At 38.2% G+C, this 144,179-nt stretch overlaps 1 protein-coding gene across 6 annotated transcripts; it reads left to right on the top strand.

Annotated features, from left to right (window-relative positions):
- Positions 1 to 25,624: 25,624 nt before the first annotated feature.
- On the top strand, positions 25,625 to 71,527 carry MAP9 (microtubule associated protein 9). Of its 6 annotated transcripts, XR_009503262.1 has the most exons (15): positions 25,625 to 25,766; positions 26,514 to 26,598; positions 27,677 to 27,994; positions 34,611 to 34,840; positions 35,358 to 35,429; positions 42,438 to 42,531; positions 44,230 to 44,465; positions 55,974 to 56,044; positions 57,066 to 57,234; positions 58,087 to 58,176; positions 59,982 to 60,143; positions 60,265 to 60,410; positions 60,568 to 60,721; positions 67,456 to 70,202; positions 71,049 to 71,527. XR_009503262.1 is itself a non-coding variant. In XM_059922652.1 (14 exons), the coding sequence occupies exons 1-14, from the start codon at positions 25,692 to 25,694 to the stop codon at positions 67,576 to 67,578; spliced, it is 1,950 nt and encodes a 649-aa protein (XP_059778635.1). In that variant the 5' UTR covers positions 25,625 to 25,691; the 3' UTR covers positions 67,579 to 71,527. The 6 variants fall into 6 exon arrangements, 5 of the variants coding, with proteins under 5 accessions (XP_059778635.1, XP_059778633.1, XP_059778632.1 ...); XM_059922652.1 differs by having other exon boundaries at positions 44,305 to 44,465; positions 67,456 to 71,527; XM_059922650.1 differs by having other exon boundaries at positions 60,589 to 60,721; positions 67,456 to 71,527.
- The last annotated feature ends 72,652 nt before the right edge of the window (positions 71,528 to 144,179 follow it).

The following is a 144,179-nucleotide window of genomic DNA, read 5'->3' as shown; positions in this document are numbered from 1 at the left end:
GGCCCCTAAGTCTCCCTCGCGCATCCTTTGTTTAGGCACATGGCTGCACGCAGAAAAGGGTTCATAGGAAAAAGTTGAATCAGGGAAAGCCCCAGTGGGTATCGTGAATCTCTTTTGACTTGTTAGCATCAACATGTATTTACGCTGCGTGTCAATCTGGAAAAGGGAGACTGATGGCTCAAAGATTGTTTTCCAACTTTGAAAGCTCCACTCATGCAGTCTTGACGCTACCTGAAAATCACTCTAGTTACCTTGCTTTCATTTACTGCGGGCATGGCTCAGAGAATAAAATGTTTTTTCTCAAAAGAAACCTTGTGCTTCCAGTTCCTAGTTGGAAGCTCACCCTGCTCTCCTCTATACCAAAAGTGAAAGTCAACGTGAGCTCTAACCTCCAAGTAAGGCCCTGATTATCCATGCTAATCGGGAGGCATGCAGCAGCTCCATAAAACCTTCATCGTTGTTCTGCTTTAGTTTAACGGTAGTAAGCTTTCCAAGACTCCCAAGAACCTTGCTTAAGCACCCGATTCGGTAACAGAACACTGCATATAGCCAGGAAGCTCTGGTCCTCCTTGTATGCTGCGTATCAACCTAGAAATTGGAGACTGATGGCACAAGGCTTGTTTTCCCATTTTGAAAGCTCTATCATGCAGTCCAGAAGATACCTGAAAAGCATTGTTGTTGCTGGGGATTTATTCGCTGCCTGCTGGCTTCTGCGAGGAAAATGAGTTTTCCGGAAAGAAACCTTGTGCTTCCAGTTCCTAGCTGGAAGCTCACCCTGCTCTCCTCTATACCAAAAGTGAAAGTCAACGTGAGCACTAACCTAAAAGTAAGGCCCTGATTATCCTTGCAAATCGGGAGGCATGCAGCAGCTCCATGAGGCCTTCCTCGCTGTTCTGCTTCAGTTTAACGGTAGTGAGCTTTCGAAGACTCCTAGGAACCTTGCTTCAGCACCCGATTTGGTATTAGAAAATTTCCTAGAGCCGGGAAGCGCTGCTACTGCGTTTATGCTGCGTATCAACCTAGACATCGTGGACTGATATTACAAGGCTTCTATTCCCATTAGGAAAGCTCTGTTCATGCGGCTTCGAATATACCTGAAAAGCATTGTTGTTGGTGAGGATTTAGTCACTGCCTGCCTGCTTCTGCGAAGAAAATGAGTTTTCCCGAAAGAAACCTTGTGCTTCCAGTTCCTAGTTGGAAGCTCACCCTACACTGCTCTATAACTAAAGTGAAAGTCAAGGGGAGCATTAGCCTCGAAGTAAGGCCCTGATTATCCTGGGAAAAAGGGAGGCATGCAGCAGCTCCATGAGGCCTTCATCACTGTTCTCCTTTAGTTTAACGGTATTAAGTTTCCAAGTCTCCTAGAGACCTTGCTTCAGCACCCGTTTCGGTATCAGAAAGCTCCCTAGAGCCAGGAAGCTCTGGTCCTGCGTGTATGCTGCGTACCAACTTACTATGTGGAGACTGATGGCACAAGGCTTCTTTGCCCATTTGGAAATCTCCTTTCATGAGGCCTCCTTTATAACTGAAAAGCATTGTTGTTGCCGGTGTTTTAGTAACTGCCTGCATGGTTCTGAGAAGATATTGAGTTTTCCCGTAAGAAACCTTGTGTTTCCAGTTCCTAGTTGGAAGGTCACCCTGCTCTGCTTTATATCTAAAGTGAAAGTCAACGTGAGCCCTAGCCTCGAAGGAAGGCCCTGATTTGCCTTGCCAAACGGGAGGCGTGGAGCAGCTCCATGAGGCCTTCTTCACTGTTCTGCTTTAGTTTCACGGTAGTAAGCTTTTCAAGACTCCTAGGGACCTTGCTTCGGCACCCGTTTCGGTACCCGTATACTGAGAAGAGCCAGGAAGCTCAGGGCCAGGTAAGCAACTTCAGCCCCGTAGGCCTTTTGGAACACACCAGTGTTCGCTAGAGAAAGGAAACACACTGCACTCTTCCTTGGGAGAGCCAGATTACCTCACCTCTACACAGGATTCAGGAACACACTTTGAGACTGTCCTCCATTAAATGGATGTAACTTCATTCCCCTAGTTGAACTCTATTGAGAAATACACTCTCTTCTAATCCCTTTTCACCTTTTACACTTGGAGTCACGCATCCTCAAGGAGGTGGTCGGTTTGCATTCCAAGTACAATTTAAGCACAGTTCTTGGTGTGAAACTGCAGGTCTTTGGAAGATGCACAGGCCCCTAAGTCTCCCTCGCGCATCCTTTGTTTAGGCACATGGCTGCACGCAGAAAAGGGTTCGTAGGAAAAAGTTGAATCAGGGAAAGCCCCAGTGGGTATTGTGAATCTCTTTTGACTTGTTAGCATCAACATGTATTTACGCTGCATGTCAATCTGGAAAAGGGAGACTGATGGCTCAAAGATTGTTTTCCTACTTTGAAAGCTCCACTCATGCAGTCTTGAAGCTACCTGAAAATCACTCTAGTTACCTTGCTTTTATTTACTGCGGGCATGGCTCAGAGAATAAAATGTGTTTTCTCAAAAGAAACCTTGTGCTTCCAGTTCCTAGTTGGAAGCTCACCCTGCTCTCCTCTATACCAAAAGTGAAAGTCAACGTGAGCACTAACCTAAAAGTAAGGCCCTGATTATCCTTGCAAATCGGGAGGCATGCAGCAGCTCCATGAGGCCTTCCTCGCTGTTCTGCTTCAGTTTAAAGGTAGTGAGCTTTCGAAGACTCCTAGGAACCTTGCTTCAGCACCCGATTTGGTATCAGAAAATTGCCTAGAGCCGGGAAGCCCTGTTACTGCGTTTATGCTGCGTATCAACCTAGACATCGTGGACTGATATTACAAGGCTTCTATTCCCATTAGGAAAGCTCTGTTCATGCGGCTTCGAATATACCTGAAAAGCATTGTTGTTGGTGAGGATTTAGTCACTGCCTGCCTGCTTCTGCGAAGAAAATGAGTTTTCCCGAAAGAAACCTTGTGCTTCCAGTTCCTAGTTGGAAGCTCACCCTACACTGCTCTATAACTAAAGTGAAAGTCAAGGGGAGCATTAGCCTCGAAGTAAGGCCCTGATTATCTTGGGAAAAAGGGAGGCGTGCGGCAGCTCCCTGAGGCCTTCTTCGGTGTTCTGCTTTAGTTTAACGGTAGTAAGCTTTCCAAGACTCCTAGGAACCTTGCTTCGGCACTCGTTTCGGTACCAGTATACTGAGTAGAGCTAGGGAGCTCAGGGCTAGTTAATTAACTTCAGTCCCGTAGGCCTTTTGGAATACCCCAGTGTTCGCTAGAGAGAGGCAACACACTGCACTCTTCCTTGGGAGAGCCAGGTTACCTCAGCTCCACACAGGATTCAGGAAGACACTTCTAGGCTGCCCTCCATGCAATGGATGTAACTGCATTCCCCTAGCTGAACTCTATTGAGAAAAACACTCTGCTCTACTCCCTTTTCACCTTTTAACCTTAGAGTCACGCATCCTCAAGGAGGTGGTCGGCTTGCATTCCAAGTACAATTTAAGCACAGTTCTTGAGTAACACTGCAGTTCTTTGGAAGATGCACAGGCCCCTAAATCTTTCTCGCACATCCTTTGTTTAGGCACTTCGCTGCACGCAGACAAGGGGTCGTAGAAAAAAGTTGAATCACGGAAAGTCACAATGGGTATCGTGAATCTCTTTTGACTTATTAGCATCAACGTGCACTTAGGCTGCGTGTCATTCTGGAAATGGGCGACTGATGGCAAAAAGCTTGTTTTCCCATTTTGAAAGCTCCACTCATGCAATCTCGAAGCTACCTGAAAAGCACTGTTGTTACCATGCTTTTAATTACTGCCGGCATGGCTCAGAGAAGAAAATGAGTTTTCTCGAAAGAAACCTTGTGCTTCCAGTTCCTAGTTGGAAGCTCACCCTGCTCTGCTTTATACAAAAAGTGAAAGTCAACGTGAGCACTGTCCTGAAGTAAGGCTCTTATTATCCTTGCAAAACGGGAGGTGTGCAGCAGTTCCCTGAGGCCTTCATCGCTCTTCTGCTTTAGTTTAACGGTAGTAAGCTTTCCAAGACTCCTAGGAACCTTGCTTCAGCACCCGTTTCGGTAACATTACACTGCCTAGAGCCAGGAAGCTCTGGTCCTGCGAGTATGCTGCGTGTCTACCTACAAATTGGAGACTGATGGCACAAGGCTTGTTTGCCCATTATGAAAGCTCCGTTCATGCGGCCTCGAATATACCTGAAGAGTATTGTTGTTGCCGGGGTTTTAGGCACTGCCGGCATGGTTCTGAGAAGAAATTGAGTTTTCCCTTAAGAAACCTTGTGCTTCCATTTCCTAGTTGGAAGCTCACCCTGCTCTGCTCTATACCTAAAGTAAAAGTCAACGTGAGCCCCAGCCTCGAAGAAAGGCCCTGATTTGCCTTGCCAAACGGAGGCTTGGAGTAGCTCCATCAGGCCTTCTTCACTGTTCTGCTTTAGTTTCATGGTAGTAAGCTTTTTAAGACTCCTAGGGACCTTGCTTCGGCACCCGTTTCGGTACCCGAATACTGAGAAGAGCCAGGAAGCTCAGGGCCACGTAAGCAACTTCAGCCCCGTAGGCTTTTTGGAACACCCCAGTGTTGGCTAGAGAAAGGCAACACACTGCACTCTTCCTTGGGAGAGCCAGATTACCTCAGCTCTACACAGGATTCAGGAACACACTGCTAGACTACCTTCCATGCAATGGATGTAACCTCATTCCCCTAGCTGAACTCTATTGAGAAAAACACTCTGCTCCTACTCCCTTTTCTCCTTTTACACTTAGAGTCACGCATCCTCAAGAGCCACCCCCCCCCAGGGATCCGCGAACAGTGCGAATTTCTCTTTCTGTATTCATATCTTTTTCTCAGCTGGCAGGTAAAGAAGCCCCTTCCCATGGCACTGAAGAAAGGCTTTCTGCTGCAGAAAGGAAGCTATGTCTATTTGGGCTGGTGGACGGCTATTTCCTCCCTTTCTCAATCAAATGCCACAAGGAGGAGGGTGTTCGGTTTCAGCCCTAGAAGCAGCCGGGAGCAAAGCCCTATGCCTAAAACTCTCCTCGAGTGAACCAAGGGCGAAAATCCATCGCCACAGGTGTCAACTTCCTCTGAACTATCTTCCGTGTGCCTAGGAAAACTCACGTATCTTTCAGCAGTAGTACAGCAGCCTGTCAAACAAACTTGAAGGCACTCGACTCTAGTCACACTAGGAAAGGAAGCTGAGCGCTTCTTATCATTCGGCTGAAGAGGAAGAGGTTTGCAGAGCTCTGCATCCATTCTAACACACTGCGCCCTCTGGTGTTTACTCTTGGGCAGAGAGTACGACGTGAGCGAAATTCCTTTTGCCTCCATTTGGCAAGTCGAACCTATTTCTGCTTGGAATACGGATCACTTTAGGCAGTGGAGAAGATTTCTGGGCCACTCACCGTTGCCTCTCTTACCTGAAGGCAGCTCTAAACTAACGTGCGGAAACCGTTGTAGTGCAGGCCTTGCAGAGGCACTGTAGCCTTACTGCAACGCGACCGAAGTTTCAAGAGCCGAATCCATAGAATGGGTGATATTTCTGAGTTCTGGCATGCCTGAGACTCACCCATGGTCTACAGAGAGAAGCTGCTAAGATACACAGTTCACACAGCCTTGACTGGAGATGAATCTACCGTGTATGCTGACACAAGGGCATGTTTCAAGTGCCTCTTCTTAATGTGCATGGCTGTCCCTTTGACAGGGCTCCCCATGCACTTGACTGCCATTAGGCCATTCACCTAAGGAAGGGGCTCTGCCCCTAGACCTTCCCTGCAGTACGTACCCAGGAAGCAGGCGCTGCTCCTCATGGAAGGGAAACCGGTCTAACCAGGTAACACTCAACACTCGGCCTTCCAAATGCTTCCACTCAACGGTCAACGTTTGCCCCGAAAGCTGCCCTCGCTCAAACTCCACTGAGCACTGCAAGGCCTCAACGCAAAGTGCAAATTTTTCCTTCTGCGACATTACCATTTTCACACAGCCCAGGAACCCAAGGCCCTTCCCATGGCATTGCAGGATGGCTTTCTGCTTCAGAGAGGAAGCTACTTCCCTTGGCCAGGTTGAGCGCTCTTCCCATCATTCTCAGTGTACTACCACAGGGAGGAGGTGCTTCACTTTAGCCCCTAGAAGCAGGAGGGACAAAGTCCTATGCCTAAAGCTCTCCTCTCGTTCTCCAAACGCGAAATACTGTCTCGGGGGTGTGGGGGGTCGATGTCTTCTCAAGCGTCCTCCTCGCCCTTGCGCCTAGGGAAAACTCGCATATGTTTTGGCCCTAGGACACCAGCCTTTCATACAAACTTGAAAGCATTCGCCTCTAGGCACCGAGGAAACTAAGCTGAGCCCTGCCCGTCATTCGGCTGTCGACGTAGAGTATGGCACACCTTTGCCACCATTCTCCCACCCTGCTTCCTTTGGGGAGGACTGTTTGGCAGAGACAGTGCAGTATGGCCGAATTTCCTCTCCTCTCAATATGAAACGACAAAAATGTTTCCTGGTCGGCTTACAGATCGTTTAAGACGGTGGAAACGCTTTCCAGCCCACTCACCCTCGCCTCTCCTCCCTGAAGGCAGATATAAAGTAACGTTAGGAGACCATTGTAAGGTAGCGTTGCCAGTGGAACTGTAGCCTTATTCCAAAGTGAGCGAAGAGTCTCAGAAGCCGATTGAACCCAACGTGTGAGGATGCTGAGGTCTAGCAGGCAGCAGACTCACCCATGGCCTTCGGAGAGCAGTGCGTAGGACACCCATTTTACACGTGCTTCACCGTAGACGATTCTACCGTGCACACTGAGATGAGTGCAGGCTTCAAGTGCCTCTTGTTAATATGCCTGGTTGTCCCCTTCAGGGCGCCCCGTGCACCTGACTTCCATTTGATCAGCCACCTAAGGAGAGGGCTCTGCACGTAGAATTCCCTGCAGTAGCCAGAAAGCAAGCCCTACTCTCTGCGTAAGAGAGACAGACAGGTCTCCCCAGGGAACACTAAAATCTCGGCCTTTCAAATGATCCCACCAGGGGTCAACTTTCGTAGTGAGAGCTGTCCTCGGCAAATCTCCTCTGAGCAATGCCAGGGCTCCACACAGTGCGGGAATTTCTCCTTCTGTAACATTACCTTTTTCTCACCCGCCAGGAAGCAAGGCCCTTCCCATGGCATTGCACAAAGGGTTTCTGCCTCAGGAAGAAAGGGACTTCTCCTTGGCGGCTTGAATGCTTTCTCCTATCACTCTCAGTTAACTACCCCAGGGAGGACGGTGCTCAGCTTGGGCGGTAAAAACCAGCAGCGGCCAAAGCCCTATAGCTAAAGCTCTCCTTTCTTGACCCAAGCACAAAGTCCCTCTCCCCTGTGGTCGTTGCTTCTCAACCATCCTCCTTCTTGCCAGGCAATCTCACATGCATTTTACCAGCAGGATACCAGCCTTTCATGCAAACTAAAGGAATGCGCTTCTACTCACCCCAGGAAACTAAACTGAGCGCTTCTCTTCTTGCGGCTGAGGACAAAGTGTATTTCAGAGCTCTGCAAACTTTCACCAACCCTGCTTCCCCTGGTGGGGACTCCATGACAGAGATAGTCCACCATGAGCGAAATCCCGTTCGTGTCTGTTTGAATGGTCAAAAATGTTTACTGCTCCGGAAACGGGCGTTTTTACATAGGGGAAACACTTTCTAGCGCACCCAGGCTTGCACCTCCTACCTGAAGGCACCTATAAAGTATCGAGAAGAGACCGTTGTAGTGCCGGCTCCGGGCCATTAGTAGCCTGTTCCGTTGTGACTGAGGAGTCTCACATGCCGAACAAATAAAGTGTGTGAAATTTCTAAAATCGAGCATGCCTCCGAATCACCCATGACCTAAGGAGAGCAGCTCGCAGGATACAAATTTCACAGATTGATTGCTTCTATTGGGTAAGAGCAGATGAGTGTATTTTTCAACTGGCTCTTCTTATCTTGCTCTGACTCTAGATTTAATAGAGCTCCCCAGTTACTTGACTTCCACATGATCATCCTCCAAAGGATAGAGTGCCTCTCCTAGACTTTCTCTGCAATAGAGTGTATGCAAGCCGTAGTGTCGTGTAGGAAAGATGGATATCAGCAGGTAACACTAAAGTCTCTTCCTTCCATACTCTTCCACTAAGCAGTCCACGTTCGCAATCAAAGTTGCCCTCCGCAAAACTCCTCTGAGCAACCCCAGAGTTCCACAAACAATGCGAATTTCTCCTTCTGTAATAATATCTTTTTCTCAGCTGGCAGGTGCATAAGGCCCTTCACATTGCATTCGAAATTGGCTTTCTGCTTCCGGAAGGAAACTACTTCTCTTTGGCAGGTTGAATGCTTTTTCCTATCATTCTCAGTTAAATTGCGCAGTGAAGAGCGTGTTAAGGTTTGGCCATAGAAGAAGCATCCACAAAAGCCCTATGCCTAAAACTCTCCTCGTGTGATCCACGCGCGAAAGTCCACCTCCCCAGATTTCGGTGTCTTCTCAGCCATCTCCTTTATGGCGAGCAAACCTGACATAAATTTTACCAGTAGGACACCAGCCTCTCATGCAGACTTAAGGGCATTCGCCTGTAGTCACCCTAGGAAACTAAGTTGAGCCCTTGGAATCATTCAGCAGAAGAGGAAGAGTATTGCAGACCTTTGCAACCATTCTCACACCCTGCACCCTCTGGTGTTGACTGTTGGACAGAGACAGTACACCGTGAACAAAATTCCTTTCGCCTCAATTTGACAAGACAAATATATTTACAACTCGGAATACGGGCCTTTTTAGGTACTGGAAACGCTTTCTAGCTAACTCAGGCTTGCACCTCTTTTCTGAAGGCAGCTATAAACTAATGTGAGGAAACTGTTGTAGTGCAGGCTGTCAGACGAATAGTAGCCTTATTCCGGTGTGACCCAAGAGTTTCACTTGCCGAACCAATACAATGTGTGAAATTTATACAATCTAGCTTGCACCTGACTCACCCATGGACTAAATATTGCAGCTCCCAGGATACAGATTTCACACAATTGATGCTTCTACCGAGTATGCAGAGATGAGTGCATTTTTCAAGTGGCTCTTCTTATCTTGCTTTGGCTGTCCTTTTAACAGGGTTCCCCATGCAGTTTACTTCCATTTGATAATCCACCAAATGATAGAGCGCTTCTCCTAGACTTTCCCTGCAGTAGAGTGTAAGCAACCCGTACAATCCGTGTAAGAGAGACAGGTATGTGCAGTTAAAACTAAAGTCTCTTCCTTCCAAACTCTTCCACTAAGCGGTCCATGTTCGCAATGAAAGCTGCCCTCGAGAAAACTACTCTGAGAAACCCCAGGGCTCTATGAACAGTGCGAATTCATCCTTCTGTAATATCTTTTTCTTAGCCGTCAGCAACAGAAGGCCCTTCCAATGGAATTGAAGAAAGACTTTCTGCTTCAGAAAGGAAGCTACTTCTTTTTGGCAGGTTGAACGCTTTTCCGTATCATTCTCAGTGAAATATCACACGGTGGAGGGTATTTAGTTTAGGTCATAGAAGCAGCAGGGACAAAGTCCTATGCCTAAAGCTCTCCTCTTGTTATCCAAACGCGAATGTCTGTCTCCATGGAGGTCGATATCTTCTCAACCATCCTCCTTGTGGCTAGGTAAACTCACGTATGTTTTAGCAGTAGGACACCAGCCTTTCATACAAACTTAAATGCATTCACCTCTAGTCACCTTAGGACTGTAAGCTCAACTTTTTTCGTCATTTGGCTGACGATGAGGAGTATTGCAGACCTCTGCAACCATTCTCACACCCTAATTCCTCTGTGGATGACTGTTTGAGAGAGACAGTAAACCGTGCCCGAATTTCCTTTCCTCTCAATTTGAAAGACAAAACTATTTTCCGGTTGGAATATGGATCGTATAAGGCAGTTGAAACTCTTTCTAGGCAACTCACCTTTGCCTCTCTTACCTGAATGCAGCTCTAAACTAACGTGAGGAAACCATTGTAGTGTAGGGTAACCAGAGGAATTGTAGCCCTATTCCAAAGTGACCTAAGAGTTTCAAAAGCCGAATCGATACAATGTGTGAAATTTCTGAGATCTCGCATGCATCAGACTCACCCTTGGCCTCCGGAGTACAGCCCGTATGATACCTCTTTCACACAGCTTTCATTCTAGAGGATTCTACCGTGTATGTTGAGACGAGTGGTTTTCTCAAGGGCCTGTTCTTATTTGCCTGTTTGTCCCTTTAACAGAGCTCCCCATGCTCTTGACTTCCATTTGATCATCCACCTAAGGAGATGGTTCTGCACATAGACTTTCCCTGCAGTACCCAGTTAGCAAGCACTACTCTCCGTGTAAGAGAGACAGGTCTAACCAGGTAACACTAAAGGCTTGGCCTTTCACATGCTTCCACCAGTCAACGTTCACAATGAAAGCTGCCCTCGGCAAAATTCCTCTGAGCAACGTCAGGGATCCATGAACAGTGCGAATTTCTCCTTCTGTAATATTATCTTTTTCTCAGCCAACAAAAGAGAAGGCCCCTCAAATGGCCTTGAAGAATGGCTTTCTGCTTCAGAAAGGAAGGTACTTCTTTTTGGCAGGTTGAAGGCTTTTTCCTACCATTCTCAGTTAAATACCACAGGGAGGAGAGCGTTCAAGTTAGTCCTGAGAAGCCGCAGCGACAAAAGCCCTATGCCTTCTGCTCTCCTCGCGTGACCCAAGCACGACAGTCAATCTCCACAGAGGTCAGTGTTTTCTCAACCATTCTCCTTTTGGCTAGGAAAACTCACATATATTTTACGAGTACGACACCAGCCTTTCAAACAAAATTAAAGGCATTCGCCTTCAGTTACCCTAGGAAACTAAGCTGAGCACTCCTGGTCATTTGGTTGAAGACGAACAGTATTGCAAAATTCTGAAACCAGTCTCACACCCTGCTTCCACTGTGGATGACTGTTTGGTAGAGACAGTACAACGTGCCCGAATTTCCCTTCTTCTCAATTTGAAAAATCAAAAATATTTTGTGGTCAGATTACGGATGTTTTAAGGCAGTGGAAATGCTTTCTAGCCAACTTATTCTTTCTGCTCTTACCTGAAGGCAGCTATAAATTAATGTGTGGAAACCGTTGTAGTGCAGGACTGCCAGAGGAATTGTAGCCATATTCTAAAGTGACCGAAGAGTTTCAAAAGCCGAATGAATACAATATGTGAAATTTCTGGGATCTAGCATGCATCAGGCTCACACATGGCTTACGGAGACCAGCTCATAGGATACACATTTCACACAGCCTTCACTGTAGACGATTCTACCGTGTACGCTGAGATGAATTCATTTTTCAAGTGTCTGCTCTTAATTTGCCTGGTTACCCCTTTAACCGGGCTACCCATGCACTTGACTTCCACTTGATCATCCACCTAAGGATAGGGCTTTGCACCTAGACTTTCCCCTGCAGTACCCAGTAACAAGCCCTAATATCCCTGTAGGAGAGACAGGTCTCAGCAGGTAACAGTAAAGACTCGGCCTTTCAAATGCTTCCACGAAACCGTCAACGTTTGCAATGAAAGCTGCCCTCGGTAAAATACCACTGAGCTCTGCCCGGCCTCCACACATATTGCAAATTTTTCCTTCTGTAACATTACCTTTTTCTCACACCCCAGGAACACAAGGCCCTTCCCATTGCATTGCAGGAAGGCTTTCCACTTCAGAAAGGAAGCTACTTCTCTTCGGTAGGTTGAACGCTTTTTCCTGTCAATCTCAGTTAAACACAACTGGGAGGAGGGTGTTCAGTTTAGGCCATAGAAGCAACAGCAACAAAGTACTTTGCCTAAAGCTCTTCTCTCGTTATCCAAGCGTGAAAGTGTGTCTCCACGGTGGTCGATATCTTCTCAACCATCCTCCTTGTGGCTACTACACCTCACATATGTTTTAGCAGTAGAACACCAGCCTTTCATACAAACTTAAGGCATTTGCCTCTACTCACCCTAGGAAAGTAGAAGTGAGGGCTTCTCGTATTTCGGCTGATGATGAAGAGTATTGCAGACCTCTGCAACCATTCTCAAACCCTACTCCCTCTGTGGATGACAGTTTGACAGAGACAGCACAGCATGCCCAAATTTCCCTTCTTCTCAATGTGAAAAGACAAAAATGTTTTCTGGTTGGAATACGGATCGTTTAAGGCAGTGGAAATGCTTTCTAGCCAACTCACCCTTGCCTCTCTTACCTAAAGGCAGCTATGAAGTAACGTGCAGAAACCGTTGTAGTATAGGCTTGCCAGAGGAATTGTAGGCTTATTCCAAAGTGACCAAACAGTTTCAAAAGCCAAATCGATACAATGTGTGAAATTTCTGAGATCTAGCATGCATTAAACTCAACCATGGCCTCTGGAGTGCTGCTCGTAGGATACTCATTTCACACAGCCTTCACTCTAGAGGATTCTACGGTGTACGCTGAGATGAGTGCTTTTTTCAGCTGTCTCTTCTTACTTGCCTGCTTGTCCCTTTAAAAGAGCTCCCCATGCACTTGACTTCCATTTGATCACCCACCTAAGGAAAGTGCTCTGAACCTAGACTTTCCCTGCAGTACCCAGTTAGCAAGCCCTTCTCTCCGTGTAAGAGAGCCAGGTCTAACCATGTAACACTAAACACTCAGGCTTTCAAATGCTTCCACCAAACGGTCAACCTTTGCAATGAAAACTGTCCTCGGCAAAACTCCTCTGAGAAACGCCAGGCTTCCGGAAGCGGTGCGAATTTCTCCTACTCTAACATTATCTTTTTCTCACCCGCCAGGAACACAAGGTCCTTCACATGGCATTGCAAAAAGGCTTTCTGCTTCAGGAAGGAAGCTACTTCACTTTGGCAGGTTGAACGCTTTTACCTATCATTCTCAGTTAAATTACACATGGAGGAGGGTGTTCAGCTTAGGCCATAGAAGCAGCAGCGACAAAAGCCCTATACCTAAAGCTCTCCTCATGTGATCCAAGCACGAAAGTACATCTCCTCAGAGATTGGTGTTTTCTCAGCCATCCTCCTTGTGGCTAGGAAAACTCATACATGTTTTACCAGTACTACACCAGCCTTTCATGCAAACTTAAGGGCATTTGCCTCTATTCACCCTAGGAAACTAGGCTGAGCCCTGCTCATCATTCAGCTGAAGACAAAGAGTATTTCAGAGCTCTGCAACCTTTCACACACCCTGCTTCCTCTGGTGGGGACACTATGACAGAGAGAGTACACCGTGAGTGAAACTCTGTTTGTCTCAATTTGACAAGACACAAATATTTACTGGTCGGAATACGGGCGTTTTGAAGTAGTGGAAATGCTTTCTTGCAAACTCAGGCTTGCACATCTTACCTGAAGGCAGCTATAAATTAACGTGAGGAAACCGTTGTAGTGCTGGCCTCTCAGAGGAATAGTAGCTTGATTCCAGTGTGACCGAAGAGTTTCACATGCCAAATCAATACAATGGGTGAAATTTCTAAAATCTAGCATGCATCCGACTCACCCATGGCCTAAGGGGAGCAGCTCACAGGATACCGATTTCACACGGTAGATGCTTCTACCTCGTACGCTGAGAGGAGTGCATTTTTCAAGTGGCTCTTGTAATCTTGCTTTGGCTGTCCTTTTAACAGGACTCCCCATGCAATTGACTTTCATTTAATTATCCACCAAAGGATAGACCGCTGCTCCTAGACTTTCCCTGCAGTAGAGTGTAAGCAAGCTGTACTCTCCGTGTAGGAGAGAGAGGTATAAGCAGGTAACACTAAAGTCTCTACCTTCCATACTCATCCACTAAGTGATCAACGTTCGCAATCAAAGCTGCGCTCGGCCAGACTACTCTGAGCACTACAGGGCTCCACAAACAGTGCTAATTTCTCCTTCTGTAATAATATGTTTTTCCCAGCCATCAGGAACAGAAGGCCCTTCCAATGGCATTGAACAAAGACTTTCTGCTTCAGAAAGGAAGCTACTTCTCTTTTGGCAGTTTGAACGCTTTTTCCTACCATTCTCAGTTAGATACCACAGGGAGGAGGATGTTCAGTTTAGGCCCTAGAAGCAGCAGCGACAAAAGCCCTATGCCTAAAGCTCTCCTCGCCTGATCCAAGTGCGAAAGTCCACTTCCACAGAAGTTGATATCTTCAAAACCATCCTCCTTGGGGTTAGGAAAACCCACATATATTTTAGCAGTAGGACACCAGCCATTCATACAAAATTAAAGGCATTCACCTCTAGTCACCCTAGGAAACTTCAGTTGAGCACTTCTAAGCGTTCGGCTGAAGAGGAAGAGTATTGCAGAGCTAGCTCTGCAACCATTCTCACACTCTGCAACCTCTGGTGTTGACTCTTGGTCAGAGACAGTACACTGTGAGCAAATTTCCTTTTACCTCCATTTGACAGACAAAAATGTTTCTGGTTGGAATACAGATCTTTTTAATGAGGGGAAACATTTTTTTGTCAACTCAGGCTTGCCCTTCTTACCTAAAGGTAGATATAAACTAACATGCAGAAAATGTTGTAGTGTAGGCCTGCCAGAAGAATTGTAACTTTATTCCAAAGTGACCGCAGAGTCAGAATGGCCATCATCAAAAAATCTACAAACAATAAATGCTGGAGAAGGTGTGGAGAAAAGGGAACCCACTTGCACTGTTGGTGGGAATTTAAATTGATACAGCCACTATGGAGAACAGTATGGTGGTTCCTTAAAAAACTAAAAATAGAACTACCATACGACCCAGCAATCCCACTACTGGGCATACACCCTGAGAAAACCATAATTCAAAAAGAGTCATGTACCACAATGTTCATTGCAACTCTATTTACAATAGCCAGGACATGGAAGCAACCTAACTGTCCATCGACAGATGAATGGATAAAGAAGATGTGGCACATATACACAATGAAATATTACTCAGCCATAAAAAGAAACAAAATTGAGTTATTTGTAGTGAGGTGGATGGACCTAGAGTCTGTCATACAGAGTGAAGTAAGTCAGAAAGAGAAAAACAAATACTGTATGCTGACACATATATATGGAATCTAAGAAAAAAAAAATGGTCATGAAGAAACAAGGGGCAAGATGGGAATAAAGACGCAGACCTACCAGAGAATGGACTTGAGGATAGGGGGAGGGGGAAGGGTAAGCTGGAACAAAGTGAGAGAGTGGCATGGGCATATATACACTACCAAATGTAAAATAGATAGCTAGTGGGAAACAGCCGCATAGCACAGGGAGATCAGCTCTGTGCTTTGTGACCACCTAGAGGGGTGGGATAGGGAGGGCGGGAGGGAGGGAGATGCAAGATTGAAGAGATACGGGGATATATGTATATGTATAACTGATTCACCTTGTTATAAAGCAGAAAATAGCACACCATTGTAAAGCAATTATACTCCAATAAAGATGTTAAAAAAAAAAGGTCATGAAGAACCTAGGTACAAGACGGGAATAAAGATGCAGACCTACTATAGAATGGACTTGAGGACACGGAGGGGGAAGCGTAAGCTGGGACAAAGTGAGAGAGCAGTAGTGTATATATAGACATATATACACTACCATATGTAAAAGAGATGTTAAAAAGAAATGTTAAAAAGAAGAAAAAAATTGACCGCAGAATTTCAAAAGCTGAATCAATACAATGTGTGAAGTTCCTGAGATCGAGCATGCATCAGACTCACCCATGGCCTTTGGAGACTAGCTCGTAGGATCCACATTTCACAGTCTTCACTGTAGACGGTTCTACCATGAACGCTGAGATGAGTGCATTTTTCAAGTGCCTCTTCTTTATTTGCCTGGTTGTCCCTTTAACAGGGCTACCTATGCACTTGACGTCCATTTGATCATCCAACTAAGGAGATGGCTCTGCACCTAGACTTTCCCTACTGTACCCAGTAAGCAAGCCCTACTTTCCGTGTAAGAGAAACAGGTTTAACCAGGTAACACTAAACACTCGGCCTTTCAAATGCTTCCACCAAACAGTCAACCTTCACAATGAAGATGCCCTCGGCAAAACTCCTCTGAGCAACGCCAGCGCTCCACAAAGAGTGTGAATTTCTGCTTCTGTAACATTACATTTTTCTCACCCACCAGGAATACAAGGCCCTTCACAAGGCATTGCAAAAAGGCTTTCTGCTTCAGGAAGGAAGCTACTTCTCTTTGGCAGGTTGAACGCTTTTTCCTATCATTCTAAGTTAAATTCCACAGGGAAGAGGGTGTTCAGCAGAGGCCATAGAATGAGCGGCGACAAAAGCCATATGCCCAAAGCTCTCTTTGCATGATCCAAGCGCCAAAGTCTGTCTCCATGGAGGTCGATGTCTTCTCAACCATCCTCCTTGTGGCTAGGTAAACTCACGCATGTTTTAGCAGTAGGACACCAGCCTTTCATAAAAACTTCAATGCATTCACCTCTAGTCACCCTAGGTCTCTAAGCTGAACGCATCTCGTCATTCGGCTAATGATGAAGAGTATTGCAGATCTCTGCCACCATTCTCACACCCTGCTTCTTCTGTGGATGACTGTTTGACACAGACAGTACAGCGTGCCCGAATTTCCTTGCCTCTCAATTTGAAAAGACAAAAATATTTTCCAGTCGGAATATGGATCTTATAAGACAGTGTAAATGCTTTCTAGCCAACTCACCCTTGCCTCTCCTACCTGAAGGCAGCTATAAACAAATGTGAGGAAACCGTTGTAGTGTAGGGTTGTAATGTAATGTAAGGTTTCCCAGAGGAATTGTCACCTTATTCCAAAGTGACCGAAGAGTTTCAAAAGCCGAATAGATCCAATGTGTGAAATTTCTGAGATCTCGGATGCATCAGACTCAACCTTGACCTCTGGAGTGCATTTTGTAGGATACTCATTTCACACAGCCTTCACTCTAAAGGATTCTACCGTGTACACTGAGATGAGTGCTTTTTTAAAGGGCCTCTACTTATTTGTCTGATTGCCCCTTTAACAGAGCTCCCCATGCACTTGATGTCCATTTGATTATCCACCTAAGGAGAGGGCTCTGCACCTAGACTTTCCCTGCAGTATCCAGTTAGCAAGCCCTATTCTCAGTGTAAGAGAGACAGGTCTAAGCTACTTCTCTTCGGCAGGCTGAACGCTTTTTCCTATCATTCTCAGTTAAATACCACTGGGAGGTGGGTGTTCAGTTTAGGCCATAGAAGCAGCAGCAACAAAAGCCCTATGACTAAAGCTCTCCTCGCATGATCCAAGTGGGAAAGTCCATCTCCACAGAAGTCGATGTCTTCGAAACCATTCTCCTTGTGGATTGGAAAACTCACATATGTTTTAGCAGTAGGACACCAGCCATTCATAGAAACTTAAAGGCATTCTCCTCTAGTCACCCTATGAAACTAAGCTGAGCGCTTCTCGTCATTTAGCTGACGACGAAGAGTATTGCAGACGTCTGCAACAATTCTCACACCCTGCTTCCTCTGTGAATGACTGTTTGACAGAGACAGTACACCTTGCCCGAATTTCCTTTCCTCTCAATTTGAAAGACAAAACTATATTCCGGCCGGAATACGGATTGTTTAAGGCTGTGGAAATGCTTTCTGGCCAACTCACCCTTTCCTCTCTTACCTAAAGGCAGCTATAAACTAATGTGAGGAAACCCTTGTAGTGTAGGGTTGCCAGAGGAATTGTAGCCTTATTCCAAAGTGACCAAAGAGTTTCAAAAGCCGAATTGAAATGTGTGAAATTCCTGAAATCTCGCTTGCATCAGACTCACCCTTGGCCTCCGGAGTGCAGCTTGTAGGATATTCATTTCAGACAGTCTTCACTCTAGATGATTCTACCTTTTACACTGAGACGAGTGCTTCTTCTTATCTTGACTCGTTGTCCCTTTAACAGTGCTCCCCATGCACTTGGCTTCCATTTGATCCTCCACCTAAGGCGATGGCTCTGCACCTAGACTTTCCCTGCAGTACCCAGAAAGCAAGTCCTACTTTCCGTGTACGAGAAACAGGTCTAACCAGGCAATACTAAACTTGGCCTTGCAAATGCTTCCGCCAAACGGTCAACGTTCACAATGAAAGCTACCCTCGGCAAAACTCCTCTGAGCATCACCAGGATTCCGTGAACAGTGTGTATTTCTCCTTTTGTAATATTATCTTTTTCTCAGCCATCTGAAAGAGAAGGCCCTTCAAATGGCATTGACGAAAGGGTTTCTGCTTCAGAAAGGAAGGTACTTCTTTGTGGCAGGTTGAAGGTTTTCCCCTACCATTCTCAGTTAAATACCACTGGGAGGAGGGTGTTCAGGTTAGGCCCTAGAAGCAGCAGCGACCAAAGCCCTATGCCTACAGCTCTCCTCGCATGATCCAAGCACGACAGTCCATCTCCACAGAGGTCGGTGTCTTCTCAACCATCCTTCTTTTGGCTTGAAAACTCACATATATTTTACCAATAAGACCCCAGCCTTTCAAACAAAGTAAAATGCATTGCCTGTAGTTACCCTAGGAAACTAAGCTGAGCACTTTTTGTCATTCAGCTGAAATGAAGAGTATCGCAGAACTCTACAACCATTCTCAAACACTGCGCCCTCTGTGTATGACTCTTTGACAGAGACAGTACACGATGACCCTATTTCCCTTCTTCTCAACTTGAAAAGACAAAAATATTTTCTGGCCAGAATACAGATCTTTTAAGGCAGTGGAAACGCTTTCTAGCCAACTCACACTTGCCCCTCTTACCTGAAGGCAGATATAAACTAACTTGAGGAAACCGTTGCTGTGCAGGCCTGCCAGAGGAATTGTAGCCTTATTCCAAAGTGAGTGAAGAGTTTCAAAAGGTGAATCAGTACAATGTGTGAAGTTTCTGAGATCTAGCATGCATCAGACTCACCCATGGCCTTTGGAGAACAGCTCATAGGACACACATTTCACACAGCCTTCACTCTAGACGATTCTATCATGTACGCTGAGATGAGTGCATTTTTAAAGTGCCTCTTCTTAATTTGCCAGGTTGTCCCTTTAACAGGGCTCCCCATGCACTTGACTTTCATTTGATCATCCACCTAAGGAGAGGTATCTGCACCTAGTCTTTCCCTGCAATACCCAGTAAGCAAGCTTTTCTCTCCGTGTAAGAGAGACAGGTCTAACCAGGTAACACTAAGGATTCGGCCTTTCAAGGCTTCCACTAAACTCAATGTTCGCAATGAAAGCTACCATTGGTAAAAACTCCACTGGGCACTTCCCGGCCTCCACGCACACTGAGAATTTTTCCTTCTGTAACATTACCTTTTTCTCACCCACCTGGAACACAAGGCCCTTCACATAGCATTGCAAAAAGGCTTTCTGCTTCAGAAAGGAAGCTACTTCTCTTTGGCTGGTTGTACGCTTTTCCCTCTCATTCTCAGTTAAATACCACAGGGAGGAGGGTGTTCAGTTTAGGCCATAGAAGCAGCAGATACGTAAGTCTTATGCCTACAGCTCTTCTCTTGTTATCCAAGTGCAAAAGTGCATCTCCATGGAGGTCAATGTCTTCTCAACCATCCTCTTTGTGGCTAGGTATACTCATGTATGTTTTACCAGTAGGACACCACCCTTTCATACAAACTTAAATGCATTCGCCTCTAGTCACACTAGGAAACTAAGCTGAGCCCTTCTCATCATTCGGCTGAAGAAGAAGTGTATTTCAGAGCTCTGCAACCATTCTCACACCCTGCTTCCTCTGGTGGTGACTCTTTGACAGAGACAGTAAACCACGAGTGAAATTCCTTTCATCTCTGTTTGAGAGGACAAAAATATTTACTGGTCGGAATACGGGCCTTTTAATAGTGGAAACGCTTTCTAGCCAACTCAGGCTTGCACCTCTTACCTGAAGGCAGCTATAAACTAAGCTGAGGAAACCGTTGTAGTGCAGGCTGTCAGACGAATCGTAGCCTGTTTCCGGTGTGACCGAAGAGTTTCACGTGGCAAATCAATACAATGTGTGAAATTTCTGATATCTAGCATGCATCCGACTACCCATGGCCTAAAGAGAGCAGCTCTCAGGATACAGATTTCACACAGTGGTTGCTTGTACTGGGTACCCTAAGACGAGTGCATTTTTCAAGTGACTCCTCTTATCTTGTTTGGCTGTCCCTTTAACAGGGCTCCCCATGAACTTGACTTCCATTTGATCATCCACCTAAGGAAAGGTCTCTGCACCTATACTTTCTCTGCTATAGACAGTAAGTAAGCCCTACTCTCCGTGGAGGAGAGACAGGTCTAACCCGGTAACCCAACGCCTCTTCCTATGAATTGTTTTTGCAAACGGTTTCACTTGTCATTTCATACCGCCCTTGGCAGTGCTCAGCTGAAGATCACCAGACCTCTAATTGCAGTGGGTATTCCATCCTTCCTAATATTACTCTTCACTGAAACGTCCGTGCCTGGCCTTGGTACACATGGGTGTGAAGAAAGGCCTTGTACATAGGAAAGGAATCTGCTTCTGCTAGGAGGGGTGAAAACTTGTGTCTTAACCATTCTTGGTCAAACACCTTATGGAGAAGCGTTTCAACTCTAGCCCATATAAGTCTCTAAAAGACCAGTTCTTCCCCAATGCTTTCATCTCTCGGTCACTGGCCAAAGGTCAGTCTCCCAGTCTTTGGTATGTTCTCCCGTTCCTCCTAGTAGCTTGCAAAAATCCGTATGTTTTACCCAGTAGGATGCAAGCCTTGCAACAGTCTTAAAGGCATTCACTTCTAGTCACCCTAGGAAATTAAGCTAAGTCCGTCTCTTCATTTAGCTGGAGATGCAAGAATATTGCTGAGCTCAGGAACAATTCACGAAGTCCTACTTCCTTTGGGGATGATTGTTTTGTTTTGTTTTTTTACAGAGAAAGTACATCATGCCTGAAATTCCTTTTCTCTCGCTTTCAGAAGACACATAGGATTACTGCACAGAACACAAGCCTTTTTAGGCAGTGGAAGTGCTTTCTCTCCAAGTCACCTTTGCAGTTGTAAACTAACATGGGGAAAAAATCATACTATAGGTACTTGTTTGAATTACAACTTCTGAGTTCGAATTATGACGAATCATGCTTCTCTTGCTGTATTCATGTATGTCTGCTTAACAGCCCAAAAGAATACATACTGCTATATTTGAGTAAAGATGGCCAGTGTAGTTCGTCATGTTTGTCTTTCTTCAAGATTCTGATATTTACCTTCTATAAGCTTCTTGCTGTTCTTCTCCCACAAATTGGCCCTGGTATTGATTGGTAAGTGCACTTGAATCTGGGCTCTTTCTCCTATCCTCTGCCAACATAGGCATTCAATGCTTAATGCAAGTACAATCTTTATCAATTGACACCCAGAGGGATTTGCTTTTGTAACATACTTCTCAAGATGTTAAACACGTGCTGTATGTTTTCAACCAGCGCTGCCTATGAGCACAAGATCGTTTTTCTCTAACTGCCAGTCAAAAGACATTAACAATTTGCCTGTTCTTGTGAAGGCAGGGAAATTTTGAAGAAGTCACTTTTCGTTTGCTTCTTGATCTGGAAATGGAGCTTCTCACTCCCCTCCTTGCCCCTGAGATAGAACAGTGTTAGCCTCCATATTCATAGACCATTTCCTCTGCTTAAAATCCTTCCTTATCTCCTAAATTCATTAATCAACTTGAATTCACTTTCTCTGTGAAAACTCTTTAGAACCTCCAGGAAGAATTTTTCTCTCTTGAGAGCTTCTTACTTTGTATTCCTATAGAGAAATTCTCACAGTGTACAGTCATTATGTGTTTACTCAGCCTTCTAGCTCTCTCTAGTCTACAGGATCCCCAGGCAGGGACTTAGTCTGCTTTACCTTGGAACTCACCAAATCTGACCCAAAATGTTATGGGTATACTTACTTATTGAATGAATGAATGAAGGCAAAGTTTGGAAATGAAAAGAGTAGTAAACTCAAAAAAGTTTGCTAGGCAAATACTTCTGTGATCAAATATATATTAGAAAAATGAAATATAGAGAAAATGTTACATAAGCTACTGAAATTTTGTGTTGGAGTGTTTTCATTTTCTTAAGTGAGTATCCATGAGCTTTTATAGGAATGTTTCAAAAATTATTTTTCAGCTTTAAATGCTATTTGTTTATTCTTGATTTCATTCATTCATCCAACAGTTATTTATTGCAAACTATACATCAGAAAACATCATGCTATTAATTCAGGTTTATATAATGTTATTATTAACATATTATTATACTGAAGCTACCTGAAAATATTAATAAAGTGCATAATATTCTGGTGCTTAACATAATAGTGGAAAGACATTGTGCCTTAGGGCTTGTGAGAAATTAACTAGTTCAGGTTAACTGTCTTATTTACTATAGCTATGTATGGCATAGCTTTTATATCCTGTATTAATTATTTTGAATTAAGTTAAAAATATAAATCTAGTGGGTTCTGTAAAAAAAGATAGACTTTTTCCTTAAAGGCTCTTTTTATTAATATCTTTGTGAATTTTATTTTCTTAAGCCATATCCAAGTGAAAACTATATTAGCCAAATGGATGAAAAAAATGAACAGAGCATTTTGAATGAATATAAATACTTCAACACAAACAAATTAGTACTTCACATATAAGGAAAATGTGGACCTTGTCCTTTCCTTGTGGACACAGGTACTATGATGGAATCATATTTGTTGATTAATAACTTATATGGGTCAGAAAGTTAACAGTAAGTGGTGAATGAAAAATCTTTGATGCAGACATTCAAAAATGTTTGAGAACATCAAAGTTAAGCAAATGTTGATCAAACTGAGTTTTTCAAACAAGGACAAGGTGAGCATCAACTGAACATAGTATCTAAAAAATTGCATTGCACATATTGTTAAAAGCATAGGTTTTTTTACACTAAATTTCGTATTTCTTGTTATGCACATTTGGTTTTTCAACACATTGATTTATTAAACTTATATCTCAATGTGATTTGTTTATAAATATTTGATGAACAAGTGAAAATATATTTCAGAGTCAGGGGAAAAATACCGGCAACAAGTTTAATTACTTGTCAATGAATAATAAATGCATTCAGACAATTTAGGATTGAGCTTCTTTTAAATTAAAAAAAGTAGAAATCCTTGTTATTTTAAAGTCTATAAAGAAAAGTCTTTGTTTATTTGTTTAACGATTACCTATGCTAATTAAGTGGTGTTGATTTTGGTTACCTTATCAGCACACAGTCCTCTGCCTATTAGATCATTTTGTGGACTGGCTTGATTTTAGCCAGATTATCCACCGAGTACATATACAAAGCGGGGAACTTTACATTAAAGAAACACTCGGAAAGGGTTTTCAGCTGTGTGGACAAGGGATGACTTCTATCCAGGCCCTTTGTGGCTGAGTTGCACAAAGAGAGTATCTAACATTGACGGAATGCAATCCCAGGCACTCTTCCAAGTATTCCATCTGCATGATTTCATTCAATACTGACAGCAACGCTATTAAGGTGGCTATTAATATTATTATCTTTATTTGTTTATTTTACAGAAGAGGAAACTGGGGTGTACAGACGTTAACTTGCACGGCGTCACACGGACAGAGGGAGGTGCACCAGGATTCAAACGCGTAGTTTGACCCCTGAACCTGCAAACGTCTCTATCTTGCTATTCTGTCCCATCTGTTAGTGCACTAGTCCGTTAGTACACTACTACGATTCACAGAACTTCATGTCTGTGACAACTATGGCAAAACGAACGATGGATGTGCTTTGTGCGGCTGAAGATCCTAACGCCACTGACAAACGCCAGCTCTCAGCGCGCAGGTGGGAGCTGGACAGGTTCTGTCTCCTAGTTAATGATTGAAGCACAGGCGGCCGATAAAGCACCCTTCTCCCCAGACCCAGAAGGCTGATGTCATTTCCTTCGTCTGGGCGGTTGCACCAGTGACACGGCGGGCTGTAGGGCGGTGTTAGGTACCCGAGAGACCTGCGGCGCGGTATGTCACTTCCTCCCGGAGACGCTGTTTCCTAGCAACGGCTTCCCACCTCCGTTCTTAGTACCGCCTCCTCGCTCCCTGCAGAGTTGGTCTCTGAGAGCAGCCAGGCCCAGGCCCAGGAGAGGGGCCAGCAGCTGGTTCCTCCGGTCGCGGGGAGACATCCGCAGGAATGCAGAGTGAGTACAGACCGCGGGACTTGAGGGTTGTGGAGAATCGGGGCGGAGGCGGCGCTCGGCTATGCACCGACCTGGCTAGTGACGGGTGCTTGCTTGGTCGGCCACACGGGGCAGATCGAGCAGGCACAGGGCGCCACCTGGCCGGGCCGGAGCGGTCCCCCACCCCGCGCTGCTGAGGGCGGCGGGGAGGGTGAGCAGCCTCCGCCTGGAGCACTGGAAACGTCCACAGGACCATTTAACAGAGATTTTAATGTAGTCCATCACAGAAGCTTCTTTTTGTTTTATCTAATAGTATTTCAACACTTGTGAGAGGGAAGAGTGGCTGGAAAAATATCACTATTTACGATCTTTTTCTTTCCCAGCACTGTATGTAAACTTTTTTAAAAAAAATGGTGATGTTTTTAGTTATATACACTAAGTCCCCTACCTATGAACCTTCAAGTTGCGAACTTTAAAAGATGCGAACCTGCGTTCTCATGTCCAATCACGTACGTTAGTTCACGTGTATGGTGTACATTGTCACGTGCGTGCGTCCTCTACAAGTGGTTGTGCTTTTGTGTACTTTACTGTACAGTACTGTATAGGGCACAGTAGTTCAGTATCTTTATTTCAAGCCCAGGATGCCCGGAAGCAAGAGGGTAGATAGAACTGAATGCAGCCAGGAAGCAGAACATGTGCCATCAATGTCAGGCATGAGTGAAATTGCAGCTTGCCCTCTGTCTCCTATTGCTGACAATCCTTCAACTCTACCATCTTCCACCTCCTCTCCCTCCTCCAGTCAGTAACTCTTCTTGCCTGTTCACTTGATGCCGGCCCCTGTATGCTAGTTGTTGTACTGTACTACTGTTGGGTACCTAGGCTAAATTTGTTGGACTTACGAACAAACTGGACTTACAAACACAATCTCGGAATGGAACTCATTGGTATGTAGGGGACTTCTGTACTTCAGGGGTCCCCAACCCCAGGCCGCAGACCCCTGTTAGGAACCAGGAACCGGACCACACAGCAGTAGGTGAACGACGGGCGAGTGAGTGAAGCTTCATCTGCGGCCCCCCATCGGTCCCCATCGTTTACATTACCGCCCGAACAATTCCCCCCACCCGCCATCTGTGGAAAAATTGTCTTCCACGAAACTGGTCCCTGGTGCCAAAAAGGTTGGGGAACGTTGCTGTACTTTATTCTGACAATAGTCTTCTTTGTAGCCTTTTAAATAATTATGGCTGTTTTGTAGGCTATATTATACTTTTTGAATGGAAGGGAGGTGAAAAAGTTTCTATTTTAATTGGCAACAACCTATTGCACTCATTGTTTAAATGAGTGCAATAATTGTAAAACTTATTTAGGATAATAAAATAATTGTAGAAATATTTTTGGATAACTTCAGTTTGAATTTTATTTTCCTGAAAACAAGTTTGTTAATAGAATTTGCTTTTTCTTTACAAGAACTCTGTTTATTACTCTGCTACTTAAAAGTGAAGATATAGCTCAACGTTCATATGATGCTTTTCTGGTTTTTGTTTGGCTTTGGGGGCAGGGAGGGAGTACTAAGTGTAGTAATGGAAATTCTCAAGCATGCAAAAAAGTCTGATTTGTTTTTTATATATTTCAGCCACCATCAGAGGTTGAATTATCCCTATCATTTGTTAGCCATTTTATAAAGTTAGAGAATTAAAATAAACACTATGTCTGATGAAGTTTTTAGCACAACTTTGGCATATACAAAGAGTCCAAAAGTCACCAAAAGAACTACTTTCCAGGTAAAGTATTTTTATTTTGAATGATTTTACATGTTAAACACTGTATTAGGAATATTGGACTTGAAAGTGCTTCTATTCAATACAACAGTCCTATGTAAAGCTGGAGTAAATCTATGTTTCTTTTGAAATTTTGCAGATGATTGTATTTGGGCTCCAGTATTACCAACTCTTCTGTGTGGCTTTAAGACTACCAAACTAAACTCAATACTAGGTTCTTACTATATTAAAAGTTAAATTAGCTTTTAAAAGTTGAATAGCAGCTTCTAATTGCCATTTTCATATAAAAATTGGTGTTTTTTTCCCCCTGGTGTAACATTATAACATTTAGGTTTTCCCTGTCCAGTCACTACAATTTTGAACTCAGCCTCTAAGTTTGCAGTATTGATTACATCTGTTAAAAGCAATATGCTGAAAGAAAAGATCATAAAGAATACCAGTTTCTTCCATAATGCCAGTTTATAATGAACCCTGTCTAAATTGAGTCCTTCAATTAATTTGCTTGGTGTTGTCTGTCTTCTTTAATTTAACCCTAAGCTCCATGAGGAAAGGAATTGTCTGTGATATTCTGCATTGAGTCTTAGGGGTTGGGTGCATGGCATAAGGTAGGCTTTCAGTGAATATCTGTTAAATGAATGAAACCTAAGTTTTAAGGCAGTTATTAATCAAACATTATTTGTTTAAAGAATTAATTCAATATATGAGACCTCCACATTTGGGAGGAAATTGATTTTAATTATCTCATTTCAGGATGAACTAATAAAAGCAATTACAGCTCGCTCAGCCAGACAAAGAAGTTCTGAATACTCAGATGACTTTGACAGTGATGAGATTGGTATGTGAGAACATGGGAAAGTAAACCACTTCTCTTCTTTTTGCTTCTTTAGTTAGGTTTAGTCCAACCCTGCAAAAAAATCACTATGTTAAAATAATACCTATGAATTCACAGGTTTTAGATCTCCAACTTTTTAATGAGTAAAAAGCCACTCTTAATTTTAAAGAAGTTGTATGATTTTCCTTGTTTTTTTTCTGAATGTGTGTATGAAAATAAAATTTAACTGACAGCAGATTTGCTTGTTAGTGGTAAACCACATTGGAGATAACAAGTTCATCTTTAAGGTCAACCCTATAAGGTAATAACTAGGGCCCATAGAACTAAACTTTGTGCACATTAGGATCACTTTTATAATGCTTTTTATAAATCAAGGTTTCTTTGGCTGTGACAGGGAATCAGTTTAAAAAACCCAGTATATCAGTACTGTATGGTTAATTTGGTTTCTTTTGATTATGTAAAATATTAATATTTTACATTTCAGGATAAACATACAAAATTCTAAACTTGAAATTCAGTGTTTTATACTTTCAGTGAATAACTCTCAATGTTCTCTGTAAAAGTAATCAGAACAATAGTTAAATCATTGCTTTATAGTTCGGTTAGCATTCTTTATTATTCTTCTCATAGTAAAATCTAATACTGTGGTATGGATGGAATTGCAGTTCCAAAATTTTTATGAAAAAACATTATTAGCAAATTCTTCCATTTACAAATATTGTTGATTTTATGAAGTTTTTGAAAAAAAAAGAAAAGCTTTACAGTCCAAAATCTAATTTAAATGTCCATGGCTGATTATAATTTTGAAGAACTTTTGAAGGACTTTTCTCAGAGCAAGCACAGTGCTTGCCTTGACAAACTATTCATACTCGATAAGTATGTTTTGAATAAATTAATGAAACTGAAATTTTTATTTTACAAATGCCAATAAAAACTGCCAAAGTTAACTGTTTTTTAGGGCTGCAAATCTATTCACAGTTGTAAATTCATTTCCAGTCTTTAAGGTAATCTTTTTGATTGATGTAATGTTCAAAACTTTAAAATATACTATTGAAAATATCTTTTCTCTTCTATTTTTCAGTTTCCTTAGGTGATTTTTCTGACACCTCAGTAGATGAAAATTCAGTTAAGAAAAAGATTAATGATTTTCATATATCAGATTATGAAGTAAAGAATTCTCCAAAACGGTCTTTTTTGAAAACCAAGAAATCAATCAATGATGTGAGGAAAGATGAGCCAGTAGTCTCTATCAAAAATGATGAAATGGCACCTGATGGTGGTGAAGGCATGGTTGTAAATCCCTTATCTGAATCTCAAAATAAACAACAAGAAGTTGAAAAAGAGAAAATTAAAATGGAAATGAAACCCAGAATTCTTCCAATCAAAAGCGTATCTTCAGGTAATTTGTTAGGTTACTGTAATTGCATTTCTTGAAAATTTATTTTAAAATAATCAATCACAAAATACTTTTACATGGTAGCTAGTAGATTTTTTTCAATTTTTATTTATTTATTTATTATTTATATTTGGCTGCGTTGGGTCTTCTTTGCCACTCACAGGCTTTCTCTAGTTGTGGAGAGCGGGGGCTACTCTTCATTGCAGTGCACGGGCTTCTCATTGCGGTGGCTTCTCTTGTTGTGGAGCATGGGCTCTAGGCGTGCAGGCTTCAGTAGTTGTGCTGCATGGGTTCAGTAGCTGTGGCTCACGGACTCTAGAGCACAGGCTCAGTAATTGTGGTGCATGGGCTTAGTTGCTCCGTGGCATGTCGGATCTTCCCAGACCAGGGATTGAACCCGTGTCCCCCACATTGGCAGGTGGATTCTTGACCACTGCGTATGGTGGCTAGTAGATACTTAAGAAAAAAAAATCAGACTTAACTTTTCAATTTTACAGATATAAATAAAAATAATAAAACCATAGAGAAAACCCATAATTCTGATGTCCAGTTGTACGTTCAGTCTTGTATCTCTGCTAGTGCCTGATAGTTGGCCAAAGTACCTTCAGTCATCCACAGCTGTGGCTCCAAAGCTCCTCGGTCCAGCCTTGCTTAGGCCTGTGAGCTCCAATTTTGTTTTTAGCAGTGGAACTACAATGGAATCCTTTCTAATCCATCTCACACTCCAGACATCAGGGTTATAGCAGCATTGGGGCTAGTCCTTAAAACAATCATTTCCATGCAGCCATTTGCCAGAATATTTGTTTGGCATTTGTATATTTGAAGGGGGTGGTGGGGGGAGGTGTTGTTGCTGTTATTCTTTAAGCCTCCAGACTTTCCTTAAGAAAAGAGAATCTCCATTTGGTTTCTCTGTTCCCCAGGAAAATCCACTAAAACTCAATTTTCTGTGGGGATGTTCCTGGTGTGATTACAGTAGTTTCTCCACAGTTCTACTGGGCTCTGTGCATAGTGCAGCAGAGATGGAGTAAAGCAGGCACCAACTGCTGTGACATCCCCTGGGCTGCCATGCAGGAACAAGGGCATAGAAGTTTAAGGATTTGGAGTCTTCCAGTCTTTTTCTATTCTATAGAAAAAATAGTAGTTGATGCTAACCTTCACAAAAACCTCTTTCTTTCATATCATCATTAAATATGGTACTGGTAAGTATTTCATACTTTACATATTAGATGGCACTGGTAACCTTAGGCAAAGCTATATTTCAGACACTCCTTTTTCCACCCCCCAAATTCCATCCACTTTCAAATGAGGAGAAGATATGAGCAAGCAGGGATACTAGGGGAAAAGCTACTGCAAGTTAATTATGTGTGACCTCAGCCATAGGGTAAGCCTCACTGTCTTCATGAGGAGGGAGTGGAAACCTGCTCTCCTTTCCTACAAAATTGTTTTAAGAATCTACTGAAGTATGTCTCAAACTATAAACTTCTACAAAAGTGTAAGCACAAGACCTAATGAAACAGAATTAACTTGCTAAAATGTACCTTCCCAGTGTACTGAGTAAAATCAAAAATGGAGAGAAGGGAAATGTAATCAAACAGTGAATAATCCATTACATCACCATTTTCCAAAGTATGTTCCACAGTTTGTTCAGGTATTGAGGGGAAAACACAGAGTTATAGGAATTTTAAACCAATATCTTTATGAACTTCTTGGAACTGTTAATAAAGACATATGCACAGTGAATCTTCAAGAAAGAGTATGCAGTGTTTCCTAGTCTTAGTTGAGTTTAAAAACCTATTTTTATGGATTATATTTATCCTATTTGTCCTGATTCTGAAGAGCTTTTCATTAAGTTAATAAGAAAATGTGAGCATATTATAGAAGCTAAAAATTAGTCTGATATAGATAGAAGTATATTATTAGAACTTTATGGTAGATAATCAGCAATAATCTACCCATTTAATATCTTTTTTAAAACCTGTGACAAATTAAAATGAATAGAGAAATACTGTATTTTGAACACAAGATAGCTCAGGCTTCTAAATGTGCAATACTGTATTTTTAAACAATCATTAACCATTTGCAATTCAGTATATGTAGGATAAAAAAAATTACCAAAACAGGTAATCATTTACATTTGATTGTAAAATAAAACATTTGATAATGTATAGATGTATTTTTTTTTCTTTCTGAAAACTGATGATGCTTCTCGAAGTGGAATTTTGGTATAAAATATATTAAAATCATTATTCCTAGATTATTCAAGTTGAAGAAAAAAGTTGAGGCTGCTGGTTAGTGCCTGGCATGTAGAATTCATTAAGTATTTGAATGTATAAATGAATAAATGAATAATTCATTCATTAAAGAAGGAAAGTGGTTAATGAGCTTAGCTTTATCCTTCTCTAAATTTTTAGACTTTTTTTTCTTATAGAGTTTAGAACTTAATATTTTTTTTTCACCTTCCAATACAAGATTTATTGTGTTCCTTTAACTAAGAGCCTACAGTGACTTGTACATTCACTCCACGAAGTTTTTTGTTTTTTTTTTTGTTTTTTTGTTTTTTTTGTTTTTTTTCACACACACACACTGTATTTTATTTTTACAAGAGATAAATAGACTGACACCAAGCATTGTACATGGATGACCACAACAAAAGCAACAATGATTGCAATTACCAAACATGAAACACACTCATACTATGTCATAATATTGACATTCAGTCCAGTAATCCTCCACTGCAACAGCTCCTTTACTTTGCAGTGAAAATTGATTTGTATATTCTTTGCCTCTGAGTCCTTGTGGGATTTTTTTTTTTTTTTAATTCAGACAGAAAGTCACAAAAATTATACTCATCCTCATCAGTTCACTCAGTCCCATGTAATTAATTTTTTTTTTATCTTGATCTTTTGTTAGCACTTTTATGAGTTCATCAGTTTTTCATTAGAGTTCTGAAAATGCTTATTCATTCAGTTCAGCAGTAAGAACTTAATATTTTTAATGTAGTGAGATATTGCTGAGTATCACTTAATGCTTTATAAAAATATTAGAACCTGAAAGTTTCCTTAGTTCTTGCTTGTGTTCTGTAACTAGTACAATAATCAAACTCTTTCACTTTTATCAGGTAATGGTCACATTGGTAGTGATTGTAGAAAGTAATTTTTACAGGTTATGCTGTTTTTATTTTAACTTTAAAGCAGGAGAACCTTGACTCTATTAGCATTGGAGTCTGGGTGCTCCTGCTTTAATCCCACAAATTAGAGTTTATGACTATGGGCACATGACCTCTTTGTTCCTCATTTTATTTACCTGTAAAATGGAGACAATAGTTGAACCACCACTAGGGGTTTGAAGCAATTAAATTGAGTTCATGTATTTGAAGTGCTTAGAGCAATCTTGGTATAAATTAAGTACTCTATAAATGCTTTTACTATTCATTTTATTATTCAGCATTTGTTCATAAGCAGATCATTTTATTTATCCCACATATTTATTGTGGGTACGATATGTTTCACTGTTACAAGCACTGTGATAGTAGCTATCACTGTGGCATTACAAAGACTTACTACCAATCCTCCAATACTGTCTTAGTCTGTTCGGGCTGCTGTAACCGAATACCATAGACTGGGTAGATTATAACCAACAGAAACCTGTTTCTTACAGTCCTGGAGGCTGGAAGTCTGAAATCACAGGACTCACATGGTTGGATAGGGCCCTCTTCCAGGTTGCAGGCTTCTCATTGTATCTTTATGTGGTGGAAAGGGCAAAGGAACTTTGTAGAGCATTGTTTTAAGGGCACTAATCCCATTCATGAAGATTCTACCCTCATGACTTAATCACCTCCCAAAGGCCTCACCTCCTAATATGTCACTTTTGGGGTTAAGATTTCAACATAAGAATTAAGTGGGGACACAAACATTCAGACTATAGCAAATACTTTACAATTTGGTGGGAAGGTGTATAAAAGGTATAGTAAGAACACAGGAAAGTGGGCATCTAAATTTACCTGAGGGCATCAGGGAAGGCTTCCTAGAGGAGCTGGTGTTAATAGCTATAACTGACAAATAATAGTACCTGTAGTCAGGACTCTCAGATGCAAATGACCCAATTCAAACATCAGTGCCAAGAGTTTATCCCTGTGTTGAGCATGGATGTCAGAAGTCCTTGCTTTAGGTGTGATTAAGTGTAGAGAATCGGTATTTCTATATCATCAGGATTCTCTCTCTTTACTTTTACCCTGCCTCCCTGACCCTCTCATTCTCTCCTCCTGCACTGTCACTGCCCCATTTACTCCATCCCTTGGTCCATTTTTCTGTCATTTGGTTTCTTTGTCTCAGACAGCCCTTCACTTGGCAGCAGAGAATGCCACTAGCGGTCTCTAAATCACATCCTTCCAGCTCCATGGCCTTAAATGCATATCCACCAACTCCAAGTAGAAAAATACTGACCTTCTGACTGCCTACTGTGGTCAGAGGAAATGAAGTTTCTATGATAAGCTGCACAGGAAGAAGGGGGTTGCATCACGTGCCCATCATTCTCACTGAGGTATGGAGGAGATATTTATTAACCCACCAGAATCACATGGATAGAAAGGAGAAGAGGATACCCAAAAAGAAAACAGGAGTGGTGGACAAATCAGAACAGGAAATGTCTATACAATCGTTGATATTCATTGAGCACTTCCCATGTGTCAGGCACTGTGTTGTGCGCTTTGTATGTATTATCTTACTCAAGTCCCATGAGTGCTTTAGGAAATCTTAGCTAATTCTACCTATAGGAAAACTGGGGTGTGTGGCGGTTATATGATTCGTGGAAGTTTACAATGCTAATGAGTGTCAGAGCAAGATTCAAATATGAAATAGCTGAAATACGCAACCCATACAGAGAGTGGGTAGAATGGTGGTTATGAGGGGCTGAAGGGAGAGGGAAATGGGAGTTGCTAGTCAACAGATGTAAAGTTTCAGTTATGCAAGATGAATAAGTTCTAGAGCTCTGCCTTGTGACATTGTGCCTTTAGTTAATAATACTGTATTGTGCACTTGAAAGTTTGTTAAGAGGGTGGATCTCCTATTAAGTGTTCGTACCACAATAAAAAAAAATGACTCAAAACCAGGCATTATACAATATTCTGCTTAAACTGAGGTTCCAAAGACAGGCAAGCATTTGTCAGGAGGAGAAACAGGAAGTGGACATCCTAGGCAGAAGGAGAGCTTGGGTGGCAAGCTCTGGTGGCAGGAGGGATGTGGCACAGCTGCAGAAGCACAGTGAGCCCAGCATTTCAGGACAGATTACTAAGTGGGTGTGTCAGTGATGAGGCAGCACAGGTAGCCAGGGACAAAACCATGAAACCTTTTATATTGTTCAGAGGCAATGAGCTTTTTATTCTCTAAGACTGGCTGATGGGGAGCCATTGAATAATTTTGTGGATAGGAGTGATGTGATCTGATTTGTGTTTTATAAATGTCACTAAGGCAGTAATCTAGGCAAGAGTGGATGAGGAACTGAGAGTGGGGATGTAGAAAGTGGGATAAATGAGAGAGAAATTTAGCAAGTAGAATGGATAGGGTATTGTGATCCTTTGGATTTTGAGGGAGGAATCTAGGATGACTCTCGGATTTTGGATTGGACATTTGACCAGAGTTTAGGACATACCTAAAATTGACAATGAAACATTTAAAGTGGTTCCAATTAGGTATGGTTGTAGAATCTTCTAGCAAGATTTATAACTCCACTTATAGATAAAAAGGATAAAGGTATTAATTAGTTCAGTTTTGAAGTTTCGTCAGAAGAATACATTGGTAGAACAATGGAGAGATGGATATGTATAACAGGTAAAATTTAGGGAAAAGTTCATGTAAAATGTTTCTTATCATGTTTTGAGGGCTGGAAGTATACCAGCATTAGATTGTTGTTTTAAGCTTAGAAGTAATGGAAATAGTAACTAAGAAATTTTAATAACTGCTGGAGAGGTTTTATGGACTCAGAGAACAGCAGCTCACAAGTTATCCAGTTGTCTGTTCCTCCTTCCAGGGACATTTGGCTCTTCTACTCCCTGTACTGACATCATCTTTATACTTGTAACAGCACTTACCTTTGTCTTATAATTTTATTTGTTTAGAATCGTCTCCATTCCCAACCTCTAAAATCCTTGGACAGGGCCATTGCCAGTGTCTTGATTCTGAGGTCCATTAATGTGAATGATGTGTATGGGGCCTGGCAGCAGATACTCAATAAAGGTTTGATGGATGAACTGCCTCATTTTATAAAGGCTGAAACTGAGGCAGTTTGATTTTGTTTGTTAAAAAAAAAATTTTTTTTTAATACTATGAGAGTTGATGAGTTAACTACTCCAAAAGTGAAGTATACTAGTTACTTCCAGGATGGTAGCCATTTAAAAAAATTTATTTGATTATGAACTATCGCCTACTTGTACTTTCTGGAGTTCTGTGTAGAGAAGGGTGTGGGCTTCTTCTAGACTCTCCAGGATAGAAAGCCAAGGTGCTTCAGCACAGGAGGGAAGTGTGGTGGCACCTGCAATGTAGGAGAAGCCATGGTCATTTAAAAAATGTATTTTTTAGTGTATTAAATTGTATTTAATGTATTAAAACATTGTATTTTTCTGCAGAAAATAACAGCAGCCTTGAAGCAGACAACCACTTTAAGCCTTCACCTCGGCCAAGGAGCATGTTGAAAAAGCACAGCCACAGGGAGGAGAAAGACAGTCTAGGAGAAGATAAAGACACTGCCCTCCATGAAGAATTAGAGGCACATTCTGCACCTTCGTTCCTCTCAAGTCTGAATGGCAGACAACCAGAAGCTGAGAAAAATGCATTCTCTGAAAACCTTGACCCTGAGGTTAGCACTACTGCTAAACTGTGTTTCTAATTCAGGTTTTTGCATCTGATTATGAGAGAAAGAATATTTGTGTGCGCACGTGCATGTGTGTGTGTTTTACATGATTTCTTCAACAATTGATAAGGAAATAATTTTAAGTTTTTAAAAATATATTTTATTGGATCTAAAACTCAATTGTAAGATATAGCAAAAATACAGCATTATTTTATGTACCACTAAGAAAGAAGAAAACTGCTAAACTGTAACATATGATGCATCCAATTTCAGAGAAAGTAAAATGTGAAAAAAACTGTTGCCTTTTTGAATCTAGGCAACACTTTAATTGCAAGAGTTTTTATTTACGTATCTTTGAATTGTAAAATTTATGTCCAGTGTCATTTTATTCATTTGGTTTTAATCACTCAACAAATGTATACTGAATGTTCACGGCAGTCCTATATTTTTTGGGATACACTAGAAGGGATGTAGATGTGATCCTTCAGGACTTCATCAGGAGTTTACTGTGTATTTTTATTAGGGAAGAACACTTGGCCGCCTGTCTTTACATTTCACTATGGTTAGAGAATTTCCACCTCACATTTCAGAAGGGGTAAGTATGGGAAGAGCATTCCTCCTCCACAATCTGCTTGAGCAGATCAGAGAAAAGGAACTAAACAGTACTGGCTAAGCTTCTTTCTTCTTCTCCTGACTCGTCTGTGTTACTGATGTGAGAAAAGATCTGCTCCCCAGGACGTGGTACAAAGGCAGACAGAGGAAGTCCTTTGTATCATAACTAAACAGATGAATCTCTCCAATTCAGGCTAGAAGTATGAGCACAGTAGACTCTGATTCCACTCTTATCCTGTAGGTTAGCTTTACCAGAAAAGCTGGCATTTTGATATAAATCTGCCTGACTTCAATGTGCTATGTCCTAATTTGTTCTGAAAATCAGGTGAAGAGAGGGTGTTATCAAAACCAATTATTTTATGTTTAATAAAATCATCTGGCCAAGTGGATATTTAGTTCACCATAGCTGCTGTAACAAATTGCCATAAAGTAGATGACTTAAAACAACAAAAGTTCTCTCAGTTCTGGAGGGCAGAAGTCCAATATCAGGGTGTGGACAGGGCCATGTTCCCTCTGAAGGCTCTAGGGAAGAATCCTTCTTTGCTTCTTCCAGCTTCTGGTGGTTGTCAGAAATCTTTGGTTGTCCTTGGCTTGTAGCTGCACCACTCCAGTCCCTGCATCCATCAACCCATGGTCTTCTTCCCTGGGTCTCTGTGTCTCCCCTCACTTTTCTCTAAAAAAAGACATCAGTCATTTGATTTAGGGTCTGCCCTACTCCAGTAGGTTCTCATCTTAACTAATTCCATCTGCAAACACCTTATTTTCAAATAAGATCACGTTCGGAGATTTGGGATAGACATGAATTTTGAAGGAACACTATTCAAACTGGTAGTGATACCTAACTTTAGTTGCTCTTTGTGATGTATTCTATATCCCTTGATTAAAGAAAAAAGTATTCCTAAAGTTTTTAAAGTAACATTATATTATGACAGAAAATTTAATTGAAAAATATCTACGCAAAATCCCACCACCTAATAACAACTATATTCATTATTCTTACTCCCCTTTTGGGCTGTTTTCCTATACTTGTTTTTATAATATTTGTCATCTTAACATTCACAATGTTTTGTATCATGCTTTTTTGTTTAATCTCTTAACATTAGGTCATGACGTGTTTCCATGTTGCTGGGTGATCTTGAGACTACGTTCACCTTAATGACTATAACATAGCCCATATTGTAGAGCTATTATCTTTGTTGGGTATATTAGATACTTCTCTCTTTTTTTTTTTTTTAATTAATTAATTAATTAGTTTTTGGCTGCATTGGGTCTTTGTCTTTTTTTTTGTTTTTTTTAAAGTTTAATTTTATTTATTTATTTATTTATTTATGGCTGTGTTGGGTCTTCGTTTCTGTGTGAGGGCTTTCTCCAGTTGTGGCAAGGGGGACCACTCTTCATCGCAGTGCACGGGCCTCTCACTATCGCGGTCTCTCCTGTTGCGGAGCACAAGCTCCAGACGTGCAGGCTCAGTAATTGTGGCTCACGGGCCTAGCTGCTCTGCGGCATGTGGGATCTTCCCAGACCAGGGCTCGAACCCGTGTGCCCTGCATTGTCAGGCAGATTCTCAACCACTGCATCACCAGGGAAGCCCACTTCTCTTTTTAATAGTCTAAATTTTCCTTATTCCTCATTATAAAATTTTCCTGACCATGCTCTGAATCTTCCTTAAACCCACATTTTCAGGGATTTCCCATTTATTTTTTTGTCCAACCCTTCTCTCTCCTATGTCTATAATCTTTGGCTCTGGAAGAGTCTATTTTCATCCACATTCAACTATGCTGAAGCCTCTTTAACCTTGTATAAGCTTTCACATGACACTGCACCTCTCTCCCTATTGCCTTACCTTCCTGCAAATGTCACAGCTGGGTATCAAAAGGGTGACATTTTCTTTCTCACTACAACCTCACTTCCCACCTTTCCTTTGTGTGTGCATGTGTGTGTGTGTGTGTGTGTGTGTGTATGATGATATATATCTATGTTTATATGTTAAATTAACTCATTATTCCTGGAATAAAATCTAGTCGATCATGGTAGACCATTTTTGTGTGGGATTTGATTTTTTAATATTTTGTTAAGACTTCTACATCAATATTTATGGAGGTTGTCTATAATTCTTTCCTTATAATGTTGTTATCAGGTGTGAGTATCATATGAATTGGGGAGTGTCTCTTCCTCCTTTATTTTCTAAAAGTTTGTTTGTTATGAAACCAGAAGTTTAGTATCATTTTCCCCTTAAATGAGAGAATTCACCAGCGAAATTATCTGGGCCTAGAATTATCTTTGTGGAGAGGTCTTTGACACTAAGTTTGATTTTTTTTTTTTTGGGGGGGGGTGGTGAATATTTGGTATCCAGATTTTCTCATCAGTTTGGTAATTTATGTCTATTTAGAAATTTGTCCATTTTATCGGAGATGTTGAATTTATAAAGTTGTTTGTGATAGTCCCTTATCCTTTTGATGACAGTAAAATTATCATGACATTCCATCTTTCATTTCTAATATGTAGTTGTGTTTTCTGTCTTTCTTGTTAAATTTTGATAGGCATTGCTCAGTTTTGTTAAAACTTTCATAAGAACCAGTGTTGGCTTTGTTAGCTTTCTCTGTTGTTTCCAATTTTGTTGATTTTCACTCTTTATTATTTCTTTCTTTTATTTTCTTTGGGTTTAATTTGCTTACCTTTAAGTTAGAAGATGTGTCCATTCATTTTAAGCTTTTCATCCTTTCTATCAAAACTTTGAAAACTATAAATTTTCCTCTAATGCACTGATTAACAGCACCCAATTTTTTTGGTGCCATTTATTTTCATTATCATTCCTTTAAATGTATTTTCTAATTTTCCTTGTGATCTCTTTTTTGACCAAATGGTTATTTTATGGTGAATGATTTTATTTCCACATATTTAGATCTTCTCTAGATATATTCTTGCATAGATTTATAATTTAATTTTATTATGATCAAGGAATATATCTTATATGAATTCACATTTTTAAAAATTGTTGAGATTTTTTTTTATGGCCCAGACTAAGTGTGTCTTGTGAAAGTTTCATTTGTATTAACAAAGAATGTGTGTTCTGCAGGTGTTAGATATAATGTTCTGTAATTTCAGTTTGGTCAAGATGGTTGGTAGTGTCATTCAGATCTTCTCCCTTCTTACTGAATTTTTGTCTAGTTGATTTACCATGTACTAAATAGAGTGTGTTAAAATCTCCAGTTATGTTTGTGAATTTCTCTGTACTTCCTTTTTGTTCTGTCAGCATTCCATGACTCTAATTAGACACATACACATTCATCATTATTAGTTCTTAACCCTATTTAGCATTAAGAAATTTTTGTATCTCTGGTAATGCTTCATATCTTGCAGTTTGTTTTGCCTGATATTTCAACATTTCAGTATTTGCATGGTATAACTTTTTCCATCATTTTCCTTTCAAACAATTTTTTTCTTTTTCTTTAAATGACTCATAATAGCAGTTTGGTATTACTTTTTTTATCAAGTTGGACAATCTGCTTTTTAATTGCGATCTACTTATGAATCCATTATTCCATTTATGAGTGTTTAGTACATATACTTTTTTTAAATAAATTTATTTATTTTATTTATTTTATTTTTGGCTGCATTGGGTCTTCATTGCTGTGCACGGGCTTTCTCTAGTTATGGCAAGTGGGGTGCTACCCTTTGTTGTGGTGTGCAGACTTCTCATTGTGGTGGCTTATCTTGTTGTGGAGCACGGGCTCTAGGCACACAGGCTTCAGTAGTTGTGGCTCTCGGGCTCAGCAGTTGTGGCTCGTGGGCTCTAGAGTGCAGGCTCAGTAGTTGTGGCTCACGGGCTTAGTTGCTCCACGGCATGTGGGATCTTCCCAGACAAGGGCTTGAACCCGTGTCCCCTGCATTGGCAAGTGGATTCTTAACCACTGCGCCACCAGGGAAGTCCAGTCCATATACACTTAATGTAAGTACACTTAGGGCCAATTTGTTGCTGTTTGTTTTCTATTTATTTTATCTATTTTTTTAAAATTGAAGTTGTTGTTCCTCTATAACTTCTTTCTTGCCTTTTTTTTTTCAGAGTTAATCACATAGGTTTTAGTTTTCCATTAGTTTTCTCTGTCGCCTTTTGACTATACCTATTTGCGTTTTATATATATATATATATATATATATTTTTTTTTTTTTTAGGAAGAACTATATGTTTAACTTTCTAGGTTCTTCACTTCTGTGGTATTTTTTTTTTAAATTTTTAGTACCTTTAATTATTATTTATTTATTTATTTTTGGCTGTGTTGGGTCTTCGTTTCTGTGCGAGGGCTTTCTCTAGTTGTGGCAAGTGGGGGCCACTCTTCATCGCAGTGTGTGGACTTCTCACTATTGTGGCCTCTGTTATTGCGGAGCACAGGCTCCAGACGTGCAGGATCAGTAGTTGTGGCTCACGGGCCTAGTTGCTCCACGGCATGTGGGATCTTCCCAGACCAGGGCTTGAACCCATGTCCCCTGCATTAGCAGGCAGATTCTCAACCACTGCACCACCAGGGAGGCCCTGTGTTTTATTTTTAGTAGTTGTCTTATGGATTACAAGATGTGTCTATAAATGGTCACAATACAGTTGACACTGTATTGTTTCACATTTAAAATAGAAACCTTGTAACAGTATAGTTCCATATACTCCCTCATCCATCACGCTGTTGTTGTCATGTATATTACACCTACATATGATATAATTTCCACAACACAGAATTATAACTTTTCTTTAAAGAGCCTTTTAAACTTTTTGTCTTAGACTTTTAAAGAACTAAAAGAAGAAAAGAATAAACATTTATAGTTTTCTTAGATATATATACCATTTCCAGGGATCTTCATTTGTTCCTATAGATCCAGATTACCTTCTAGTGTTATTTCCCTTCAATCTTAAGAACTTATTTTTGCATTTCTTGGTTTGCCAGTGATGGATTCTCTCAGACTTTGCTTATCTAAAACATATTCACTTTATCTTCATTTTTGAAGGATGGCTTAGTTGAATATATACTTCTTGGCTGACAGTTTCCTTCTCCTATCCCCAGCTCTTTATAAGTTTCCATTGTTCCTGGTCTCTATTATTTCTGTTAGTAAATCAGCAAAAATTTATTTTGCTATCCTCATTATACAATGTTTTGTTTTTTTCTGGCAGCTTTCAGAATTATTTTCAAGATTTAGTCTTTTTTTCTTTGAATTACAACAATTTAACTATGAGGTACCTAGGTGTGGTTTTCTTTATATTTATCCTGCTTGGGTTTTGTTGAGATTTCAGGATTTGTAAACTGATATTTTCCATGCAGATGGGAAGTTAAAATTTTTTTTCTGTTTTATTTTCTTTCCTCTTGTTTGTAATTACATGAACATTGAAATTTTTGATATGTCTCACTGATCTCTAAATTTCTTTCATGTTTCTTCAATCTTTTTTTCCCTTTGTTTTTTTAGATTGAATAAGTTGTATTGTTCTGTCTTCAAGTTCACTGCCTTTTTCTACCATTCCTGATCTGCTGTTAAGTCTATCAGTGATTTTTTTTTTTTTAAATTTCAGTAGCGTTCAACTCTAGAATTTCCATTGGTATTTTTTGTATTTTCCGTATCTAATAATAAGATACCCCATCTGTTCAGCCACTATGTATATATTTCTTCCTAAGTGCTTGAACATATTTATAATCCCTACTTTAAAGTTCTTGTTTGCTAATTGCAACATCTGTGTCATCTCTGGCTTGGTTACTGTAGACTGCTTTTGTTGTTTTTGTTTTCATGAGTATGTGTCTCCATTTTTTTTACTTTACTTATTAACTTTTTGATTGACTACTGAACATTATGAATGATATGTTGTAGAGATTCTGGATTCTGTTATGTTCCTCTGAACATGTGTTCTAGCACACAGGTATTATGGCTAGACTCAAATTCCCAGCTCTGTCTCCCTTGCCATGGACATTGACTGAAATCTCTGCTTAGTTTTTTCACTTTCTAGCTACTGTGATTTTACAGGACCCTCTGAGGTCTTTCCCATGCCATGCATAGATGAGCCAAGTGTTTGAGGTGGATTTTATATGCAGATATTGGGGTTCATGCCTTCTGCAGCTCTTCTCCAAATTTATTGGCTGATCTTCGAGTCCTAAACTCTATCTTCTGACCCCTCATGCCAGTCTAGTAATGCTGCAGCCTTCTACTAAGCTGCACAGTTGGGGGAATTTCCTCAGGAAGAAGGCTACTAACTTGCAAATCTTCTTGGGTAAATATTCCCTTCTCAGGGTAGTGTTTGAGCCCTTCTGCCATCTGCCCAGATGGTTTCTCTCTATTGCTTTTGACATATAATTTTCTTCGTAAATATTATGGGAAAGAAAATTAAAATTTATTATCTATGCAAAAAAATCAAACTTCTTACATTATAATATCATCACCTTTAGATTAGAGTATTATTCTATAAAGAGATGTTTAATTTATGCACACAAATATAATTACTTCATTTCAGATATAATAATTATTTTAATTCAGATATAGGAATTTTGAAGAAAACTAAAGTGTATGAAATCTATGTAGTATTTTATCTAAAATATTTGGAAGTAACTGTCTACTTGGTTTTATAAATTGCTTTCATTTTGTAAACAAGTAATATTTGTTTGAAACTAAGGGTTTTTACCTTCTATTTCCTTTATACTTTCTAAGAAAGTATATAATTAGGGAAAGAGATGTCAAATATTTACCTTAAATATTTCTGAGATTTGATTTTAGAACAGCAGGAGTTTTGAAAATATAGAGGTTTCAGTTAAAGAACTAGAATAGCTCTTAGTGACTGCTTTTAATGATCAAGATATAAAGGCTTGAAAGTAAAACATATTATAACCTCCTTTGACTTACTTTTGGTGTTTAGCAGAAAACTAATAATGCAGATTTCAGAGTTATGAAGTAGTTTTAATAATCCTATTGCCCCCCACAAATCTTGAGAACTAAACTTACTAGTAAATACATTTTCTTTAAATAGGATGCATGGTTAACAAGTTTATCATCATCATCCCTTAAAGAAAGTCTCGGAAATTCCTCTTCACCAGGATCTGGGGAAAAAGCCTCCATTACAGGTGATTATATCAAATTATTCTACCTTATTTTATTTGTGAACTCTGTATTGCTTAGAATGCTATTTGTAAAAGAAATAATACTTTACACAGTTATAGGAACAATATATGCTTGTGTTTGCCTGAGTTTTAATCCCCAAAATACAATTTATTAACCATGTGATTGTAGATGCAGAACTTGATCTCTCAATGCCTCAATCCCCCAAGTTATAGTAAGACCAATCTCATAAAGCTATTGTGAAAATTAAGTGATACTATGCATTTTAGCCACTAACTCAATTCCTGACACAAGTAGACTATTCACTAAATGTGAGCTATTATTAGTAGGTGTTGCTGCAATAGTCAGCATAATGGTTAGGTGAACTTTTAGAGTGAGACTAAGCTGGATTTGAATCTAGGTACAACTACATGAGAAAGTAACTAACCTTTCTGGCCCTGTATGTTGCTCTTTAAAATGGGCTTAATAAGAGTAGGGTGGTTGTGAGAATTAAATTAGTTTTAATACATGTAAAGCATGTAGAACAGAACCATCGTTAGCACCTAGTAAGTGTGAGGTATGAGCAGTTAATATTGTGTCTTTCCTTAGTCTTATGACATATAACTTAATGAGAGCTAAAGGCATAGCTGATTTTAAGACTGGGATGTATAACTTACATTTATTAAGTGCTTACTATGTAGTATAATTTTTGTCGTATTACGGATGAGAAAAACTGGAGTGCAAAGATATTGGGAAACATACCCAAGGTCAGTGATGGAGCCATAATTTGAATCTTTGGCTCCAAAGTCTTTGTTCTTTTCACTGAGTACTTTGATTAACAGCTCTAAAGAATCCATTAATGATACTTTGAATCATGAGTAGTCTCCAAATATGAATGTATAACTGGAATTATAAAGTGATATTATATCTAGCTTACCTCAAAACGAGTTCCCCAGAAATGGCTGTAATGAAAGCCTCGTAATTAAGACTTTGACAATAAAGATACAGGTTGACCAGTAGGTGGATCCTAGTAGAACTGAAAGTTGATGATCAACGCAGAAAGCACTGATTTTCTGTTGAACATTCTAAAGTGTGGTAGAATCAGAATAATAGAAGTAATTCTGTAAATGCTAAACTGAATCTTCCATGCCAGAGCTTAAGCCTGTCCCTTGAGCACTGAGAGGGTAAGTACTAGGCCTTCCTTTCCTGCCCTTTTGGTATCAGAGGCAACACTGCATCTTAGTGGGAGTAAAACTCTAAAGGATGGCTTTATTCTCTGTGTGGTGGCCTCTTCTAGAACTGCATTGATTCTTGGTTCTCTCTACATCTCTACAATATTATAAGTTCATTGCTAGTAACTGTAGTATCTTAGAAATCTGTGCCTCTTGATCCAGCTAAGAAACACAGGCTTTTGAATAGAATAGATATTGCCATTTCACTTTCTTGGTTTATACACAAGGGCTTGTGGCGTGTCTATGGTTTAGGGTTGTTATTCCATTTTCTAAGGTGTGTCAAATGCTTTAGTAGATTTAGTAGCCATTTTTTCTTTTGTAGCTCACTTGGGAAAAGAGTTTATTCAAGTTGAAAATGATAGTTTTCTCCATTTATTATTTTGCAAGAAAGAGATTATAGACAGTTTTCATTTAGCAGAAAGCAAATGAATCTGTTATCCACCTTATTAATTCAGAAGGGAGATTTAGTTCTGTTACTCTGTCACAAAATAGATCAGAATGAAGAATGCACTGAAAACCATAATTCCTTGAAATCAATTGAAAGTGAAGAGAACTCATTTTTGATAGACTTTGTTACTGCACTTGAGAAACCCAAGGAAAGTCAAGTGACTACTGGTGACCTTGAAGAAGAAAAGGAGAAAGCTGAACTGATTATGAATGATGACTTAACAGTTGATGATCCACCACTATTTCAACTTCAGAGCATCTTATGCAATGAGTCTGCAAAGGTATTTATATAAAATCGTACTTTCTATACTATAGCTTAAAATTCAAAATAGAACTTTTAAATATTTTATCTTCCATGTTAGGTACATCTGAATTATCTGTGAAAATAATGGTATTATACTATCAAGTGATTCTTTTTTTTTTTTTTTTAAACATCTTTATTGAAGTATAATTGCCTTACAATGGTGTGTTAGCTTCTGCTTTATAACAAAGTGAATGAGTTATACATATACAATATGTTCCCATATCTCTTCCCTCTTGCATATCCCTCCCTCCCACCCTCCCCATCCCACCCCTCTAGGTGGTCACAAAGCACCGAGCTGATCTCCCTGTGTTATGCAGCTGCTTCCCACTAGCTATCTATTTTACATTTGGTAGTGTATATATGTCCATGACACTCTCTTACCCTGTCACATCTCACCCCTCCCCCTCCCCATATCCTCAAGTCCATTCTCTAGTAGGTCTGTGTCTTTATTCCCGTCTTGCCACTAGGTTTTTCATGGCCTTCTTTTTTTTTTTCCTTAGATTCCGTATATATGTGTTAGCATACTGTATTTGTTTTTCTCTTTCTGACTTACTTCACTCTGTATGACAGACTCTAACTCCATCCACCTCATTACAAATACCTCCATTTCATTTCTTTTTATGGCTGAGTAATATTCCATTGTATATATGTGCCACATCTTCTTTATCCATTCATCTGTCGATGGATATTTAGGTTGCTTCCATGTCCTGGCTATTGTAAATAGAGCTGCAATGAACATTTTGGTACATGACTCTTTTTGAACTATGGTTTTCTCAGGGTATATGCCCAGTAGTGGGATTGCTGGGTCGTATGGTAGTTCTATTTGTAGTTTTTTAAGGAACCTCCATACTGTTCTCCATAGTGGCTGTATCAATTTACATTCCCACCAACAGTGCAAGAGTGTTCCCTTTCCTCCACACCCTCTCCAGCATTTATTGTTTTTAGACTTTTTGATGATGGCCATTCTGATCGGTGTGAGATGATATCTCATTGTAGTTTTGATTTGTATTTCTCTAATGATTAATGATGTTGAGCATTCTTTCATGTGTCTGTTGGCAATCTGTATATCTTCTTTGGAGAAATGTCTATTTAGGTCTTCTGCCCATTTTTGGATTGGGTTGTTCGTTTTTTTGTTATTGAGCTGCATGAGCTGCTTGTAAATCTTGGAGATTAATCCTTTGTCAGTTGCTTCATTTGCAAATATTTTCTCCCATTCTGATGATTGTCTTTTGGTCTTGTTTATGGTTTCCTTTGCTGTGCAAAAGCTTTTAAGTTTCATTAGGTCCCATTTGTTTTCTTATTTCCATTTCTCTGGGAGCTGGGTCAAAAAGAATCTTGCTGTGATGTATGTCATAGAGTGTTCTGCCTATGTTTTCCTCTAAGAGTTTGATAGTGTCTGGCCTTACACTTAGGTCTTTAATCCATTTTGAGTTTATTTTTGTGCATGGTGTCAGGTAGTGTTCTAATTTCATACTTTTACATGTACCTGTCCAATTTTCCCAGCACCACTTATTGAAGAGGCTGTCTTTTCTCCACTGTATATGCTTGCCTCCTTTATCAAAGATAAGGTGACCATATGTGTGTGGGTTTATCTCTGGGCTTTCTATCCTGTTCCATTGATCTATATTTCTGTTTTTGTGCCAGTACCAAACTGTCTTGATTACTGTAGCTTTGTAATATAGTCTGAAGTCAGGGAGCCTGATTCCCCCAGCTCCATTTTTCGTTCTCAAGATTGCTTTGGCTATTCGGGGTCTTTTGTGTTTCCATACAAATTGTGAAATTTTTTGTTCTAGTTCTGTGAAAAATGCCAGTGGTAGTTTGATAGGGATTGCATTGAATCTGTAGATTGCTTTGGGTAGTAGAGTCATTTTCACAATGTTGATTCTTCCAATCCAGGAACATGGTATATCTCTCCATCTATTTGTATCATCTTTAATTTCTTTCATCAGTGTCTTATAATTTTCTGCATACAGGTCTTTTGTCTCCTTAGGTAGGTTTATTCCTAGATATTTTATTCTTTTTGTTGCAATGGTAAACGGGAGTGTTTTCTTAATTTCACTTTCAGATTTTTTGTCATTAGTGTAAAGAAATGAAAGAGATTTCTGTGCATTAATTTTGTATCCTGCTACTTTACCAAATTCATTAATTAGCTCTAGTAGTTTTCTGGTAGCATCTTTAGGGTTCTCTATGTATAGTATCATGTCATCTGCAAACAGTGACAGCTTTACTTCTTCTTTTCCAATTTGGATTCCTTTTATTTCTTTGTCTTCTCTGATTGCTGTGGCTAACACTTCCAAAACTATGTTGAATAATAGTGGTGAGAGTGGGCAACCTTGTCTTGTTCCTGATCTTAGTGGAAATAGTTTCAGTTTTTCACCATTGAGGACAATGTTGGCTGTGGGTTTGTCATATATGGCCTTTATTATGTTGAGGAAAGTTCGCTCTATGCCTACTTTCTGCAGGGCTTTTATCATAAATGGGTGTTGAATTTTGTCGAAAGCTTTCTCTGCATCTATTGAGATGATCATATGGTTTTTCTCCTTCAATTTGTTAATATGGTGTATCACATTGATTGATTTGCGTATATTGAAGAATCCTTGCATTCCTGGGATAAACCCCACTTGATCTTATTATCATTTTTTTTTTAACATCTTTATTGAAGTATAATTGCCTTACAATAGTGTGTTAGCTTCTGCTTTATAACAAAGTGAATCAGTTATACATATACAATATGTTCCCATTTCTCTTCCCTCTTGCATCTCCCTCCCTCCCACCCTCCCCATCCCACCCATCTAGGTGGTCACAAAGCACCGAGCTGATCTCCCTGTGCTATGCGGCTGCTTCCCACTAGCTATCTATTTTACATTTGGTAGTGTATATATGTCCATGACACTCTCTTACCCTGTCACATCTCACCCCACCCCCTCCCCATATCCTCAAGTCCATTCTCTAGTAGGTCTGTGTCTTTATTCCCGTCTTGCCACTAGGTTCTTCATGGCCTTTTTTTTTTTTTTTTTTCCTTAGATTCCGTATATATGTGTTAGCATACTGTATTTGTTTTTCTCTTTCTGACTTACTTCACTCTGTATGACAGACTCTAACTCCATCCACCTCATTACAAATACCTCCATTTCATTTCTTTTTACGGCTGAGTAATATTCCATTGTATATATGTGCCACATCTTCTTTATCCATTCATCTGTCGATGGACATTTAGGTTGCTTCCATGTCCTGGCTATTGTAAATAGAGCTGCAATGAACATTGTGGTACATGACACTTTTTGACCTATGGTTTTCTCAGGGTATATGCCCAGTAGTGGGATTGCTGGGTCGTATGGTAGTTCTATTTGTAGTTTTTTAAGGAACCTCCATACTGTTCTCCATAGTGGCTGTATCAATTTACATTCCCACCAACAGTGCAAGAGTGTTCCCTTTCCTCCACACCCTCTCCAGCATTTATTGTTTGTAGACTTTTTGATGATGGCCATTCTGACCGGTGTGAGATGATATCTCATTGTAGTTTTGATTTGCATTTCTCTAATGATTAATGATGTTGAGCATTCTTTCATGTGTCTGTAGGCCATCTGTATATCTTCTTTGGAGAAATGTCTATTTAGGTCTTCTGCCCATTTTTGGATTGGGTTGTTCGTTTTTTTGTTATTGAGCTGCATGAGCTGCTTGTAAATCTTGGAGATTAATCCTTTGTCAGTTGCTTCATTTGCAAATATTTTCTCCCATTCTAAGGGTTGTCTTTTGGTCTTGTTTATGGTTTCCTTTGCTGTGCAAAAGCTTTTAAGTTTCATTAGGTCCCATTTGTTTATTTGTGTTCTTATTTCCATTTCTCTGGGAGCTGGGTCAAAAAGAATCTTGCTGTGATGTATGTCATAGAGTGTTCTGCCTATGTTTTCCTCTAAGAGTTTGATAGTGTCTGGCCTTACACTTAGGTCTTTAATCCATTTTGAGTTTATTTTTGTGCATGGTGTCAGGGAGTGTTCTAATTTCATACTTTTACATGTACCTGTCCAATTTTCCCAGCACCACTTATTGAAGAGGCTGTCTTTTCTCCACTGTATATGCTTGCCTCCTTTATCAAAGATAAGGTGACCATATGTGTGTGGGTTTATCTCTGGGCTTTCTATCCTGTTCCATTGATCTATATTTCTGTTTTTGTGCCAGTACCAAACTGTCTTGATTACTGTAGCTTTGTAATATAGTCTGAAGTCAGGGAGCCTGATTCCCCCAGCTCCATTTTTCGTTCTCAAGATTGCTTTGGCTATTCGGGGTCTTTTGTGTTTCCATACAAATTGTGAAATTTTTTGTTCTAGTTCTGTGAAAAATGCCAGTGGTAGTTTGATAGGGATTGCATTGAATCTGTAGATTGCTTTGGGTAGTAGAGTCATTTTCACAATGTTGATTCTTCCAATCCAGGAACATGGTATATCTCTCCATCTATTTGTATCATCTTTAATTTCTTTCATCAGTGTCTTATAATTTTCTGCATACAGGTCTTTTGTCTCCTTAGGTAGGTTTATTCCTAGATATTTTATTCTTTTTGTTGCAATGGTAAACGGGAGTGTTTTCTTAATTTCACTTTCAGATTTTTTGTCATTAGTGTAAAGAAATGAAAGAGATTTCTGTGCATTAATTTTGTATCCTGCTACTTTACCAAATTCATTAATTAGCTCTAGTAGTTTTCTGGTAGCATCTTTAGGGTTCTCTATGTATAGTATCATGTCATCTGCAAACAGTGACAGCTTTACTTCTTCTTTTCCAATTTGGATTCCTTTTATTTCTTTGTCTTCTCTGATTGCTGTGGCTAACACTTCCAAAACTATGTTGAATAATAGTGGTGAGAGTGGGCAACCTTGTCTTGTTCCTGATCTTAGTGGAAATAGTTTCAGTTTTTCACCATTGAGGACAATGTTGGCTGTGGGTTTGTCATATATGGCCTTTATTATGTTGAGGAAAGTTCGCTCTATGCCTACTTTCTGCAGGGCTTTTATCATAAATGGGTGTTGAATTTTGTCGAAAGCTTTCTCTGCATCTATTGAGATGATCATATGGTTTTTCTCCTTCAATTTGTTAATATGGTGTATCACATTGATTGATTTGCGTATATTGAAGAATCCTTGCATTCCTGGGATAAACCCCACTTGATCATGGTGTATGATCCTTTTAATGTGCTGTTGGATTCTGTTTGCTAGTATTTTGTTGAGGATTTTTGCATCTATGTTCATCAGTGATATTGGCCTGTAGTTTTCTTTCTTTGTGACATCTTTGTCTGGTTTTGGTATCAGGGTGATGGTGGCCTCGTAGAATGAGTTTGGGAGTGTTCCTCCCTCTGCAATATTTTGGAAGAGTTTGAGAAGGATAGGTGTTAGCTCTTCTCTAAATGTTTGATAGAATTCACCTGTGAAGCCATCTGGTCCTGGGCTTTTGTTTGTTGGAAGGTTTTTAATCACAGTTTCAATTTCAGTGCTTGTGATTGGTCTGTTCATATTTTCTATTTCTTCCTGGTTCAGTCTCGGCAGTTTGTGCCTTTTAAAGAATCTGTCCATTTCTTCCAGGTTGTCCATTTTATTGGCGTAGAGTTGCTTGTAGTAATCTCTCATGATCTTTTGTATTTCTGCAGTGTCAGTGGTTACTTCTCCTTTTTCATTTCTAATTCTATTGATTTGAGTCTTCTCCCTTTTTCTCTTGATGAGTCTGGCTAATGGTTTATCAATTTTGTTTATCTTCTCACAGAACCAGCTTTTAGTTTCATTGATTTTTGCTATTGTTTCCTTCATTTCTTTTTCATTTGTTTCTGACCTGATCTTTATAATTTCTTTCCTTCTGCTGGCTTTGGGGTTTTTTTGCTCTTCTTTCTCTAATTGCTTTAGGTGCAAGGTTAGGTTGTTTATTCGATATGTTTCCTGTTTCTTGATGTAGGCTTGTATTGCTATAAACTTCCCTCTTAGCACTGCTTTTGCTGCGTCCCATAGGTTTTGGGTCATCGTATCTCCATTGTCATTTGTTTCTAGGTATTTTTTGATTTCCCCTTTGATTTCTTCAGTGATCACTTCGTTATTAAGTAGTGTATTGTGTAGCCTCCATGTGTTTGTATTTTTTACAGATCTTTTCCTGTAATTGATATCTAGTCTCATAGCGTTGTGGTCGGAAAAGATACTTGATACGATTTCAATTTTCTTAAATTTACCAAGGCTTGATTTGTGACCCAAGATATGATCTATCCTGGAGAATGTTCCATGAGCACTTGAGAAAAATGTGTATTCTGTTGTTTTTGGGTGGAATGTCCTAGAAATATCAATTAAGTCCATCTTGTTTAATGTATCATTTAAAACTTGTGTTTCCTTATTTATTTTCATTTTGGATGATCTATCCATTGGTGAAAGTGGGGTGTTAAAGTCCCCTACTATGATTGTGTTGCTGTCGATTTCCCCTTTTATGGCTGTTAGTATTTGCCTTATGTATTGAGGTGCTCCTATGTTGGGTGCATAAATATTTACAATTGTTATACCTTCCTCTTGGATCGATCCCTTGATCATTATATAGTGTCCTTCTTTGTCTCTTGTAATAGTCTTTATTTTAAAGTCTATTTTGTCTGATATGAGAATTGCTACTCCAGCTTTCTTTTGATTTCCATTTGCATAGAATATCTTTTTCCATCCCCTCACTTTCAGTCTGTATGTGTCTCTAGGTCTGAAGTGGGTCTCTTGTAGACAGCATATATATGGGTCTTGTTTTTGTATCCACTCGGCCAGCCTGTGTCTTTTGGTGGGAGCATTTAATCCATTTACATTCAAGGTAATTATCGATATGTATGTTCCTATTCCCATTTTCTTAAATGTTTTGGGTTTGTTATTGTAGGTGTTTTCCTTGTTTTTTGTTTCTTGCCTAGAGAAGTTCCTTTAGCATTTGTTGTAAAGCTGGTTTGGTGGTGCTGAACTCTCTCAGCTTTTGCTTGTCTGTAAAGGTTTTAATTTCTCCATCACATCTGAATGAGATCCTTGCTGGGTAGAGTAATCTTGGTTGTAGGTTTTTCTCCTTCATGACTTTAAGTTTATCCTGCCACTCCCTTCTGGCTTGCAGAGTTTCTGCTGAAAGATCAGATGTTAACCTTATGGGGATTCCCTTGTGTGTTATTTGTTGTTTTTCCCTTGCTGCTTTTAATATGTTTTCCTTATATTTAATTTTTGACAGTTTGACTAATATGTGTCTTGGCGTGTTTCTCCTTGGGTTTATCCTGTACGGGACTCTCTGTGCTTCCAGGACTTGATTAACTATTTCCTTTCCCATATTAGGGAAGTTTTCAACTATAATCTGTTCAAATATTTTCTCAGTCCCTTTCTTTTTCTCTTCTTCTTTGGGACCCCTATAATTCGAATGTTGGTGCGTTTAGTGTTGTCCCAGAGGTCTCTGAGACTGTCCTCAGTTCTTTTCATTCTTTTTTCTTTATCCTGCTCTGCAGCAGTTATTTCCACCATTTTATCTTCCAGGTCACTTATCCTTTCTTCTGCCTCAGTTATTCTGCTATTGATCCCATCTAGAGTATTTTAAATTTCATTTATTGTGTTTTTCATCATTGCTTGGTTCCTCTTTAGTTCTTCTACGTCCTTGTTAAATGTTTCTTGCATTTTGTCTATTCTATTTCCAAGATTTTGGATCATCCTTTCTATCATTATTCTGAATTCTTTTTCAGGTAGACTACCTATTTCCTCTTCATTTGTTAAGTCTGGTGTGTTTTGACCCTGCTCCTTCATCTGCTGTGTGTTTTTCTGTCATCTCATTTTGCTTATCTTACTGTGTTTGGGGTCTCCTTTTCACAGGCTGCAGGTTTGTAGTTCCCGTTGTTTTTGGTGTCTGTCCCCAGTGGCTAAGGTTGGTTCAGTGGGTTGTGTAGGCTTCCTGGTGGAGGGAACTAGTGCCTGAGTTCTGGTGGCTGAGGCTGGATCTTGTCTTTCTGGTGGGCACGTCCACGTCTGGTGGTGTATTTTGGGGTGTCTGTGGCCTTATTATGATTTTAGGCAGCGTCTCTGCTAATGGATGGGGCTGTGTTCCTGTCTTGCTAGTTGTTTGGCATAGGGTGTCCAGCACTGTAGCTTGCTGGTCGTTGAGTGAAGCTGGGTCTTGATGTTGAGATGGAGATCTCTGAGAGATTTTTGCCGTTTGGTATTACGTGAAGCTGGGAGGTCTCTTGTGGACCAGTGTCCTGAAGTTGGCTCTCCCACCTCAGAGGCACGGCCCTGATGCCTGGCTGGAGCACCAAGAGCCTTTCGTCCACACGGCTCAGAGTAAAAGGGAGAAAAAATAGAAAGAAAGAAAGAAAGAGGCTATAATATAGTGAAGTAAAATAAAGCTATTATAAAGCAAAGCTATACAGACAAACTCTCACCCAGAAGCATATACATATAGAGTCACAAAAATAGGAAAAGGGGAAAAATTAATATATCCTGCTCCCAAAGTCCACCTCCTGAATTTGGGATGATTTGTTGTCTATTCAGGTATTCAACAGATGCAGGCACATCAAGTTGTTTGTGGAGTTTTAATCCACTGCTTCTGAGGCTGCTGGGAGAGATTTCCCCTTCTCTTCTCTGTTCGCACAGCTCCTGTGGTTCAGCTTTGGATTTGGACCTGCCTCTGCGTGTAGGTCGCCTGAGGGTGTCTATTCCCCACCCAGACAGAACGGGGTTAAAGGAGCAGCTGCTTCGGGGTCTCTGGCTCACCCAGGCCACGGGGAGGGAGGGGTACAGAGGAGGCAGGGCGAGCCTGCGGCAGCAGAGGCCAGCATGACGTTGCACCAGCCTGAGGCACGCAGTGCGTTCTCCCGGGGAAGTTGTCCCCGGATCACGGGACCCTGGCAGTGGCGGGCTGCACAGGCTACCGGGAGGGGCGGTGTGGAGAGTGACCTGTGCTCGCACACAGGCTTTTTGGAGGCGGCAGCAGCAGCCCCAGCGTCTCATGCCCGTCTCTGGGGCCCGCGCTGATTGCCGCGGGTCACGCCCGTCTCTTGAGTTCGTTTAGGCGGTGCTCTGAATCCCCTCTCCTTGCACGCTGCAAAACAAAGAGGCAAGAAAAAGTCTCTTGCCTCTTCGGCAGCTGCAGACATTTTCCCGGTCTCCCTCCCAGCCAGCTGAGGTGCGCTAACCCCTTCAGGCTGTGTTCACGCCGCCAACCCCAGTCCTCTCCCTGCGATCCAACTGAAACTGAGCCTCAGCTCTCAGCCCCGCCTGCCCCGGCGGGTGAGCCAAGAAGCCTCTCGGGCTGCTGAGTGCTGCTCGGCGCCGAGCCTCTGTGCGGGAATCTCTCCTCTTTTTCCTCTGCACCCCTGTTGCTGTGGGGTCCGCGCTGATAGCCACTGCTCACGCCCGTCTCTGGAGTTCGTTTAGGCGGCGCTCTGAATCCCCTCTCCTCGCGCACCAGGAAACAAAGAAGGAAGAAAAAGTCTCTTGCCTCTTCGGCAGCTGCAGACTTTTTCCCGGACTCCCTCCAGGCTAGCTGTGGTGCACTAACCCCTTCAGGCTGTGTTCACGCCGCCAACCCCAGTCCTCTCCCTGCGATCCGACGGACGCCCGAGCCTCAGCTCCCAGCCCCGCCCACCCCCGCGGGTGAGCAGACAAGCCTCTCTTGGGCTGGTGAGTGCTGCTCGGCACCGATCCTCCGTGCGGGAGTGTCTCCGCTTTGCCCTCCGCACCCCTGTGGCTGCGCTCTACTCCGTGGCTCCGAAGCTTCCCCCCTCTGTCACCCGCAGTCTCTGCCCATGAAGGGGCTCCTAGTGCGTGGAAATCTTTCCTCCTTCACGGCTCCCTCCCACTGGTGCAGGTCCCGTCCCTATTCTTTTGTCTCTGTTATTTCTTTTTTCTTTTGCCCTACCCAAGTACGGGGGGAGTTTCTTGCCTTTTTGGAGGTCTGACGTTTTCTGCCAGCATTCAGTGGGTGTTCTGTAGGAGCAGTTCCACGTGTAGATGTATTTCTACTGTATCTGTGGGAAGGAAGGTGATCTCCGTGTCTTACTCTTCCACCATCTTCTCTCCTCCCCTCAAGTGATTCTTATTCAATAGAATTTTTACTTCAGGGAAGGTTTGCAGTGAAAATAATAAAACCCAACATTTCATTAAAAGTTATCAGAAGTATATGATCATAATATATTTTTAAATGTTTCAGAAATACATACCCAGAAGTGGGTAGGTTTCTATAGGTCTTCATGTTATAAAAATGCAGCTGTCTGGAATAATTTCTAAGGTTTTGAGTTAGTGAAGGATATTCCTTTGGATATCATTTTAAAATATTTTATAAATTTTAATAAAAATCTTTAAGAAAAGTTTATCAACATCCATACCTATTTAAATGGATGGACAGGATCATTATCAGGAATATTATTATTATTACCTAGAGAACCAGATTTGTGATATGTAGGATTACTTGTCCCTACACTACATTGCACCAGAGTACTATACTGTTAAAATTTATGGGGAGCATTTTTAGTCTTTATTTCTCCTAAATTTTCTTTATGCAGTTTCTCCTGCAGTTAATTGGTGGCTATGTATACTTATTACTAGGGAAGATAACAGTTAGCTGAAAACTTGTGGTTGAATGGGACTTTTATAATACAGAGTATAAGTTTTTATTAAATTTTATGGAGAAGGTTCATTAAGCCACATTCCAGGTATATTGTCCTTAACCAGTTTCCTTAGGAAAAAGCGCTAATGCCAAGTTAGGGATGTGTTTACACCTGCTCTCACTTTAGTGTTAGCACCCATCTGTCTGTGTAAAGTAGAAGAGTTATTCCTTAACAGGAAGAAGGGTATTCTGGAATTTATAGACAGGTCTTAGAAATGTTTAACAGAGGTAATTCTAAATTAGAACAGGTGATTTATATATAACAAGTAAGATTATAACATATTTCTTTTGAATGAATCCTTGGCTTTATTCTTATCCTCTACTGAGTGATCTTAAGTCTGATTAATCATTCCCCTCTAAGGTCTCTTTGTTGGATTCTCCCCATGGAATAAAATGCAGACTCCTCACCACTGGAGATCTCATACGATTCTTCCCGGACCTTATACTCCTCAGCTCTCCCTGCCATTCACTGTGCCTCAGCATCATTCACCTTTTTTGGTTTCTCAAAATTATCAAGCTCTCCATAGAACGTCATGTGGCACTTTGTTATTCATCATTTGTCTGAGCTCTAATGTCGAGCCTTCAGGGAGGCCTTCCCTGATCACATTCATTATTGTGGTTCATCAACTCCACTCTGTCACTGTCACTGGACCCTAGTTTATCTCCTTCATGAGTGACATTAGTTTACGTGTTTATTGCCAGTCAACCTCCCTAAAATGGAATATCCTTATTTGTTCCTGGTGACAGCTATACTTGACACATAGTAGATGCTTAAAAAACATCGATTTACTGGAAGATTGGCCTCTAAGTCTAACTGTGAATAGATACAGTGGGTAATCCATCTTTGGCTTTTTCTATTTAATAGAAAATAATTGAAGATAGAAATATGAAGAATAAAAAGTCAACAAATAATAGAGCATCCAATGCATCTGGCAGGTAATAGAGTTATCATTTTCCCTCAGTTATGGGTTTACATTCCAAGAAAACTAGTTTTAGTTTAACTTCTGTACAGTAAATTTCATTTGGTGTTACTTAATTTTCTTCTTATGAGAAGAATGAAGTAGTTACTTCATGGTAAATCCCCCTAGTTGAATATATTCATTTATAAAAAGGAATTGATTAAGGATCCTCTATGTTCTACATTGCTCCCAGGATATAGTTTCTTTCTCCTATTTTTCCTGAGACAGTAGATATACAGTGGTAATAAAGCTGAAGTTCAGCATTCACTTTCTCTATTAAATGTCTTTGTCTAACACATGAAAAATTGTACTTTAAACTTAGAGTTTCTATGGACTAAGTTGGTTTATTAAAATGATAAGAACTCATAAATGCTATTCAAAACCTTCTGAATCTTTTAAATTATCATTAGTCAAATAGAACAGGGGTCAGCAAACGTTTTCTGTAAATTTACCAGTTAGTACATATGTCAGGTTTTGTAGGCCATATGGTCTCTGTTGTAACTACTGAGTTCTGCTGTTGTAGCAGGGAAGACACTGTTGGCATTGTGCAAATAAATGAAAAAGCCAGGGTGCAATAAACTTTATATACCAGAATAGATGGGGGGGGGTCAGATTTTCCCACCAACCCTGAAATAGAGGTTACTAGTCTAACTTTATATTTAAGATGGTTTATGTAGCAAAATGACATGAGAAACTATTAAAACTTACTTATTAATATCATCTTTTCCCATGTAACTTGAGTCCATGTTTGTTAAAAATGTTTTAATTACAAAACCTAAAAAGAAAAATTGCTTTGAAGCTATATAACTTAGAGTAATAAAATTTAAATTATGTTGAATGGGGGTCTTTGTATACTAAGAACACATCATTTTCAAAGTAATTATAATTTATTACATTATAATGTAGTTTTCAAATATAGTATTTGCAAAATCTAATGAATCTGTCTTCTATCAAGTGCAATTATAATAGTTTATCTTGATTCATTTGGATCTTTTCAGATTAGTGACCTCTGAGTTCTTAAAGAAACCTGGTTCTCTAAGGAGAACTCCGTTGACAGTTCCCACTTCTCACTATTTAGGAACTTTGAGAATCTTGGACCAAAAGCCCTCACAGAAACAGAACACAGAACCTGACAGAGCAGATAACGTAAGGGCAGCTGTTTATCAGGTAAAAAGGAAAATATTGGTTTTAAAAATTAGAAGAATTAATCATTTACATAAGGTTTGTTTATCAGGAAATAAAATGACCCTGTCAGAGATGATGATTTAATGTTTAATTTATTTCCTTTATAATACCTGAGCAATCCAAAGCTTTTTTTTTTTTATACTAAATTATCTCCTTCCAGGCTTTGTTTAACTGATCATAGTTGTTTTTAAAGAAAGAGAATGTGCTATGGCAATTGATAAAAATACAGCAAAAGCAAAATGTAGTGGAGGTACACCTATGTTCTATACTTTTTCTCCTTAAAGTTTATATAGTTCTGAACAAAAAGGGTTTTAATTTTTTTTTTCTTTCCTGAGACTTTCTGTATTTGAGTTAAACTTACATAGAAGAAAGCTGTCCTAATTTTTTTACAATTCCAAAAAAGAAGTCTTTTTTTTTTTTTGTCTTATTTGTTGTACAGAATATAGTACACTTTGGAAAATTATCCATGTGAATTTCAGAGAAAAATGTTAATATATGTAGTTGTACAGAATATAGTACACTTTCGAAAATTGTTGTACAGAATATCGTACACTTTGGAAAATTGTCCATGTGAATTTCAGAGAAAAATGTTAATATATGTAGTCATTATATTACACATATATAAATCATATATACACATGATTTTCTTAATTCTTACTCATCTTTACATATTAGAATATTATCAGAAAAAGAATGATACTAATGCATATAAAATCTATAAGTTTTTATGTTTTGCTTTTTTAAAGTTTTAATCATATATTTCAGAAATAAATAAGAATTCTAATTCATTTGCAAAACTTTGAATATTATATAGCCTTTTCCTTATTCCCACAGGAGTGGTTAGAAAAGAAAAATGTTTATTTACATGAAATGCACAGAATTAAAAGAATCAAAAGTGAAAACTTAAGGATTCAAAACAAACAGGTATTCTGAATATAGAAGTGAAAAATATTTTGGATTTTTAAGTCAGTAAAATAGTCTGAATGTTTAATATTTCTAAATCAACTGTTTTTTAAATGGTGAAATAAATTGTATATAAAAGAATTGATTTCTGATTTTATTTCTCTGGTACTTTATACATTTTTAGTTTGATATAAATATAACTGTTTTACATGAAAACATGGATGCAGAGAGATTTTTATTATTTATATGTGAGCAATAGCTTTTTTTTTTTTTTTAAACAGATTTATTGCATGGATTTGGTTTGTGCTATTTTTTTTTTTAATTATAATTATTTATTTATTTATTTTTGGCTGTGTTGGGTCTTTGTTTCTGTGCGAGGGCTTTCTCTAATTGCGGCAAGCGGGGGCCACTCTTCATCGCGGTGCGCGGGCCTCTCACTATTGCGGCCTCTCTTGTTGCGGAGCACAGGCTCCAGACGCGCAGGCTCAGTAGCCGTGGTTCACGGGCCCGGCTGCTCCGCGGCATGTGGGATCCTCCCAGACCAGGGCTCGAACCCGTGTGCCCTGCATTGGCAGGCAGATTCTCAACCACTGCACCACCAGGGAAGCCCTGAGCAATAGCTTTGGCACTTCTGATTATGAACTTATTTTTTCTTGTGACCATGTACTTAATTCATTCTTAAAAATTGACTTTGATATTACAACTTAGCCAGTATAATATAAAGGGTCATCAGACATTAACCTTTAGTTTTCCCCTTTTCTATCTTGAGTTTTGTATGTATCTTCAAGACCAGCCTCTACCTGAGTGTTTGCCCCTATCCTTCCCACTGACTGGAGCTGGGCTCTCATTTCAGTCTCTCCTGTACTTCACCCTCTGCCTCTAACTCCTGCCTACAACATGCTCCAGTTCTTTCCCATCTTCTAAAGTAAAATCCCTGAAAAAAAACAAAAGAAAAAAAAACAACAACCCTTCATTGTGCTTTTAATACTACCATGAATAGAAACTTATTTCCCCAGCACACAGCACTGTGTGGAGCAGCCCTGCAGGGGATGTGCCTGGACACTGGCACTGCCTTTGCAGTATTATCTGCCACAGTCAGTGCCAAATACCTCATTTGCTCTTCACAACTCAGTGAGGGAGTTCATACTTTTATTTCTAAATTATGTTATCTCTGTAATAAAACTTTATATCATTTAATGCCAAGCAATATTATAAGGCAAACATAGAATATTATGGGATTAGATTGAAGTAAGTAAAGTAATAACATACTTGCTATATGTTCACCTACATATTTTCTAATCTGGCACATGTTTTCAACACTTGGGATATGTTTATGCAGTAAGAATTTTATGCTTTGATGTCGGTCAAAACTCAGGGTTAAAGCACAGATCTGTAGTTTATTCTGTGTGACTCGGCCAATTTACCTTACTCTGACTATAACTTTACCTTTCTGGCCTGCAACTTTCCTGATATTTTTCTTTTAGTGCAATATTGCATTATGAGCACTTTGCAGTACCAATTATCCTTTTACAGTTTATTTTCATAGCATTTGTTCAGTATACTTCCAAAAAAATTCCTTCCTATGCATGGTAGTAGATCAATATCTGATAAATGCTTAAGAAAGATATTTTAAAATGCAGTGAATAATTCAAATAATATTCTTTATCAATTAACTTCTCTAAATCTATTTTAAATAGATTGCTTTGAAACCTAATTTGATGAATATGAAGGGAATTAAAAATAAATGAATGTGTGTATATCTATATCTATCTATATTTGTCTACTTATACATATACATATAACTGTCTATTATTTTTCCAAAATAGAAAAGAGCTGCTAAGAGAGAAGAAGCCTTAGCATCATTTGAGGCCTGGAAAGCCATGAAAGAAAAGGAAGCAAAGAAGGTGGCTGCAAAAAAAAGGCTTGAGGAAAAAAACCAGAAGAAAACTGAAGAAGAAAATGCTGTGAGAAAAAGAGAAGCACTGCAAGTATGCAATGGTTTTGAATATCTTAATTATTTTTAAAATATTTGAAAATTAATGATTAACTGTGTTTTTACTATTTTATTATATTCACATTAAATAAGAAAGTAACTCTGAACTTTTTCAGTCTTTTGAAAAATGGAAAGAGAAAAAGATGGAATATCTTAAAGAGAAAAGTAAAAAAGAGAAAGAATATGAAAGAGCAAAGAAACAGAAAGAGGAGGAAACTGTTGCTGAGAAAAGGAAAGATAACTTAACTGCTGTTGAAAACTGGTAATCCAAAATAATAAATGTTTTGATAGATCTTAAATTAGTAACACTTTAGACTTTTCTAAAATTCATTTACTTGAATGTTACTAATGCACTCAGTCTCATTATTGCAAAGGCACATTAGGGAATCTTTATTATATATTCTCCTTTAACTTGCCAGTGTTTTGGCTATCCTACATAGGAATGAAAAAAAGGAAGCTCTTTTCAAGGAAAAGGAAAAAGAGAAAAGAAATGAGAAAAGAAAAGAAGAACTGAAAAGAGCTGAGAAAAAAGATAAAGATAAACAAGCTCTTGATGAATATGAAAAATGGCTGGTAGGTGTTATTTGTTAATTCATTGTGTCTTTTTTTTTAATTAATTAATTTATTTTTGGCTGTGTTGGGTCTTCGTTTCTGTGCAAGGGCTTTCTCTAGTTGTGGCAAGCGGGGGTCACTCTTCATCGCGGTGTGTAGGCCTCTCACTATCACAGCCTCTCTTGTTGCAGAGCACAGGCTCCAGATGAGCAGGCTCAGTAGTTGTGGCTCATGGGCCTAGTTGCTCCGCGGCATGTGGGATCTTCCCAGACCAGGGCTCAAACCCATGTCCCCTGCATTGCCAGACAGATTCTCAACCACTGTGCCACCAGGGAAGCCCTGCACTGTGTCTTTTAAATGTACTTTTTTCTGACTTTTCTGTCCCTAATTCCAGTTCTATTTGTCCCATGCCTACTGACCATTTCTACCTGGAAGCTAATTGTTGAATTCATTCTCTCCTACATATATCATAATTTATTCGATCTATTTCTATTAATAGATCATTTCTATTAATAATTCTACTATTCCTTAAAACAGTCAGGCTTAAAACTAGTCATAATATTGTTCCTTACCTACATCCCCACATTTAGTCACTTACCAGTCATGCCTATTCGTCCTTCGTAATGATTCTCCTACCTAAAATTATAAAAAGCTGATAAGTGTATTACTGAAGGTATACCAGGTTAATTTAGGTGGAACTTGGTCCTGGCACACAGTAAAATTGTATTTAATGAGAAAGTTATTCCATTTTTCATTTTCTTTTGATCTTTCTGATGACCTCAAGGAGAAGGTCTTATTTAAGTGATTTTTTAATGAAAGCAATCAAGTATGAACATTGGGAGAAATGATATCTAGCAGGACTTTATATTCTTTGTTTCAATGTACTTATGTTTATAGTTACTTTTCAGTGATGGCAAGCAAAATACTGTTTTCTGTTTTAAAATATCAATATAAATATGTATTTTATTCATTTATTTTTGAATAAGTAAATAAGTAATACATTTCAGATGCATAAGTACTTTATGTGAATAATTAACACATTCAGATGATTCAACAATCAAAAAGTGCAAAATTTCTCCACAGGGCTTAGGGTCCAGTAGGGTTTCTTATCAAACTTTTTTTGATTTCATGTCTATCAGCAAGTTAAAAAAATGTCATCCAGAGTATTTTTTTATTTGCATTTCTCTGGTTAGGATTGAGCTTGAGTATCCTTTCATTTGTATGAGGATAATTTGTATTTTTTTTCCTGTAAAGTGTCAATTCATAAACTGAACATTTTTTCATTGGTCTTTTTCTTAGTGATTTCTAGAAGCTTTTTTATGTACTAGGGAAATTAGCCTATCATTTCTGATATGAGTTATAAATTTTTTCCCATTGTATTGTTGGTCTCTCAACTTTGCTTATATCATTATTTTAGTAAATCTATTTATTTATTATTTATTTTTGGCTGTATTGGGTCTTCGCCATGCACAGGCTTTCTCTAGTTGTGGCAAGCACGGGCTACTCTTCATTGTGATATGTGGGCTTCTTATAGCAGTGGCTTCTCTTGTTGTGGAGCATGGGCTCTAGGGTGCATGGGCTTCAGTAGTTGTGGCACGTGGTCTCAGTAGTTCTGGCTCATGGGTTCTAGAGAACAGGCTCAGTAGTTGTGGCACATGGGCTTAGTTGCTCTGCAGCATGTGGGATCTTCCTGGACCAGGGCTCAAACCCATGTCCTCTGCATTGGCAGGTGGTTTCTTAACCACTGTGCCACCAGGGAAGTCTTATATCATTTTATTCCATGAGAAAATTAATTTTATTTTCAGGTGTCAAATCTATCAGTCTTTTTTTATGGCTTCTGATTTTCAGGTGTAGTTGAAAGGACTTTCTCCAAAATCTAGGGTCAAAGCTCCCATTTTTCTTCTAATGACTTTATGATTTTAATATCTTAACATTTTAATATTTGCTCTACTTAGAATTTATCCTAGTGTATGATGGGAAATATGATTCCATCTTTATTTTTTCCAAATGCATCTTTCATAAAACAGCACATCTTTTACCCACTGATTTGAGGTACTGCCTTTATTATATGATACATTAGATCATTCCCATATTTTCAGGTCTGTTTGTTTCTTAACTTTCTGTTCCATTGGTCAATCTCACTGTACATATTCCAGTACGACACTGTTTCATCATCAGGACTTTATATATTTTCATATATGTTTGGGTTAATCTCCCTTCATAACTCTTCATTCAAAGTATTTCTGCATATTCTTCGGTTTTTTTTTTCCACATAAAATTTAGAATCAGTAGTAGCTAGAGACACACACAAGACCCAAAGCAGGCTATTTAAAGATAGGATAAAAAGATGTAACACTTAGGAATAAACTCAGGAAATGTGCAATACCAATATAAAGAAAACTTTAGAACACTCCTGAAGGACACAAATGAATACTGAGAAATTAGAACAAAACTGTTCTTGTATAGAAACAATCTTATAATGATGCTATAAAGATGTCAGTTTTCCCTGAAGTAATTTACAAATTTAATGCAATCCTAATAAAAATACCAACAGAATTTATTGTTGTTTATGTGTTGACTTTAGTACTGCTATAATGCTAAATCCATGCAGAGAAACAGTAATAAGGCGATCAAAATTGGTTCAGTTGTTTGAATGAGGATAGTAGTGTTCTATGATGATTTCCTTAAACACTTAAATAATGCTTTGTTCTAAGAAAAATTAAAAATCTTCTTATATTAAGGAGACGTATGCTAATTCTGCTAGTATCTTTTAGAGTAGTAACTGAATGTAAATGTTTCAGTTTTCAGTTTTATTTTCACATTGTCTTGAAAATGAGATAGAATTTCCTTAGTGACTAAGTCATAGTTAGGTACACAATGTTTTATTACAGTGGTTAGTCACTTTCTCATTCTAATCAATCCTCTGGAAAACAAAAACTAGTCAAAGACCTAAGACAAAATAACTTGTTTTGGTATATAATATATCCCTACAATACAGCGCTACCTAAAAAAAAATCCATGTACAACATGTTACAGCTCTATTCCCCATTTTACCAATTTCTTATTGAAATTTGTTTGCAGAGAGAATGGAAAAATACCCTTATACAGAAGAGCTAATTACTTCAATCTTCATGTAAAGTAACATCTCAAAATTTTGATGTACAACCTAGTTTGGGGAGTGAGCAATTGATGGGTCACTGTTTTAGGTGAAAATTGTAGCCAAAGATCAGGTAAGATGCTTCGTCAAGCTGGTTCCCAGATTAATTCATAGTTACCTTTAATAAGAAAATAAGCAAAAGATTCAGACTCCAACAAACAACAGACAGAAGGACTTTTTAAGAAACCTCTTTTAATTATTACTCAAGATAACATTGATTCATGTAAATTGATATTAAGGTTGATAATTAATTGCCTATTTCCTGCCCTGACTTTTTAGCACCTGCCGGTAAACTCAAGGTTGCTTTCAGTTCCTTTCTCTCTCTATGCTAAATGGAATGGACAATGAGGTTTTTTCAGTCAGTTTCTGAGGACACAGCATGGTCACTGCTTTTTCTCTCACCTAGCTAGAGGTCCTGCCTCTCTCTAAAGTAATAAGATGATTGACCGTGGTCCAATTACAGCTTTTATTTTCTCAGTTAGGATTCTGAAAGGAGGTTCTCTGTTTATTAGAAGTAGCAAGGATGAAAACATTCTCATGATGAAGAGCAAAATGTTAAGACAAAAAGAAAATTTCACACCTCTCTTCAATCCTTTTGTTGTATGTGAATAATTGCATGTTAATGGAACCTTACATTACCATATTCTCCTTGTGACATTATCAATTCCATTTATGTACTGATGAAAGAAGCATAGACACCTAATAATTTACCAAAATACCACTCCTCCCAAGCCATTCAGCCTGCAGAGGCAGGGTTGTCCAAGTGTTCCGTGACACCATTGCTCTTTGGAATACAAGGAAACCACTAAACTTTATAGTTTTAGCAGAAACTTGAAGAAACAGAGAGACAGTCCAAGCTGCAGGATGAAAGGCCAAATGCTATTAACATTTCAAGTATTCCTAGATCATTGTTTAGATTTCATATTAATCCTCAGATACTCAGTCATTTTTTGGAAGGGAGTATAGCAGGGAAGCCAAATGGTTCTAAAATTCACCTGGTATAATAAAATTGTGAGACTATGGAAGATAATATTTTCAAAATAATATGAAGCAGGACTGTACCAATCAAGCAATGAAATATGAACTTACCATTTTACTCTCCTGTGAATCTGCATTCTTCTACCCTCCTGGATTATTCCCATCAAGTCTCAGGATAAGTAATCTTAATAAACGTAAACTCTCTTAATTCTTCATTTCCCTCCAGCTATGATCTCATCTTTTTTAATAGCTAAACTTCTGGAAAGTTTGTTTACACTTCCTTAGTTCTTCATATCCTTTTCATCCTCAATAAACCCCCATCTTATCCCTTTTCTGAAACTAAACTTTGAGAGTTAAGATTTTGCTAGAGCATCTAACCTATGGTATGTATTCTTTTCTGCCCTGTTTCTTAGACCTCTAGGCATTCTGTACAGTCGATTTCCCCTTCCACTTGAGCTGTCTCCTCCTCTGCTCCTCTGCTGCCATGTTCCTCAGTTTACCTCTCAGCATTCTGCCTTTCTTCTCCAAATCACCTGTTGGCAGCTCTTTTTTTTTTTTTTTTTTCAAACCTGTGTTCTAAATGTTACCGTGGCCTGCTAGGCCCCGTCTGATCTTACAGTATACCTTGTCATTCTCATCTGGGACCCTGCTCCCATCTCCTGCCAGGCCTTATTCACACTGGCTCTCTGGCTTCCTCTCCCATCCCAAGTTTTCCCCACTTGTCAGAGTCCTCACACACACTCTTCTGTCTGTGTGGGGTGCCCTCCCCTCAGTGCACATCACCAGTGGCTCCTCTTACCCATCACATCTCAAAGTGACTTTCCCTGAATCCACTTTTCTTTGAAAGTAAGTACTTCCTTTCATTTTTTATCAATCACAACAGCTTGTTTATATGTTTCATAGAATTTCACACAATTTGGAATTATCTGTTGTTTATGTACTTGTTTATTAAGCATCTATTTTGAAAGTTCCCTAAGGGACAGGAACAGTAACCTGTGTGTTTGTATTTTATAATCACTTCATGCATTGCTCCCTGTATACTGCTTGACCCAGAGTAAGATCTCAGTGCTTAACATTGAATGAATGAGCACAAATTATAGTATAGTACAAGTAGAATAATAGCCTCAGAACCTGTTACCTGTAAGGATGTACTATATAATAAAGTAACACAAATTAATGGATGCAAGGCAATAACAATTGGGATTATTTGTGACATTTGGACATAAAATCACTTCAAACAGTTACTTTACTGCAATACAAACTTCAAAAGATTTAAACATTAAATATAAAATGCCAAACAATAGAATACATCATATTAATAATACAAAATAAAAAATCAGGATAATTGCTGGCTGGAGGGTAATTTCCTACAACTTTGGAGAATAAATCATTATTGTCCAGCAAAGTCGAACATATTCATACCCTACAAACTGGCAATTTCATTCCTAAGCATATACTTGGAGAGAAAATCTTGGCTTATAAGCCCAAGGAATCAAACAGGGATATTTACAGCAGCATTGTCTTTGTGTGGAAAAAACATTAGAACATCATGTCTTCAACACCAAAATAGATTAGTAAACTGTGATATGTTGATATACTGGAATTCTGTGCATCAATGAACTAGAGCTACAGCTCCATATAGATGGATCTTAGAACTATGGTCATAAATAAAAGACAGGTGCAAAAGAATATATAACATGGTACCTTTTAGCATAAACTCAAAAAACCTGCAAAACAAAATTATTTGTTGTTTGGGGATGAATATGTGTGTGTGATAAAGGTATTAAGGGATGCACTGCAACTTAAGCACTAAATTCAGTAATGGTTATCTCTGAATGGTGGAGAGAAAGCAAGTGTGGTGAGGGAGTGGATACAAGGGCTGCACAAGTATTGGTCATGTTTTATTTCAAAAGGCAGGTAGTGGGTACACAGATTTTGACTATATTACTCTTTAAACAGTTTAGTTGTCTATGGTTGAAATATTAATTTTTTGGTAAAAAATTAAGGACTAAAAATAATGTAGATAAAATGCTACAAGGATAATATTTATTATATGAAAATATGTAAATTGCTAAAAATTACAAGCACCAATACCCATACAGTTAGAAGAGCCAAATAATAGAGCAAAAACTTCACAAAAGCACTAAAGAAATGAAAATGTGCTCAAGCTCAATAACAAGCAAAGAAACATGAACCTCAATATTCAAATGTTTCTAAACACTGTGAAGTATCGTCTGCTGCCATCACGTATTCAACCTTTGCACCCAGTAAATTTATTTCTGAGACTCTGTTCTCAGAAAGTCATCACTAAATTCTAATAATTATTCTCTTTGAATTATGGGATTACAGGTCTTTTTTTTCCTATTTTACATAATTCTTTTAAAATATTATCACTTTTAATATTTAAAAAATAAAGTGGTGCGTTAATGCCTATTGATAGTATACTCATAAATTAACAATATTGCCTAGCTGCTATTACTTTATAACCAATTAAGCTAGCAAATGACATTTAAATACCTTATAATGATTATTTTGTTCTTCAGCAAGCAACTTGATTTGAAAATAATGGTCATATTTGTATATAAATTTATATATAAATAGTTATCTATTTTCTCTTTAGGAAAAAAAAGAAAGGAAGGAAAGAATTGAACGAAAACAAAAGAAACATCATCCCTTTCTTGAAAATGAGGTACTTCCTCCATGGAGCCCTCCAAGCAGAACTGTGTTCTCAAAAATGTTTTGATAATTCTTATTCTTACATTATTTAGTTATTTATCAATTCACCAATTTTAGCCAAATTAAATTTAAAACTATTAATTAAATTATTTATAGTTAGAAGAGTCTATTTTAATTAAATGCTGGTCACTTCTGCTGACAATGAAAAAGATGCTTTAGAGTTTAATCAGTGAAAGCACTGAAAGCATTTTTGAACTGTAGATAAACTGCTTCAAATGAAGAGCTAATAATCAGATTGCTTTTACCATTGAAATACATAACCATTTATCATGTCCTGATAATTCTTATAGTCTGATGATCCATGATCACTTTCCCTAACCTGTGCATGTTATTTAAGTATGATTATTCTCCAACATAAAAAGAAAACCATCTAAGTACCATAATCATAGAAACAATTGATTTTGCAAGTGATTGCACATGTAGAGTCAGGTTTTAAAATGAATGGTCACTGGGGAGTATGCATATATTATTTATTCTAAAACTAATCTTTAGCTCAAAGTAGTTGCATTTGCACTGTGCAAGTTAGAATTTTGGTCAACTGAGGCAGTAGTTCAGTAGAATCATCCAATCACTGAGGCATTTTATTTAAGAATGTTGCCATATGTTTTAATATGAGTATACTTTATCTGTTCCTGCTTAAGTGACAATCATAGGCACTTTATAATGAGCAGACTTCTGAAATGTGTCTTCCTAAATTCTCTCACTTTACTATTTCATTGATATCAAAAGATGTCTATTTCATGGTAATTATATACATTACTTATGGAAATTCCACAAGAGTCCAAGGTCATTATCACTATTATTATTTTCCAGACTAAAGCCATAAAGATGATAATGGTAAATTTTGTCCTCTTAGCTAATCCAGAGTCATCTACCTTACATTTAGAAGACAGCTGTATGGAAAGGTAATTTGTAGAAAATGTCCAAAGAATCTATTTATTTATTTGATCTCTGCATATCCTCATTAATCGGACTCATACTTGAACTGGTCAACTAGTTTATCACAGACCAAATGTATGCTCTCAGAGCTGAAATGCTACTGTAGCCAATGATGCAATGCAATGATAGATGACAAAAAAGTTACTATTTATGAAGTACCTGTTGTATCCTCTCTACTAGATCTTTACAAGTATTATTTTTTGTCTTTACAACAACTATTCAGAGTACATGTTATTAGCTTCATTTTGCAGATAAAAATACTGAGACTCAGAGAAATCAAAGAACTTGCCACACATTTAGCATGTGACTGAGCTGGGATTAGAGCTGATGAAGTCTCTCTACCTCTAGAATTCAGATGCTCATGTTCATGCTCTCATGTGACCTCAGAGAATTGTAAATTCTGTCAAAACCTCTGTATTATATCAACCTTAAAAACACATTTTACTTCTCAGATCCTAAAATCATGTATTGTTATCCAGAGATTATCTTTCCTTTAAGAAATAGCTGTTTGTTATTAGAGACAGTTAACCTCATTAGATCTTCAAAATAAAAGAAAAGAATTCATAGTATTTAAGGAGTTAGTCAAATGCCCGTGTCTAGTATTATAATGTGAGAGCACCCAGCAGGTTATGGAACTTAGGCTTTCAGACAGTTACGCGGGAGGTTTCACACTCTGAGGATTAGCTTTCTTGCCGCAGTGGATGTGCAAGGTAAGAAAGGTGTCGTGGATCACTTTGTAAGATCACATCAGTGCTACAGATAAATTTAGAAATTTCATAAATAAAACTGGAAGCCTTTTTATACCACTGGAACTAGGAGAATCTGTCATGAAATTGAACTAATTACCATCAGTATCAGTATGGGATTTAGGGCCTCCCTTAGTTCATTCGTGTGTCCCCCACAGTACCAAACAGAAAAGATTAAGTATTTATTGTTTTGAATTCTATTCAGAGCTTAAAAGATATTTGCAAACTCCAGGGAAGTAAAAGGAAAAATAGAAAAATGTACAGCTACTTTTATGAATGTGAGATCTTAAGTGTGTGTGTCATAGATTTCACATTAAATATTGACTTAAGCATTCTGAACATTTTCTTCTAATTTATCATGCATAGTGGATTAACTATTATCACCTCTGAGTTGTGAGAATTGAAGTTAATTAATTAATATAAAGAATATGGCACATAAGAAAAGGCTTAATAAATGTTCATTGTTTTCACTTACTTCCTACCTTGAGCTGTTTGTTTCCCCACCTCATGTTTGTGAGAAGGTTAACATGGATGAGGCTGATAATGATGAGTTAACATTGCACTTGGTTAGCATATAAGAAGAAATCTCTGCTTTCCTTGCCAGTCTAGGTTGTAGCACTCAAGAGAGAATATAGAGGTGACCTGCGTTTGGGACCTTCTAAAAAGAAATCTAAATACTAATTCCTTAGCACTGCTTGTGAGGTCAATGAAAAGGGAAATTGAGGTGTTTTCAAAGACCCAACAAGTCATTTCCCTCAAATGGGATTTTCATCTTACTATGCTAAATAATATATTATTTCCTGTTTACAGCAAGCTGTGCTGATTGAATTGTCTAGTTGAATGAAATCACCTCTTTGCCTATAGCAGAAATAAAGCTGAGTTCTCGGAGCTGGATGAAAATACAGTGCTATTTACTTTCTGAGATCCAAAGGGAGAATCAAGCCAGGTAATATTCTCCTGAATATATTTGTCTATTTAAAGTGTATGCTTTCCCCATATTTCCTTAGAAATTATCAGATATCAATATCATTAACTTTCATTAAGTTTTTGTTATAATATGAGGGAATGTTAATTCAAATTAAAGACACTAAAAGCCTATAGATTTTCAGATTAAACTTCTAGTTGTGTAAACTGTATTGAGCACTTGAAGAATGCTGACACTTAAAGTAAATAGGAATTTAATGAATATTTTAAAACATTACTGAAAACAATTTCCCTAGAAATTTAAATAATAATACGAAAAAATAAAATTTTATTCAGAAATGAAGTTTCATAATAACCGAGAAAATTAGTGACATAAATAAAAAGAAACAATATGGCATTTTAGATCAGTAGGAGGTTAAAATTTTCTTAATGTAAGAAAATAAGAACTGTTCAGGGATAACAATATTCCAGTGGTTTGTATTGTACCACATTTTGAAAATGTTAGTAGTTCTTTTATTGTTTTATATAGTATTGAAACTGATATTTTTCATGTTGCCAAAGCCGTACCTGATAGTAGTTAGGTGTCCAAAGGTATATGTACCTTAGAGTTATATAACTATGAATCTGAAAGGAATTTTAATAAGCCTGGCCCAGACTTATTTCTAAATTGAAGAAACTGATTTCCAAAGCCTCTGACTTGCTGAAGCTCACACAAATGACCATAAGAAATCTAGAGTGACAACTCAGGTGTCAGGTTTCCCAGCTATAGACTGTCCACCATTCCACAATTTTGATAATCTTATAAAAGTTTTGCACTAACTCTTGTAACTGTGGTCATTATTAATGTCATTGATTTTTATCCTCTCAGATGTGCCCTTGCTCTTTCACGGCCTTCTCCATAACTATCCACCAGATCAGAGCCGTTTGTGCACCTACACTGTCACTGAAAATGTGGGGAAATACTGACGTTTTTTAAATCCTGAGTCATGGGCTAAGATACAGTAGAGAAAAAGAATTTTACAAAATAGGAGAAATTGATGTTTGTCAAAATAGCTCCCAAGAATAAACTAATACAGAAAACACATTTTCCTGATTTAATTTTGACTCTGCTTTCAATAGTGCTCTATTAAAAAGTGTTTAAACTCATATGCCTCCATTCTACACAAAGCAAAGATACTATCAATTATCCTGCTTCCTAGGTACATTGGCTGACAGAAATAATGAATACTATGTAACATTTAACTGAAGACTTCTCTGAATTCTTTTTACTTTAAAATTTCATGTGATTTGGTTATTTTGAAACATGTGTTACATGTAGTTGTATAATGTTAACTTGGGTCAACCAAATTCTTGGTATTGGATTTAGGATGTTTTAAGAATTATTTTAGGAGATGTGTTTAATATCTGCTTTTTAGTAACATATTTTCATGTAATGTTTAATTAAAGTGAACCATACAAGATTTATTTTATTGGGTGATATTATTTATTGACTGTGTCCAAATTTATTTCATAATGATAGAAAATATGGTATGAGTTTTATTTGTGGGCTAATGGTGAAATAATCATATTTTGTTGATATATCTTTTATTAAAAATCACTGAAAATTTGGATATAAAACTTTTTTACTTAAAACACTACACAAATTACAAAGGTAATGTAAGTATATAATTATTAATAACTAGAAAATGCAAATAGCAAAAATTACCCACATTGTCTTTTCCCAAAGACAATCATAGTTAATATTTTGTTTTCTTCCAGTTTTTATTTTCTAGTTCATTTTCCTCCATACATGAAATTAAGCTGAGAGTCAATAATGTAGAGGTACAGTCCCCTCTCTCTTCCCTTCTCTCTATTTTTCTGTGTCTCTCTATTGTTCTACCATGCTGCTATATGTCTGTATACATATGTGTGTAAAGATATGTGTGTATATTATATAAAATACAACACATGCACATACATGCATGTATTCAAACATACATATCTTTATTCTTTAAAAATGAGATCAAACTACATATTTGGTAACCAGATTTTTTCCACTCAACAGTATGTAATGAACATATTTCCGTGTTATTACACCTTTCAAATAATCTTTGATGCAACTATAATTTATTTAACCTATTTTTGAGCAATTTGTTTCCTTAAGAATGTTGACTATAATAAGTAATAATACAGTCAACATTCTTGTAGTCAATAGACTTGTTATTAGTGATGGTAGACCTCATTAAATTTGTGAAATGAAAAAAATAATTCAGAATATTTAAGAAGTTGGTCAAACGCCTGTATCTAGTATTAAAATGTCAAAATATCTAGTGGGTTATGGAACTTAGGCTTTGAGACAGTCACTCAGGAGGTTTCACACTCTGAGGATTAGCCTTCTTGCTGCAGTGCATGTACAAGATGAGAAAAGTGTCATGGATCACTTTGTAAGATCACATCAGTGCTACAGATAAATAAATTTCATAAGTAAAGCTAGGAACAGATTCATACTACCAGGACTATAAGACATGGAATGGGAGTTTAATGGGTACAGAATTCAGTTTTGCAAGATACAGAGTTCTGGAGATTGCACAACCATGTGAATATCCTCAAAATTATGTAACTGTACACTTAAAAGGTGATTGCATTATGTTGGGAAAGCTTATGTATATTCTAATATTTACAGTTAAATAGATTGAGCCCTATCAAGAAAACTCTTTTCTTTTTTCTTGGTGTCCTTCTTTTAAGCAACAACAATGAAAAAGAAAGAAAGAAAGAGAGGAAGGAAGGGGAAGAAAGGAAAGAGAGAGAGAGAAAGGAAAGAGAGAGAGAGGGAAAGAAAAGAAAGGAGTAAAGAAAGAAAAAGAAAAGGAAAGAGGGGAGCCAGACTAGGGCTCACTGGCTCATTCAGTCTAAAGCAGTGGTCCCCAACATTTTTGGCACCAGGGACTGGTTTTGGGGAAGACAATTTTTCCACGGACTGGGGGTGGGGATGAGGATGGTTCAGGTGGTAATGAGAGTGATGAGGAGCAGCAGATGAAGCTTTGCTCACTCACTGGTCACCTCCTGCTGTACGGCCCAGTTCCTAACAGGCCACTGACAAATACCAGTCTGCAGCCCAGGGGTTGGGGACCTCTGGGTTAAAGAATGAATCCTGAGTAGAATTATCTTTTAACTAGGGCTGAAATTCAGATATGCCCAAGTGTGGATGCTGAATCCAGACCCTGCAGCTGTGCCTCGACCCTGATGAGTGGAGGGAGTGGTGACGCTGTAGCTACTTGTTTCTCAGTAGATCTAGAGCTCAGAGTTACACTTTTAAAGCTTGTGATTGTGATCTCCACAAATGCTACCAGATGTTGATTGTTCCATATCAAAACTGTTAGTTCATCAAGTGGTGAACAAGCTGCCATATGCCAGGCTCTTTTGTGAAGCTTTTGTGATATGGCAGTAATAGACAGACATGGGAACTTATATGCAAGTTGGAAGGAGACAAACAGAAATCACTGAACAAATAAACAAAATAATTTTAGTCTGATAAATTCTATGAAGAAGTTAAAATAATTTAATGTGATAAAGCATGACTGGGATCTAGAAGATTTTTAGCAAATTTTTTAGCAATAAGAATAGAGGAGGCATCTCTGAAGAAAAAATATTTGAGTTGTGACCTGAAATGATGAGAAGACAACCCCAGGATGACTGTTGGAAGAATGGTCCAAGCAGAAGGCACACTGAGTGCAAAGGCTTTGAGGAGGGAAAAAGCCAACATTGCTTGGTGATGAACAAGGAGCAGAGAGTAAGGAAATGAGGCCAGAAAGGTACGTAGGCTCTAGCATAAGCAAAGAGAAGCCATTTTAAGGAGTCTGAATTTAATTCCAAGTGCAATGGGAGGGTTTTAGTTTGGGACCTAAGTGATCTGACATGTACTTTAAAAAGTTCCCTCAGGCTCCTATGTGGGGGATAGCTGGTTGGAAGATTTCTTTCCTGTCCTGGTAGGGATTGATGGAGACTTGGTCTGGGGTTGTAACAGTAGAGGTAATGAGAAGTGGTTGGATTTAAGATACAGTTAGGTGGTAGAAAAATAGACTTTTCTAATGGACTGAGTAGGAGATATGAAGGAGAGAGAAAAGTCAACAACGACTTCAGGGTTTCATCATAGCCTGAGCCAATGGATGCATGATAAGCATGAAGGTGAAATATTTTGGGATGTGAGGGGTGGTGATAGATTTGAGGGAATTGGTCCTAGACATTTCAGAGCCTAGTGAAGAGATTAGGAGAAAGAGATGCTGATTGACCTGAGTATATGTCTGACTCTGCTTGCTCCTTAATTAATGTATACCATACAAAACCCCATGACACAGTTTCATTCAAGGGGCACTTCAAGCCTGGGCCATGATCCTTACCAGGATGCAGTCATGTCTTATGACAACCTATGCCTGGTATTAAGCCCAATCACACACAAGTCCAATAACCACTTCCCTTGCTGTTTGGTGAGTCTTTTCTGCCTTCTCCCACCATATTTAGTAGGGGCTACTTCAGTATATCATGTCCAGGGGTAATGGTAACAAAAGAGATTTCTCTGTCTTTTTACTTCTAGGAAGTTGCTTGCCCCATGTGACTTTTTTTTCCACTATTTTTCCAGCAACTTTGTAATTTTGCATATCAATAAATATATGGGAAGATCAATGTTTGTCAAGCAAAACACAAACACAAACTTAATAGTCTATTCCAGAGCTAACAGCAGATAGATTCACAAAATACTGAATTCACAAGTGTTTTACTGTGATTTATAATAAGAAAAATACATACATATATAAGTATATATATATATATATATATATATATATATATATATATATATATATATATATATTTTAGTCTTCATCCCCATTTCTGGCAGAGAGCTCCTAAAACCCTTGGAATTTTCTAATAAGTGATGACAGCAACATAGATGTCTTGTGTAATGTTAATGAGGTCAGTTTTGGAAAGCCCTTAGGTAAGTAAAGGATGGGGGCTGGTTGCCAGGAGACCCAACCATGTGATTGGAGAATTGGGACTTTCAGTCCCACCCCCTGACCTCTGGGGAAGGGAGAAGGGTTGGAGGTTGAATCAATTGACTATGTCTAATAATTTAATCAATCATGTTTATGTAATGAAACCTCCATAAAACCTCAAAAGGACGGGTTCAGAGAGCTTCAGGGTTGGTGAACATGTGGAAATTTGGAGACAGTAGCATGCCTGGAGAGGGCATGGAAGCTCTGTGCCCTTACCCATATCTTTCTCTATGTATCTCTTGCATCTAGCTGTTCCTTAATTATATATTTTTATAATAAACCAGTAATCTAGTGAGTAAAATGTTTCTCTGAGTTCTGTGAAAACTCTAGAAAATTAAACCAACCCAAGAAGGGGGTCATGGGAACCTCCAATCTGCAGCCCATTGGTCAGAAGCACAGGTGATAACCTGGGCTTGTGATTGGCATCTGAACTGGGGTGGAGGACTGGGGTGTGAACACAACACAATCTTGAGGAACTGAACACTTATATTGGTAGAATGGACAATTCTTCCTTGATAACAGAACAATACTTATGTCTGGGGCAACAAGGTACCCAGTAAATATTGACTTTCCATCCTTCCTGTGGCTAGTTGTGACTAGATGACACACTTCTGCCAGTTTTGAGCAGATGTCTGCTGAGAAGTATATATGCTTTGACTTTCCTGATAAAAGGGGACAGATGCAGTGAGCTTTGCTATCTTCTTCCTGCCCTATACATGGACATGATAGTGGGAGCTGCATCCGTAATATTGCAATCAGGAGGAAAAGCAAGAGATTTCCAGATATACCGGCTGCCGAAATAAGGGAGTAACTGCTACTTCTGGATCTCTGTTCTATAAGAAAAATAACCCCCTAGGTGTTAAAGCTGCTGGAAATTGAGTTTTTTACTACTAAGAACCAAACAAAATTCTGACTGACACCCTCTCCTGCTATTCATTCATACAACGAAAATCTGAAACTGATGTTCCGATGTGTTAGTGTGCCAGTCAAAGAAATGCTAGTTACTACCATAGGTGGATCCCAATTTTCAGTGGCCTTAATGCAATAGAAGTTTATTTTTCATGCACTTAAAACTTTTGGACACGGGGTCAGGGGAGTGGAGATGGTGGTGGTGGTGGCACTCAGTCCTTGCTGTCAGTAATCCAGGTTCTGCCATCCTTTAGCAAGTGACCCCTAACATTTAGCTGGCAGAAGGAAAAGAGAACATGTAGAGAAATTCATGGAAGGATTTCACATGCCAGGCCTGGAAGTGGCAGTGCACATCCCTTCTATTCATTCCAGTGGTAGGAATTCAGTGCCTAGCATGAGTAACAAGTAAAAATTTGATGTATATCTGTCAAATCTGTCTCTTCTTTTGCCAAATATTTATAATTATGTATATATGCATGTGCATACCTCTCTACCTATACTATATTTTATCACCTATTGGGCACTTACTCTATTCTAAGCATGGTGCTGAATGTTTTGTCTGCATTTTATCAGTAATCCTCTCAAACACCCTATGAGGTAGGTGCTATTATCCATATTTTACTGATGGGGACACTGAGGCTCAGTAAGTAACTTGCCCAAGAAAATAGAGTCAACAAGTGTTGAAGCTAAAAATTTTTCTTTGTTCTGGGACATAACTTTATTTTTAGATAGTACTTCTGAAACTATTGTAACAATGATTTATTGTATCACATCAATTGGCCCGCTTAACAATATGTATTGATGTCACATATCTAAATAGGCTAAATGTCAGGTCCTCCCTTCTAAATATCGCTTTCTTTATATACCTGCCAATTATCTTTGGCCTTTTAGGAACTGGAGTGATTTTCAGGATTGTTGTAGATGAAAATATTTTTATTTCTAAATATTTGGGTGTATAAACAGTTAGCTTCAGCTATTTCTGCTTTATCTTTTTAAAAATTAATTAATTAATTAATTATGGCTGTGTTGTGTCTTTGTTGCTGCACATGGGCTTTCTCTAGTTGAGACGAACGGACACTACTCCTCTTTGCGGTGTGTGGGCTTCTCATTGTGGTGGTTTCTCTTGTTGTGGAGCACAGGCTCTAGGCATGTGAGCTTCAGTAGTTGTGGCACGTGGGCTTGGTAGTTGTGGCTCATGGGCTCTAGAGTGCACAACTAGAATAGTTGTGGCTCATGGGCTTAGTTGCTCCATGGCATGTGGGATCTTCCTGGACCAGGGCTTGAACCCATGTTCCCTCATTGGCAGGCGGATTCTTAACAACTGCGCCACCAGGGAAGCCCCTCTGCTTTATCTTAATGCAGTTCATAGAGAATTGAGCAATACCCTGATGTGCTCTATGGTTTATATCACATCTGATTCTCTTTACCTTTCTGCTTTCTGTCCCTATCTAGATTTTCTCTATATTCTTCTGTGCCCGGGTAAGCATTATTGATCATAGGGACAATACTCCCCTTTAGTTGCATATGAAGTGGTACTTAGCCAAATGTCCTCATGATTCCATAAGTTTGCAGCTGATAACAATCTGTTGCCTCTCCCACCTTCTCACAGCTATCAACTCAATAAATTGGTTCCTTATTTATGACAGCAAAGGCACTATGGTATTTACACAAATCAACCTCCAAGAAGGGTCTCAGATCACTGAAAATCAATTATGCAAAATAACAATGACCTGTTCCTCTTTTTACATACAGCCTACATAGCTTGACCTCCCTAAAGTATAGCAAAAATTACCATAACAACTGAAGAAAAGAATGATGATTTTCCATTTTACATATCAAGATAAACTATATGGCATATAAAGAATGATTTGCTTTTATTGTTTTAGAGATCTTCAATCAATTTATTCTCCGGACATCACAATGAATTTGGTTAATTATTAGTATCTCATTTATACATTCTGACCTGACTGAAACAGATACTGAATGACTTGGATTCAAACTTATAAAATCATATTTTGACCCATTTATTTGATGTTTTCTATTCATGGGTGGTTATCATTTGTATATGTATTTTCAAAATCAACTGATAAGCAAGATCAAGTAGAATTTACAGGGGTAATTTTTAGTGAGCTTTAAAAAATATTTCCTTTTGAGGTATAATTTACACTCAATAAAATGCTCAGATCTTAAGAATATCATTCAATCAGTTTGAAAAATGCAAACTGACCCCCACACAGAACATTTCCACCATCTCAGAGAGTTCTCTCATGTCCTTTCCCAGCTTATATCCTCCTTCTGTTTCCCAAGTAATCACTGATCTGATTTTTATCCTCAGTGTTAGTTTGGGCCATTTCAGAATTACACAAAAGTATACATATCAGTAGAAATATACCCAACATAACATTTTTGAGATTCACCTATGTTGCTTATTTTATCATCAGTTTGGTCCATTTTATTGCTGAGTAGAATACTACTCAGTACTCTTTTGTATGAATATACACTTGATTTTTCCTTTGGACTGTTGATAGACATCTGGTTGTTTCCAGTTTTCGGTGATTATGAATAACATTGTTATAAATATTCTTGTTCAAGGCTTTTGGTGGACATATGTTTTCACTTCTCTTGTGCAAATACGTATGACTGGAGGGAAGGGTTCTGAGATGATGGCAGAGGAGAGAGCACCAGATATCTGTCTCCACATCTAGACAACAATTGCAGTGGCAGAATCTGTCTGATGTAAATATTTTGGAACTATGGAGTCTGTCAAATGTTTATGAGTAAATTATATGATGACCCCAGGCTTTAGTGCTATGTCAAATGAGTTGCCCCTGAACCCTAACCAGAGAAAGGAGACTGGAGAATGTTTTTTAGGAGAAACCAAGACTTGAAGAGAGATAAGAGTACTTTACAGTCTTAGCAAATCTGGGTGAGGGTTTGAGGCCAATAACACTCTTACTGTAACCAGAGCTTTGGATGTCCTCCATAACTGTAAGAATCTGGAAAAACTCATTACATACGCCCTCACATCCTTTAAAGAGAACTAGACTTGGAGTCTGTAGGCTTGCATTTGGATCCCAAATCTGATCCTTCCTGTGTTGTCAGACCTTGAAAGCAAGGCATATAATCTTTGTTAAGCACTACCTTCCTTACAGTGTATTAAATACTAAAATTTGTGCATTAAATACTAAAAATTGTTATAACAGGTAAGATGGTATTAGTTTAAATGAATGAGAGTTTCAAGTCATTGTTAATCTTGGGTGAACCAAAGAGTTATTTGATTATCTAAATAAAGTGATCTCTCTTAAGTTATCTGTATATTTACATGGTGCCTATTACTGCAGTACTTGGATTCTAGAACAGACACATTAGGCTAAATTAATTACCCAGGAGTTGGGAGAAGGCCATCTTTTTTCACTTCACTAGAATCATGAGATAAACAGTTCTTTCACTTTTTGGATGCACTCTGTCAAGAATCAGGAGAGGGTGAGGGAGTAATGACTCTAGAAGCAGATCTTTCATTACTTGGTGAAGACGGTGCTCTCTGCCTCAAGTGAGAAGAATGAAAGTACCTTTCTCAACAAAAGCTGTCCTCTAGAATGACCCTTGTTTCCAGTCCTTTTGTCTCTCCCCTGGGACACAGTCACAGAAAGTCTGCTGGAGGCAAAATCAAATCAGATTGCAATCCATCCATTTAGGAGAAAACATAATAGGTTTTTGATCTATAAAAGAGTTAGAATCTGGTTAGATTTTACCCAGATAATTATGATGAAAATTATCATTCAGGAATTATTTGCTATCATTTTCAGATTCTATTATCTCAGAGGTGCATTGCACTGTTTAACCACCCAGTCAAATCCTTTTGTGTTTCATAGGTAACTAAGAAATACTTTCAGAAGTTTGTCAAACAACTAGATTCTGGAGCCACTCAGAGAAATGCATTGTTACTGTGACAGGGAGATCTGCTTACCTAACAATCATCCCTGAGTGATACTAAGTAATTCTGAAGTCTGACAATGACTGTGATTTTTTATGGCCTCATCTCCCTGTGAGATTGTATAATTTTACCACTCACACACACTAGGTACAGCTCTAGTACCTATCTTTAAACATCTCTTGAGATAGGGAGTTTTGTACATTCCCTCTAACTGATGCCATGATGGAGAATTCTATTGCTATGTGGCAGTATTAGGAGCCAGTGACAAAGAGAAGGGCTCATGACCTCAGTAGACTCATGGCAGCAGCAGAACAGAACATCAGCAAGAACATAGCAGCCACAGCCCCATCTCCATGAATGCAACTTAGATGCATCTGTGCCTATCCAGGTACTTGGCTTTTCATCCTTCAAACCTCACTCTTATAGAGAAGATGTAGCCTTAATTTTCTGAAATATTCAGGATAAATTCTAGGTTGAGAAAGTGAAGGACAGAAGTGCAATGAGGCATGGCTCAGTTTTTCAAAGGGATGCACCAACTATTGTTCACCAAGCCAAGAATTAAAATCAGCCTCATAGTATAAGTACATGAAAGAGAAGTGAGGTGAATTGTGAAATAATGTGAAAGGAAAATTTACTCCTGCATTTTCCACTGTAATTTTTTAATAAGAAAAAATATCTTAAGCAAACAACCAAAACAAGGTAAAGTAGTTCATATTCTATAAAGTAATTAGAATTTGTCCTATACAGAAATAGAGACACAGATGTAGAGAACAAACGTATGACACCAAGGGGGAAAAGCAGGGTGGGGGTCAGTGGTGGTGGTGGTGGTGGGATGAATTGGGAGATTGGGATTGACATATATACACTAATATGTATAAAATAGATAATTAAAAAGAACATGTTAGTTTGCACGCTGCAACTAAGGAGCCCACCTGCTGCAGCTAACCCTGCACAACCAAATAAATAAATAAATAAATAAATAAATAAATAAATAAATATGTTTAAAAAAGAACCTGCTGTATAAAAAATAAATAGTAAAAAAGAAAAAAAAAAGAATATTACCTATAGTACTCTGTTTTCTTCAGTATTCTTATCTCCAAAGAGAACAAAACTAATTGACCTTATAAAGCCACAAAAGGAAATAATAAGCTAGTAAAATAGTTCCTCTTAATGTTGAAATAAAAATGGATAATCAATACCATTTAGCATATTTTTTCTAATGATCTATTCCTGAAAGAACATTTGAATAGAAAACTCTGTTATAATTATTATAACTCAGGAAAAACTCCACATTAGACCAGAATAATATTTTTATGTTTCATTTTGATATCATTATAGATGTCTACATTTTTCCATGAAAAAATAAAAGCCATAGAATTTAAGTTTATCCTCATGATTAAAACTTGATTAAGTATGTAACAATGCAAAAAAAAATTGCAAAGAACACAGGCTTTGGAATTATGAAAATCTAGGCTTACATCTCAGCCCTTTGCTTAACAGTTATGTGGCTTGAATAAGACTCTCAAAGTCTCAGTCTTCTTATCTATTAAATGTAGAGCTTTGTAACATTTTTGTGAGAACATAAAAAGAATAGGGATAGTGTAATGGAGTAGAGGTGCCCTGCCGGAGATTAAATATGCTTTTTAGCCAGTTGCTTTTCCTGTCTTAGCTGGGGAGAGAGCTTCAGAAAAGTCTCCTTTATTAACCAAGGGGAAAAATGACTTCTGAGATGCTGAAGTGACTTCCTTGTCTTTTGGACATTAAATGAAAAAAGCTATTGTCCAGAAAAATGTGTAAGAACACTTTCAGTTTAGGCTTATTTGGCAAATATGCCAGATTTAGAAGACATGAAGGGAGAACAGGCTAAAGTGACCCAGGATGTTTTCCCTCAGTAAAATGAGAGGATAGCCATGTTATCCAGGAGATGGTTATAATCAGGTCTTCAAGTTAGAGGATCTAGAAAGTTGGGGTAGGGAAAGATGATGAAGGTGATTGATAGTAGCCTAAATACTAATGCCAAATTATGGCCCTGAAATTAATGATGAACATTAGGAATAATAGCTGGAAAAGCTCTGAGATCAGAGCTAAGCCAGAAGATGCAGCCTGTCAACACATTTTCTAGTAAACAACAAGTTGGTTGTTACATCTTTGTCGTTAGGAGATGTTCCCCCTTATAATTATAATTCTAATTAGCTGCTCTATAAGTCTGGAACTGGGGACTTAAGACAGCTATTCTTGATATGAATTGGGATAAAATCACATATACCCTGTAAAATAGCATCCCTATACAACCCAGCACCATTATTCTTCTTGGTGTTATACTTCTATGTATTTTTGTCTCTCTCTTGACCAAGATGAGATTAATGTTCCCCTCAGCTTGACTAAATTTTAGAATGGTTTCTTCCTGACAATAGACTTCTCTTTTCTTAAAACATTTATTTTAGAAAACTTACTATTGTAAATTCTTTCCCTGTCCCTTTAATATGTAAATCTTCTCCCAACCTCTTGCCAGTTTTACAACCTAGAAATGTCTCTCTCAAAGACCTATAAGCCATCCTTTTGAAACATCATCAAGAGAGAGAGCACCCTATCTCCAGATCTATGGGAGAGTAGCAGTTTAACTTTGATAAGCATCAACTAACAAACAAGAAATGACCTAATCACATTGACCACCACCCCGAAGGTCCTCCAGTACTTTTCCACTAGCTCACCCCAGTGTTAAAAATCTCTCTTACCCTGGAGGGCAGACAGCAGAAGCAAGAAAAACTACAATCCTGCAGCCTGTGGAACAAAAACCACATTTACAGAAAGATAGACAAGATGAAAAGGCAGAGGGCTATGTACCAAATGAAGGAACAAGATAAAACCCCAGAAAAACAAATAACAAAGTGGAGACAGGCAACCTTCCAGAAAAAAGAATTCAGAATAATGATAGTGAAGATGATCCAGGACCTTGGAAAAAGAATGGAGGCAAAGGTCGAGAAGATGTAAGAAATGTTTAACAAAGGTCTAGAAGAATTAAAGAACAAACAAACAGAGATGAACAACACAAAAACTGAAATGAAAACTACACTAGAAGTAATCAATAGCAGAAAAACTAAGGCAGAAGAACGGATAAGTGACCTGGAAGACAGAATGGTAGAATTCACTGCCATGGAACAGAATAAAGAAAAAAGAATGAAAAGAAATTAAGACAGCCTAAAAGACTTCTGGGACAACATTAAAGTCAAAAATGTTCGCATGATAGGGGACCCAGAAGGAGAAGAGAGAGAGAGAATGGACCCAAGAAAATATTTGAAGAAATTATAGTCAAAAACTTCCGTAACATGGGAAGGGAAATAGCCACCCAAGTCCAGGAAGCGCAGAGAGTGCAAGGCAGGATAAACCCAAGGAGAAACAGGCTGAGACACATAGGAATCAAATTAGCAAAAGTTAAAGACAAAGAAAAATTATTGAAAACAGCAAGGGAAAAACGACAATTAACAAACAAGGGAACTCCCATAAGGTTAACAGCTGATTTCTCAGCAGAAACTCTACAAGCCAGAAAGGAGTGGCATGATATACTTAAACTGGTGAAAGGGAAGAAGCTACAACCAAGATTACTCTACCCGAAAAGGATCTCATTCAGATTCAATGGAGAAATCAAAAGCTTTACAGACAAGCAAAAGCTAAGGGAATTCAGTACCACCAAACCAGCTGTACAACAAATGCTAAAGGAACTTCTCTAAGTGGGGAACACAAGAGAAGAAAAGGACGTGCAAAAACAAACCCAAAGCAATTAAGAAAATGGTAATTGGAGCATACATATCGATAATTACCTTAAACGTGAATGGATTAAATGCTCCAACCAAAAGACACAGGTTTGCTGAATGGATTTAAAAAAAAAGACCCATATATATGCTGTCTACAAGAGACCTACTTCAGACCTAGGGACACATTCAGACTGAAAGTGAAGGGATGAAAAAAGATATTCCATGCAAATGGAAATCAAAAGAAAGCTGGAGTAGCAGCACTCATATCAGATAAAATAGACTTGAAAATAAAGAATGTTACAAGAGACAAGGAAGGACACTACATAATGATCAAGGGATCAATCCAAGAAGAAGATATAATAATTATAATTATATATGCACCCAACATAGGAGCACCTCAATACATAAGGCAACTGCTAACAGCTATAAAAGAGGAAATCGACAGTAACACAATAATAGTGGGGAACTTTAACACCTCACTTATACCAATGGACAGATCATCCAAACAGAAAATTAATAAGGAAACACAAGCTTTAAATGACACAATAGACCAGATAGATTTAATTGATATTTATAGGACATTCCATCCAAAAAGACCAGATTACACTTTCTTCAAGTGCACATGGAACATTCTCCAGGATAGGTCACATCTTGGGTCACAAATCCAGCCTCAGTAAATTTAAGAAAATTGAAATCATATCAAGCATCTTTTCTGACCACAAAGCTATGAGATTAGAAATGAATTACAGGGGAAAACACATAAAAAACACAAACACATGGAGGCTAAACAATACGTTACTAAATAATCAAGAGATCACTGAAGAAATCAAAGAGGAAATCAAAAAATACCTAGAGACAAATGATAATGAAAACACGACGATCCAAAACTTATGGATTGCAGCAAAAGCAGTTCTAAGGGGGAAGTTTATAGCTATACAAGCCTACCTCAAGAAACAAGAAGAATTTCAAATAAAGAATCTAACCTTACACCTAAAGGAACTAGAGAAAGAAGAACAAACAAAACCCAAAGCTGGCAGAAGGAAAGAAATCATAAAGATCAGAACAGAAATAAATGAAATAGAAACAAAGAAAACAACAGCAAGATCAATAAAAGTAAAAACTTGTTCCTTGAGAAGATAAACAAAATTGATAAACCGTTAGCCAGACTTATCAAGAAAAAGAGGGAAAGGACTCAAATCAATAAAATTAGAAATGAAAAAGGAGAAGTTACAACAGACACTACAGAAATACAAAGCATCCTAAGAGACTACTACAAACAACTCTATGCCAATAAAATGGACAACCTGGAGGAAATGGACAAATTCATAAAAAGTTATAACCTTCCAAGACTGAACCAGGAAGAAATAGAATATATGAACAGAGCAATCACAAGTAATAAAATTGAAACTGGGATTAAAAATCTTCCAACAAACAAAAGTCCAGGGCCAGATGGCTTCACAGGGGAATTCTATCAAACATTTAGAGAAGAGCTAACACCCATCCTTCTCAAACTCTTCCAAAAAATTGCAGACGAAGGAACACTCCCAAACTCATTCTATGAGGCCACCATCACCCTGATACAAAACCAGACAAAGATACTTCAAAAAAAAGAAAATTACAGAACAATATCCATGATGAATATAGATGCAAAAATCCTCAACAAAATACTAGCAAACAGAATCCAGCAACACATTAAAAGGATCACACACCATGATCAAGTGGGACTTATCCCAGGGATGCAAGGGTTCTTCAATATATGAAAATCAATCAATGTGATACAGCATATTAACAAATTGAAGAATAAAAATATATGATCAGATGCAGATTCAATAGATGCAGAAAAAGCTTTTGACAGAATTCAACACACATTTATGACAAAAACTCTCCAGAAAGTGGGCATATAGGGAACCTACCTCAACATAATAAAGGCTATATAGGACAAACCCACAGCAAACATAATTCTCAGTGGTGAAAAACTGAAAGCATTTCCTCTAAGATCAGGAACAAGACAAGGATGTCCACTCTTGCTGCTATTATTCAACATAGTTTTGGAAGTCCTAGCTATGGCAATCAGAGGAGAAAAAGAAATAAAAGGAATCCAAATTGGAAAAGAAGAAGTAAAACTGTCACTGTTTGCAGATGACATGATACTATACATAGAGAATCCTAAAGATGCCACCAGAAAACTACTAGAGCTAATCAATGAATTTGGTAAAGTTGCAGGATACAAAATTAATGCACAGAAATCTCTTGCATTCCTATACACTAATGATGAAAAATCAGAAAGAGAAATTAAGGAAACAGTCCCATATACCACTGCAACAAAAAGAATAAAATACCTTGGAATAAACCTACCTAGGGAGACAAAGACCTGTATGCAGAAAACAATGAGACAGTGTTGAAATAGATTAAAAATGATACCAACAGATGGAGAGATACACCATGTTCTTGGATTGGAAGAATCAATATTGTGAAAATGACTATATTACCCAAAACAATCTACAGATTCAATGCCATCCCTATCAAATTACCAATGGCATTTTTCACAGAACTAGAACAAAAAAATCTTAAAATTTGTATGGAGACACAAAAGACCCCAAAGAGCCAAAGCAGTCTTGAGGGAAAGAAACGGAGCTGGAGGAATCAGACTCCCTGACTTCAGACTATACTACAAAGCTACAGTAATCAAGACAATATGGTACTGGCACAAAAACAGAAATATTGGTCAATGGAACAGTATAGAAAGCCCAGAGATAAACCCACGCACCTATGGTCAACTAATCTATGACAAAGGAAGGAAGAACATACAATGGAGAAAAGAGCCTCTTCAATAAGTGGTGCTGGGAAAACTGGACAGCTACATGTAAAAGAATGAAATTAGAACACTACCCAACACCATACACAAAAATAAACTCCAAATGGATTAAAGACTTAAATGTAAGACCAGACACTATAAAATTGTTAGAGGAAAACTTAGGAAAAACACTCTTTGACATAAACCACAGCAAGATCCTATTTGACCCACCTCCTTGAGTAACAGAAATAAAAACAATAATAGACAAATGGGACTTAAGTAAACTTAAAAGCTTTTGCACAACAAAGGAAACCATAAAGAAGACAAAAGACAACCCTCTGAATGGGATAAAATATTTACATATGAAACAACAGACAAAGGATTAATCTCCAAAATATACAAACAGCTTATGCAGCTCAATATCAAAAAAACAAACAATCCAGTTAAAAAATGGGTGGAAGACCTAAATAGACATTTCACCAAGGAAGACATACAGATGGCCAAGAGGCACATGAAAAGATGGTCAACATCACTAATTATTAGAGAAATGCAAATCAAACCTATAATGAGGTATCACCTCACCCTGGTCAGAATGGTCATTATGAAAAAAGCTGGAAACAATAAATGCTGGAAAGGGTGTGGTGAAAAAGGAACCCTCCTACACTGTCAGTGGGAATGTAAATTGATACAACCACTATGGAAAACAGTATGGAGCTTCCTTAAAAAACTAAAAGTAGAACTACCATATGATCCAGCAATCCCACTACTGGGCATATACCTTGAGAAACCATAATTCAAAAAGAGACATGTACCCCAATTTTCATTGCAGCACTATTTACAATAGCCAGGTCATGGAAGCAACCTAAATGCCCATTGACAGACGAATGGATAAAGAAGATGTGGTACATATATACCATGGAATATTACTCACCATAAAAAGGAATGAAATTGGGTCATTTGTAGAGATGTGGATGGATCTAGAGACTGTCATACAGAGTGAAGTAAGTCAGAAAGAGAAAAACAAATGTCATTTATTAACGCATATATGTGGAACCTAGAAAAATGGTACAGATGAACCAGTTTGCAGGGCAGAAATTGAGACACAGATATAGAGAACAAACGTATGGACACCAAGGGGGGGAAGCAGAGGCAGGTGAGGGTGGTGGTGTGATGAATTGGGAGATTGGGATTGACATGTATACAGTGATGTGTATAAAATGGATGACTAATAAGAACCTGCTGTATAAAAAAATAAATAAAATAAAATTTAAAAATTAAATAAAAAATACGAGTCCTGTACATATTTGTCAAAATCCCTCAATCTTTAACATTAAAAGGGTAAAATTTATTGTTTGTAAATTAAACCTATATAAATATAACTTGAAAAATCTGAAAAAAAATATCTCTTACCTTATGTCTTAGGGGAGTTGAGTTCAGTCTCTCTCATAGTTTTGAATGAAGTTTTCTTTGTCTATTTAACTTGTCTGGGGCACTTTTTATTTGACACTCCACAAGAAGGTAAGCACCATGAGGGCAGTGATTGGTCTGTTTTGTCGCTGTTGTGTTTCTAGCACCAAGGTACTCAATCCATATTTATTGGATAAATTAATCATGTCTTCTAGTGTCAATTAGAATAAGATTTGAATCCTTTCTTTTATTAGCTTTGTGACCTTGAACAAGTTGTTACTCCCTCTAATTTTCAGTTTACCTTGGTAAAGTTGGGAAAGTAGAAGTACTCTATTATCATAAGTTTGTTATTTAGATTATATTAGTGTATGTAAAACCTTAGCAATATATGAATTTTCTATTGTTCTTATTTTTATCTGGTTGATATGGAATATATTTGAACATTTAAAAGTTTTTTCTTTTATAAATGCAAAAATGAATAATAGAGAAAGTCTAGGGAAAAGATAAAGGACAGAGAAGCTTAAAATAGTAATAAAAAAGGAGAAGGATAAGTTTCAGGGAAAAAACTAAAGAGTGTGTAATAGAACAGACTAAGTGGATTTCCACAGCTTTATCATGTTTATTTCTTTGGGAGAATGGGAGTGTGCCTCCACACAAATTTTTACCATGGCTAGATCTGTAGCTCAGTGAGAGGTGTAACAACACTCCCAGAAGGATGACTTCCTGGGTTTGTGTTTTCTGAGTGATCCAGTCATGTTGATTACAGGATCACCTGCCTGTGACCCATTACAATAAGTAACATCTGCTTAACCCCCACCTCAACACACACCCCTGACACTTGGTTCCCTAGCTCTCAAGGAAATAATATCTCTTATGAGAAAGAGAGAAGACAGGTTTAAATTTATGTTTAAATAGTAAAATATTTTCCTGGAGCCAAGGGCCATGTTTAATGGTATTGTCTTAAAAAAAAAAGTACGACGTGAGAGTTGAGAGTTAAGTTTTATTTGGGGCAAAATGAGGACTGCACCACTGGAGACAGCGTTTCAGATAACTCTGAGAAACAGCTCCAAAGAGGTGAGGGGGGAGCCAGAATATACAGGAGTTTTTGCAACAAAGGACAGGTAGTTGGGAACATCAAAAGATTATTGTTAATTAAAGAAAACCAGATATCTCAAGTTAAGTAATTTAGCGCTTTTCTATGTATGGGAAGATGCAAGAGTCTGGGCTCATTGAAATCATTCCTTTTAATATGCACCTCAGCTATCTGGGGCCAGTATCCTGACACATCCTGAGTTTCCTCAGGGCTCACCACAGGGAGTGGCTGTTAGATGGCAGGCATTCTTTTCAGCCCTGAGTTTCCTTGGCTCACTGGCTCACATTGGATAGCTGCAATCGTTATTGACTGTGACATACTTTGTTTATTGATATGGCAGGAAATATTCCATTTCTCAGATATCCTCCTCTTGGTCAGGAATTTGACCAATATTGGAAGACATTTCATGACCAAATTTTGTCATATTGCAAAATGACTAAAAGAAAACAACAAATATGGCTCACTTAAGGGCACAGAAACTCATGCAAGCTGCTTTATATATCTGCATGGTGTCTATTTCTCATGTGGAATTGTCTGGAAACAAAAAGTACAGGGTAAATGCAACCTCTCAGCAATGTCATTAAGAAATAATGTCCTATGTGTTTTCTGACATCACAATTATAACTTTCAGGATAGAGTAAGGAACACAGGGCTACTAGACATATTATATGAAGGTGTTCACTACACAAATTAGACCCAACACAAATATGGTAAGAACTGGAGAAAAGAGAGAATGTCAGAGAAGGTCATCAATCAAGAAAGTATAAAATTAATGGTGTGGGTGGACATGTTGGACCTTGCAGGAAGATTAAAATTGTAGACTGGAACATAATGATAATTAGAAACAAATAAAACTACCTCACATCACAATAGTTACATATTTTAAAATATACTTCAGGGGGACTTCCCTGGACAGAAACCATTTTTTTATTTGTTTTTAATTTTTATTTATTTATTTATTTATTATTATTTATTATTATTATTTATTTGTTTGTTTATGTATGGCTGCGTGGGTCTTCGTTGTTGCACATGGACTTTCTCTAGTTGTGGCGAGCGGGGACTACTCTTCGTTGCAGTGCGCGGGCTTCTCATTAAGGTGGCTTCTTGTTGTGGAGCACAGGCTCTAGGTATGCGGGCTTCAGTAGTTGTGGCATGAAGGCTCAGTAGTTGTGACTCATGGGCTCTAGAGCACAGGCTCAGTAGTTGTGTTGCACAGGCTTAGCTCCGGCATGATCTGCAGCATGAGGGATCTTCCCGGACCAGGGCTCAAACCCGTGTCCCCTGCATTGGCTGGCAGATTCTTAACCACTGCGCCACCAAGGAAGTCCCCAGAAACCATTTTAAACAACACAGTGGTCATCAAACAAGGCCACTGGGTATGATGGAGTAAGGCACAAGCAAGAGCACTCTGTGATCATGTCATCACACAGGATCAAAAGAGAATTATGAAATCACAAAAATGAAGAAATATTCTCCTAGTCTAGCTAACAAAAATGACTTGTTTCCTTACAAGTTAATTTTAGCTCCAGTCCAAATAAACCAACCAGTTCTAAGACATACTTTCTTTCTTTTTCCTCAGTAAAATGTAATTCCATTCCTCATACCTTCTTTACTGAAAACACACATTCTACTTTCCTACTGTACATTGAAATGTTTCATTATTATTCCTATTAGTTTTAATTACATGTTTAAATTATAATCCTCAACTCTTAAGGACCTTAATTTCTAGTGAAATTTAAGAAGTAAGCAATTATGAACAGTTTTTTAAATTAGCATTCTGTAGATTGGTGAACATAAATATCAATGATAATTTCTAAAAACATTTGTTTTCTTATAGAGAATATCTCAGGGTGGTACCACACATTTTCATTAATAGTCCTAAATACCTTTAGTCTCTTTATTTAGTAATTGATGTCTCAGTATCTTATTTTTTTGGAAATTATCTATTCAATAAACTTCCATTACTTAACCTAGCATAACTCTAGAACTTTGGATTACCAAATATTTGTAAAGATCATTTTAAGTAGACATTTCAAAACTATAATTACTTTTAAACAGTTTACCCAAAACTTCTTATCTCATTTACATTTAAAGTCTCATCATATCAAGTTATTTTCCTTGCAACAGATATACTAAGGTCTTATTTGACTTCTGTCAAGCCTAGGTACAGTAAAGTATTACACTTCATGTTGATAACTCTAATTACATGTCTATATTCATTAGATGAACAAACTTAAATTTTAATACCAGGTATCAACTTAATATTGACTTTTTCTCAGTTCACGTGACCCTGAAAGTCATTTTGGCTGGTTTCTTTATATGTAAGCACTTTCTTTTAAATTCAATAGAGCTCTTTATAAATTCAATTTTGATAATATTTTTCAGTGGTAGAGATCTCATGTATAATGCGTTCACAGACATATAATATAAACAGGCAACACTAGAGATCGCATGGCTTTACTTAGAAACAGTCATGAAACAGGTATTTCAATATGAAATTACTAGTTTACAAACAGTTGGAATACATTAAAGTTGCTTTCTCAGATGACTAAGGCTTTACTGTTTGTAAATTTTCCCTAAGGGAGCATTTTCAGTGGTTGAATTTTAAAACTGCCACTTTTTCTCCCTTGGTTTCAGGTTTTGTCTGATTGAGCTAATTAGGCTCAGTCTCAGGTCCTTGTGGCCTGTATTCACATTCTGGTTCTTAAAGATTTGCACTAGAAAGACAGTGGTTTTTAGTTCCCCAAGAACAGGTCTGTCACCTAAATGATACTAAAAGATTTTATCAGTGACAAGATTTCTAACTAAACTGAAACTTATTTTATGAGCTCTATGTTCTAGAACTTAGAGTTTAATTTATCATGCCTTCAAAGGTTTGTATAAAGCATTCAGCAAAGGCCTTCATTTTGAGTTCACAAGTTAAGCTCAGAGCAAAATCACTATTTTTATTTTTACTAGCCCTTGATTGTTAGTTCCCAGTTTTTACTTATTTGTATGGCTCAGGAAACCCTATTGGTTTCCTTTAGTATGTTTAATATTTTCTGAGGGGCAATCTATATGTCTTGTCTTATAATACCATGCAGGAGAAGTACTTCCCAGTGAAACATGCCTATCCCACAATATAATTAAACAAAAGAGATGTAACCACCTTATATAAAGCCCATTTAAATATACCCAGTGCATACACTTTCATCTCAATTCTGTCAACTTTTATACCTTTAACTTAAACTTTTATTAGGATCCAATCAACAAGCTTTTATCTTACAGGAGGAGTTCTAAAAGTTTTTCTTCTTTTTGTTCCCTGTCCATTTTATCTATTTTTATATAAAAGGCTCTGGGATCCCCAGAGTAGGTTTGAGTCAAGGAACTCAGACACTTGTGCCTAACTGTTGTCCCAAATAATTGCTGGTCAGGTATGTCAAGTGTAAATTTTTTTTTTTTTTCTAGCCTGTTAAATATATTTTAAAACTGGGGTAAATAGAACAGGCTCCTTTGGCTTTTAATGTTGGGGACCAGTAGGGGGTCCCTTTTGGCCAATTTAACCTTAGGTAGTATAAAATCAAAACCTTCTGTTTAAATCACATAAATGTCCATTTTATTTATCCCATTTTAAATAACCATCTACAGATTTTTTTATTCATTCGAGAAAATTCCTTTAAACTTTCAATCTTGTTGGAAATAATATCTAGACTTTCCTTACAGGATTTTTTCCTGTTAACATTAATTATTCTAATGCTTTTATTAGCATCTGTAGGACCCACTGAGGGACGGCAAAGACCACAAAAAAAATCTTCCCAAACCAGTTCTTCTTACTTGTTACAAACTAAAGAAGTTCTTAGGTATAGATATATTTCTTTTTTTTCCACCTTTAATTTGATTTTTTTTTATAGGTACTGATAAAACAGCTGTTTATAATGAGAGCACTCTAGATTCACCAATTTGTTAGTTTCTCCAATTTTAAAAGGATCCATCATTTGACCATTAATAAGGTATATATATTTATAGTGATTCAAACCATTAAGATGCAGGAGGTTTCCCTATAAAAGTGTGGGTGAGGATGTCACCTAAGTAAAATCCAGAGAGTTTATTCTCAAATAGCATGGAAGGGGCCAAGTTTTCAAAACACAGGCACACAGAATGTCCTAGGAAGATCAGGTAGAACATTTACATCTTAAAGACACAGGAAGAGAAATGCAAGTTTCCCCCAGAAGGCCTTTGTTAAAGTCAGAATTCTGAGAAGACATTTTTATCAAGCCAGCTTTTTTTTTTTAACCTTAATTTGATTTAACTGGGTACGCAATAAAAGATCTGGGGTGTTAGTTGGAGGTTGGTTTTCTGACGTCCCTTGTTTCTGTGTTTGAGAGATTATCTCTAATTTTAAGTTGAATTTGTCACGGATAAAATTTACTAGTGAAGTTGTGTGGTGGGCCAGTGTGCTGCTTGTGATCTTAACTCCCCTAGGAGTCCCCCCAGAGTCATTTTAGCCCTCTTACACGTCTCAGTTTCTCCCTTCAGTGGTCTAAGACCACCGCGGGTGCTGGGATCGCTGAATGGCCAATTTTTATCTGGGACCCCTGGTCAAGCAAGTGTTTTAATTAATGAGTGGGTTCCCCTATGGGACCACTGCACGGTATGAGGCCTCTGCCTCTGCCACTCCCATAAATTTCTGTCACCTGAGAAAGCTGTAACTGGCTAGGAACAGTCTTGTTCCTTTTCTTCGGAGCAAAGCTCTCATGTAATATCTTCACTTTTATCCTAACAAATTCTTCCTTCCTTCCTTCCTTCCTTCCTTCCTTCCTTCCTTCCTTCTTCCTTCCTTCCTTCCTTCCTCCTTCCTTCCTTCCTTCCTTCCTCCCTCCCTTCCTCCCTCCCTCCCTCCCTCCCTTCTTTCCTTCCCTCTCCCTCTCTCTCCCCCTCTCCCTTTCTCTCTCTCTCTCTTTCTTTCTTTATTTTTTAATTGGCTGCATTGGGTCTTCATTGCTGCACTCGGGCTTTCTCTATTTGTGGTCAGTGGGGGGCTACTCTTTGTTGTGGTGCACGGGCTTCTCATTGCAGTGGCTTCTCTTGTTGCAGAGCACGGGCCCTAGAGTGCCTGGGCTTCAGTGGTTGCAGCATGTGGGATCTAGGGTGCGTGGGCTTCAGTATCAGTAGTTGTGGTTTGTGGGCTCTAGAGCACAGGCTCAGTAGTTGTGGCACACGGGCTTAGTTGCTCCGTGGCATGTGGGATCTTCCTGGACCAGGGATCAAACCCATTACCCCTGCATTGGCCAGTGGATTCTTAAGCACTGTACTACCAGGGAAGTCCCAAGAGTACATTTATAATTACAAGTTGTGATAAGTGCCATGAAAGAAAATGATAGAGAATCTCAGGAACTTTAGGTTGAATTATCAGGGGAGGCCTCTGAGGAAGTGCCAGTGAAACAGAGACCTGTGGATGAGAAGGAGCTAGCTGTTCAGGGTGTGTGCACATGTGTGTGTGTATGTGTGTGTGTCTGTGTCTGTGTAGAGCAAGAGAAGCTGGAGGAGAGGAGAGTCTCAGCAGAGGGAAGATCCTGAGGGTTTGCTTTGTTTTAGGAAGTGAAGGAAGGTGTGTGTTCTGGCATGTAGTAAGTGAAGTGGAGAGTGCTGTAAGATAATGTTGCAGAGTTAATCAGGGAGCCAATTGTGCAGTATCCTAGAGGCCATAACTGAAGGTTGGATTTTATTCTCAGTTCAGTGGGAACACTTGTTAAGATGAGCACTCTAGTTGCTGTTTGGAGAATGGACTGCAGAGGGGAAAGACCTGAAGCAGGCAACTAGTTAGGAGATTCCATTATATTTCAAAAAAGAGGCAGTGAGGGTCAAGGTGATGGTTTTGGCAATAGAAGTGGATGGATTCCAGATATGCTTTGAAGACAGACAGTAGAGGATTTGTTGGTAGACTGGAGTAGGGATCAGGGAAAGGGAGACTGAAAGGTGATTCCTAGCTTTCTGGAGTCACTGGGGCAATTTTCTCAGTCTGCATGGGGTTGAGAGAGATTGAGTGGGTTGAGAATCAACTTCCATTTGGGCATGTTAAATTTGAGATGTCTTTGGTTCCTTTAATTGGAGTTGTCAAGGAGAAAGTTGGATTTGTGAGTATGGTGTTTCGAAGAGAGGTATGAATTAAAAATAAGCTCACACAGACCAGTGCTTCTCAACTCTGTGAGACCCAGTCCTGCCTTTATATAGCATATCCTGACAAATTCTATTAAGCCAGCCTAACTGAGGAAAAGCGTCAGATCAGCCTCCTACCCAACCACTTAACCAAGTCCACTCAGTCTCTTACAACTGAGCAAACCCTGGTATCTTTCAGCCAGGCCCACCCCCCGCCCCGCGCCATTATCTTTCACCTGGGTGGGTATTTCCCTGGTATCTTTCAACCAGCCCCACCCCCACCAGTATCATTCAACTGGGAGGAGGCAGGTGCCTGCTACACCGCCAAATAAAACTCAGGATCATCAACCAACACTGGAGATCCGAGAACCAGGAGAGACTTTGTCTGGACTCTCCCAGGAGGTGGATGGACACAAGTAGCCTCTGCTGGTACCAAGGGTCTGGTTCTTCGTAGAGTTCCTCAGGCGAAGGAGAGAAGTCCACTCTGAGTCCCTTAGTGGTCATCATAACTGTTGACTTAAAAGAAATGTACAATGTGACAGTTGTGAGTTAAGTTTTTTGGGGGGCAAAATGAGGACTGCACCACTGGAGACAGCGTTTCAGATAGCTCTGAGAAACTGCTCTGAGGAGGTGAGGGGGGAGCCAGGATATATAGGAATTTTGAAACAAAGGACAGGTAGTCGGGAAGGTCAAAAGATTATTGCTAATTAAAGAAAACCAGATATCTCAAGTTAAGGAATTTAGCACTTTTCTATGTATGGGAAGATGCAAGAGTCTGGCTCATTGAAATCATTCCTTTGATATGCACCTCAGCTACCTGGGGCCAGTATCCTGACACACCCTGAGTTTCCTCAGGGGTCACCCACAGGGAGTGGCTGCAGTCTGATGGTTGCTAGATGGCAAGCATTCTTTTCAGCCCTGAGTTTCCTTAGCTCACCGGCTCATGTTGGAGGGCTGCAATCGTTGATGACTGTGACATCCTTTCTTTATTGATATAGCAGGAAATATTCCATTTCTCAGTATTATAAAAAATGTGAAGTATGCAACTAGGAAGCAAGTTTTAGATCAGACTTACTCTGGAAATCTTTCCCCCACCAAAAGGAGAAAGATAAAATGCCCCCTTCCCACTGTGGAAGCATGGCAGAGAGACTTACAAGAGCTGACCAGAGATATTTAGGAATTTAAAAAGAAAGACCAGAGCAACTGAGCCACTTGCATAGAAGTACGCTATCTCTGAGGCAACAAGCAGGCAATGGAGGGGAGGGCTATTGAAGAGGGAAATGCCAGTAGAACCAATTTATATACACAGGTCTGTGTGTGCAGGAGCAGCAGTGACAAGGTTTCTAGAAAGAGATGAAGAGATGTACCTAAAATATAAAAGTAAAATTTCTGCCACTGATTCTATGTTAAGGATATGAAATGTAACATATTGAGACTCAAGAAGACAGAATTTGTGAACCAGATGGTGAAAGCCCAATAATAGGTAATAAGATACAAATTTTGCCAGGACAGATATGTCATGTAGTCAAATTCAGCTGAGAATGTGTCATCCATTTCCAATGATTCTCTATATGTGTGTGTTTGGGAATAGAGGGGCAAGGAGGGAAGATGGAGTGCTGAGGATTAATACCAGAAATACACTGTGTAGTAATTATGGCTGTTATACATATTTGATATTTAAATCTACTGTAAATTATATGTAGTTTTATAACCAAGAAGGACCCTATGGGGTCTTCCCAAAACAGACCCCCCCAACCCAACCCCCACCACCCTGACCCCATGTCCTCCACCTGCCTCTTGTCTGTAGAAAAACTGTAGCCTCCTAGGTCTTCCCTGAGTTCCAAAGAGTAAATTTAATCAGAGAAGTGAGAAAATGCAGAAAGAAAGGAAAACAGTCAAGCAAGACAAAATAATAATACTTTAGCCATTAAACAAAGTGAAGGACATTTAGTTCCTCCTCAAGGACTATAGATAATATTCTGAGCCATGTCCTTTGAGCTGTTTTGCAGATACTAAAACACCCGCCAGGTGGGCGAAGTTAATTGTATGCTGCCTGCAAGCATGTAGACCCCAGATCAGTTAGAAGCAGAAGGTTGATGATGTTGACTCTTGATTAACTCATCACCAACCAATCAGAAGAGTGTCCATGAGCTGATCATACACCCCACAACACATTTCCCTGTCTTTAAAAACCTTCCCCTGAAAGCCTTCAAGGAGCTTGGGTCTTTTAAGCACTAGCTGCCCTGGACTCCTTGCTTGGCACCCTGCAATAAATGCTGCACTTTCCTTCACCACAAGCCAGTGTCAGTAGATTGGCTTTACTGCACATGGGCAAGTGGACCCAAGTATGGCTCCATAACAGTTTCATTCAGTTGTGTAGTTTCACTCATTTAATTTATTGTTTTATTTTCTTTATCCAAGTAAATGAACCTCTCCTGAGATTTGTACATATTAATATCCAAATCAAGTAGATACCAGATGCCCATTTAGCCAAGAAATACCCCTACAGATTTTTTTCTTTGACAAAGCTTATTTCTCCCTTACCCTAGAATTCCAGACTCCTTAAATCTTATTATAGAGGAAAGTAAGACATGGAACCATGGATGGTTCCTGGGGTTATAACTTCCATTCTTGATCTATTTTACTCAGTACACTACTCTTTGGAATCTCACCTGAGTCAAAGAATTCATCTCCTATTGCATGTTGATGCCCTACACATATGTGCATGTCTCTCTTTTGCTCTCAAGGCCCACAAAAATGCCCATAACTTACTGGATCAATGCCCCCTCTTCCCTCCTTACTCCTGTCTCTGAAACTGAGTCCCCCTAATACCAACTTACTCTGCTGAGTTTATGATTAACCTCTCTATCCAAAACGTTATTCCTTTCTTGTCAATTCTAATCTTCTCTCAACATTGAAGAATATCAAGAAAAAGGGGGATTGAAACTGAGCAGGACCCTGTGGGGCCCCTGGGTACAAACCCTTTCAGTGTCCCCCTTTTCTTGTATGTAGGAAATAAGCTTCATTCAGCCTCCTTAAACGTCCCTGAGTTCCAATGGGCAGATTAAAACAGTTGCTAATCAGGGAAGGGAGGGGATGCAGAAACAAAAGAGGAGCAGGTAAGAAACAAGAGTGCAGCAGTGGGCAGGGTCTTGGTTCCTCCTGAAGGAATATACAAAACAATATAATATCTTTGAGTTCCTCTGCAGAAACTATGGACCCCACCCAGGTGAAAGATGGTAACTTCAGGCTAAGCACAGGATTCTTGGAGCACTGCTCTGTTATCTCACCACCAACCAATCAGAAGAAAGTCACACACCCTGAATCACTTATCCCAAATTTACCTGTAAAAACTTCTCCCCTAAAGCCATCAGGGAGTTCAGGGGGGTTTTGAGCACAAGCCACCTGGTCTCCTTGCTTGACCCTGCAAGAAGCCTTTCTCTGCTCCAAACTTCAATGTTTCAGTTTGTGTGTCGGGCACATGAACTTGCATTCAGTAATATCTCCAGACCCATTTCCTCACCTACCCTCACAACTCATTCCCAGACCTCAGTCTCTCCCCTCATTTCTTATCTCAGCAAATAACTTGGCACAACAGCCTCCAGGTCCCACAAGCCAGATCCTTAGAATTCCTTAGAATTCCAGATCCTTAGAATTGACTGCTCTGGGAACTAAGTTCACAGATCAACTTCTTGCCCACCTGAAAAGAGGGATTTAATTTTAAAGAGTAAAGATTAAGGGAGGAGGAGTGAAGGTGATAATGGGGAAGTATGTGCATTAGTCTACCAGGGAAGGGGCAGGGCTTTTTTTGAGTGAGTGGTGTGCCTACCTTCTATCCTTTTTTGGTCATTTAGTCCAGTCCTGGCCACTGGTACGTGTATCATTTAATATGCTAATGTAGTAAAATCAGCATGTAATGAGACTCAGGGTCTGTTGGAGGTCAGATATGTCTCCATCTTGGTTCCAGATGGTTCCATCTGGGTTTTTTTGTTTGTTTGTTTGTAGATTCCTTTCTTATCTCTGGACCCTTTAACTTAAAAATTTATGTTAACTCCTACTAAAAGTGGGGTGACAGGTTTTGAGCAAAGACCTGGAGCAGCTCTGGAAAAGATTCTACTATCTTTATGGTCTTCAATTTGTCCACTTCTCTTTCTCCTTTTCTATTACTATCACGTTTCTTATCATTTGTGCTTCCAATCTCCCTGTCCAATCTATTCTCCTTATCTCCCCCAAAAGAAAACTTTCCTTAAATGTAAGTCTGATCATGTTACTCCATGATTAAAATTATTCAGTGCTTCACCATAATTTTAGGATAAATTCTAAATTCCTTGGCAGGGTACACAAGACCATGCATAATTTGCATTCATAATTTGAATTATACATCTCTTTTTACTTTCCTCCTTCTCCCTACATTCCAACAGTGCCCTAAGAATGCCATACTTCTTATTCTTTTGAACATTTTCTTGTGCCATTTTTTTCTGCTTTGAAAGAAATCTCTTCTCCCCGTTTTTGATTGTGCAATGTCTAATGTCCCATTAGGAGTTGGCTTAGACTAGATAAAGTGCTCCCAGGAGCTTAGATTTGTCATGGTATTTATCATACTGCATTGTAATTGTTGCTCTACTTATCTGTTTCCTTCATTAGACAGTGAGTTCTCTACAATCAGGGATTATACCTTGTCTTAATCTCCTAGCATTCAGTAGATTGTCACATTGTAGGTATTCAAACATTTTTAGTATCATGTGACAGTGGTCAAGTAGTATAGATTAATTCTTTTTTTTTTTTTTTTTTTTTTTTTTTTTTACAGTTGCAACACATTTAATGGAAGTTTTTCTTAAAATACAAAGAATTTTTATAAATCACTAAGAAAAAATATAAAATTGAATGAAAAAATAGGCAAAGAACATAAAGTGGCAATTCACAAAAAAGACCACAAGACATACTAAAAATGCTCCACCTCATTCATATTTAAAGAAAAGCATGCAAATTAGAAAAGGTTTTTAAAATTGATATATCAAGTACTAATGGGGATGCATGAGAAAACTTTTTGGAGGGAATATAGATTAATTCTTGACTAGCATGCAAAAGTTTCAGGAAGGGCTCCCTAATCCCATTAATACAAGGACAAATTAGGCATAATTTAACTGAAATATATATTGCATACATATTCAGTGTATCATAGAATTTAAAAGGCAGACAATATTGTTCTATATATTCTATATATATATTTTTTCATTGCAGTTTCAATTGAAGAAGTAAATAATAAGTGTCTAATATGTACAAAATATTCTAGAGGTTGTATGGATGAGAAAAACAGGATCTTACAATCTAACTGTCTAGGAGAATTAATACAATCATGGTGACAGCACTGATGTCACACAAAGGAAGCATGCACTGGGTCATGAATCAACCAAGTGATGGTACCAAGATGACCACTAGGGAATTAGGACCCAGACACTAGAATTATTCAGATAGGTGATAAGTAAGGACATTCATCCTTAAATGAAAGGACTGCATCCAGTGGAGGTGTGTACATTAGGATAGGATCAGAAGGCAACTGATGCTTGGGGGACAAGTTTGCAGTCGAGAGTCTGGGGTTACCGCTAAGACTTAGGTCCAGCTCTGTGTATCAGAGACATTGATGCTAAGCAGAAAATCCAATCAGAGCACAAGAGGAGCCTGGGCAGAAGTTTAGAACTGGGGGCAGCGTAACAATGCATCAGACAGGGCAGATGGTGCTAAAATAGGAACCTCATGAGGACTTGGCATGAAAAAACTTTCATGAGCTTGGCGTGAAAAAAAGTAAGAATTAATAAAAATGATCTCACCTTCTTTATCAACACACACACACATGCACACATACTTACATTAACGCTTAAGAAAATAGAATGAACAATCTTTGGAGTTTAAGTGATGGAGAATACTTTTGATAATGTGGTGTGAATCCTCCAATTAGTTGTAGACCTTAAAAACAAAAACTTTACCTATCTATTTATATTTATATATTATCTATCTATCTGTCTATCTATCTATCTATCTATCTATCTACCTACCTCTCCTATTGGTGCTGCTTCTCTGGAGAACCCTGACTGTTATATCAATGAATTTGATTTCCTTCTGTACCTGTTAAAACAGATGCCTGGATTGTTGAATAGGTCTTTACATAAATGACTCCTATAATGTTCTGAGAACCAGTTGTTAAGTAAATTAAGTGTTAATTAAAAAAAAAAGTAGGAAAAGGAGAGATTGTTTTCCTAACCATTGAATAGGCACTTAGAAATAAATAGAATCCTACATAATAGTATATTTACCCACATTTAACAAACACACAAGCACACACACACCAAAGCTCTGCTAGTACAACTACCAAAAGGAACCCACTTATATTTTACCAATTTGAAAAGTCTTCCCTTAGGGCACCTCCTAGGTTAATGTAATTATACAGAGCTGTCAGAATACCTGCGTACAAACCCCAGTTCTGTAACTTAATAGATGTGACCTTGGACAAGTTATATAACCTTTTAAAACCTCAATTAGCTAATCTATATAATGGGTATTATAATAGTAGCTAAATCACCAATTTTACTGAAAGATTATATGATGTAATCCACATAAAGTGTAAACTGTTTAGCAGTATATAAGTAGCTAATTAATGCTAGTTTTTGTTATTGTTGTTATAATTAAACATTAATTTTATTCTCTTTCAAAGATACAACAATAATATTCTTCATATCAGTTAAAAGGATGCAGTGCCCTGAGCTAAACATTGATAGGTTAAAATGCAAAATGTTGACATGAAGTTTGTATACAGATAAGGTAAGAATATCCTTTTTTTGTCACTGCAGCATAAAGGTAACAGCAAAAATGTAAATAGAATAAAGGCAATAAATGGAAATGTTGGGAAATAATACTTAAATTGCATGATGACTGTTTTATTATTGTCTGGAAAAGAAAAGAGAACTCTGCTAATAAGTCACAAACATATCATTAAAACTAAGTGATTATTTAATCATCTTTGGGGAGTGTCTGGAAAGTACTCTTTGAAGTGATCTACAATTCACATTATAAATGAGAGGAGATCTGTGTCTTAAAACCTCCCTAAAATTGCTCCCCTATAAAGTTTTTTTTTATAGGTTTTTAAAAAATCCATAAAACAGAATTTGAAAGTAATCATAAGAGAATTCTCATAAACTCCCTTTACCACCATCTACCACCCATGCCAACATTTTGTGTACCCATACATTTTGCCTTACTTCCTGTTATTGAGATGAAATGCCTGCCTTTCCACTTGTTATCAAGATGAAACGTCTCATCAACTGGCCAATTCCTATCTCGTGCACTAGACCCTGTGTTCTCATTCATCTCAACTACTCAGGGACATCACTGCATGTCTCTACCAATTCTCCCCTCTCTCTTTATCTTATGTCATCAACCTCTCTAGTGTATCATTCTCACCATTATAAATGTGCTTTTATTTCTCTCATCCCTAATATACAAATAAGCAAAACCAAAAAACCTCTTTACCCCAGTTTTCCCTCTAGATACTGACACGTTTCTCTGTTCAATTTTATGTCAAAAGGTCTTACTAGACTCACTTTCTCCAAACCCCTCCTCCTATTCTCCTTAACTTACTCCAGTCTAGCTTTTGTTCCCAGCACTCTAATTAAATGGCACTAGTCAAGGTCACCAATGACCTCCAAGTTGTTGAAGCCTATGATCAATTCTCAGTTTGCATCTAACAGCATTTGGCAGAGATGATCATTTGCTCCTCCTGGAAACCCTTTCTCCTCTCTGCTTCCAGGCAGCTCTTGGACTCTCTTGAGCTTCTCTCCAATCCAGGAGGCACTTTCTCAGTCTCTTATTCTCAACCACTGGCTAAGGTAATGGCTCAAAGTTCAATCTTTAATCTTCTCCTCTCTATCCACATGCTTTACATCCAATGATTGATTTGATATATGGTCTGTGTTTTAAGAAGCCCACTTCTTCATGTCTGACCTACTTTCTGAACTCCAGATTCAATATCCAATTGCCAACTGTACAGTCTAATTGACATCTCAAACTCAGCATGCCCAAAACTGAACTTCTCAACCCCATCTCATATGCCCAAACCACAGTGTTCTCCATGTCAGTCAATGACAACTTATTTCTTTTATTTGTGCATTGACTCCTTAGATATTGCTCTTAATTCTTATATTTTTCTTACCTTCTACATCTACTTCATCAGAAAATTCTAGCTTCAAAATATATCCAATGGTCACACCTATTGTGTTCAACAAAAATTGCACTGGACAAAGCTAAACAGAAAAGAAGACTTTATTCAAGACTACTGCATTAAGAGTGGGAAGCTGCTAAGAGCTCCTGAGAGAGCTCAGTCTGAGCTCAAATCTTCTGAAAAGGCTAGAAAACATTTAAGAGCTGGAGTGAGGGAGGATGAGATTGTAGGACACATACGTTTGCTAACTGGCCTTACCCAAAGGAAAAGTAAACTTTCTCATATCTTCACGACAGGTGGTGAAACTGAGCAGGATGCCGTGGAGCTCCTGGGCACAGAAGCCTTTCTGTCCCTCATTTCTTATTTGTAGGAAATATACTCCAGCCTCCATGGCCTTCCCTAAGTTCCAAAGGGCAGATTCGAACAGTTGCTAATAAGGGAAGAGATGGGATGCAGATACAAGGGAGGAGCAGCCAAGAAAAAATAGTGTAGCCTTGGGCAGTGTCCTGGTTCTGTCTCAAGGGATACACATAACAATATCTTTGAGCTTTTCTGCAGACCTAAAACCCCCAAAAAATGGAAGATGTTAGCATTCTTCATTCAAGAGAAAGTCACAGTTTGATAACCTCCAGAAGCTCCTCAAGAGAACACCTGAGGCCAGATTAAAGAAACCACAAAAACAAGCTGTTAGATAGCCTCATCCACCAGAGGGCAGACAGCAGAAACAAGAAGAAATACAATCCTGCAGCCTGTGGAACGAAAACAACATTCACAGAAAGACAGAAAAAATGTAAAGGCAGAGGACTATGTACCAGATGAAGGAACAAGAGAAAACTCCAGAAAAACAACTAAACAAAGTGGAGATAGGCAATCTTCCAGAAAAAGGATTCAGAATAATGATAGTGAAGATGATCCAGGACCTCGGATAAATAATGGAGGCAAAGATCAAGAAGATGCAAGAAATGGTTAACAAAGACCTAGAAGAATTAAAGAACAAACACCTAGAAGACATAAAGGACAAACAAACAGAGATGAACAGTACAATAACTGAAATGAAAAATACACTAGAAGGAATCAATAGCAGAATAACTGAGGCAGAAAAATGGATAAGTGACCTGGAAGACAGAATGGTGAAATTCAGGGCCATGGAACAGAATAAAGAAAAAAGAATGAAAAGAAATGAAGGACAGCCTAAGAGACCTCTGGGACAACATTAAACACACCAACATTCACATTATAGGGGTCCCAGAAGGAGAAGAGAGAGAGAAAGGACCCAAGAAAATATTTGAAGAGATTATAGTCAAAAACTTCCCTACCATGGGAAAAGAAGTAGCCACCCAAGTCCAGGAATCACAGAGAGTCCCAGGCAGGATAAACCAAGGAGAACAGGACGAGACACATAGTAATCAAAATGACAAAAATTAAAGACAAAGAAAAATTATTAAAAGCAACAAGGGAAAAAAGACAAGAAAAATAAAAGGGAACTCCCATAAGGTTAACAGCTGATTTCTCAGCAGAAACTTTATAAGCCAGAAGGGAGTGGCACAATATATTTAAAGTGATGAAAGGGAAGAACCTACAATCAAGATTATTCTACCTGGCAAGGATCTCATTCAGATTTAACAGAGAAATCAAAACCTTTACAGATAAGCAAAAACTAAGAGAATTCAGCACCACCAAACCAACTCTACAACAAATGCTAAAGGAACTTCTCTAAGTGGGAAACACAAGAGAAGAAAAGAACGTGCAAAAACAAACCCAAAACAATTAAGAAAATGGTAATAGGAACATACATATCAATAATTACCTTAAATATGAATGGATTAAATGCTCCAACCAAAAGACACAGGAGAGCTGAATGGATACAAAACCAAGACCCATATATATGCTGTCTACAAGAGACCCACTTCAGAACTAGGGACACATACAGACTGAAAGTGAGGGGCTGGAAAAAGATATTCCATGCAAATGGAAATCAAAAGAAAGCTGGAGTAGCAGCACTCATATCAGATAAAATAGACTTGAAAATAAAGAATGTTACAAGAGACAAGGAAGGCCACTACATAATGATCAAGGGATCAATCCAAGAAGAAGATATAACAATTATAAATATATATGAACCCAACATAGGAACACCTCAATACATAAGGCAACTGCTAACAGCTATAAAAGAGGAAATTGACAGTAACACAATAATAGTGGGGGACTTTATCACCTCACTTACACCAATGGAAAGATCATCAAATTAATAAGGAAACACAAGCTTTAAATGACACAATAGAGCAGATAGATTTCACTGATATTTTTATGACATTCCATACAAAAACAGAAGATTACACTTTCTTCTCCAGTGCACATGGATCATTCTCCAGGATACATCATGTCTTGGGTTACAAATCAAGTCTTGGAAAATTTAAGAAAATTGAAATCGTATCAAGCATCTTTTCTGACAACAATGCTATGAGATTGGAAATCAATTACAGGAAAAAAGCTATGAAAAGCACAAATACATGGAGGTTTAACAGTGCACTACTAAATAACCAAGAGACCACTGAAGAAATCAAAGAGGAAATCAAAAAATATCTAGAGACAAATGATGACGAAAAAACGACGATCAAAAACCTATGGGGAAAAACAAAAAAACCAAAAAACCCCCCAAAAAACAACAACAACAAAAAAACCCTATGGAATGCAGCAAAAGCAGTTCTAAGAGGGAAGTTTACACCAATTCAATCTCACCTGAAGAAACAAGAAAAATCTCAAATAAAAAATCTAACCCTACACTTAAAACAGCTGGAGGAAGAAGAACAAAGAAAACCCAAAGTCAGTAGAAGGAAAAAAATCATAAAGATAAGAGCAGAAGTAAGTAAAAAAGAAATGAAGAAAACAATAGCAAAGGTCAATAAAATTAAAAGCTTCTTCTTTGAGAAAATGAAAAAACTGATAAACCTTTATCCAGACTCATCAAGAAAAAGAGGGAAAGGACTCAAATCAATAAAATTAGAAATGAAAAAGGAGAAGTTACAATGGACACCGTAGAAATACAAAGCATCATAAGAGACTACTACAAGCAACTTTATGCCAATAAAATGACAACCTGGAAGAAATGGACAAATTCTTAGAAAGGTATAACCTTCCAAGGCTGAACCAGGAAGAAACAGAAAATATGAACAGAACAATCACAAGTAATGAAATGGAAACTGTGATTAAAAATCTTCCAACATAACAAGGATGTAGAAGAACTAAAGAGGAACCAAGCAATGATGAAAAACACAATAAATGAAATTAAAAATACTCTAGATGGGATCAATAGCAGAATAACTGAGGCAGAAGAAAGGATAAGTGACCTGGAAGATAAAATGGTGGAAATAACTACTGCAGAGCAGGATAAAGAAAAAAGAATGAAAAGAACTGAGGACAGTCTCAGAGACCTCTGGGACAACATTAAACGCACCAACATTCAAATTATAGGGGTCCCAGAAGAAGAAGAGAAAAAGAAAGGGACTGAGAAAATATTTGAACAGATTATAGTTGAAAACTTCCCTAATATGGGAAAGGAAATAGTTAGTCAAGTCCTGGAAGCACAGAGAGTCCCATACAGGATAAACCCAAGGAGAAACACGCCAAGACACATATTAATCAAACTGTCAAAAATTAAATATAAGGAAAACATATTAAAGGCACCAAGGGAAAAAAAAAAATAACACACAAGGGAATCCCCATAAGGTTAACATCTGATCTTTCAGCAGAAACTCTGCAAGCCAGAAGGGAGTGGCAGGATAAACTTAAAGTCATGAAGGAGAAAAACCTACAACCAAGATTACTCTACCCAGCAAGGATCTCATTCAGATGTGATGGAAAAATTAAAACCTTTACAGACAAGCAAAACCTGAGAGAGTTCAGCACCACCAAACCAGCTTTACAACAAATGCTAAAGGAACTTCTCTAGGCAAGAAACACAAAACAAGGAAAACACCTACAATAACAAACCCAAAATATTTAAGAAAATGGGAATAGGAACATACATATCAATAATTACCTTGAATGTAAATGGATTAAATGCTCCCACCAAAAGACACAGGCTGGCTGAATTGATACAAAAACAAGACACATATATATGCTGTCTACAAGAGACCCACTTCAAACCCAGAGACACATACAGACTGAAAGTGAGGGGAGGGAAAAAGATATTCCATGCAAATGGAAATCAAAAGAAAGCTGGAGTAGCAATTCTCATATCAGACAAAATAGACTTTAAAATAAAGACTATTACAAGAGACAAAGAAGGACACTATATAATGATCAAGGGATCGATCCAAGAGGAAGGTATAACAATTGTAAATATTTATGCACCCAACATAGGAGCACCTCAATACATAAGGCAAATACTAACAGCCATAAAAGGGGAAATCGACAGCAACACAATCATAGTAGGGGACTTTAACACCCCACTTTCACCAATGGATAGATCATCCAAAATGAAAATAAATAAGGAAACACAAGCTTTAAATGATACATTAAACAAGATGGACTTAATTGATATTTCTAGGACACTCCACCCAAAAACAACAGAATACACATTTTTCTCAAGTGCTCATGGAACATTCTCCAGGATAGATCATATCTTGGGTCACAAATCAAGCCTTGGTAAATTTAAGAAAATTGAAATCGTATCAAGTATCTTTTCTGACCATAACGCTATGAGACTAGATATCAATTACAGGAAAAGATCTGTAAAAAATACAAACACATGGAGGCTACACAGTACACTACTTAATAACGAAGTGATCACTGAAGAAATCAAAGGGGAAATCAAAAAATACCTAGAAACAAATGACAATGGAGATACGACGACCCAAAACCTATGGGACGCAGCAAAAGCAGTGCTAAGAGGGAAGTTTATAGCAATACAAGCCTACCTCAAGAAACAGGAAACATCTCGAATAAACAACCTAACCTTGCACCTAAAGCAATTAGAGAAAGAAGAACAAAAAAACCCCAAAGCTAGCAGAAGGAAAGAAATTATAAAGATCAGGTCAGAAATAAATGAAAAAGAAATGAAGGAAACAATAGCAAAAATCAATGAAACTAAAAGCTGGTTCTGTGAGAAGATAAACAAAATTGATAAACCATTAGCCAGACTCATCAAGAGAAAAAGGGAGAAGACTCAAATCAATAGAATTAGAAATGAAAAAGGAGAAGTAACCACTGACACTGCAGAAATACAAAAGATAATGAGAGATTACTACAAGCAACTCTATGCCAATAAAATGGACAACCTGGAAGAAATGGACAGATTCTTAGAAATGCACAAACTGCCGAGACTGAACCAGGAAGAAATAGAAAATATGAACAGACCAATCACAAGCACTGAAATTGAAACTGTGATTAAAAACCTTCCAACAAACAAAAGCCCAGGACCAGATGGCTTCACAGGTGAATTCTATCAAACATTTAGAGAAGAGCTAACACCTATCCTTCTCAAACTCTTCCAAAATATTGCAGAGGGAGGAACACTCCCAAACTCATTCTACGAGGCCACCATCACCCTGATACCAAAACCAGACAAAGATGTCACAAAGAAAGAAAACTACAGGCCAATATCACTGATGAACATAGATGCAAAAATCCTCAACAAAATACTAGCAAACAGAATCCAACAGCACATTAAAAGGATCATACACCATGATCAAGTGGGGTTTATCCCAGGAATGCAAGGATTCTTCAATATACGCAAATCAATCAATGTGATACACCATATTAACAAATTGAAGGAGAAAAACCATATGATCATCTCAATAGATGCAGAGAAAGCTTTCGACAAAATTCAACACCCATTTATGATAAAAGCCCTGCAGAAAGTAGGCATAGAGGGAACTTTCCTCAGCATAATAAAGGCCATATATGACAAACCCACAGCCAACATTGTCCTCAATGGTGAAAAACTGAAACCATTTCCACTAAGATCAGGAACAAGACAAGGTTGCCCACTCTCACCACTATTATTCAACATAGTTTTGGAAGTGTTAGCCACAGCAATCAGAGAAGAAAAAGAAATAAAAGGAATCCAAATTGGAAAAGAAGAAGTAAAGCTGTCACTGTTTGCAGATGACATGATACTATACATAGAGAACCCTAAAGATGCTACCAGAAAACTCCTAGAGCTAATCAATGAATTTGGTAAAGTAGCAGGATACAAAATTAATGCACAGAAATCTCTTGCATTTTTATACACTAATGACGAAAAATCTGAAAGTGAAATTAAGAAAACACTCCCGTTTACCATTGCAACAAAAAGAATAAAATATCTAGGAATAAACCTACCTAAGGAGACAAAAGACCTGTATGCAGAAAATTATAAGACACTGATGAAAGAAATTAAAGATGATACAAATAGATGGAGAGATATACCATGTTCTTGGATTGGAAGAATCAACATTGTGAAAATGACTCTACTACCCAAAGCAATCTACAGATTCAATGCAATCCCTATCAAACTACCACTGGCATTTTTCACAGAACTAGAACCAAAAATTTCACAATTTGTATGGAAACAGAAAAGACCCCGAATAGCCAAAGCAATCTTGAGAACGAAAAATGGAGCTGGGGGAATCAGGCTCCCTGACTTCAGACTATATTACAAAGCTTCAGTAATCAAGACAGTTTGGTACTGGCACAAAAACAGAAATATAGATCAATGGAACAGGATAGAAAGCCCAGAGATAAACCCACACACATATGGTCACCTTAACTTTGATAAAGGAGGCAAGCATATACAGTGGAGAAAAGACAGCCTCTTCCATAATTGGTGCTGGGAAAATTGGACAGATACATGTAAAAGTATGAAATTAGAACACTCCCTGACACCATGCACAAAAATAAACTCAAAATGGATTAAAGACCTAAGTGTAAGGGCAGACACTATCAAACTCTTAGAGGAAAACATAGGCAGAACACTCTATGACATACATCACAGCAAGATTCTTTTTGACCCAGCTCCCAGAGAAATGGAAATAAGAACACAAATAAACAAATGGGACCTAATGAAACTTAAAAGCTTTTGCACAGCAAAGGAAACCATAAACAAGACCAAAAGACAACCCTCAGAATGGGAGAAAATATTTGCAAATGAAGCAACTGACAAAGGATTAATCTCCAAGATTTACAAGCAGCTCATGCAGCTCAATAACAAAAAAACGAACAACCCAATCCAAAAATGGGCAGAAGACCTAAATAGACATTTCTCCAAAGAAGATATACAGATGGCCAACAGACACATGAAAGAATGCTCAACATCATTAATCATTAGAGAAATGCAAATCAAAACTACAATGAGGTATCATCTCACACCGGTCAGAATGGCCATCATCAAAAAATCTAGAAATAATAAATGCTGGAGAGGGTGTGGAGGAAAGGGAACACTCTTGCACTGTTGGTGGGAATGTAAATTGATACAGCCACTATGGAGAACAGTATGGAGGTTCCTGAAAAAACTACAAATAGAACTACCATATGACCCAGCAATCCCACTACTGGGCATATACCCTGAGAAAACCATAGGTCAAAAAGAGTCATGTACCAAAATGTTCATTGCAGCTCTATTTACAATAGCCAGGACATGGAAGCAACCTAAATATCCATCGACAGATGAATGGATAAAGAAGATGTGGCACATATATACAATGGAATATTACTCAGCCATAAAAAGAAAAGAAATGGAGGTATTTGTAATGAGGTGGATGGAGTTAGAGTCTGTCCTACAGAGTGAAGTAAGTCAGAAAGAGAAAAACAAATACAGTATGCTAACACATATATACGGAATCTAAGGGAAAAAAAAAAAAGGCCATGAAGAACCTAGTGGCAAGACGGGAATAAAGACACAGACCTACTAGAGAATGGACTTGAGGATATGGGGAGGGGGTGGGGTGAGATGTGACAGGGTAAGAGAGTGTCATGGACATATATACACTACCAAATGTAAAATAGATAGCTAGTGGGAAGCAGCCGCATAGCACAGGGAGATCAGCTCGGTCCTTTGTGACCACCTAGAGGGGTGGGATGGGGAGGGTGGGAGGGAGGGAGATGCAAGAGGGAAGAGAAATGGGAACATATTGTATATGTATAACTGATTCACTTTGTTATAAAGCAGAAGCTAACACACCATTGTAAGGCAATTATACTTCAATAAAGATGTTTAAAAAAAAAAAAAATCTTCCAACAAACAAAAGTCCAAGACCAGATGGCTTCACAGGTGAATTCTATCAAACATTTAGAGAAGAGCTAACACCCATCCTTCTGAAACTCTTCCAAAAAATTGCATAGGAAGGAACACTCCCACACTCATTCTATGAGGCCACCATCACTTTGATACCAAAACCAGACAAAGATACGAAAAAAAAAAAAGAAAATTACAGATAAGTATCACTGATTAATATGGATGCAAAAATCCTCAACAAGATACTAGCAAACAGACTGCAACAACACCTTAAAAGGATCACACACCATGATCAAGTGGGACTTATCCCAGGGATGCAAGGATTCTTCAATATATGAAAATCAATCCATGTAATACTCCATATTAACAAATTGAAGAATAAAATACATATGATCATCTCAATAGATGCAGAAAAACTTTTCACAAAATTCAATGCCCATTTATGATAAAAACTCTCCAGAAAGTGCGCATAGAGTGAATCTACCTCAACATAATAAAGGGCATATACGACAAACCAACAGCAAACGTCATTCTCAATGGTGAAAAACTGAAAGCATTTTCTCTAAGATCAGGAACAAAACAAGGATGTCCACTCTCGTACCTATTATTCAACATAGTTTTGGAAGTCCTAGCCATGGCAATCAGAGAAGAAAAAGAAATAAAAGGAATCCAAATTGGAAAAGAAGAAGTAAAACTGTCACTGTTTGCAGATGATATGATACTATACATAGAGAATCCTAAAGATGCTACCAGAAAACTACTTGAGCTAATCAATGAATTTGGTAAAGTTGCAGGATACAAAATTAATGCACAGAATTGTCTTGCATTCCTATACACTAATAACAGAAGATCAGAAAGAGAAATTAAGGAAACACTCCCATTCAGCATTGCAACAAAAAGAATAAAATACCTAGGAATAAACCTACCTAAGGAGACAAAAGACCTGTATGCAGAAAACTATAAGACACTGATGAAATTAAACATGACACAAACAGATGGAGAGATATACCATGTTCTTGGATTGGAAGAATCAGTATTGTGAAAATGACTATACTACCCAAAGCAATCTACAGAGTCAGTGCAATCCCTATCAAATTACCAGTGGCATTCTTTGCAGAACTAGAACAAAAAATCTTAAAATTTGTATGGAGACACAAAAGACCCCAAATAGCCAAAGCAATATTGAGGGAAAAAAACAGAGCTGGAGGAACCAGACTCCCTGACTTCAGACTATACTACAAAGCTACAGTAATCAAGACAATATGGTACTGGCACAAAAACAGAAATATAGATCAACGGAACAGGATAGAAAGCCCAGAGATAAACCCACGCACCTATGCTCAACTAATCCATGACAAAGGGGCAAGGATATATAATGGAGAAAGGACAGTCTCTTCAATAAATGGTGCTGGGAAAACTGGACAGCTACATGTAAAAGAATGAAATTAGGAAACTCCCTAACACCATACACAAAAATAAACTCAAAATGGATTCAAGACCTAAATGTAAGACCGGACACTATAAAACTCTTAGAAGAAAACATAGGAAGAACACTGTTTGACAAAAATCACAGCAAGATCTTTTTTGACCCACCTCCTAGAGTAATCGAAATAAAACCAAAACTAAACAAATGGGACCTAATGAAACTTACAAGCTTTTGCACAGCAAAGGAAACTATAAACAAGATGAAAATACAACCCTTTGAATGAGAGAAAATATTTACAAATGAATCAACAAAGGATTAATCTCCAGAATATATAAACTGCTTGTGCAGCTCAATATTAAAAAAACAAACAACCCAATCAAAAAATGGGCAGAAGACCTAGATAGACATTTTTTCCAAAGAAGACATACAGATGGTCAAGAAACATGTGAAAAGCTGCTCAACATCACTAATTATTAGAGAAATGCAAATCCAAACTACAGTGAGGTATAACCTCACACAGGTTAGAATGGCCATAATCAGAAAATCTACAAACAACAAATGCTGGAGAGTGTGTGGAGTAAAGTGAACCCTATTGCACTGTTGGTGGGAATGTAAATTGACACAACCACTATGGAGAACAGTATGGAAATTCCTTAAAAAAACTAAAAATAGAATTACCATATGACCCAGCAATCACACTACTGGGCATATAACCAGAGAAAACCATAATTCAAAAAGAGACATGCACCCCAATGTTCATTGCAGCACTATTTACAATAGCCAGGTCATGGAAGAAAGCTAAATGTCCATCAACAGAGGAATGGATAAAGAAATTGTGGTACATATATACAATGGAATATTACTCAGCCATAAAAAGGAACAAAATTGGGTCTTTTGTAGAGACGTGGATGGATCTAGAGACTGTCATACAGAGTGAAGTAAGTCAGAAAGAGAATAACAATATCTTATATTAACACATATATGTGGAATGTAGAAAAATGGTATAGATGAACCAGTTTGCAAGGCAGAAACAGAGACACAGATGTAGAGAACAAACGTATGGACACCAAGGGAGGAAAATGGGGTTGGGGTAGTGTGGGGTGGTGGTGCGATGAATTGGGAGATTGGGATTGACATATATATAGTAATATGTATAAAATAACTAATAAGAACCTGCTGTATAAAAAATATAATAAAATAAACTTAAAAAAATACACCTGGGGACGTCCCTTGTGGCACAGTGGTTAAGAATTCTGCTGCCAATGCTGGGGACACGGGTTTGAGCTCTGCTCCAGGAATATCCCATGTGTCGTGGAGCAACTAAGCCCGTGAGCCACAACTACTGAGCCTGCACTCTAGAGCCGGTGAGCCACAACTACGGAAGCTCACATGCCTAGAGCCCATGCTCCACAACAAGAGAAGCCACCACAATGGAAGTCCGCACACCACAGTGAAGAGTAGCCCCCACTCGCCACAACTAGAGAAAGCCCACACATGGCAACGAAGACCCAATGCAGCCAAAAATAAAAAAAATAAAAAATAAAATAAATTAATTAAAAAAATAGCTGGAGGTAAACGAAAAGAAAAGAAAACCACAGAAACTCATCAGGAGACCACCTGAGGCCAGATTAAAGGACTGCTGGCCTTGCGCACACCCTAATCCTTATCAGTAACCCTGCCCTTGAACTATAGGTCTATAAAACTCCTCACCAAATCCCCCTCAGGTTGGGGCACACAGTTTTTGAGGCACGAGCTTCCTGTTTTTCTCCTTTGCCTGGCAAAGCAATAAAACTATTATTTTCTACTTCACCCAAAACCATGTCTCTGAAATTTTATTTGGCACCAGTGCACAGTGGCTGAGTTTCAGAAAGACATTCCTGGATTGTAAAACTAATAAGAAGTTCTTATTTTAAAAGATGTACATTTCAAAGGGGCAGAGAAAGCATTTACAAGTTTTTCAAGGTAAATGCTCTCAGAAAAAGGAGATGAGAGACTGGAGTCAGAAAGAAGCCTATTTAAAGTTTGGTACAGCAGAGGGAATCCTTAAGGATGTCTTTGGGCAACTGCTATAACCTTAGTGAAATCTACCATCACCTCTCACCTGGACGATTGCAATAACCACCCTATTCATCTCTCTGCTTCTCCCCTTACATCTTGTAAGTCTGTTCTTAATAGAAGCAGCCAGAAGGAGTCTTTTAAAATGTAAGTCAGTATGAAACCAAGCAAGGTCCTGTGGGGCTCCCAGGCATGGAGACTTTTTTTTGCATACACCCCCTCCCCTCACCCTGTTTCTTGTAGGCAAGACTCCAACCTCCATGACTTTCCCTGAGTTCCAAAGGGCAGATTCAAACAGTTGCTAATCAAGGGAGGAGCAGCCAAGAAACAACCTGAAGCATGATTAAAGGGATCAGAGAAGCTCATCAAGATTAGTAGACTGACTACCTGAGATGAGATTAAGGGAGTGCAAGCCCTGCACACACCCTAATCTTGTTAGAGATCCCAACCTTGAACCATTGTTGTAAAACCCCTCATCAAATCCTCCCAGATCGGGACACATAGTTTTTTGAGGCAGAAGCTGATGTGTCCCCCTTTGCCTGGCAAAATAATGAAGTAATCCTTTTCTACTTCACCCAAAACTCTTATCTCTGAGACTCGATTTGGCACCAGTGCAGAGAGGGTGAGATTTCGGAATCAAGTATACATCACTCAATCTAATGCAACCCTCCAGTGGTTCAGAGCAGGAATGCACCTCAGCCTCCAAGGGGCAATAAGGAAGCAGGTGGGGTGGTATTAAAATGTAAGTTGGAAAATGAATGGATAAAGAAGATGTGGCACATATATAGAATGGAATATTACTCAGCCATAAAAAGAAACGAAATTGAGTTATTTGTACTGAGGTGGATGGACCTAGAGTCTGTCATACAGAGTGAAGTAAGTCAGAAAGAGAAAAACACATACTATATGCTAACACATATATATGGAATCTAAAAAAAAAAAATGGTCATGAAGAACCAATGAGCAAGACAGGAATAAAGACGCTGACTTACTAGAGAATGGACTTGAGGATACAGGGAGGGGGAAGGGTAAGCTGGGGCAAAGTGAGAGAGTGGCATGGACATATATACACTACCAAATGTAAAATAGGTACCTAGTGGGAAGCAGCCATATAGCACAGGGAGACCACTGTGATCTCCCTGTGATCACCAAGATCACTTGGTGTTTTGTGACCACCTAAGAGGTGGGATAGGGAGGGTGGGAGGGAGGGAGATGCAAGAGGGAAGAGATATGGGGATATATGTATATGTATAACTGATTCACTTTGTTATAAAGCAGAAACTAACACACCATTGTAAAGCAATTATACTCCAATAAAGATGTTAAAAAAAAAAAGTAAGTTGGAGAGTGCTGTTAAATAAAGCTACTGATTACATGGAAACAGGCTTTGAATGCCTAGGTGAAATATTTGTAATTTTATTATAGAATATAATTCAAGGGAGGACCCAGGTTGAGTTATAAATTGAGTATACTAAAGCCCAGGTAAAGAGAGAATTTATTAATCTAACAAATTAGTATCAAATTTAGTACTAAACACACAAATTTAAGTTAAAAAAGATAAGATACAGAATAACATGCAGAACATGTTAACATTTGGTAGGGACAAAAGATTTATACATGGATATATATTTACATATCCATAGGAATATTTATATATTTACATCTTCATAGGAATGCACAAATACAGTGGTTATTTCTGGGAAGGGGAAGTGAGTGATGGGGACACAGATAAAAGAAAGGCATAATTTTCATGCTATATGCCATTTTGTATCTCTGGAATTTTCTACCATGAACTTGTATTAGCTATTGTAAAGTATAAATTATTTTATAAAGTACCAGCAACATGAGCAAAAACAAAGAGGTTTGAAAGAACAGATGTGTCTGAAGAGACATTTGGTAAGGCTGATCGAGTAGAGGAATGGTGGGATGTGTGGCTGGACAGATGTGTGAAGATTCCTTTGTGTTTTCCTCAGGATTTGTTTAAAATTACATCTCTGCCAGCTGACAAGACTGGGCCACAGCAAGTGGTTCATATTTTAATGAATGAAACCAAAAAGCAAAAAACTGCAATCCATGAAGCTGCTCCTGTATGACACTGAGTGTTCTATACTACTCTCCGAGCCTAACTTCTTATCACTAAAAGAAGGGAGTCGGGCCAGGATATTTTTTAAGATCCCTTCCTGTTCTTATAGTCTATGATTTTGATGCACAATTCTCTTCCTTTTGGCTAAATACAACAGCTCTGATTATTTCACATCACTGAAGCGATGATCAAGAATCAATTCTCTTTTGTCAGAAGATTTCCTCAAAACTAAAATATTTCATCCAGACTCTCACATACTTATTATCTTCAAAATACAGTGAGTATCTTCTGAAGAGAGTGTTTTCAATGGTAATTTATTATGATAATAGTGATATGAGGCTATGAAGGATGTAAACGTTTTACTTGGGTTCTGTTTACTAAAATTCATAAGTAGGTATGTAGTTACTAAGGACAGGTACTACCTTGAGAAAGTACAGTTTCCAATCTGAACAGCATATATCCAAGACTCAGCTTCCTATGTCTACAACACTTTCATTGCCCCCACCAAATGCTGCCTCTCCCAATGTAGATCATCTTTTTCCTCAGTCCTGATGAATAAATCATAGAAGTTCTAAGACTTTCCTTACTTGGGCTGTTAGATTAACTCTACAGTCTCTTCTTCCTTTCTTTTCTCCCCAGACTAAGGTATGTGTCCACAGTGTAAATACCAGTAGGATTGGATATCCATGAAGATAAATGTGTTCACTAAAGGCTGTTCTTTTGCACTGTTTGCAAAAGACAGGATGTTTTTGGAATCTAATCTCATACTCTCATAGTTTGGTTGTTGAATCTTAGACTATTCAGTTAGTCTTTTTCTGACTTTTTCAATTAGTCTCAGCTTTCTCATATCTTTGAAGAAGGGAGGTTAACATCTGTGCAGGAATTTGACAATGCCTCTATCTCCAAATTATTTCCATGTCCAATAGTAAAACTTAACCCAAACTACATCAGTCTGATACAAACAGGGCCACTGAAGACAGAGACCACTCAGGAATAAAGGTGTGGATAAAGCTAATAAGTGATTATGACCATGTTCTAAAACATAGACGCTAAAATGTTCTGAAGAGGTGAGTAAAAAATTCTATAACCAATAAATAAATTATGCAGTAGATTTCTTGAACTAGTTTTTCTTTCTAACAATATATATTTCATAGGGAATGTACTACCTGTTCATTCTGATTAGTACAGTATGCATCCACTCTGAGCCTTAATTTACTCACATGTTTCAGTTCTTTAAGCAAACAATGTCCAGACCTCTTAGAAGAGTCCTTCTTCATACACCCAACATTATCAGACATGCATCAGCAACTTGGCAGTGAACTAGATCCATGCTTGTTCTACCCAGAAAAAGAGCCACCCTACCACTAAATGCCAGGCACTGGAACTAAAAATAGGCTCCCACATACTTCACCCAGGACTGGTGCTATGAGGGGCCAGGATTCTAAACCTCAGAGCAACACAACATCAATATCCAGCTTTAGCACCAAATGATAACATGGAAAAGAAAAATAAGGAGAAACTCTTCAAAGTACATTGATCCAGGACTCCCAGTTTTAAAAAGCTATCCTACCAGTGGTCTGTAAATGCATTAGTGAACCTAGTGAAGATCAGCTGAACCTGGCACAGGTCAGGAGATCCATAGATTCTTTATGAATAATACCTGGTTTTAAACCACTAAATGTTGCAGTTATATGTTATGAAGCAATAGGTAGTGATACAGTTCTTCCTGTTCTAAGGCTATTCCTTACCTTCCCCTTCCTTATTTGTAGAGCCTATCTCCCATATATTTGCCTTTTACAGGTCATGCATATGACAAATGCTGGCCCATGGGGCCTGAAGGGAAGGCTTCTGCAAACTTCTCACAAGAATCCTCTCCCTTCCTCCATCCTTTGAACTTTTCTGGGAGGCTATGAGGCTTGCTGTTGCTAAAACCACTCTGTAACCATTAATATCCATAGGGAGGATTTAATCAATATGCCTATGTAATGAAGCCTCCATAAAACCCCAAAAGGACAAGGTTCAGAGAGCTTCTGGGTTGGTGAACATGTGGAGATTCAGAGAGAGTGGTGTGCCTAGAAAGGGCATAGATTCTCTGTGCCCTTTTCCCATTACTGTGCCCTATGCATCTCTTCCATCTGGCTATTCCTGAGCTATATCTTCTTAAAATGAACTGGTCATCTAGTAAGAAAATGTTTCCTGTGTTTTGTGAGTCACTCTAGCAAATTAATCAAATCCAAAGAGGGAGTCATTGGAATCTCCAATTTATAGCCAGTGGATCAGAAGCACAGGTGACAACCTGCAGAAGTGGGGGAGGGCAATCTTGTGAGACTGAGCCCTTAACCTGTGGGATCCAGGTAACATTCTATCTACTTTTTTTTTTGGCTGTGTTGGGTCTTCATTGCTGTACTCTGGCTTTCTGTAGTTGTTGCCAGCGGGGGCTACCCTTTGTTGTGGTGCGTGGGCTTCTCATTGTGGTGGCTTCTCTTGTTGCAAAGCATGAGCTCTAGTGCACATGGGCTTCAGTAGTTGTGGCATGCAGGCTCAGTAGTTGTGGCTCACAGGCTCTAGAGCGCAGGCTCAGTAGCTGCGGTGCACGGGCTTAGTCGCTCCACAGCATGTGGGATCTTCCTGGACCAGGGCTCGAACCCATGTCCCCTGCACTGGCAGGCGGATGTTTAAACACTGCACCACCAGGGAAGTCCTGGTAGCATTCTATCTACTTGAAGATAGTATCAAAATTGAGTTGAATTGTAGGATGCCCAGCTGGTGTCAGAGAATTGCTTCCTCACCAGTGGAATTGGGTGCAGAATCTTTCTATCTAAAATACAACTTGGGGCTTCCCTGGTGGCGCAGCGGTTGGGAGTCCGCCTGCCAATGCAGGGGGCATGGGTTCGAGCCCTGGTCTGGGAAGATCCCACATGCCGCGGAGCGGCTAGGCCCGTGAGCCACAACTACTGAGCCTGCGCGTCTGGAGCCTGTGCTCCGCAACGAGAGAGGCCGCGATAATGAGAGGCCCGCGCACCGCGATGAAGAGTGGCCCCCGCTCTCCGCAACTGGAGAAAGGCCTCGCACAGAAACGAAGACCCAACACAGCCATAAATAGATAAATACATAAATTAAAAAAAAAATTAAAAAAAATAAAATAAAATAAAATAAAATACAACTTTTCTTGTTTCTGATCATTATTTATAGTTGCTTCTCTCTGAAAACAAAGGATATCCTTAATTTTTAATGCAACACTCTTTACATTTTGTGATCTTTAATGTTGGCATTGTTAATGTGAATAAACAAAATTACTGCAATGATAACAGACCAAAGTGGAAAAAAGACTGAACTAGTAACCAGGAGAATGGAGTGTTTTTGTTTTTTTTGTTAGCTCTTCCATTTGCAAACAGTGTGGCCTTGACACATCTTTGAGATTTCTGCTCCTCAATTTATTCATTTGCAAATTGAGGTGATTGATTAGATTATTTCTAAGACATCTTTCAGATAGAGTTTATGACTTAAAAAATCTTTTAAGTGAATCTTCATAAAACAATACATTAATAACTGCTTGAAAAAATCTCATAACACATTGGTCATTAACTGTTTTTGTACATCTCCTTGTCCTTATTATTGTAGAACACTTGGAGCAACTGTTCTAAGCACTGAAGTCTCTCTACTGGAATTGAGCACTTGGGGGAAAAGTGCAGGTTCAGGCTAGTACAACTCATTGCATTACTTCTTTACTTGCTCTTAGAAGAGACAAACTTAGGCCTTGGCAGGGACAAAACCCATAAAAATGTCACTTAACTGAACATTTTGTGTGAGATATTTGTCCTTTCCAGAAAAAGAAATGAAGCATCAACATTCAGAGGAAGTACAAATTTATTACAAGGATTTACAAAAACTTCTACTTAAAATGGAAAGAGTACCTTTAATATTGTCAAGACTTTCATAGAATAACTGTCAATCTTTAAATTTCTATCATGCTCTAGTACATTTTATATAGTACATGACAATTTCTTTATATCTACTGTGTGATATATTTAGCCCATGCATGCATGTTTTCCTATTTTTTCTGTCTTAGAAAGAAGTCCACAAATTTTTTTTTCTTTTTTTTCTTTTTTAGCAATTATACATATAAAATATTTACATGGACTGGGGAGAAATTTTAGTGACCCTGTTTCTGCTCTTTTTATCAGCATTCAGTGTGAAAGACCGTGTACTTGCCAGTCCCACAGTTAGATTTCCTGTCTTTATTTTATTGCTGATACAATACCACTTAAAAAAGATTTTTGGCATCCACATACTTTTTAGGCCCCTCCCTAGTCCCCAGGAAGGAGTATAGTTTTGCCCAAGCCAATCAAGACAATTCCATCGTACTTGTCAAGGATTCCTTTAAGCATGGGTGTCCTGGCCAGAGGAGTTTAAAGGGAAGTATTGGTGGGGTTTCTGGGGCAGTGTTTCCGTTCCTGCCTTTGTACACTGAGTGTCTGATGTTGGGAGCTTCTGCAACCATCTCAAGAGTATGAGGGAAAAGCCAAGAGGATCACAGAATTTTGAGCTAGAGTGCTGACTCTGTTGAGTTGTTGAGGTAACTAACCTACCTTAGAACCACGTACTTCCAGATCTTTTGTTATATGGAATAACATGTATTTCTATTGATTAAACCACTTTAGGTAAGCTTCTCTGTAATTTGCAAGTGAAAGCATCCATATTATTTCCATGCACTCCTCTCATTGTCCTTATGTGGTCCAGTCAGGAGTTGGGAAAGAACTCTCAGTACAGAGTCTGTATTCCCCCAAAATGGGCCTGAGATTGTATCCATCAAATAACAATGTTGGAGTGTACTGTCATCTCATATTAGTCATAAACAAAATGCTATTGGAGGACTCTGACCTTATTTTACAAAAGAAACAGCACAGGAAATGCACATATGGCAATTTTGTTTTATATGAACAAATATGAATACTTTTTCAGATTCCCCAGCTATCTGTGATACAGAAAATTCTGTACTTTAAACCACTTTCTTTTAATCATTTCTTCTGTATTCAAAATCTCTTCTGGTATCTTAAATGGTTATTAACATTGATTTACAAGATTTCAGAATTTTCCTGAAAGTTGCATATAATACTTCTATTTGTATGTCATTAGCCAGAATTTAGTCACATGGCCACTTGCTGCATGGAAAACTGGGAAATGAAGTATTTATTCTGAATTTTAATGCCCAGCTAAATAAACAGGGTTTTATTACTAAGGAAGAGAGATGTAACAGACCCTGGGAACTGCTAGCAGTCTTTGTCATGTAAACTTAGAGTGGTGTAAGACAGTTTTATTTTCACTTAATATTTTTCTGCTCATTAAAAAAAATTAAATTGAAAATATTAAATATCAAGTTTTCAGAACACTTGAAAAACATAGAAAAATACAAGTGTAAAAATAACAATTATAATCCAGCAAAAGGTAACTACTGCTGGCATTTTGAGATATGCCTTTCCAGAGCTTTCCTATTTACTAATATATTTTTCTACACAATAGCACCTAAATATCGTTGGTGGTCATCTTTTGTCTCTCAGCAATGTGCCATTGATATTTTCCCCTGTAAATAAATTTTTTTAATGGATTCTCTCTTAGAAAAGTGCGATGGTTAAGTTAAATGTTTCCCTATGGTAGGTGACTGCTTCCAGGCTCTGGCTATTGTGAATGTCTTATGATGAACATTGTTTTATTTAAGAAATCTTATTAATCTATTTCATCATGATCAATTCCTAGAAGTGGAATGCAGATCATATGTCCAGCAGCAGTTTTAATGACCATGCCTGTATCTCCACATTTTCAGTTGCTCAAGCATCCCCAATTCTCTACCAGTTGGCAGGTAAATATAACTGCTATTAAGGACTTCCCTGGCAGTTCAGTGGTTAAGACTTAGTGCTTCCACTGCAGGGGGTGTGGACTTGATCCCTGGTTGGGGAACTAAGATCCCTGCATGCAGTGTGGTCAAGAAATTAAATAAATAAATAAAAAGTTAGAGGGAAAAAAGAAGCTTGACTTAAAAAAAAACAGATATCTGTTGTTATTGCTTTTATTTCTTTTATAACTAGTGATGATAACTTTTTCTTTCAAATACTTTAGTCATAATGTAATGATTTCATTACATTTACCAGTGCAGGATCATATATTTAAAATCATAGATAGGCTTAGGTCTTTGATGCTGTATGCAAGGCTAGATAAAATTTCTTCTTACTGTGATTTTTAAGCTTTTCGATGGCAGGAAAGTGACTTTATATTTTGTCATTTATCTCTGTGAAGTGGAACCACAATCCATGCTGAAAAGATAATGAACAAATAAAGGATTATATGTCTTAGGTTATTTCCTTGATTCTGCACTTTCTGACTGTCTCAGCTAATTATTTACATGATTAGAAATAGAATTCATATAAATTTCCACTTTTTAAAGTGCCAGCGCTATATCTAACATACAGGAAGCACTAAACCATTCATTGAATGTATACATGAATGAAGAAATAATAGTTAGCACTGATTTTATTGTGAATGGAATCTATTTGTGCAAATTGTGTGAAGAGATTTGTTTCCACGTGTTTTCAACATTTTTAATGTTATTTTATTATAATCTCAGTAATGCTAGAAATATTTTCTCCATTTTCTTTCAGTTTAACAGGAAAATTAGAAAATTTTGCTCCATGTTTAGAATTTTGCAATTCAGTTTTATATATGAATTAAGTTATGATTGTAGAAGGTGTAACACTAAACATTAACGAAAATAATATCCTTAATAGTAAATTATTTGGGCCTTCTATTCTGACTACCAGTAAGAAACGAAAAAGGCATCTCACTATCTAAACATTATTTCTGAAAATATTTCATAGTATTCTTAGGATAAATCATACTCTGTATAATATTAATTTTATTTCTTTTCTGTTCTCACAGAGATAAATTAATTTTGATCCCATGAATTATACACATATGATAATGGCTTTGGTTTTTCTGGGTTTAATTTTATTTTCTCCTGGGAATGTTGCTAATTTTATAAAATTTTGTGCACTAAAAATAAGCTGAATTGTTTTAAATGTTAGATAGCTACACAGAACTTTTTAATATTATAAATATTTATTTAATAACTGATGAGGCTGCCTGTGGAATTTATAAGATTGTATTTATTACTAACCGAATATAATTGGTAGATTTTGTTAAAACAATACCTTGGATTTATGAACTTAACTTGTCTTTGATTCCATACTTCTTAAGGGCAAAAACTACTTTTTTTTACTCATCCATAAGATGGGTTAATAATCACAGCTACCTCAGGATCACTGTAAATAATTTAAGACAAATTAATTGTTTAGAACAATGACTGGAATGTACAAAGTGTTCAATAAACATTGGATGATTCGTTTTCTTCCCATTTGTGTTGTTATTATAATCTTTTGCCTATGTTAACTGTTCAATGTTTACTAAATGAATTAAAAATATTTGGGGAGACTTCGCTGGCAGTCCAGTGGTTAAGACTCCATGCTCCCAATGCACAGGGTATAGGTTCAATCCCTGGATGGGGAACTAAGATTCCACATGCCGTACTGTGTGGCCAAAAAAAAAAAAAAAAAGAATTAAAATATTTGGATATTATATCATAGAACTTTAGAAGTGTGAACAGAGACCATGTTTTATACATCTTTTGTGTTCTGCACAGGGCCTCTCATAGGGGCTGGGTATTGTGTCAAGTGTTAATTTGAGTTATCTCTTTGATTCCATGTTCAAGTTTGCTAGATCATCTTCATTCATCTTTTAAAAATAATTGTCAAACTTTATATGTCACACACCTTTTCCCAGCATAAAGATAAGGATACAAAAAGAAATGGACCTAGATTTTATTGGACCTATGAGACAGTATTTTTCAGAGACCTTTTCAATAAGGTTGAAGAGATACCAGGGTATGGCTTTTAAGCTTTATAATAAATGTGAGAGTTGAAAAATACTGTCTCATAGGTGCATTTTAAATGGACCTATGAATATATGGGAACCTACAATAATTGTTAAGAATGTCCAAATATTTGTAATACAGAACATTATCCTTTATCTTAAAAAATTTTCTTATAGTCATCTCTCTCCAATGTTTAATAATTGTCTATTATTTATGAAGAAACACAAATTTTAAAACATCTACAATATAGCATTAGAATTTCTGTCTTAGAACTTTAAAAAGTGTAACAGATCTATTACATAAGAGTAACAAACTATCTGTACTTATTAACAGAGAAACAAGTGGGGAAAGGACTCAAATAAATTAGTTTATCAACATATAAAAATTATTTTAAACAGAGAAAAATAACGTTTTTGTACTTTCATCATTATCATCACAAAAATTTACACAGCTCACAGCATAGATACATAATGAAATATCATTAGCATATGTAGAAAATATTCTCTTCTAACGCAGTAGGATCCTATGGGGCCTTCCCAGAACAGGCCCTCCACCATATCTTCTGCTTTGTTTCCTCTCTGAAAGACCTAGATAACAGTATTTGATGCACATTTCCTGAGTTGTTTTACAGATATGAAAACCCCCCACCAAATGAAAGATGTTAAGTAGTTGATGACCATAAGCACAGATCCCCTGGCCTCTTGGGTCCTAAGGACTGATACTGTTAACCCCTGTGACACCACCCTGTTACCTCACCATCAGCCAATCAAAGAATTGTGCATGAGCTGATCACATACCCTGAGACCCCCTTCCCTCACCTGGCTTTTAAAAATGCTTTGCCAAAACCCTTTGGAGAGCTTGGGGTTTTTTAAAGCATGAGCCACCATCCCCTTGCATGGCCCTGCAATAAACCTTTCTCTGCTCCAAATCTGACATTCTGGTTTGTTTGGCCTCACAGTGTGTCAGGCACAGGAACTTGTGCTGACACTCTGACTTCACGTGACCTATGGGGGTGGTGTAAGGTTGAAGAGATACCAGGGTATGGCTTTTAAGCTTTATAATAAATGTGAGAGTTGAAAAATACTGTCTCATAAGGGAAATGACAAAATTAATGTGTTTGACATAAGTTCATCAATTCTTATTTGAGACTGTTTCATGTAAGAAATGCATATGCATGAAAAGCACATAATACTCAAATTTGCTGCAAGCTATTACTTTAATGACAAATCAGCAAATGCCACGGAATACATCTTATTGCATCTGCCCCAAGAGGGAGCGTGACTGGGTAAGAAATAGGTTCACTAAGGAGAACAGTCTCTAGTGATTCCATTCAAAACTTTTGTGATTGGAAATCCTATCAACACTTTACCAATAAGTGGGTTATTATATTAAGTAACTAGGGTGAAGTATTCTAGAATTATTATTCCTTGTAGGACATGAATTAACTAATTTTTAATTTTTTTTATTTTTTGGTTGTGTTGGGTCTTCGTTTCTGTGCAAGGGCTTTCTCTAGTTGCAGCAAGCGGGGGCCACTCTTCATCGCGGTGTGCGGGCCTCTCACTATCGCAGCCTCTCTTGTTGGGAGCACAGGCTCCAGACACGCAGGCTCAGTAGTTGTGGCTCACGTGCCTAGTTGCTCCGCGGCATGTGGGATCTTCCCAGAACAGGGCTCGAACCCGTGTCCCCTGCATTGGCAGGCAGATTCTCAACCACTGCGCCACCAGGGAAGCCCAATTAACTAATTTTTATTCTGGTTTTAGCTGGGTTATAAATACCATAATCTTTTCTCAACACCTGGTGGTAGGATATTCTGTTTCTCTTAAACTGTCCATCAGCTAAAATTCAAAACCTGGAATTGTTCCCGGTGAATTTGAGGTTCTTGATGTCTCGTCACAGAAAGAATTCAGTGAGAGACAAACTGATAGGTAAGAAGTGGATTTATTTAGAGAGAAACACAATCCACAGACAGAGTGTGGGCCATCTCAGAAGGCGAGAGGCCTCAAAATACGGTGTGGTTGGTTTTTATGGGCTGGGTAATTTCATAGACTAATGAGTGGGAGGATTATTCCAAGTATTTTGGGGAAGGGGAGAAGATTTCCAGCAACTGGGTCACTGTTTACGTTTTGGCCTTTTATGGTTAACCTCTAAACTGTCATGGCGCTGGTGGGTGTGTCATTTAGATGCTAATGTATTACAATGAGTGTTTAATGAGGCTCAAGGTCCACTGGAAGTGGAATATTCCGCCATCTTGGACCTAGTTTGTTCTAACCAGTTTTTGTCATGTCTTATGGCTATGTCATTCTTTTAAAGGTTGTGCTCTGCCCCCTTCCCTCCTGTTTCAGGATATCATCCAGATTCATCTTTTGGGTGACTATCCAGATAAACAAAGCAAAACAGAGAACATTGGCCTAAATTATTAACCATTAGGGAATATTTTTCTCGACTCCACATTTTGCAAATTGGGTTTATAATGGGTAGTTTACAGGACACAGCAGGCTTCCCAGCTTGAATCTCAATTCACTCTCCCTCACTGCAGGAGTAAGACATGTCTAGGCATGCCCAGTGGGTAAGCAGGTTGGGCTCTTCAGAGGGCTCTTGGTGTAAAGGTTTGAGACCTACTGGAGGAGAAAGGGGATGCACAAGCTTTGCCTAAGAGTGAGAAATGGAATATTGCCTGCCATATCAGTAAACAAAGGATGTCACAGTCATCAGCGATTGCAGCCACCAGCCGAAGGTGAGCTGGTGAGCTCCGAGGGACCTCAGGAAAGAAACAAAGAATACCTGTCATCTATCAGCTATCAGACTGCAGTCACCCCCTGACGGTGAGTGAGCGAGCCCTGAGGAAACTCAGGATGTGAAGACACAGGATACTGGACCCAGATAGCTGAGGTACATATCAAAGGAGTGTTCTCAGTGATCCCAGACTCTTGCATCTTCGTATACATAAAAAAGCACTGATTTCCTTAACTTGAGATATCTGGTTTTCTTTAATTAACAATAATCTTTTGATGTTCAGACTACTTACCTTTTGCAAAACTCTTATATATCCTGACTCCCTCCTTCGTCTCCCTGAAGCAGTTCTCTCAGGATTATTTGAGATGCTGCCTACCAGGCGTGAAGTCCTAAAAATTTCTGCCAAATGAAACATCACTCTCAACTTTTAGGTTGTGAATAATTTTTTATTCGATAACAGCAGTTTCATATTATCAGAGAGGAAGAGTGATTTGGAGAAATCTGCAGTTCAATTTTGTGGGCAGAATTTTTTCTGCCCCCCCTTCAAATTAATAGGTTGAGGTCCTAACGCTCAGCACCTCCGAATGTTGCTGTGTTTGGCAACAGGGCCTCTAAAAAGGTAATTAAAATTGTTGGGAGAGGGCTTCCCTGGTGGTGCAGTGGTTAAGAATCCACCTGCCAATGCAGGGGATACGGGTTCGAGCCCTGGCCCAGGCAGATCCCACATGCCACAGAGCAACTAAGCCTGTGTGCTACAACTACTGAGCCTGCGCTCTAGAGCCTGCGTGCCACAGCTACTGAGCCCGTGTGCCACAACTACTGAAGCCTACGTGCCTAGAGCCCATGCTTTGCAATAAGAGAAGCCACTGCAATGAGAAGCCCACACACTGCAACAAAGAGTAGCCCCTGCTTGTCGCAACCAGAGAACGCCCGTGCACAGCAATGAAGACCCAACGCAGCCAAAAATAAAAATTAAAAAAAAAAAAAAAGTTGTAGGGAGAGAAAACTTTTCCTCCACCAACTTATGATCTGGTGTCTGTGTGTGTGTGTGTGTGTGTGTTGGGGGGTGTGCAAATTAATTGACAATACACAGATTAACAGAAAAAAAGACAAAGTTTATTCACATGTATACAAGAGCACTCATAGGAGAGTAACTCACTGAATAGACAGAGGTAAAATTTTATATAGCAACATATCAAAAGTAGGGGAGGTGATTAGGGCTTCAGTGGGATAGTATGGATAGCTCTATTAGGCTAATTTTGTTGCTAATGGGAATTGGCTGGAAGCTCCCCCGGAAGGGGTGGTTTATAGCAACTGAATTTCCTCTACTGGTGCCAAGGGTCAATCTCCCAAACAGGAAACTCTCTCAGTGTGGGTCAATGGCAGCTGTACTTTCAGAAGGCTCTGCTTAAGTTTAGTTAATGCTTCTTTCCCTGGTTGTTGATTGTTCAGATATTTTCAGCTTAAAGTGATCTTCATAAGACTTTGATGGGCTATTAATCCCTTCATGGTTAAATGGGGTCATTAGGGTGGACCCTAATCCAATATGACTGCTGTCCTTATAAAAAAATGAGACATGGATACACAGAGGAAGAACACCATGTGAACAGGAAGACAGCCTATGTACAAGACTGAGAGGCCTCAGAAGAAGCCAACCCTGACAGCACCTTGATCTTGGACTTCTGGCCTCCAGAACTGTGAGAAAATTAATTTCTGTTGTTAAGCCACCCAGTCTATGGTATTTTATTATTGCAGCCTTAGAAAACTAATATACACAATTTTGCTTTGTTTTGTTTTTTCTTTCTGATTCTTATGAATTACATCAAAAAGAAACGAAGTCTGTATGCAAGGATACAATAAAGGAAGTGTTTACTCATAAGTCTCTGTGAAATTTAGGGTGTTCAAAGAGACATTTTCTAAGGTCAAGTGAAAAGGTGGCAAGAAATAATTAACCCACTTTAGTACAGGACTGTCAGTACTGTAAGGCTCTGCTAGAGTACAACTTGGTGGGAAGGGGTTATTAATAGCCAGAGGCACCATCTCCAGCAATAGATCCATCTTCCAGAGGCCATGCCTTTAGATAATGCATCAGAGCCTTCAGCGGGTGAAACTATAGCAAAGCGCAGCAAGGCAGAGCTCAGGAGACACTGAATGCTAAGAGAACTTGCTTGTGGCCATGTATGAAGCCCCTCTAGAAACACCTGGAAGTAATTTGGAGAAACACTAATGGTGGGAGATGGGATAGATGGATATGGGTTAATAATCTACCATAGTTGGATGGTGTCAATCAGCACCAGAGAATTCTTTCTCTTTTCTCTTCTTCCCTTTCTCTTCCCTTCCCTTCCCTTCCTCTCTCTCTTCCTTCCTTCCTTCCTTCTTTCCTTCCTTCCTTCCTTCCTTTCTTTCTTTCTTTCTTTCTTTCTCTCTTTCTTTCTTTCTGCCTTCTTTCTCTCTTTCTCTCTTTCTTTCTCTCTCTCTCTGCCTCTCTTTCTCTCTTTCTTTCTTCCCGGACCAGGGCTCAAACCCATGTCCCCTGCATTGGCAGGCAGATTCTTAACCACTGCATCACCAGGGAAGTCCCCAGAAACCATTTTAAACAACACAGTGGTCATCAAACAAGGCCACTGGGTATGATGGAGTAAGGCACAAGCAAGAGCACTCTGTGATCACGTCATCACACAGGATCAAAAGAGAATTATGAAATCACAAAAATGAAGAAATATTCTTCTAGTCTAGCTAGCAAAACTGACTTGTTTCCTTACAAGTTAATTTTAGATCCAGTCCAAATAAACCAACCAGTTCTAAGACGTACTTTCTTTCTTTTCCCTCAATAAAATGTAACTCCATTCCTCATACCTTTTTCTACTGAAAATACACATACTACTTTCCTACTGTACATTGAAATGTTTCATTATTATTCCTATTAGTTTTAATTACATGTTTAAATTATAATCCTCAACTCTTAAAAACCTTAATTTTTAGTGAAAGTTAAGAAGTAAGCAATTATGAACTGTCTTTTACATTAGCATTCTGTAGATTGGTGAACATAAATATCAGTGATAATTTCTAAAAACATTTGTTTTCTTATAGAGAACATCTCAGGGTGGCACCAAACATTTTCACTAATAGTCCTAGATGCCTTTAGTTTCTCTATTTAGGAATTGATGTCTCAGTATCTTATTCTTTTTTGGAAATTTATCTAGCTATTTAAAAACCTTTCATCACTTAAAATTAGTACAACTCTAGAACTTTAAGTCACCAAATACTTGGAAAGATCATTTCTAAAATATAATTATTTTTAAACAGTTTACCCAAAAGTTCTTATCTCATTTACATTTAAAGTCTCATCATATGAAGTTATTTTCCTTGCAACAGGTATACTAAGGTCTTATTTGACTTCTATCAAGCCTTGGTACTGTAAAGTATTACACTTCATGTTGATGACTCTAACAGCATGTCTATATTCATTAGATCAACCAAGTTAAACTTTAATACCAGGTATCAACTTAATATTTCTCAGTTCACGTGAATCTGAAAGTCATTTTGGCTGGTTGCTTTATTTGTAAGTGCTTTCTTTTATATTAAATAGAGCTATTTATAAATTCAATTTTGATAATAATTTCCAGAGGTAGAGATATCTCATATGTATAATGTGTACACAGACATGTAATATAAACAGGCACAACTAGAGATCTCACGGCCTCACTTAAAAACTTAGATATGAATCAGGTATCACAATATAAACTTATTAGTTTACAAAGAACAGTTGGAATACATTAAAGTTCCTTATTTAGATGACTAAGGCTTTGCTATTTGCAAAGTTTGCCTGAGGGAGCATTCCCAGTGGTTCGAATTTTTCCCCTTGGTTTCATGTCTTGCCTGATTGAGCTAATTAGGCCCAGTGCCAGGTCCCTGTGGCCTTATTTACATTCTGGTTTGTAGAGATCTGTACGAGAAAGACAGTTGCTTTAAGTTCCCCAAAGAATATTTCTGTCACCTAAATGATACTAAAAGATTTTATCAGTGACACGATTTCTTACTAAACTGAAATTTATTTTATGAGTTCTATGTTCTAGAACTTTAGAGTTTAATTTATCATGCCTTCAAAGGTTTGTATAAGGCATTCAGCAAAGACCTTCATTTTGAGTTCACAAGTTAAGCTCAGAGCAAAATCACTATTTTTATTTTTATTAGCCATTGAATGTTAGTTCCCAGTTTTTACTTATTAGTATGGCTCAGGTAACACTATTGGTTTCCTTTAGTATGTTTAATATTTTCTGAGGAGCTTTGTCTTCTAATACCACGGAGGGGAAGCATTCCCCAGTGAAACATGCCTACCCCACAATATAATTAAAAAAAAGGGATGTAACCATCTTATATAAAGCCCATTTAAATATACCAATTTTATACACTTTCATCTCAATTCTGTCAAATTGTATACCTTTAACTTTAGCTTTTATTAGGATCCAATCAACAAGCTTTTATCTTACAGGAGGAGTTCTAAAAGTTTTTCTATTTGTTCCCTGTCCATTTTATCTATTTTTATATAAAAGGCTCTGGGATCCCCAGAGTAGGGTTGAGCCAAGAACTCAGACCATTTTGCCTAACTGTTGCCCCAAATAATTGCTGGTCAGTATCACAGTGTAAATTTTATTTTTCAGCTTCTTAAATATATTTTAAAACTGGGTAAATAGAATGGACTTGTTTGGCTTTTAATATTGAGGACCAATAGGGAGTCCCTTCTGGTCCATTTAACCTTAGGTAGTGTAGTAATATCAAAACCTCGTGTTTTAATCATATAAATGTCCATTTTATTTATCCCATTTTAAATAACCATCTACAGATTTTTTTATTCATTTGAGATAATTCCTTTCAAAATTTCTACCTTGTTGGATATAGTATCTAGACTTTCCTTACAGGATTTTTCCTGTTAACATTAATTATTCTAATGCTTTATTAGCATCTATAAGACCCATGGAGGGGACACAAAGACCCCAAATGAAGCTTCCCAGACCAGTTTTCCCATTTTAAATTAAAGACATCCTTAGGTTAATCATTAGATATAATTGTTCCACTTTTAATTTGGCTTTTGTTTTTATAGGTACCAATAAAACAGCTGTTTATGAGAGTGCTCTAGATTCACCAATTTGTTAGTTTCCCCAATTTTAAAAGGATCCATCATTTAGCTATTAATAAAATATATATATTAATAGTGATTCAAACCACTAAGACGCAAGTGTTTTCCCCATAAGAGAGTAGGGGAGGATGCCCCGTAAGTAAAATCCAGAGAGTTTACTCTCAAAAATAGTATGACAGAGGTCAAGTTTTCAAAACATGTACACGCACATTCACACAGAATGTCCTACAAAGATCAGGTAGAACACTTACATCTCAAAAGACACAGAGGAATGCATGTTTCCCCTTAGAACGCCTTTGTTTAAAGTCGTAATTCTGGAAGGATGTTTTTACCAAGTAGGCTTTTTAACCTCAATTTAACTTAGTTACATATGCCATAAAGGAGCCCCCTCATTTTTAGGGTGAAATTTCCAAGTAAGTAAATACTTGTGAGTTTTGTACGTACATTAACTTGGCTGCGGTATTAGTTGGAGGCTGGCAATCTGTCGTTCTTTTTTAAATTTTGAAACCTTTATTTCCATTCTGTTTGTCAAAATAAAATTGCTAGTGACGATCGTGTGGTGGGCCAGGGCGCTGCTTGAGAGCTTAACTACTCTAGATTTTGCCCCAGAGTTGTTTCAGCCCCCTCTTATGTGTCTTGGGCTCTCCCAGTGGTGTATAAGACTACCACAGGTGCTCAGCTCGTGGAATGGCCAGTTGTTATGTGTACCCGGTTGAGCAGGTTGTTAATTAAATGAGTGGGTTTCTCTATAGGGACAGCTGCACAGCATGAGGTCTCACCTCCACCACTCCTGCAAGTTTCTCAGTTGTCTGAGAAAGCCATTGCCAGCCAGGAGGAAAGAGTCCCTTCTTCGGAGCTCAGGTCTCATAAGATTTTAGTTTTTATTTCGACAAACTCTATTAAGGTAGCCAATTCAAGGGAAAATGACAGTACGGTCTTCTCCCTAATAAGTCAATTCCATCTTACTCAGTGTTTAACTGAGCAAAGTTTTCCCAGTCTCTAAACTGAGGATAACTACTCAGTATCCTAACTGAGTCTGTCTTCCCAGTGTCTTTTACACTGAGGATAACCCACTCGAGCGAAATCTTCTCAGGCCTTTGACTGAGGATTACCCAGGTACCTCTTCTTGAAACCAAGTTTCAAGGATAACCTATTCCCTCACTGGATAACACTTAGGATCATCAACCAATAACGTGAGATCCTAGAACCAGGAGAGACTCACCAAATTCGTCTGGACTGGCCGAGGAGGCAGATGGGCACAAAAGGCCTCTGCTGATACCAAGGCTCCGGATCCTCGTAGAGTTCAGGAGAAGGAGAGGAATCTGCTCTGGTCCCTTCTTCAGTCGCCATAACTGTGGACTTAAAAAATTATTCACAACCTAAAAGTTGAGAGTTATGTTTTATTTGGCAGGAATTTTTAGGATTTCAAGCCTGGGAGGCAGCATTTCAAGTAACCCTGAGAGAACTGCTCCAAGGAGGCGAGACGGGGAGCCAGGTTATATAGACGTTTTGTAACAAAGAGCAGGTAGTCGGAAACATCGAAAGGTTATTGTTAATTAAGGAAAACCATGTATCCCAAGTTAAGGAATTTTGAGCTTTTCTATGTATTGGAAGATGCGAGAGTCTGGGCTCGCTGAAATCATTCCTTTGATCTGCACCTCAGCTATCTGGGGCCAGTATCCTGTGTTTTCACATCCTGAGTTTCCTCAGGGCTTGTGTAGGGAGTGGCTGCAATCTGATGGCTGCTGATGGCAGGTGTTTTTCCTTCCTGAGTTTCCAGGGCTCACTGGCTCACATTGGAGGGTTGCAAGTGCTGATGACTGTGGCATCCTTTGTTTACTGATATGGCAGGACATATTCCATTTCTCAATAGGAAAGAAGCAGGTTCTTGCATTAACATTTGAATAAAGCAGGCAAAACTATAGATGCATCAGAGATCACACTTTGTGGTCAATGAATTATTCTGTCTCCAGAATAGAATTTTAATTGATTAGATCCTTCTCCATTAAATCCACCTGGATTGTATATTAAATAATAATTTATCCTTCCCAGATTTGTGTTGATTTAATAAGGGACTACAAATCTCTATCTTTATTAAGGACCTGAGCATCCTATGAAAAGTAACTGGTTAACTAATGCAGAAAAGTGTCAAGCAAACTTCATTGATTTAGTAGAAATCTGCCTTTTAGAAAATACTAGCCATGAAAATGATTTAACAAAAGGAAAAGAAAAATGCTAATTCAATAGTTTTGAACAATAACCTTGATTTATCTAAAGAATGTTCCTTGAATTAAAAAACTATAATACAGTATTACATTTTAAAATGATCATTTTTGTCAAAGGACTTCGAATCATGTATTGAGGTGTTATTTTATATATTCTAGCTCAGCATACCCATGTGTCAATATCATCACTGTCTTATTTTATGAAGAATCAGAATTCTTCTCTTGCTGTTTACAAAGAAGCTACATCAATGTCTTGAAACCTAAAAGATGACAGTAGTGTGTTTGCAACCCACAACCAAACCGTTTTAGAGATTTCAGCTGTGATACAGAAATGACTTTTAAATAACATACAGGTAGTTAGTGGAAAGAAGGGAGTGGAAACACCTCGATAAAGTTTGCTTCTTGATTAAAGGCATACAGCCTGTGTGCAACTTCAAATCTGTCTCCTGCACTGGCTCCTCACCTGGAGGCTCCTTCTCCATGGCTTGCCCACCCCTGCATCTCACTCAAGTGTCAGTTCCTCAGGCAGACATTGCCTGGCACCTTATTTAAGAGAGTACTCTCATCCTTCATTACTCTGTTTTTTGTTACAGCACCTATTCCACCTGAATTTAATAATACATGTTTATATTTCCTTAGCAAAAATATTTGAGAACAATTAATTTTAGAAAGAAAGTGTGTGGTTTTTACTGTATATTTATAACACCCTAATACCCCTCACCCTAATGCCCAGATGGTGGTCTGGGCCACCATCTCATAATGAAATTCATTAATATTAATTTCTAGTAGGATAAATAAAGACTGTAGATAGCTTCATGTCAGTTCAAGGGAGCTATTGTCATGAGATAAGTTATAAAAATTTATATCTTTGGCTTTCAGGCCTCTTGGAGTTTAGAAATGTAAATAGAGGATTTGGAGAAATATATATATTTCTATATATATATATAGAAACAAACATATATTTATTAAACAAATTATATATATATATATATATATATATATTGTCTTCCTCTCCCACAAAATGTAAGTTCCATATTGGGGCAGCAGGGCATGTCTGTAAATACACAATAAATTTTTTATGACTAAATTAACAAAACCACTTTCCATATGATGATTGCTTTGGACCACAACCAGTAGACAATAATTTAGACTTTCAAAAATCTTTCAAGTGGATGTGAGAGTTGTTGATCTGAGTAGCACTGGAATCTGACATAGCAGAGGCAGTGTCATATAGTGGATAAAATTATGAACTCTGAGACCAAGCCAAACTAGCTTCCTAGGATGACATTGGTCCTATCATATTCTGTCTTCATCTGTAAAAAGAGTTTCAATGTCTTCATCTGTAAAAATAGAGAAGATAAAGTATTGTGGATAAATGAGTGCACCAAAGAGTTAGGAAGGAATAGGGAAAGGATTCCCAGAGTTATCAGGAATCTCAATCCTTTTCTAAGTGAAGGAAGAACTCTGCTAATTATCTTTCTCTAAATTTTAAGTGATTCCTTCCTTTTTAAAAAAAAATTTATTTATTTGGCTGTGCAGGGTCTTCATTGCAGCACTCAGGATCTTTAGTTGCAGCACGTGGGCTCTTTAGTTGTGTCATGCAGGCTCTTGTAGTTGCAGCATTAAGGATCTAGTTCCCTGACCAGGGATTGAACCCAGGCCCCCTTCATTGAGAGGGTGGTGTCTTAAGCACGGGACCAACGGGGAAGTCCCTAAGTGATTCCTTCTTTCCTTTTTGTACCTAGCCAATCAATCCTGCCCCAGTGATAGATATGAAGTTCTAGCAGACTGTCCTCTTTGTTGTTGAGGTAAAAACTGTGTTATATTGCTTGAGGAAAGAATGTTGGAAATTTTACATTTTTTACGGTTTGCAAAAAATCTGTATGCCAGTAATCAAGATAGTGTGGCATTGGCAGGAGAATAGATATATAGATCAATGCAACAGAATAGAGAACCCAGAAATAGACCTTCACAACTACTCCTACCTCATTTTTGACAAAGGTACAAACCATTCAGTGAAGTAAGAACAGTTTTTTCAATAAATGTTGCTGGAGCCATTATACATCCGAAGACAAAAATATGAACTTCAACCTAAACTTCATACTTTATACAAAAATCAATTAAGAATCAATCATGGGCTTAAATGTAAACTACAAAACTTTTAGAAAAAAATATATAGGAGAAAATCTTTGAGACTTTAGGGCTAGGCAAAGAGTCCTTAGACTTTTCACCAAAAACATGATCTATGAAAAGAAAAACTGATAAAGTTGATCTCATCAAAATTTTTTTTAGAAAGACCAAGTTTTGCTCTGTGAAACACCCTGTTAAGAGGATGAGAAGACAATTTACAGACCTGGAGAAAATATTTGCAAACCCCATATCCAAGAAAGGCCTTGTATCTATACATATATTAAAAACTCTTAAAGTATATTCTTGAATTATATTTATATTGAATATATTAAAACTCTCAAAACTCAAGTATAAAACAAGCAATCCAATTAAAAAACAAAAGACATAAATAGACATCCAACTGAAAAGAATATATAAAAATGATAAATAATCACATGAAAGGATATTCAACATCATTAACCATTAGGTAAATACAAACTTAAAGCCACAATTATTAGATATCCCTACACATTTATCACAATAGCTAAAATTAAAAAAAGTGATAATATCAAATGCTGGTGAGAATGCAAAGATACTAGATCATTCATATATTGCAGGTGGGAATATAAGTAATACAACCATTCTGGGAAAGAGTTTTGTGGCACTTAGGCAATGCCCCAACAGTTGTATTCATGAACATTTATCCCAGAGAAATAGAAAACATATGTTCATACAAAAACATGTACACACATATTTATAGCAGCTTTATTTATACTAGCCACAAGCTGTAAAAAACCCAGATGTCCTTTGATAGGTGAATGATTAGACACATCCATACCATGGAAAATTACTCAACAATAAAAATGAACAAATTAGTGATACATACAACTACATGAATTCCTCTCAAGACAATTATGCTGAGTGGAGAAAACAAGTCACTGTCAAAAGTTCATACACTATGTGATTCTATTTATAAAACATTCTTTAAATGACATTATAAATATGGAAAACATATTGTGGTTGCCAGGGATTAGGAAGACGGCAAGAGCACAGGTGGAGGGGTGTGTGACCATGGTGGGATACTTGTGCTGATGGGATTGTTATGTATCTTGACTATGGATGGGCTTCAGGGCCCACTACCCCACAATACAGCACCTTGGCATATTGAATACTGTATCTTAGCCGAAGCTGTTTGAGAAAACGGCAAAACCAGAAAGGTTATTCTGACCTCCCCCTGCCCTTCTTCCCTAAAATCAGGAGATAAATCTCCCATGTGATAGGTATCCTTCTGGACCAGAGATAAAGGAGATATTCTTATCACCAGAGACAGGGAACTAGGGCTTGAGAAATCTATGCAAATAGACCTTGTTGAACTAACCCTTGCCTTCCTAGTTACTTCTTCATTATTTACTACTCCCAGCCCAAACCCCTTTGCCTCTTCACAAATTTATTGTTTTTGGTCTAAAACATGAAAAAGTTACTTCTTCAGGTCTTCATTCTCTAATTAAGGCTCCCATGTACATATAAAAATTTAAAGTTTGTATGCTTTTCTCCTGTTAATCTGTCTTTGTCTGTTAAATTTTCAGACCCAGCCAGGAATACAAAGAGGCTCATGGAAAACTTTTTCCTCTTCTGTACTGTGATGGTGGTTAAATGACTCTATACCTGTGACAAAATTGAATAGAATTAAGCTCATGGGTGCACACACACACACACACACACACACACAGGTGCATGTAAAACTGATGAAATCTGAATAAGTTTGGTAGGTTGTATCAATTTCCTGTGTCAATTTCTTGTGTCAATTTCCTGGCAGTGATTCTACACCACAGTTATGCAGGACACTTCCTTTGGGGAAAACTGAAGGGTACTCAGATTTTTCTGTATCATTTCTTACAACTGCCTGTGAATTTACAGTTAGCTCAAATAAAACAATAATTAAAAAAATGGCTGCTCATGAACACTTTTTTCTCTTAGAATGAACCAGTAAGTGGGATATATTTTTTATGATTCTTAATAATTTAATAATTTTTTATCCTTTTGTAGTCTGGAATTTTTCCATCACTAGATGATAAATGATTCATGTAAAAGGGTTAGCAAGCAATTGGAATTCATTAATTAGAAAATTAATATTATGAACATGAATCAGCTTGAAATGGAAATATTTACCCTTTGTGTCTGGAAAATTTATCTTTCTACTTTAGTCAGCAGTTGGATTTAAAATTCATGCATTCATAACCAGATAAAAGTCAAAATGTTCAGAATCTTGGCAAACATGATCATTATTTCACAGAAACGTTTGGTTTAGATTTTCCTATAAAGCCAACAGGCAATGATAATTGTACTCACAACTAATGACTCAAATTCCTGTTTAATAAAAAGGTAGATATGCCTGTCATAGATAAATATAATTTTTAATAAATGTTTTATTTTATAATTGTTTTAGATACTCCACATCCAATTTCCCATGTTTTTCACATCTTACATTATTATGGTACATTTGTCACAATTAATCAACTAATACTGATACATTATTATTCATTATTATTAACATGAATTTATACTTTATTCAGATTTCCTTATTTTTTGTCAGTGCCCCTTTTCTGTCCCAGCATCCCATTCAGGACATCACATTACTACATTCAGTTATCATGTCTCCTTGGCTTCTATTGGCTGTGATGGCTTTTCAGATTTTGCTTGGTTTTGGTGACCTTGTTTTGGACAGTTTTGAGAAGCACTGGTCAGATATTTTGTATGATGACCTCTAAGTGGTATTTTTCTGATTTTTTTTTCACAGTTAGACTGGGGTTATGGGTTTGGGGGAGGAAGACCAGAGGTAAAGTGACATTCTCATCACAGTATGTCAAGGATATTATATGATTCTGACATCTGGACATTTAACATGAGGGAATCTACCAACAGCTCTGGAGAAACAACCAGGAGGAGTGGGCTCTGGTTCAGTCCTAACAGAAGCAGCTGGATGACTGTGACCCATGAGCTTGCCTTCTCTATGTTCTTGTTCACCCATCTGAAGACTACATTTTCTTCCATTCCTAAAGTTCTGCTATTCACACCAGCCAAGGGCATTGGGACTATTCTGTGGGGTAGAGCTCATTAATTCCTTTGGAATCTGGGCCATCTCCATGAACAGACATTTATGATTCATGCAATGCTGGTAAGAAGAACAGTCTAAAGGCCTGCATCCTAAGTCATGCTGCCTGAGCCATAGTGCAGAGCACCTGCTTTTTGCTACTGGAAAACTTTATCAGTGCCGAATCAGGAATTTAGTTCAAAAAATGAAATGCATCCCTCCTCCATACCTCCTCTGCCTTGCCACCCCTCCTGCTTCTCTATCACCACCATTACAAATCCAGGCCTGAGTTAAGTCAACTTTCAGTTACTGCAAGTTTAAGAATTGTTATAATACTTAATTGATACATATGTAAAGCTCTTGTATCTGTTTCCTTTTACACACAGAAGCTAAAATCAGATTTTTCAGAAGCACCACAGCTAAAAATTTTAGTATTTCTTTTTTTTTCTATTTTTTAAAATTCCTCCTCTCATCATTTGCTGTAGTTTCCCCAAAGCACTAAAAAGGTAGCAGGACAAGGGAAAGGAACTTGGGTGGTCCACAAATTGGGTCAGGTGTCTTTGACAAACTGAGAATTTAACTGTGGTGAGCGGTGTCCTGTGTCCTCACCTCTTTCCCCTCAAACTTGCAGGACTTAGGAGGCTTTGTCCTTGGTGTGTGATCATTGATAGCAAGTCACCAGGAGAAATCTAAGCAAGGCATAAATCCCAGATCTCTGCAATGTTCAAAAGTTTGACAAATACAGATGGTTCCTTCTAAGAGATAGGTAATATATCAATTTTCCACTAGTGGAAAACTGCTATACTAAAGCAGAAAGAAAATTCTCCCTGACATTTGGAAAATATCAGTGTCCACAGGTGGGAGGAATAGTCTATTGGCAGTAGAATTAAACTTCAACATTTTAAATAGGCAAACACCAATCCCAGAGTGTACACTATGCATGTATGCATTGTTTGCTAACTGTTATTCTAAAATAGAATATTTTGTATATTTCCATTAAAATTTTATTTCTCAACTTTCTGTATAACATTTAAAAAAAAATTATCCAGAATTAACCATTGACCTTGAGGAATGACTTTAATGTTTGGGAGAAAGGAAGCTGAGTCATGGCAGGAAAATTTCTGCCTTGACAGCTTAGCCTTTTTTTTTTTTTTCCTTTCTTTAAAAACAAATTTGCTTATTATCTCAAACTGTTCGTGTTCCCCAGAATTCCACGTGTACCCCTATTACTTTATCACTGAACCTGAAATCTCTGAAAATCAAATGGAAACCTAAATGTTCAGCTGAAACTTCAGTACATTTACACCCTGTTCACCCCTCAGCTCTCCAGCCCTCTACAAATCACAAACTATGACTCAGTAATGCAGTGTTTAAAATGAAAATTCACTTCCAGGTACCTGCACTCCAGAGACTCATTTCTGTACACTTCCTCGTTGGCCAAAGCCCAGCAATATCAAGATTGGGGAAAATTTTGAATATTTGCTCATAACAAAACTTTATTCTCAACACTTTTCAGTATCTCCTTTTTTCCCTAAAAATGTGTGTTAGAAAAAGATTACTAACAATCCTTTTCATAGTAAAAATAAAATCATAACAATTAAGGAGTATTTGTGTTTTGAGTGCTGCCCACATGTAGGGAGAAAGTTCCTATGTACCATGTTTCTCCTATTTTTCATCTTCCTTGTCCAACAATAAAAATTACTTGTCCTCAAGACCAGGAAATGCCTTTTAGTTAAAAAGAATATGGAAGAAGTTGGTGCTTTAACTAGAATTTCTTTAGAGGGATGACAAGTAGTTACTTAGGGAAATGTATGGGAGACTGAGGAAAATCTAGGTATGTATTTAGGAAGTACTAAATTAGATGTTAATAAACTAGTTTTACTCACACTTCTGACATCAAATATGTGGGTTTTTCACAGCAAGAAATTCTTTAATTCTTTGCAGGTACCAATTGGATGTCTTATAATTTAATTCGATTCTTACACTACCCAAAGTTAGAACAAACCCCAAAGGGTAAGGACTCAGTCCCACAAGACTGTCCCCCACTTCAGACGCCAGTCCCAAGTCCCAGATTGTCACATATTTCTGACCAACTGGCTGTAAATCAGGGACTCCCATAACACCCTACTTGGGTTTGATAATATGCTGTAACAACTCACAGATTCTTGTTACTTAAACTTTACTTATGTTTATCAGTTTATTATTAATAATATTATTAATATTATTATTATAAAGGCTACAAGTGAGCACCCAGATGAAGAGGTACATAGGGCAAGGTCCAGAAGGATCCTGAAGACAAGAACTTCTGTCCCTGTGGAGTTGGGTGCACCACCCTCCTGTCATGTGAATGTTTTCACCAACTTAGAAGCTCTCCAAACCCAGTCCTTTTGGGTTTTTATGGAGGCTTTATTGCATACACATGACTAATTAAATCATTGGCCATTGGTGATTAACTGAAAGATTCAACCCTCCTTGGTCTTTCTGGCAAGGTGCCTTATCCTGAAGCTATCTGGGGGCCCCCACTATCAGTCCTTAGTATACAAAGAGATATTCTTAACACAATGGAGAGTCCAAGGGTCTTAGAAACTCTTGTATAGAAACCAGAGGCTAGGACAAAATATTTATTTAAAAAAGATGCTCCTATCATCACCCCTATTATTTAGAAAATTACAAGGGTTTTAGGAGCTCTGTGCCAGGAACCAGAGACAAGACCAAATATATATTTACTTCTTATTATATTACATTTTCATACATGTTATGACAGAAAACCATATGTATTAAAGGGAAATCATGTGTGAAATATCCCAGTTGTCATAAAGTATCTGACAGAAAATGAATAAGCTTTAAGTAGGCAGGTGTCAGCATGGTGAGCCCTCCTTCAACCACAGTCTCCTGTTCTCTTTGCCCTTCCAGAATTTCTGAATGGGGAGGGGGCTCTTGTTGTCCATATGTCCCCAGGAACCAAGCCAAGTCTGATAATTCATGCAGGGGGAAGAAGAAACCCCCTAATTCCTTAGGCCTACATTTGGCATGTAAGCTTTAGAGGTCAGCATGGAATAAAGAGAGATTCAAGATAGTAAAAATAAGTTCTAAGTTAGTAAGACTAAAATTTTGAAATTTGAATAGTTGCCCCAAAATTATCCACTTAATTACTCTTCTCTGAGTTTTTTTTTTACCTTCTTCCTCTGCCTTCCTCTTGTGTTCCCACCTTTTCTCTGACATACAATCCTTTCTCCACCCAGATAATTATTTAGAGTGTTCATTCAACTCAATTATGCCAAATAAAGAAGCAAGCATCTCAGACTTTGGTTATCTGCAGAGCATTTTGGGGTTTTTTTGTTTTGTTTTGTTTGTTTTGGCCACAACGAGTGGCATGGGGGATCTTAGTTCCCCAACCAGGGATGGAACCATGCCCCCTGCAGTGGAAGCACAGAGTCCTAACCACTGGACCATCAGGGAATTCCCCAAAGCATTCTGTTATTGAGTTTAGAAGAGATATTAGTTTTCTATTGCTGCACAACAAATGACACAAATTTTGTGGCTTAAAGCAGCACACATCAATTATCTCATAGTTTTTCATAGTTAGGAGCCTGGTAACTGTTTGAGTCTTTTACTTAGGGTCTCACAATCAAGGTGTTGGCCAGGATGTGTTCTCATCTGGAGGCTCTGTGAGGGAAGGATCTGCTTCAAAGTTCATTCAGGTTATTGGCAGAATTCATTCCCTTCCCAAGACTGAGGGCC

This window comes from Balaenoptera ricei, chromosome 5 (assembly GCF_028023285.1).
Source record: "Balaenoptera ricei isolate mBalRic1 chromosome 5, mBalRic1.hap2, whole genome shotgun sequence".
Classification (NCBI taxonomy): Eukaryota; Metazoa; Chordata; class Mammalia; order Artiodactyla; family Balaenopteridae; genus Balaenoptera; species Balaenoptera ricei.
This window is presented reverse-complemented; position numbering and strand designations above follow the sequence as displayed.

Bases quoted from the DNA above. Each gene is read 5' to 3' on its own strand.
- MAP9 (XM_059922649.1), top strand. From the start codon at position 25,692: ATGTCTGATGAAGTTTTTAGCACAACTTTGGCATATACAAAGAGTCCA. The intron at 35,430-42,437 runs GTAAGTATGGGA...TTCTTTAAATAG, and splicing joins CACCTCACATTTCAGAAGGG to GATGCATGGTTAACAAGTTT. The intron at 60,144-60,264 runs GTATGCAATGGT...GAACTTTTTCAG, and splicing joins GAAAAAGAGAAGCACTGCAA to TCTTTTGAAAAATGGAAAGA.